We start from the raw sequence: 144,179 nt of genomic DNA, 5'->3' as shown, positions 1-144,179 counted from the left end.
ACGCAACTAGCAAGGCAGCGCACATCTGAAACAATGGTGGCAAAAAAGAATGCTCGGAAACAAAGTCCACAGTTACGGAAAAAATATGTCCAGGAACGTCACCCAGAGGATGTCGCCAAGTGAAAGTGTTGTTAATAAAACTTCTCTATTTAAACTAGACTGAACTGCATGTGACTGCTTTAGTCTTTAATAAAATTTGCATCTGACTGCGTATTTAACTGAACTGAACTTTCTCTGACTGCATGAAAATATTGTTGGAAAATTAATACTCAAAATACACATCTGACTGCATGAAAGTTTAGTGGTAAAAACAAATGAAAGTCACCAACCTGCATCTGACTGCGTCTGTGGACTTACCTCGTGCACTCCTTCCCGTTTAGCCGATAATAAAACATATATTCAACTCAGCCGTAGTGTAATGGCATAAAATTGTCATTCTAGATAACTTTACTCATTTAGGCCCTGTTTGTTACTTAATAAAAATTCTGTCCTGATTTGAATAATTTGCCAACTCTGCAATGGCATATAGATTATTTTACTCTGATAAATGAAATTATTAGCTTTACTCATGGGAACTTTAATGTACCTTTTGGTTCAATGCAAGCACTGGATGCGGAGAACGGCATAAGGTGTGAGATGAAACTCTAATTTTATCTAAAAAATATTTAGTGTTCAAACTTTTTACGGCACATGTGAAAAACTAAAAAAACTTCTATAGCAATGGATTTACGAGAAAGTTTCACAAAACGCTTATTGCATCAACAATGGGATTTCTATCTAGCGTTTAGACATTATTTAACCAAAGAAAACCTATTTTATTAATTATTCTTTCTAGTTTCCCCAGGTATGTGCCGAGTTTCGCTCAATATATAGCTTATTATGTGCGTAGCGCCAATTCTTACTTTGATGCTGTCACGACCCGGCTGCCTCCTGCAGGCATCTAGCTCCGACTCGAAACACGTCTGCCGTCTCTGCGCATCTCCTCACCACTACTCAAACTTTTACCGCGTGCACCTAGCTCTGTTAGCTGTCAAAGATCTTACTACTCGAAGATGTACTACTCGTCCAACCTTGCGGTTGGGAACTGTTGTGTCTAGACAAGACAACCTAGACACAATGAGAGGAAGCCGAAAGGCACGCGCTTAAACTCACGCAGGCTGGCGTGAGGTCTGAAACAGGATACGTAATGAATGCTATAAAGAAAAGTACGTAGCTTCTGGAATACTTAACTTTAATCCACATTTGTAGAACATCGCTCTTGGTGATACATTAATAGAATCTCAATATCTATACTGGTAATGGCGCCTTTCTAGGTCGTAGCAAATGTAGCTGAAGGCTATGGTCTCGTCTCGGCAAATGAGAGCGTAATTCTCAGTGAACCATGGCAAGCAACGTCGGCTGTACGTCTCTCTAGACCTAGTTCCTGTGGTGTCACCGCCAGACACCACACTTGCTAGGTGGTAGCTTTTAAATCGGCCGCGGTCCGCTAGTATACGACGGACCCGCGTGTCGCCACTGTCAGTGATTGCAGACCGAGCGCCGCCACACGGCAGGTCTAGAGAGACGTCCTAGCACTCGGCCCACTTGTACAGCCGACGTTAATAGCAATGGTTCACTGACAAATTACGCTCTCATTTGTCGAGACGATAGCATAGCCTTGAGCTACGTCATTTGCTACGACCTAGCAAGGCGCCGTATTCAATTGATATTTATTCAAGAAAGATGTTCACCAATTGTGAATTAAAGTTAAGTATTCTACCAGTTACCTCCTGTCTTGCTAGTCTTATTTCTCTGACCTGTTCCAGACTTCACGCCAGCCTGCGTGAGCTTAAACGCGTGCCTTTTGGCTTCCTCCAAACCCCATGAATTGGCTCCTGCCAATTCACAACAGGTTGTGTGCCGCTGTAAATTACTATTGTCTCCTCTGTGTGACAGCCTAGCATTATCAGTGGCTTCAATTATTATTCCTATCATATTTCGACTTTTATATTCGCGGGTTTGATTAAGCTGAGACTGTTAAGTTGAGTTATAAGACCTATAAACAGGCAAGTCAAACTGAGGTTTCCATGAGCTCAAGACGATATTCTATTACGTGGTACCTTAGTTTGTTATATGTTAGAAGTAATTTTCGTGTTATTAATATTATGCTGTTTGCTTTGTCTAAAGAGGAGCTGGTTCTGTGAAGTAGTCGTTTATACTTTATTAGTGTTTCACGCGTTGTGTCTTTTCATGTTAATTGTTTTTAAGAAGCTACAAATGACTCTGTGTATGTTGCAGGTAGCTGAAACTGACGTATTCACGGGGGTCGCGTCCTTACGGGGTTGATAGTGGCCCTTTTTACTACGGCCCATCCGGCTATCCTCCTTCAGTACAAAAAAGTTGTTCAAATGGCTCTGAGCACTATGGGACTTAACTTCTAAGGTCATCAGTCCCGTAGAACTTAGAACTACTTAAACCTAACTAACCTAAGGACATCACACACATCCATGCCCGAGGCAGGATTCGAACCTGCGACCGTAGCGGTCGCGTGGTTCCAGACTGTAGCTCCTAGAACCGCTCGGCCACACCGGCCGGCCCTTCAGTACATTTGTCTCGCTTCTATCGTTACTACGTTTGTCGAGTGGAATTAGGGCTTACTGTAATCACCTTATATGTTGAAGTTTTGTATCTGCTTTGCCAGGGCGCGAACCTTCGTGGATATAGTCGTATTCTCATCTGTAAAGATTGATAGTGTTATTCATTTGTTCTCGTCACATGTATGATTATTTATCTTGTTATATTTAATGTCAGTAAAATGTAAGTGTTAGTGAGGTCCGAATTGGGACGTTGTATTCTCCTCTTGTCGAAACAAATTTAAGTGATTTTATTCCTTTTTTAAGTAGCCTTTAGATGCGTACATTTTGCCTCTATTTTTTGTGCTTTTATGGCTTCCAAGTTAATTTAAATTGCGATAAAGTTAAATTTGGCAACGGAGGGTTTCGTGTATTTATTAGTTGATAAGTGGATTCTAAGTTAAGTCCAGGAACCCTAGCAATGAGTTTGGGAACTGTCTTTCCTACTTTCAATGTGTAGAAATTATTGTTCAATGTGTTGTTTCGACGTGCTTTAGACACACAGGCTGGCAGGTTTTATGGTTGCAGTTAACAAATAGTAAGTAATAATATAGTGGAGTGCCCTTTTCCTTCTTTCACGGTTTAACAATTGTTCGATCAAAAGTTGTGTGCATGTAGCTGTCTTTAAATTACATGAAACGTCAGACTCTCCCAATTACTGAATTAATAATAACTCTCCGCACTACTGCGAATCGGCGGACTGTGGGACAATACTGAAGTTAGGCAGAAGGTTTTTGTGGCTACTGTCTGACGTTTCAGGAGACAGAAGCGATTACTCCGGCCGGTCCAAGTTGGCGGCGGCCGACTTGGTAGGGGAAGATCCGCTTTCAGTCCGCGACACGTGCGCTGCGGGTAGGGAGCGAGGCTGAGAGTTGGCAGGGTGGAGACGGGCGGTGACTTACAAGTGTCCACTTGGCGGTCTGGCCGGCGCAACTCGACCGAGAGATGGCGGCGGCTCTGCGATAGCCACGGAGCCGGAGCCCGGGAATGGGCGGGAGGGACGGCGTCTGACTCTGCAGTCAGGGCGCTGCCGGCGGCGGCGGCTGCTGACCCGGAAGGACGAGGGAGTGGCGCCGGCCGGCCGGCTAGGAGGCGCTGGCGGGCTGTCTGCGCTCGCAGGTGGAAAGGCAGGAGGGCGGCTGGAAGAGCTACACCGATACCACGGGCAATGAAAACAGAGCTTCACGAAAGAGGCACTACTGTCTGCAAGACGTTTGCGGGAAAGATACGCATTTTACCTTGAATATGGTTTAATTGCAACACGATGTATGGAAGTGAAGAAAGTTACGGATGAGAAGATACATACGAGGGGATATACGAGGGCAGTTCAATAAGTAATGGAACACATTTTTTTTCTCGGCCAATTTTGGTCGAAAAAACCGGAAATTTCTTGTGGAATATCTTCAAACATTCCCGCTTCGTCTCGTATAGTTTCATTGACTTCCGACAGGTGGCAGCGCTGTACGGAGCTGTTAAAATGGCGTCTGCAACGGATGTGCGTTGCAAACAACGGGCAGTGATCGAGTTCCTTTTGGCGGAAAACCAGGGCATCTCAGATATTCATAGGCGCTTGCAGAATTTCTACGGTGATCTGGCAGTGGACAAAAGCACGGTGAGTCGTTGGGCAAAGCGTGTGTCACATCGCCGTAAGGTCAAGCAAGACTGTCTGATCTCCCGCGTGCGGGCCGGCCGTGCACAGCTGTGACTCCCTCAATGGCGGAGCGTGCGAACACACTCGTTCGAGATGATCGATGGATCACCATCAAACAGCTCAGTGCTCAACTTGACATCTCTGTTGGTAGTGCTGTCACAATTGTTCACCAGTTGGGATATTCAAAGGTTTGTTCCCGCTGGGTCCCTCGTTGTCTAACCGAACACCATAAAGAGCAAAGGAGAACCATCTGTGCGGAATTGCTTGCTCGTCATGTGGCTGAGGGTGACAATTTCTTGTCACAGATTGTTACAGGCGATGAAACATGGGTTCATCACTTCGAACCTGAAACAAAACGGCAATCAATGGAGTGGCGCCACACCCACTCCCCTACCAAGAAAAAGTTTAAAGCCATACCCTCAGCCGGTAAAGTCATGGTTACAGTCTTCTGGGACGCTGAAGGGGTTATTCTGTTCGATGTCCTTCCCCATGGTCAAACGATCAACTCTGAAGTGTATTGTGCTACTCTTCAGAAATTTAAAAAACGACTTCAGCGTGTTCGTAGGCACAAAAATCTGAACGAACTTCTCCTTCTTCATGACAACGCAAGACCTCATACAAGTCTTCGCACCCGAGAGAAGCTCACAAAACTACAGTGGACTGTTCTTCCTCATGCACCCTACAGCCCCGATCTCGTACCGTCGGATTTCCATATGATTGGCCCAATGAAGGACGCAATCCGTGGGAGGCACTACGCGGATGATGAAAAAGTTATCGATGCAGTACGACGTTGGCTCCGACATCGACCAGTGGAATTGTACCGTGCAGGCATACAGGCCCTCATTTCAAGGTGGCGTAAGGCCGTAGCATTGAATGGAGATTACGTTGAAAAATAGTGTTGTGTAGCTAAGAGATTGGGGAATAACCTGGTGTATTTCAATGCTGAATAAAACAACCCCTGTTTCAGAAAAAAAATGTGTTGCATTACTTAATGAACTGCCCTCGTATCTAGACAAAATTACTCATCAAATGCACGTTTCATGAGTTTTCCAACGTATATCATCAATTACAATAGACGTAAATAACTAACGTTTCGCACAACATTTGGCATTTAACCAAACTCTAAGAGGAAACTTGGCGAGAAGTCTACAACACGGACAAACACAACTCATTCGGCAAAAAGTCATCACCTTCTGTGATAGTCTTTCCCATTGAAAGATTTCATGAATACATCACAGGGTGTGCCGGCCGGTGTGGCCGAGCGGTTCTAGGCGCTGCAGCCTGCAACCGTCCGACCACTACGGTCGAAAGGTCGAATCTCTCCTCGGGCATGGGTGTGTATGATGTCCTTAGGTTAGTTAGGTTTAAGTAGTTCTAAGTTCTAGGGGACTGATGACTTCAGCTGTTAAGTCCCATAGTACTCAGAGCCATTTGAACCACTTCATTTGAACATGCACAGGGTGTTCGGAAATTCCAGTTACAAAATTCTAGAACTTGTAGAGGGGAGTGCGTACATGATATTATTAATAGGAACTCTATCCATATACGTACGGTTTCCATTCTACGACGGTTTCAATTGAGATGTTTCACGCATCCACTTCTGCTTGAGAAATTGAATTAGACGTGACGCAATACAGTTACTAGGTAACAATTCGAAAGGAAACATAAAGAAACATCCATTTGTCACTTAAGCACATTTTTTTGTATTAACACTTAAATATTACATGTTTATATTATTGTAAAAAAAAAGAAACCAGCATACAGTACATACAGTATGTAGTGTTTAAGTGTTAATGCAAATAAGTGTGCTTAAGTGACAGATAGATGTTTCGTTATGTTTCCTATCGAATTGTTGCCTAATAACTGTATTGCGTCGTGTGTGGTATAGTTCCACAAGCCGACGTGAATAAGTTAAACATCTGAAAGGAAACTGTCGTAGAATGGGAACAGTATGTTTCCAGACATGGATTCCTATTCAGGATATTATACTACTTTACATTAAAACTTGCTCCATAGATCATGAATACATTTCATAATTATGTGGAACATGTCAGTTTAACATAAGTTTTCTTTACCGATAAAATCCTCCTTTTTGATCGTTTTTAAAAATTTCCGCTTGATATTTAAATATTCATTTATCGAGGAGAAGGAGTTGTCATTCAGAAATTCTTTTAGTTAGTTTTTAAATGCTTGTTTGCTATCTATTAGATTTTTAATGCTATCTGGTAAATGACGAAAAATTTTTGTGGCAGCTTAATTCACCCCTTTCAGTGCCAAAGTCAGATTTAACCAAGAACAGTGAAGATCATAATTTCTTCAAGTGTTGTTGCTATTCACATTGCAATTATATTTGAATTGGGACAAGTTATTAATAACAACTTCATAACTGAAAATATGCACTGTGAAGGTACTGTATATATCCCGAATTCCTTAAATAAATATCTGCAAGGCGATTTGGGCAGGGTCCAGCTACACGCTATTTTGAAATGAATACTTTTTTCTCAAGAACGAATTACCCCAAAATATGACGGTATGTGAACGCAGTGAATGAAAATAGGCACAGTAGCCTAATTTACTGATATGTTTATCATTAAAATTTGCAATAGCCCCAACAGCATAAGTAGCTTGTGAGTTAGTGAACATTTCACTCTCGTTTATGGTCGAAAGAGGCAGCCTTACAGGAATTGTGAAACGAATCCTGTCGTCCAGCACTGTGTGCCACAAAGAGCGCAGATCCGCCACGAGATGGGGAAATTCACAGGTGTGTATTGTGCTGAGTGAGGCCAGGTTGATCAGGCCTAAGCGCTATAGTGTGTGAATGAGACAGACGAAAACCTACATCACAGGGAAACCCCGTGGGACCTGTTTGTGCCCAGGGACGCGTAGCAGTGTGAAATATGGCGGAGCTAAGATTGGCTATAAATTGAAACATTCATGAAAACTATTTAATTCTGTAGTATATCAGAGAATGAAGCCACAGTAATTTTAATCTATGATCTTCCTTTAATTTTCATGGTGATCCCAATGAAGCTTGAATATTGATGATATCGATAATAGTTTGGGATTTACTGTTACAGTGAAATTAACAAGTTTTGTAACAAAGATCTGAATGCTAAAATCTGAACGTTTTGGTCGATCTTAACGATCGACATTTCATATAAAAGCGCATCATTAAAATGGTAAATGTTGTAAATAGCAACTCTGTAACTTTACATGTTTAAAAGATCTATTAAATTACAATTATCAGTACAGTATCAGTTCATCATTTCCTATACACAAAACACATTGAACTATGACAGCATGACACCGTATTGAATCATTAGGTAATAGAATATTTGTTGTAAAGTTTAGTGCATAATAGTTACTTTTGTTCCATATTTATTTATCCGAAAGCACATTGTTTCAAGGCTACTGGCCGTGACATTCAAAGTTAAGAAGGAAATTTAATTGGTTTTATGTAAAAGAATTTATTATGTAATGGACATTATTGCTACTTTATTTAGAACGAAGTGGTCAAGCTTTGATTGTTGATATTGTTAAAATGTAAAATAATGTAGAATAAGCCGTAGCCAATGGGATGGACGGCTTCAGGGAAGTGAACTGCACTAGTCAGTTGAGCGACGCAGTTCGGCACAAGGAAGACGTGGCCGGTAAGGGGCGGTCTAGACACAGAAGGGACCGTGCGAACTGAGATGCGAAAGTGACATTCTTTGGGTACCTAGGAAGTGAAACTACTTGGAAAATTTGGTATTGTAAGGTGTCGCGGGTCCCGCGGTCCCGCGGGTGCCGAACATCTTTGGGATCCAGATTGAGATTTTCACTCTGCAGCGGAGTATGTGCTGATATGCAACTTCCTGGCAGATTAAAACTGTGTGCCCGACCGAGACTCGAACTCGGGACCTTTGCGTTTCGCGGGAAAGTGCTCTACTATCTGAGCTACCGAGCACGGGGCGTGAGTCGTGCTTCGGTAGCTCAGATTGTAGAGCACTTGCCCGCGAAAGGCAAAGATCCCGAGTTCGAGTCTCGGTCGGGCACACAGTTTTAATCTGCCAGGAAGTTTCATATCAGAGCACACTCCGCTGCAGAGTGAAAATCTTATTCTGGAAACCTCCCTAGGCTGTGGCTAAGCCTTGTCTCCGCTATATCCTTTCTTTCAGGAGTGCTAGTTCTGCAAGGTTAGCAAGAGAGCTTCTGTAAAGTTTGGAAGGTAGGAGACGAGATACTGGCAGAAGTAAAGCTGTGAGTACCGGGCGTGAGTCATGCTTCGGTAGCTCAGATGGTAGAGCACTTGCCCGCGAAAGGCAAAGATCCCGAGTTCGAGTCTCGGTCGGGCACACAGTTTTAATCTGTTAGGAAGTTTCATCTTTGGGATGTTAGCTTGCAGTTGGGGGCCAGTCCGCCACTGGTAGCTGAGTGGTCAGCGTGACGGAATGTCATACCTAACGGCCCGGAATCGATTCCCGGCTGGGTCGGATGTTTTGTCCGTTCAAGGACTGGGTGTTGTGTTGTCCTTATCATCATCATTTCATCCCCATCGATACGCAAGTCGCAGAAATGGCGTCAACTCTAAACACCTGCAGAAGACGAACGGCCTACCCGACGGGAGGCCCTAGCCACACGGAATTTCCAACTGGGGGCTCGTCGGGGATAGGAATTTGGAAAGTGTTAGTTGAAGGATAAGAATCTAGAAAAGTGTTCGAACAGGATTGGGTTTTGGAAAGTGTTAGTTGCGGAATATGAACTCTGGCAGGTTTTATAACTGGATTTGAATTCTGTACAGTGTTTCCAAAAGTATTGTCTGACCTTCAGTAGGCAGGACATCTCGCAAAAGTTAAATGTGAGATCGGTTCAGGATTGAATAATAGTTGCGAAATTACAATTGTAGTTCTCACAGTTAATGACAATCTGTGATATAGGTCCCAAGTCCGTGGCAGTATAGGCAATGTGCGTTGGGGCTCTGAGCTACGAATTTTGAAACAGTTGTGCGCACCGAGTTCTAGCAGTGGTTAGGAGCAATACTAAAGACTTACGCGGAAGAAGAGGCGACATACACTCCTGGAAATGGAAAAAAGAACACATTGACACCGGTGTGTCAGACCCACCATACTTGCTCCGGACACTGCGAGAGGGCTGTACAAGCAATGATCACACGCACGGCACAGCGGACACACCAGGAACCACGGTGTTGGCCGTCGAATGGCGCTAGCTGCGCAGCATTTGTGCACCGCCGCCGTCAGTGTCAGCCAGTTTGCCGTGGCATACGGAGCTCCATCGCAGTCTTTTAACACTGGTAGCATGCCGCGACAGCGTGGACGTGAACCGTATGTGCAGTTGACGGACTTTGAGCGAGGGCGTATAGTGGGCATGCGGGAGGCCGGGTGGACGTACCGCCGAATTGCTCAACACGTGGGGCGTGAGGTCTCCACAGTACATCGATGTTGTCGCCAGTGGTCGGCGGAAGGTGCACGTGCCCGTCGACCTGGGACCGGACCGCACGGATGCACGCCAAGACCGTAGGATCCTACGCAGTGCCGTAGGGGACCGCACCGCCACTTCCCAGCAAATTAGGGACACTGTTGCTCCTGGGGTATCGGCGAGGACCATTCGCAACCGTCTCCATGAAGCTGGGCTACGGTTCCGCACACCGTTAGGCCGTCTTCCGCTCACGCCCCAACATCGTGCAGCCCGCCTCCAGTGGTGTCGCGACAGGCGTGAATCGAGAGACGAATGGAGACGTGTCGTCTTCAACGATGAGAGTCGCTTCTGCCTTGGTGCCAATGATGGTCGTATGCGTGTTTGGCGCCGTGCAGGTGAGCGCCACAATCAGGACTGCATACGACCGAGGCACACAGGGCCTACACCCGGCATCATGGTGTGGGGAGCGATCTCCTACACTGGCCGTACACCACTGGTGATCGTCGAGGGGACACTGAATAGTGCACGGTGCATCGAAACCGTCATCGAACCCATCGTTCTACCATTCCTAGACCGGCAAGGGAACTTGCTGTTCCAACAGGACAATGCACGTCCGCATGTATCCCGTGCCACCCAACGTGCTCTAGAAGGTGTAAGTCAACTACCCTGGCCAGCAAGATCTCCGGATCTGTCCCCCATTGAGCGTGTTTGGGACTGGATGAAGCGTCGTCTCACGCGGTCTGCACGTCCAGCACGAACGCTAGTCCAACTGAGGCGCCAGGTGGAAATGACATGGCAAGCCGTTCCACAGGACTACATCCAGCATCTCTACGATCGTCTCCATGGGAGAATAGCAGCCTGCATTGCTGCGAAAGGTGGATATACACTGTACTAGTGCCGACATTGTGCATGCTCTGTTGCCTGTGTCTATGTGCCTGTGGTTCTGTCAGTGTGATCATGTGATGTATCTGACCCCAGGAATGTGTCAATAAAGTTTCCCCTTCCTGGGACAATGAATTCACGGTGTTCTTATTTCAATTTCCAGGAGTGTAGAAAGCACGTGGTTCCAGCCAGCAGCGGCATCTCAAATGGCCATTCATCGCGCAGCGGCGGTTGCAGTACCACAACAGAGGCTACGAGATCTTCAGCGTCGGATTCAACTGCAACATCGGCAGCAATACCATGGCGGAATGATCCAGCACGACAAAGCTAAGTAACTGCGCTGATAGAGAGATTATGTACGATTCTGTGGTTCTATTGCAAATAATAGAGGTCGCAAATATTAAGTGGCCGGCCAGTTTGTGTGGGTCCGAAAATACTAGTGAGCTGCTTAGCCCGAAGTCGGAGCAGGAGAGCGTGATCGACGGTGAATTTAGTAGGGCAAAGAGACCGAAATCAAGCAAGGGAGATGAATTTGGTGGAGACATGACGTCGCAATTAATGCAAGTGACAAGAGGATTGGGATCGAAAATTGATTCTGTTTAAAACCAATATGGGTGATGTTGAAAGCTTCCTACTTTGAATTGTAATCTAGACTTTAATGAAAACGGCGAAGGTAATGTTAACCAGAACACTGGGAGGAGTTGTGGTCCAAATTGCAATAGATTTATTCATTCTTAACAAGACAAAAGGAAATGCTTTCACTAATATGCGGTCTATGGTGAACAAAGTGATCTGCTGGGGATCATCATACGACACTAACAAGAACTAATCAAAAATGGTTCAAATGGCTCTGAGCACAATGGGACTTAACTCCTCAGGTCATCAGTCCCCTAGAACTTAGAACTACTTAAACCCAACTAACCTAAGGACATCACACACATCCATGCCCGAGGCAGGATTCGAACCTGCGACCGTAGCGGTCGCGCGGTTCCAGACTGTAGCGCCTTTAACCGCTTGGCCACACCGGCCGGCCAGAACTAATCGCTTTACCTGACTTCATACACGTGAATTGTATGGCCCGAAAACTACGATAGTAACAAGCATCTATACTCTACTATTCCATAAAGAAAAATATGGTTCGAAAGAAGAGGGTACCAAGAAGCATATATCGGAGTCCTAAGCCGTAGCAGCGAATACTTTACCCTCCTGCCAGTAAGGGTGGCAAACCATGATGCGCTCGGCGAATGGAGTCATGGACGGCAGCAGTCTGTTATTAATGGCGCTTGCCCGAAACATGCAAATATGCAGTCTCATATTCGACTAATCTGGAATGCAGCTACTTCCCCATGAGCCTCTGAAGCCCCGGTTGATTCCAGTGGTCAGGTTGACCCGTTTGCTGGTCTGCCAAACCAATTTGACTCTGTACCAAGACAATGTGTAATGGAATATGTCAAATGTTCAGACGGCCGACTCAAAACAAATAAGTACACCCACGAACACTAGCAAAGGACACAAGACTCACCATTTAGGTAGAAACCTGAAGTTCTTTACTAGCAAAGCGCCAGTACATGAGTGACCTCTTCTCTTTCTCCCACCTTTCCTCGCCAGCTCGGTAGCACAGCACAGTTACACCATAGACTACTCCCACTTTAGCACAAGCCAATCACGAGCTGTAGCATCACATCCAATGCTGGGAGACTGCCCCTTGCTCTGCATACACACATCTGACCAATAAGAGGCTTTAAGGTTAATCGGGAGGAACGGAAAAAAAGCTTGAGCTTTGCCGCTTCTTTTTCACGATTTTATGCCACGTGTTTTGCTAAAATCATGACGTGGATGGAACCACAGCCCTCCATAAAAAGATCGTTATCTGCCCTGTTGAGTCCATTTCGAACTTTCCAAAGAACGGCCAAAAACTCACTAAAAGCCTTGTGCCTTCACAAATATGTTTTGTAACAGAGCCTGGACGTATGGGCACCAGTGACCTGCCCCACAGAAATTCGCAGAAACACACAGTCATCTCATCAGCTTCCTGCCTAACAAGGGCCCATCCTCTGCTTTATTGCCAATCTTCAATGCTCTGCCCGTTGCAGCGGCGACTCCTCGGCGTTAGTCACCCTACTTGGAGGCGGGTGTCGACCGACCGGCGCCATCCAGTGTGTCTGCACAATGAGACCACAGCACTCGGCAGTCCACAAATGTTTTCACCCAGCTTCCGCAGAAAAAACGCTCACCTCGACCCACAGCCGCCGTACACTTTTGCTGCAGTTATTTAAATCGGCGCCCTCTTCCTTTGAACACAGGTAAATCTTAATGCTATTCCTTCACTAGACCACACAAGCATGAGCATTAACTAGCGCACACCATTTCATCATGATGTATGAAGTCAGATCGTATCCAGGTATAGAAACCAACTAATAAAGATCATCTTCCCTAAGAACAGTAAGCGGCATGACACCAATTGAGAAGTTAGAGTGCCTGTAATCTCTCAATGTAAATTTAAAAATTAATTTGCTTCAAGTGAGAATAGATTTGTTTGTTAAAGACGAAGTAGGTAAAACTGCTAGTGTAATTGAGGAATTGATAGACAGAAATTAAAAACCATTTGGGATGAAATGGGCAAAATTTCTTATGAAGTTTACTTGACTCTAAGGTAGATGAAGCAGAGAAAAATTTCAGTGATAAGATGGAGAAGGTGCAGGAAGGTCTGGGAAGCAACATAAGAAATTGCATGAGAAGGCAAGATGCTCTAATGGAGGAGATGACAGAGTCTATTAGCAACTTATTCATTCTAATAGGTGAAGGGGAGAAAGAAGTAGATAAAATAAAGTAACAAGTGTTATCTGGCATTAAAATTGAAAATAGTGAAGTTAAAAAGCACAAATCAATTAAATAAAAAGCGAAATGAACTCTTTAGCTGCGCACTAAACCTCTATAGTGATCAGTGCTCCGTGGATGAACTCGGGAACAGTCAAATGTTTTGTAAACGGTGGGAAATATCACACAGTAAATTTCCTAGCAGCATGCCGGGATGGTTTTGTAAGGGGAATGTCCGATGAGGTGATGATAAAATACGTGAAAAGACATTTGGAAGGTGAGCCGCAATCATGGGCAAATATACATAGTGATACGTTCACTACCTACAAAATATCTAAAAGCAGTTTCCGAAACAAGTTCTGGAGAGAAGCGAAGCAAACATGGCTCCAAAATGACTTTCTGAATGGGCCAATATTTAATTACGGGAACGAGGTCGATGCGAAAATTTTGTAAACATGAACTTACGAGATTAATGCGTGTGCATTGGAAGTGCTTACTGAAATTACGACGTTGGAAAGGTGGTAACCGGAAAATTGGCCGTGAGATTTAGTGCACAGTCCTAGCAACTCAATAGACGAATTTTTGGACTTCTTAGGAAAATTAGAAAGGACGTTGAAATTTAAACTGCAAATTAACCAGTCAAATAGTGTTCAGAGTGGAAATCATAACTTCAGTTCTAGTAGCTACTATGAAAGGTATCTGGCAAGTTATCAACCGAATGCAAACAGCAGTTTTGATAAGGGAAACGGTAACAGGAATATATCCAATGATAAATTTCAAGCGGGTAATGGGAACGGATAGTTTCGTGATAGGGACCAACACCAAGAACGCGGCATCTGGTGAAATGAACCAGTGTAATGGGAGATCGGGAAACAAAGCTCTGCCGCATCTCAGGTCCGGAGATGGCAAAATAAACCGGCGATGAATAGGATGCGAGTAAACGGAAATGTGATAGGTGTCAATAAACCAGCACAAAGGCGTCAGAATTTTGAAGTGAAATTAGTAAGAGATGAGAATCAAATAGGTAAATTCTCTAATCAGATCGTAGGTAAAAGTATAGAAAATTCTAAAGAGGTACTAAAGATTATAGTGATGAAGGTGCTGGTATTTCATGTGATATTGTGACGGCGAAAGTTGTTAAGGAGGTTAATAAGGGCGGCGTAGCATTAGTCTGGTCAGCTGTTGATGAATTTGTGTGTATTGGCGGATATTGCTCAATTTTTTTGAAGGCAGGTAATAATGATGTTTTATGTGCTGAAGTTACGAACGTTGAAGCTGCTGGTATTAAGTGGAAGAAATCTGTGCTTTTCTTTCTACTAATGGAGGTGAATCCCAAACTCTGGATGGGACTGAGTGTTTGTTTGAGAATGAATGTGGATCTGAATTTGATGTGAGACCTGTCATTAATGTGGCGTAGGAGCGTGTACGAGAGGAAAAGGTATTATGCTCAGGTTTAAGTCAAAATGCAGCGGAATTAAATGGTACTGTTGATTCTGAAATTGCGCGATGCTGTAGCAACAATTTATGTGATGTAACAGCAGAGGATAGTGAATGATGTGGAAGTAAAAAGCTACGCTTTATTTCATGATAATGATGTTGTAGCTACTGATGTCGATGATTGTAAGGTAGAATACAGTGAGTTTGATTCTAATATAGAAAGTGATGTTTGGACAGAATGGTATCGTAACCCATTAAGTCCCAAATAACTTTTTTTTTAAAACTGAATTTTTTATTCCTTAATTATAATGTACATAGTGTATGAAGCACAATAAGTACAAAAATTGCCAAAGAATATTTATACATGCTGATATAGTGGCCGTCCTCAAAATAGGACGCTGGTATCTAACAGTATCGTATAGCATACTAAACTGTATTCAAGTCTTAACTATTTACTTCTTGTGGAATGGTACAAAACATTCGCACACAGTATTACACGGCATTTAACACAGTATGTTTTTGGTTTCCCATTGCACTTAGCTCTTACACATCTTCTTTACGTGCTTCTTTGGTCCGTCATACGACCAATTCCATCAAACCTGATGTCTGGTATCACACTCAACTGACTTCTTGTTTATTCCATTGGACGTCCCATATTCGGTCTTCCAGTGTACAATTTCAGGTGTGTAACTGTAACAGCACGTCTGAAATCCAGTAAATCCAGTGCATTTTTCCCATGTACCAATCTGTAGAAGAGCCAGGCATTTTCGAGGCCCATTTGCAGCATACGTGTAAACAGGACCCAGTAGCCTCTCCCCGATGTTATTCAATCTGTATATTGAGCAAGCAGTGAAGGAAACAAAAGCAAATTCGGAGTAGGTATTGAAATCCAGGGAGAAGAAATAAAAACTTTGACGTTTGCCGATGACATTGTAATTCTGTCAGAGACAGCAAAGGACTTGGAAGAGCTGTTGAACGGAGTGGATAGTGTCTTGAAAGGAGGATATAAGATGAACATCAAGAAAAGCAAAAGGAGGATAATCGAATGTAGTCGAATTAAGTCGGGTGATGCTGAGGGAATTGGATTAGGAAATGAGACACTTAAAGTAGTAAAGGAGTTTTGCTATCTGGGGAGCAAAATAACTGATGATGGTCGAAGTAGAGACGATATAAAATATAGACTGGCACTGGCGAGGAAAGCGTTTCTGAAAAAGAGAAATTTTTTAACATCGAGTATAGATTTAAGTGTCAGGAAGTCGTTTCTGAAAGTATTTGTATGGAGTGTAGTCATGTATGGAAGTGAAACATGGGCGATAAATAGTTTGGACAAGCAGAGAATAGAAGCTTTCGAAATGTGGTGCTACAGAAGAATGCTGAAGATTAGATGGGTAGATCACATAACTAATGAGGAAGTATTGAATAGGATTGGGGAGAAGAAAAGTTTGTGGCACAACTTGACTAGATGGAGGGATCGGTTGGTAGGACATGTTCTGAGGCATCAAGGGATCACCAATTTAGCTTTGGAAGGCAGCGTAGAAAGTAAAAATCGTAAAGGGAGACAAAGAGATGAGTTCACTAAGCAGATTCAGAAGGATGTATGTTGCAGTAGGTACTAGGGGATGAAGAAGCTTGCACAGGAGCATGGAGAGCTGCATCAAATCAGTCTCAGGACTGAAGACCACAACAACAACATTTTCGGATCGTCCCGCAAAAGTAAAAGACTGAATACTCCAGTATCGCTGATCGGGAAGCCGTCAGGGCCAGGTTAAGGCAAACGGCAGAATGGGATATTATAGAGCAGTGTAGGAGCGATTATTGTAATCCCATTGTAATTGTAAAGAAAAAAGACAAATCGGTCAGAATCATGTTAGACTCGCGTAAGATAAATCAGGTAATTATGAGACAACTCAGCCAGCCTGGTAATGTGGTGGAACTGCTGGAAAACGTCAGGAACACAAAATTGATGTCTTGTGTTGACATGACCTTAGGATTTTGGCAAATCCCATTGACAGAACGAACCAGACGTTACACAGCTTCCTTAGTTGAAGGACGAAGCTACCGGTTTAAGGTTGTACCGTTCGGCCTTACGACTGCAGTGGCAGTCTTTGTGAAAGCGCTAAGCTATGTCTTAGGAGCACGCTTAATGAGCAAGTAGGTGATCTATATGGTCGACATTTTAATAGCAGCGGAATCCTGGAACGAACACTGTAAATTGCTGGAGGAAGTGGGTGTGGCCTTAAGGCGAGGTGGGATGACGTTAAAGATTGCCAAATGTGAATTTGTCCTAGCGGAAATTAAGTTTCTAGGACACACTCTTACACCGAGGAACTGAAATCAATCACGGATTGTAAAAGGCCAACCAACAGAAAGCAATTGAAATCGTACCTAGAATTATGTGAATTTTATCGAAAATTCTTGGGGGATGAGGAGTAAATAACACAAATTTATGTAAATTGTTAAAGGAAAACGCATCCTGGAAATGGACCGAGAAATGTGAAAAACAATTTCAGAACATAAAGGATAAACTGTGTGCGGGCAAGATGCTCTATTATCCCGACATGACGCTTCCGTTCTCTTTCTCGTCGGACAGTTTAGATGAAGGAATACGCTGCGAAATATTACAAGAAAAACAAATCGACGGGAAGATAGAACACCGGAGTGTGGCTTTCGCCAGCCGCATACTCAAAAAACGCGAACGCGGATACAGCATATCAGAGAAGGAGCTGCTTGCAATCGTGTGTGGATTCAAAAAGTTCTGTATGTACAGGGTTATTACAAATGATTGAAGCGATTTCACAGCTCTACAATAACTTTATTATTTGAGATATTTTCACAATGCTTTGCACACACATACAAAAACACAAAAAGTTTTTTTAGGCATTCACAAATGTTCGATATGTGCCCCTTTAGTAATTCGGCATACATCAAGCCGATAATCAAGTTCCTCCCACACTCAGCGCAGCATGTCCCCATCAATGAGTTCGAAAGCATCGTTGATGCGAGCTCGCAGTTCTGGCACGTTTCTTGGTAGAGGAGTTTTAAACACTGAATCTTTCACATAACCCCACAGAAAGAAATCGCATGAGGTTAAGTCGGGAGAGCGTGGAGGCCATGACATGAATTGCTGATCATGATCTCCACCACGACCGATCAATCGGTTTTCCAATCTCCTGTTTAAGAAATGCCGAACATCATGATGGAAGTGCGGTGGAGCACCATCCTGTTGAAAGATGAAGTGGGCGCTGTCGGTCTCCAGTTCTGGCATGAGCCAATTTTCCGCGGGCTACGCGTGAAACTTGCCCGCACGCGTTCAACCGTTTCTTCGCTCACTGCAGGCCGACCCGTTGATTTCCCCTTACAGAGGCATCCAGAAGCTTTAAACTGCGCATACCATCGCCGAATGGAGTTAGCAGTTGGTGGACCTTTGTCGAACTTCGTCCTGAAGTGTCGTTGCACTGTTATGACTGACTGATGTGAGTGCATTTCAAGCACGACATACGCTTTCTCGGCTCCTGTCGCCATTTTGTCTCACTGCGTTCTCGAGCGCTCTGGCGGCAGAAACTTGAAGTGTGGCTTCAGCCGAACAAAACTTTATGAGTTTTTCTACGTATCTGTAGTGTGTCGTGACCATATGTCAATGAATGGAGCTACAGTGAATTTATGAAATCGCTTCAATCATTTGTAATAGCCCTGTATTTGGAAGGTAAAGAGGTACAGCGCTACCCCACAATAAGTCCCTCAGCTTTCTGCAAGACTGTAGAATACTAAACGAGCGTCTGATGCCATGGGAAATGTTCCTGCAGCATTTTAATTACCGGATATGCTACATTAAAGGGACCGAGAATTGTATTTCCGATACTCTGTCGCGGCTACCCGTTGGAGAGGAAGAGAAAGAAGGCGAGGAGACAACGAACGAATTTCAGCTGCTGTACATGAGAGGAGTAGCGGGAGAAAAGGAAATTCGTGCGGTCCGCAGGGATATGCGGAGAGCGCAAAATGATGACCCTGAACTGAAAAATATCAAAATCAACCATCACAGCAAGGGCTACAAAAAATACCTCGCTGTATCAAGATCCACAAGAGTGTGCTGTTTCGCAGAAAAGACGAGAAGACGGATCACTGGAGACTGTGCTTCCCAGACAATTATGGGGAACAGCTGATAGATTACGTCCATGTAAGTCGTGGTCATTAAGTGCCCAAAACTGCGCGGAACTTACAGAGCAATACATCCTCATTAATAACTTCGCCACACCGGTATGCGCACAGCTGGCTACCTGTGATCAATGTCAGCGAGTAAAATGTTACACTACAACCCAACAAGGAGAAATTCAAAGTATAGTATCGACCAAGGTAGGAGAGTTACTGTCGGTTGACAATTTTGGCCCACTGACCACTGGATGTGGCGGTATGTAGTACATACACTCCTGGAAATGGAAGAAAAGAACACATTGACACCGGTGTGTCAGACCCACCATACTTGCTCCGGACACTGCGAGAGGGCCGTACAAGCAATGATCACACGCACGGCACAGCGGACACACCAGGAACCGCGGTGTTGGCCGTCGAATGACGCTAGCTGCGCAGCATTTGTGCACCGCCGCCGTCAGTGTCAGCCAGTTTGCCGTGGCATACGGAGCTCCATCGCAGTCTTTAACACTGGTAGCATGCCGCGACAGCGTGGACGTGAACCGTATGTGCAGTTGACGGACTTTGAGCGAGGGCGTATAGTGGGCATGCGGGAGGCCGGGTGGACGTACCGCCGAATTGCTCAACACGTGGGGCGTGAGGTCTCCACAGTATATCGATGTTGTCGCCAGTGGTCGGCGGAAGGTGCACGTGCCCGTCGACCTGGGACCGGACCGCAGCGACGCACGGATGCACGCCAAGACCGTAGGATCCTACGCAACGCCGTAGGGGACCGCACCGCCACTTCCCAGCAAATTAGGGACACTGTTGCTCCTGGGGTATCGGCGAGGACCATTCGCAACCGTCTCCATGAAGCTGGGCTACGGTCGCGCACACCGTTAGGCCGTCTTCCGCTCACGCCCCAACATCGTGCAGCCCGCCTCCAGTGGTGTCGCGACAGGCGTGAATGGAGGGACGAATGGAGACGTGTCGTCTTCAGCGATGAGAGTCGCTTCTGCCTTGGTGCCAATGATGGTCGTATGCGTGTTTGGCGCCGTGCAGGTGAGCGCCACAATCAGGACTGCATACGACCGAGGCACACAGGGCCAACACCCGGCATCATGGTGTGGGGAGCGATCTCCTACACTGGCCGTACACCACTGGTGATCGTCGAGGGGACACTGAATAGTGCACGGTACATCCAAACCGTCATCGAACCCATCGTTTTACCATTCCTAGACCGGCAAGGGAACTTGCTGTTCCAACAGGACAATGCACGTCCGCATGTATCCCGTGCCACCCAACGTGCTCTAGAAGGTGTAAGTCAACTACCCTGGCCAGCAAGATCTCCGGATCTGTCCCCCATTGAGCATGTTTGGGACTGGATGAAGCGTCGTCTCACATGGTCTGCACGTCCAGCACGAACGCTGGTCCAACTGAGGCGCCAGGTGGAAATGGCATGGCAAGCCGTTCCACAGGACTACATCCAGCATCTCTACGATCGTCTCCATGGGAGAATAGCATCCTGCATTGCTGCGAAAGGTGGATATACAGTGTACTAGTGCCGACATTGTGCATGCTCTGTTGCCTGTGTCTATGTGCCTGTGGTTCTGTCAGTGTGATCATGTGATGTAGCTGACCCCAGGAATGTGTCAATAAAGTTTCCCCTTCCTGGGACAATGAATTCACGGTGTTCTTATTTCAATTTCCAGGAGTGTATTTGTTGTTGTGGACCTCTTTTCAAAATTTGCTAAACTTTATCCGATACAGAAAGCTAACAGCAAGATACTGATAACCAGATTAGAAAATGATTTCTTTAAATACGTAATCAAACCAGAAAGGCTGTTATCTGACAACGGATCACAGTTTATATCAAACCTTTGGAACAAGTTTATGAACGACCAGGGTATAAAATACACTGAAATATCCGTGTACCACCCGTCGGATAACCCATGCGAGTGGTATATGCGAAAAGTTGGACGACTGTGTCGGACTTACGAGAGTGATGGACACTCAAATTGGGTGTAATACGTACGTTCATTTGAGGACGTTCTGAACAGCGTGAAAAGTAACGCAACTTGATAATCGCCTTTGTAGGTGATGAAGTCAAACCGAATTTTCTTTTAACGGTAACTGTGGAGTTCCAGCAGCGCCTAGCTGAGTCGGCTGCTAAGAGGGAGCAGGCGGTAAAATCCCGTATGGAGAAGTTGGCAGCGGAAAGGAAGAAACGGCATGATGGGCGGTACAAACCATTTAAATACAAAATAGGAGACAAAGTCCTAGTATGTACGAAGGAAAATTCCAGCGAAGTGGATGGAGAAATAAAAAAGTTGTTTGAGCTGTAGTATGGGCCATTTGTAGTGGCAGAATGTCCGCACCCTAATGCCTCCCGACTCAAATACCCTGTTTCAGGAAAACTTCAGAATGGAGACTGTACACAGAAAAGGGGAAAGCAGGTTAATAAATAATTATATCTGTGTTTAGATTATAAGATTATTTTGAGGGGTAATTTACAATGTTTTATTTTAGGATTTATTGTAGCTTGTTTGTTGTTTCGTTGCATAAGGATTTTTTTGGTACAAGGCCTGTGCAAACATAAAGTGGTAGTTTAGACGCACAATAAGTGTGCGAGCAGGTCGGAGAACTCGATTATTTGGTAAACGGTATCAGGTCAAAAATCAGTGCACAGTATGCGTATAAATTAGGTTTTAGGGGGTATATAAGTGATTTATTTGTGTGTACGTATGTGTTAGGCTTAAGTTTTTGGATAGTTTTACGTTTGTTGTAATTTCCAGAATTGTAAGTTATGGTGACGCCAATTTGGGTGCATGGAGGTCGGAGAAATTTGGAAAATGTAAATTAATAGTGCTTATCTAGGAAGACAGATGTATGTTTATCTGAGAATATTTGGGGGAATAATTTATTGTTGTATGGGGTAACGATTTGTGTACGCAACTTCACTGCACGGAATTAAATGAGGGCTGAGATTTGTTCACATTGGTCGTTAGGTTTGAGCCTAAGGGAGTTATGTAAATTAAAAGAAAATATTCATTTATCGATGAAGTCGATTGAGAATCTGTCACAAAATGCATGTCTCCAGTAGGACGTGAATAACGTGTCAGAACCATTGAAGAATATACGAGCATCTTGCAAACGCTGTAAATCAATTGTTTACTGTGTACTTTAGATCTGTTTGTATCAATTCCTCCGGGGGAAGTGTTCACTGCAGATCATGGGTGGTTTCGGAAAGTGCACACCCGATTAGAATTTCAACAGATTTGTTCCCGACAAACGAAGGCGTTGGAATGCAGAGCTACACAGAATTTCGGCGGGGTACTCGGCTTTGGATCTGTGGAGCGCCGCTGCAGACTTCGTTGTGACGAAAAAGTTCTGCGAAAGTAAGCGCAGTGGCGCTGATATTTATGCGGCATTTCAATAGACAGTCGATTCTGACAAATGTATAGTTCTATTTGGCATTTCATTGATATGCCACAATTCATAATTTATGTTAGATATAAGTTTCTTTGAATTTAAAGCATGCTGCATCAACACCACAACAAATAATACTACTGATCAATAATACTATTGATCTGGCGTTTAGGATATTTACATTATTGTAGAATGAATTAGTGTTTTGTAAATTTGGGTGCTACTTCGTAACATATATGGCAAGCCCACATGTTATGGAGGTGTGTGAGTTAACGAGCATTTCGTTCTCATTTAAGCATATGGCCGAATGAGAAAGCCTTACAGGAATTGTGAAACGAATCCTGTCTTCCAGCATCGTGTGCCACAACGCAGATTCGCCACGAGATGGGGAAATTCACAGGCACGTATTGTGCTGAATGAGGCCAGGCTGATCAGGCCTAAGCGCTGTAGTTTTTTTTTTTTTTTTTTTCTTGGTCATCAGTCAACTGACTGGTTTGATGCGGCCCGCCACGAATTCCTTTCCTGTGCTAACCTCTTCATCTCAGAGTAGCACTTGCAACCTACATCCTCAATTATTTGCTTGACGTATTCCAATCTCTGTCTTCCTCTACAGTTTTTGCCCTCTACAGCACCCTCTAGTACCATGGAGGTCATTCCCTCATGTCTTAGCAGATGTCCGATCATCCTATCCCTTCTCTTTATCACTGATTTCCACATGTTCCTTTCCTCTCCGATTCTGCGTAGGACCTCCTCATTCCTTACCTTATCAGTCCACCTAATTTTCAACATTCGTCTATAGCACCACATCTCAAATGCTTCGATTCTCTTCTGTTCCGGTTTTCCCACAGTCCATGTTTCACTACCATACAATGGTGTACTCCAGACGTACATCCTCAGAATTTTCTTCCTCAAATTAAGGCCGGTATTTGACATTAGTAGACTTCTCTTGGCCAGAAATGCCTTTTTTTGCCATATCGAATCTGCTTTTGATGTCCTCCTTTCTCCGTCCGTCATTGGTTATTTTACTGCCTAGGTAGCAGAATTCCTTAACTTCATTGACTTCGTGACCATCAATCCTGATGTTAAGTTTCTCGCTGTTCTCATTTCTACTACTTCTCATTACCTTCGACTTTCTCCGACTTACTCTCAAACCATACTGTGTACTCATTAGACTGTTCATTCCGTTCAGCATATCATTTAATTCTTCTTCACTTTCACTCCGGATACCAATGTCATCAGCGAATCGTGTCATTGATATCCTTTCACCTTGTATTTTAATTCCACTCCTGAACCTTTCTTTTATTTCCATCACTGCTTCCTCGATGTACAGATTGAAGAGTAGGGGCGAAAGGCTACAGCCTTGTCTTACACCCTTCTTAATACGAGCACTTCGTTCTTGATCGTCCACTCTTATTATTCCCTCTTGGTTGTTGTACATATTGTATATGACCCGTCTCTCCCTATAGCTTACCCGTACTTTTTTCAGAATCTCGAACAGCTTGCACCATTTTATGTTGTCGAACGCTTTTTCCAGGTTCACAAATCCTATGAAAGTGTCTTGATTTTTCTTTAGCCTTGCTTCCATTATTAGCCGTAACGTCAGAATTGCCTCTCTCGTCCCTTTACTTTTCCTAAAGCCAAACTGATCGTCACCTAGCGCATTCTCAATTTTCTTTTCCATTCTTCTGTGTATTATTCTTGTAAGCAGCTTCGATGCATGAGCTGTTAAGCTGATTGTGCGATAATTCTCGCACTTGTCAGCTCTTACCGTCTTCGGAATTGTGTGGATGATTATTTTCCTAAAGTCAGATGGTATATCGCCAGACTCATATATTCCACACACCAACGTGAATAGTCGTTTTGTAGCCACTTCCCCCAATGATTTTAGAAATTCTGATGGTATGTTATCTATCCCTTCTGCCTTATTTGACCGTAAGTCCTCCAAAGCTCTTTTATATTCCGATTCTAATACTGGATCCCCTATCTCTTCTAAATCGACTCCTGATTCTTCTTCTATCACATCAGACAAATCTTCACCCTCATAGAGGCTTTCAATGTATTCTTTCCACCTATCTGCTCTCTCCTCTGCATTGAACAGTGGAATTCCCGTTGCACTCTTAATGTCACAAACGTTGCTTTTAATGTCACCAAAGGTAGTTTTGACTTTCCTGTATGCTGAGTCTCTCCTTCCGACAATCATACCCTTTTCGATGTCTTCACATTTTTCCTGCAGCCATTTCGTCTTAACTTCCCTGCACTTCCTATTTATTTCATTCCTCAGCGACTTCTATTTCCGTATTCCTGATTTTCCCGGAACATGTTTATACTTCCTCCTTTCATCAATCAACTGAAGTACTTCTTCTGTTACCCATGGTTTCTTCGCAGCTACCTTCTTTGTACCTATGTTTTCCTCCCCAACTTCTGTGATGGCCCTTTTTAGAGATGTCCATTCCTCTTCAACTGTATTGCCTACTGCGCTATTCCTTATTGCTGTATCTATAGCGTTAGAGAACTTCAAACGTATCTCGTCATTCCTTAGTACTTCCGTATCCCACTTCTTTGCGTATTGATTCTTCCTGACTAATGTCTTGAACTTGAGCCTACTCTTCATCACTACTATATTGTGATCTGAGTCTATATCTGCTCCTGGGTACGCCTTACAATCCAGTATCTGATTTCGGAATCTCTGTCTGACCATGATGTAATCTAATTGAAATCTTCCCGTATCTCCCGGCCTTTACCAAGTATACCTCCCCCTCTTGTGATTCTTGAACAGGGTATTCGCTATTACTAGCTGAAACTTGTTACAGAACTCAATTAGTCTTTCTCCTCTTTCATTCCTTGTCCCAAGCCCATATTCTCCTGTAACCTTTTCTTCTACTCCTTCCCCTACTCCTTCCCCTGCATTCCAGTCGCCCATGACTATTAGATTTTCGTCCCCCTTTACATACAGCATTATCCTTTCAATATCCTCATACACTTTCTCTATCTGTTCATCTTCAGCTTGCGACGTCGGCATGTATACCTGAACTATCGATGTCGGTGATGGTTTGCTGTCGATTCTGATTAGAACAACCCGGACACTGAACTGTTCACAGTAACACACCCTCTGCCCTACCTTTCTATTCATAACGAATCCTACACCTGTTATACCATTATCTGCTGCTGTTGATATTACCCGATACTCATCTGACCAGAAATCCTTGTCTTCCTTCCACTTCACTTCACTGACCCCTACTATATCTAGATGAGCCTTTGCATTTCCCTTTTCAGATTATCTAGTTTCCCTACCACGTTCAAGCTTCTGACATTCCACGCCCCGACTCGTAGAACGTTATCCTTTCGTTGATTATTCAATCTTTTCTCATGGTAACCTCCCCCTCGGCAATCCCCTCCCGGAGATCCAAATGGGGGACTATTCCTGAATCTTTTGCCAATGGAGAGATCATCATGACACTTCTTCAATTACAGGCCACATGTCCTGTGCATACACGTTACGTGTATCCACAGGAGGCGTAGCAGTGTTAAATACGGAGGACGTAAGATCGGCCACAAAGGGAAACATTTAATTCCATAGCAAATCAGGGAATGAAACCACAGTAATTTTAATCTACCATCTTTTTTAAATTTTCATGATCATCAGAATAAAAATTGAATATTGATCACATCGATAATAGTTTAGGATTTACCGTTAAAGTGAAATTAACAAGTATTGTAACAAAGACCTGAATGATAAGATGTGAACGCCTTGCTAGATCTTAACGACCGACATTTCATATGTACGGCTGGTCCCGGCCGAGGTTTGAGTCCTCCCTCGGGCATGGGTGTGTGTGTGTTTGTCCTTAGGGTAATTTAGATTGAGTATTGTGTAAGCTTATGCACTGATGACCTTAGCAGGTAAGTCCCATAAGATTTAACACACATTTGAACATTTTTGACATTTTATGTAAAAAGCGCATCATTAAAATGACATAACTTGTAAATGTCAACTCTGTAACTTCTTTGGTTTGAAAAGTACAGTAAATTTAATTTATCAGTGTTTTTAGTTAAGCTTCAGATCATAATTTCATTCACAAAATATCTTCAAATGTGTGTGAATTCCCAAGGAACCAAACTGCTGAGGTCAACGGCCCCTCGACTTACACACTACTTAAACTATCTTACACTAAGAACAACACACACACGCAAGCCCGAGGGAGGACTCGAACCTACGGCGGGAGAGGCGGCACAATCCGTGACATGGCGCCCTATACCGCGCGGCCACTCCGCGTGGCTTTTCTTCACACAAAACACATTCAACGATAACAGCTTGACACCTTATTGAATTATTAGGTAACAGAAAATTTATTGTAAGGTTTAGTGCATAATAATTTCTTTTGTTCTTCATTTATTAACCAGAAAGCTCATTTGTGCAAGGCTAATGGCCGTGACATTCAAAGTAAATTTATTATGTAATGGATATTATTGCTACTTTATTTAGAACGTGAAAGTGGTCAAGCTTTGATTATTTCGATATGTTAAAATGTAAAATAATGTTGAATACGCCGTAGCAATCAGAAGGACGACTTAAGGCAAAGCAACTATAGCAGTCAATTGAACGATGATGTTTCGGCACGCGGGAGGCGCGGCCGGAGACGGGCAGAGCGACAGATCTGGTCTACACACCAAAGGGACAGTTCGAATTGAGGCGTGAAAGCTGACAGTCGGTCTTTAGGTAGCCAGGAAGTGAAACGACTTGAAAAATTTCGCGTTGTTTGATATCGCGGGACATAGTTTCTGAGCGGTGAGCAGCCGCGCGACTGGTGTGAACTAACTTTTTCTGGGTGTTCTGTGGTGCCCTTAGGTTAGTTAGGTGTAAGTAGTTCTAAGTTCTAGGTGACTGATGATCATAGATGTTAAGTCCCATAGTGCTCAGAGCCATTTGAACCACTTTTTGCGTAGATAACAAGGTGGAGTATTGGACTTGTGTTTCGCGATGAGACTGTGAATGATCGAACTGTGTCAAATGAATACGCGCTCGAGCGTAACAGGAACTCTAAATACGACCAATTTCGCTATTATTTTGTTTTCTGATAAACATTATTCTAACCATATCGCAGCTGTGTGGCCTGCATCATTTATGGATCGTTAATTTAGCTCCCGATTTTATTATTACTGTTGTATGTTTCATACAATTTCGCAAACTTGCCGTCATTCAGACAACTTAACCAAAGGGTCACAAGTGTCTAATTTAGGGCGTGTAATGCGACACTTGCGGTTCACGATTTTGAGACAAGACATTTCGACGATGAGGAACCGCATATGAGCCCAAACATCTTTGGGATGTTAACTCGCAAGCTGAACCTAAACGTTTCAGCAGATCATCAATATGTCTCTTCCAATTAAATTTCTCATCAATGCACACACCTAGAAATTTTGAATATTCTACCTTAGCGACAGACTTCTGTTCAATATCTACATTTATCAATGGTGTAATGTCATTTACTGTACAGAATGTATGTACTTCGCTTCTCAAAATTTAATTCATGTCCGTTTGGAGTTCATTTCTTCTGAAAGACACTGTATACAATTCTGCAGGTAATTCTTGTTTGTTGAGTGTGATTACTATACTTTTATCATCAGCAAAAAGAAGTAGATTTGCATCTTCATGAATATAGAGTGGCAAGTCATTAACATACATTATCAATAATAAGGGACCTAAGATGTAACCCTGTGGTACGCCACTCTTGATATCTCTCCAGTTAGAGGACTGTGCTAACTTTTGCAGACTATCTCTCCTGTTAATTTCAGTTAAATAGGACTATGAATGAAACCATTTGTGCCCTGTCCCACATACATCACAATATTTAAGCTTATCTAGAAGAATTTCATGAGTTAAACAGTCAAAAGCATTTGAGAGATGACAAAAAATCACAAGGGGTGATGTTCGGTTATTCAGAGCATTTAATATTTGACCAGTTAAATAACGTACGCAATTTTCTGTTGAAAAGGCTTTCTGAAAACCAAACTGACATTTTAGTAGTTAATTTTTACAAATAAGTGAAGTTACTCTTGAATAAATTATCTTTTTCAAGATTTTTGGATAAAATAATCAGAAATATGTTTGGGCAGTAGTTCTCAGCATCAGACCTATCACGTCTGTTATCCAACGGTTTAACAATAGCGTATTTCAATCTACCTGGAAAAACGGCCTGTTTCAGTAAGCTGCAACATATTTAACTGAGAATCCTACTTGTCTTGTGTACTGAGCCATCTCTTCAAGTCCTAGAAGTTTGTAAGAGAACTTTCTAACACTCTGTATACAGCGTCCAAACTCCTATAGGAATCATGATATACGAGTAGGAGTGTCACGGACGTGGGATGCTGCATTGTAGTGTGCAGTAAGTTGGAAATTTGAGTCAGTCAAGAACTGTGTCCTGATGGCCGAAGCGATTAAGGCAGCCGCTCATGGGAAACGGTAAATCCGAGTTAGTGGCCCGGTCAGACACGTATTTTCAGCTTCTGCCACTGCTTTACAATAATGCCCCGTGCGGCGAGCCTCCACAATTCCCCACCCATCTTTTCCCGTTTTTTTCATTTACTACGTTTCATGTTTACATTTCATGAATACAAATTGGCTCTGAGCACTATGGGACTTAACTGCTGTGGTCATCAGTCCCCTAGAACTTAGAACTACTTAAACCTAACTAACCTAAGGACACCACACACATCCATGCCCGAGGCAGGATTCGAACCTGCGATCGTAGCGGTCGCGCGGTTCCAGACTGTAGCGCCTAAAACTGCTCGGCCACCCCGGCCGGCTCATGAATACATACAGTAATAATAAGCAACTAGTTTGGATGACTGATATCATTAGAATACTATGATGGATGAAACTATTACTATATCTTAATATGAAGTACAGTAAGAGTCCATTAATAAATAACACTGCAAGGCAGAAAGACATGTCAACGGATACGAAAAAAGAGTACATAACACCAAGAGAATAGAGCAAAATTGCTATATGCTCCATTATGAAAGAGGTGTGAGATTAGAATATCGGTTATTAACATACGAGGACGTCCTGAAAAGTAATGTCTCTGAGTTTTTTATAAGGAATCTCTTAAAATGTTTAGAGAAACTAATGATACTAACATTCAGCATCTTTGTTCCTCAAGTCTACATTTTGATTTTTGAACGTACTCATTCTGGCAACGAACTCATTTCTATCAACGGGAGGCTAGTTTGTTGATACCAACATTGTAGAACGTTTGACTGTGTTGACAGAGCCACATCACCTCTGCCTGAATCGCTTCAACATTGTCAAAGTGAATCTTTGAAAGTGTTCTTTAGGTTTTGAAAACAGATGAAAATAGGATGGGGCAAAGTCGAAACTGTATGGAGAATGATCGATGACAGTGAACGCAAGGTGTCGGACTGTAATAGATGTCGCTATTTTGTATGGTCCAGCATTGTCATCCTGAAGGAGAGAATGCCCCATGTGTGTAACGTAACGTTTTAGAATATACAATGATATTATGGTTTAGTTCATTGAATGTTACAGAAACAACACATGTCTATGTGATCAGTCATGAAAACAGCTTTGCAGTAATCTTTAAAAATTGCTTGGTAATAATGTTTGCGGATTTAAACACATTAAATTTCAGACACTCAGAATATATGTTTATTACCAAAAATCGCAGTTATACCTAACTGCTTGTCCAGTGGACCGACTATCTTGTTTCCGTAATTTGTTTTACTATTCTTTCTGTGGATGTTATATGACCTCCAAGCTTTTGAAACGAGGGCGGGGCAGGGGGTGATGGAAAGAGAGTGGGGGTGGAGGAGGTGGGTAGATAGATGGCAGAGAAGGAGATGAACATAAAGGAGACAGGAGATGGGTAGAGAGCGATGGGTGGAGGAGGTGGAGAGTGTGGGAGAAGGAGGTGGAGAGAGGGGGGAAGAAGAGATGGGAGGGGCCTGTAGGAGTGGGACTTAATAGAATTGGAATAAACAAATACCCAGACAAGTCTGGGTATAGAGTAATCTAGATGTAACTGCCATAGTTATTAGTATTAGTAGACTAGCACCAGTTATAATTTTTTGTTCACGCACTGTACAGAAGTACTCAACAGTGTTTGCTTCTGCCTGTTGATGCTAATTGGTCTTATTTCACAGCCGTAAAAGCTCTCCTTCACGATGGGATTTAGATGGAATTTATGGGACAAAATGTGTGAATGGATCAATGGCTGACTGAATTAATGAAAAGCATGAACAGTTAGTTAAGACCATCGCCATTCCTCGTTATTCACACATGATCTGCTTTTAACCAAGTTACAACTTTTTTAATAACTCCACATCGTTTGTGTCTTCACACAGGCATCAATATTCTCCCTCTCTCCTAATTCCCGCTATCTTAGTCGTTGTCTACATTAATTTCACTACTAAGCAACAAACGTTCACACCACTAATCACAATTCTAACTGCCGTCTGTCGATTCAAACGACCCACTGACCAAATGTTATCGAGGAAAGGCCACTACACATTGTCCTACAGTGGAGTGTTTGACAGTGTACCAAAGAACTATATCTCTGTAGATATGGTACGTTTAATAAAGGAAATCATTTAGGCAGCATTGTTCCATTCGTACCGGACACTTTTACGTCGGAGAAATCCTACATTCTACACAGTTGTGTTCAGTAACGACGGGAGTGGGGCAGGAGCAACGCATGTAGCTGAAATCGGCACGCGAGGCGGAATACATATTCACCAGCGGCGCCTGTCGCTCAGCGTCAGAACGGAAGCTCGTTGCGACCATAAATATGCATACTCGCTTATGCTTCGAGCGCGTGTGGCCTCTGTGCGTCGCTCGGTATTCACACCCTACATGTTCGGCCGCTGCCGTTTTGCGCCAGCGGCGCCCGTTCTGAATGTTTTTGTACCGTTTGTGATACACAGCGGCTGTGCAGAAGCGAGGCAGTAGCCATCTGCCGTGCCGGATGTTCGTCAGTACTCTGCCACAAACTGCACTACCTTTTTTCCCTCACACGGAAGTGTACTTCACTAGACAGTTAGTAGCTATTATTAGCCTTATTAACGACGGTTGGAAACCACCACATACGATCGTAGAAAATAGACTAATACGCTTCATTTCTGCCGGAATCTTACTCTTCTCTCATTCGGTTCCTTACCGGGAATTGTTCGTAATTGAAACTTCAGCTGAAACTGAACAAAAATTTTTATTACCTAAGCCTTGTACAACCTGGTTTCGGGTGACTGAGCCACATATTCAGATGCAGCTAAAAACAGTACGAAGTGTAGATGCCCAAGTTAAGTTAAAAGGCAGCACATCTGCCGTACCCGTTCCGTAGGTAGACGGGACACACTGCTGCATTTTAGGAATAACGGTTATGTCCATTTTCATGCAGTTTGCGTCAGTGACAGCTCTGTGAAAACTTGGCATTGGTCAGCCTTCCATTCTAGGACCTCGGCACTTGCTCCGGCGGCAGGACCCTCCGATGTATGGTTCTTGTGGCGTGAAGAGCACTTTGCGCCACATTTTATTCGACTGCAGTAGATTTTCTGACAGATCTGTCCTCTGTTTTAAGTAAAGTTCAAACGAATGTGGTTCAAGTTTTTAAGTTTTGTGAGTTGTCCAAGATTTTTCCCAAGATTATAGGGAGATGGTTTTCATTTGTTAACAGGGTGACTGGCTCACACAAGTTTTGTGTGGTCAGCCAGTCATATTTCCTGTGCTTTTATTTTAATTATTCTGTGTTTTGTTTTCTTTGTGTTTTGATTTCATGTATAGCTACTTTCCCTCTTTCTCGGTTTTTTAGCATATGTTAGATAGAGTGACAGTGTGGTCATTTCGAATGCCTGAGAGTGCAACAGTTTTAGAGTTTATATTCACGTTCGTTTTTTTAATGAGTGTAAGGGCGCTGATGACCTCCCCGTTGAGCGCCCATAAGATGCTAACACACGCACACAAGCGCACGCACACACGCACGCACGCGCTCACGTTTGCAACATGTGGTTGACTTCGATCAGAGACATCTAAAAGGCGGTTTTAGCGTGGTCACTTTTTCATACTCTCTCTCTGCTGAACTATATACGACAGTTATGCTGCCTTTTAGCTTAACTGGGATATGTACGCGTTGTACTGATGAAGTGGCCGAGTGACGGAAACCGTTTTGCGTGAGATTTCAGTAATAAAAATTGGGACAACTGTAGCGGAAGTTTCAGTCATGGACAATTCACATAACTGCTGCAGACGTCCTACTAATAGGAATTTCCTTATCGTGTGATCTCATCTAGCCCAGCTACCACTCACTTACGTTCACAGGAGAGATTCTAAATACACAATTTAAAGACCAGCGTCGCTGAACAGTGGTAATTTTTGTTATGAATTACATAATGTTTAATCGAAACCTTTCAAAGATCCTACTACGACCACAGCCTGGATGAATGTTTTGGAATAGCCACGTGTGGCAGCGCACTCAAAATAAGGCCTTAGATATGTGTACGTTGTGTACACCACATGGAACCTACTGGTGCCTCAAAAATGTTCAAATGTGTGTGAAATCTTATGGGACTTAACTGCTAAGGTCATCAGTCCCTAAGCTTACACACTACTTAACCTAAATTATCCAAAGAACAAACACACACACCCATGCCCGAGTGAGGACTCGAACCTCCGCCTGGACCAGCCATACCGTCCATGACTTCAGCGTCTCAGACCGCTCGGCTAATCCAGCGCGGCGCTGGTGCCTCTGAAATTACATTTTATCTGAAGATGTTCTCTAAAGCATGAAATCAGCCGTAATTGTTAAAAGAAATGTGACAGTTCAGTGAAGTAAGAGTCATTACAGTAATGGAGGACACAATGTCAAGGAGACGTCGTTGCTTAAACAGAACAGTTTGCTCAGTAAACGAAGCGAGACGGGAAGAACCAGCTCTGACGTACTGAGTGATCGCGAAGCTGCTGTTAGCAATGAGTCTGTATGCTCTGAATCGTCATGGCTTTGCGTTATGCATATTACTTTGTTTGCTCTTGCCTTTCTCTGTAAATGTAACATATAATGTTCCTTTATAAGTACATACCTTAAGGTCTGAGCTGCGTCCATATAAGATTTACGGAACGTCATTACGCCTACAAATTCTGAAAAAAGCAAATTTCATGTGTTGCAGATGATAGAATAAGAAGTGATTATTTCACGTTTAGATTCCTTAATAATCATGAAATTTGTGGTACTATAATATCAAGTTATTCTGAAGTAGACTGTGAATCGATCGACGCAGAAAGCTGCCTAGGAAAGATTTCGGGCAACACCTGTATTTGGTTTTTTTTTGTGCCAAAACTTCTTTCTCAGTACACTTTCGACCACAAGTTCTGAAGTTATTGTCCCTGTCCTAACGACAACTGTAAAGCTCCTCGTCTCTCTCGTTAATGCGTTTTCTGGTGTAGCTTCTTGGCTATCGGACTATCGGAGCTTTATGTAGAGATCACGCTTCGTTCCGAAATGAACCTGACCACGGTCATAAAATGAATACGTGTATCATATATACTGTCATTAACAAAGTAGTTTAATTAATAAATGTGTGACAAAAATCACGTAGGACGCTGGGTGCTATTCTAGTAAATATGTGTAGATTTGTAGTTAAGTTGGTTAGGTCGCGCAAGTCACACTGTAGGTGAACAATGAATTTATTGATCAGAAAATATGCGTGAAGCGTCTCGGAATTATTTCTATCTTCAGATCCTTAAAATAGAAATATAACAAACGAATTGATGTACAAAAATACATCACAATAACCTTTTAGATAATAATAACTAAGAAACGTTACACAAAATTGCAGACACAATCCATTCATACCTACCCAAGTGCAAATATATATCAAAGATAACAGCGTAACAGTTGTGTACGTAACATGAACTGACAGACTACTGAGCGAGATCCCATAGAACCAGGAGGAAGTCAAAATTGCCACTAGGTGCCAGCAGGATAAACATGGTGGTACCATGTCATATATACTGTGATAATAAATTGCATAAAATGACAAATTTAAAAGTGGTACAACAATGCACGTGGAAATAATAACATCTTATTAAAATAACTCATTATATTTTGTTATTTATATGGTTACTGATGTACCACTTTTAATTTCGTCAGTTTATGTAATTTTTTTATCGCGGTATACATGACAAACTGCCATCATTTTTACCCTGTTGCCACCTAGCGGCAATTTTATCTTTCTGTCCCAGTCTTATGGGAACTCGCTTACACAACTGGTAACGCTTTGCGCGACCTTTGCACTTAGGTAGGTATGAATGGACTGTGATTGCACTTTCGTTTAATGTTGCTTAGTTGTTGCTATCAAAATAGTTATTGTAATGTATTTTTGTATTCCAGTTCCACTGCTCTATTTCCATGTAGGTTTATGAGGATGAAAATAATTCCGAAACGCATCATACGCAATTTGTTGTTAATAAGTCATTCTTCATCTGCTGTATTTCTTTTTATGCGATTTAGCCAGCTGAACTACATATCTACGCTCATTTATTTGCTTCAAGAATGAAAAACCTTGCTTTGAAATGATAACAGCACAAGTCATATTATTATGGTTTGTTTCCTTTGCGCCTAACGCATTCCCCTAACAATGCTTATGGTCATCAGGACTCGTTTAGCAGTTCGTTTCACATTCACACTAAAGCAAGCATTACTGCGTTGCGTTTCCATATTAATTAAACAGGGAATCACTGATAACCGAAGCCCTTTTCATTCCAGTTCTACCGACTATGTTTCTCCACAACAGTTAGATTCTCAAACACGATACTGTTTCAACAATAATCCTCTCATTTAATCCCGAGCACTTTTCCGAAGTACTTTGCTTCTACAAACCTACGTAACACGTGTGTCTGCTAATAACACTTACTACTAAATTCTGCACATTACATATCGGCAGCGCGGAAGCGCTCGCAGACACCTTACGGAAGCTCAACGCCGAATCTCCTGCACACGCGAAGACGGCACACGACCATTAGCTGTGGGACATTATTGTCAGTATACACCAACACAATGCTCCCTTCTAGAAAAGACGCGCTCGGCTCCGGAAGTTACAGAATCCAGCGATAAGTAAGGAGTAAATATGGGTACGTTATGACACGACAGACTGCAGTTACAAGATCTTAGTAACGTAACCTGTGTAGGGGAGATAAACGCATCTGAGTGCGGTTCGGTAGAGCGTGCTTTATTACAAAATGCGAAGTGCACAATGCGAAAAATGGTTCAAATGGCTCTGAGCACTATGGGACTCAACTGCTGAGGTCATTAGTCCCCTAGAACTTAGAACTAGTTAAACCTAACTAGACATCACAAACATCCATGCCCGAGGCAGGATTCGAACCTGCGACCGTAGCGGTCTTGCGGTTCCAGACTGCAGCGCCTTTAACCGCACGGCCACTTCGGCCGGCTGCACAATGCGGTTTCTGTAAAGTGTTCAGTGTGTCAAGACGATTCGAAGGGTCTTTCCAGATGTACCCGTGCACTTGTTGTCATTTGAAGGGAGAAAGTGTTGGGATCATGGCAAGATGATCGTCGAATTGAAGTACAGTAAAGCGACGTCTTTCTAATGTTCAACTGTAGAGGTCGCCTCTGGCAATAAAGACAGTTGATGAAATGATCATATTGTACTCGTGGCCGGGGTCATCGGCCGCCTGATGCGGGCGTTTCGGTCTGACGTCAGTTCGGCGATAGAAATGTATAAATTTGAATGCTATTATGGGGTTATTACAAATGATTGAAGCGATTTCACAGCTCTACAATAACTTTATTATTTGAGATATTTTCACAATGCTTTGCACACACATACAAAAACTCAAAAAGTTTTTTTAGGCATTCACAAATGTTCGATATGTGCCCCTTTAGTGATTCGGCAGACATGAAGGCGATAATCAAGTTCCTCCCACACTCGGCGCAGCATGTCCCCATCAATGAGTTCGAAAGCATCGTTGATGCGAGCTCGCAGTTCTGGCACGTTTCTTGGTAGAGGAGGTTTAAACACTGAATCTTTCATATAACCCCACAGAAAGAAATCGCATGGGGTTAAGTCGGGAGAGCATGGAGGCCATGACATGAATTGCTGATCATGATCTCCTCCACGACCGATCCATCGGTTTTCCAATCTCCTGTTTAAGAAATGCCGAACATCATGATGGAAGTGCGGTGGAGCACCATCCCGTTGAAAGATGAAGTCGGCGCTGTCGGTCTCCAGTTCTGGCATGAGCCAATTTTCAGCGGGCTACGCGTGAAACTTGCCCGCACGCGTTCAACCGTTTCTTCGCTCACTGCAGGCCGACCCGTTGATTTCCCCTTACAGAGGCATCCAGAAGCTTTAAACTGCGCATACCATCGCTGAATGGAGTTAGCAGTTGGTGGATCTTTGTTGAACTTCGTCCTGAAGTGTCGTTGCACTGTTATGATTGACTGATGTGAGTGCATTTCAAGCACGACATACGCTTTCTCGGCTCCTGTCGCCATTTTGCCTCACTGCGCTCTCGAACGCTCTGACAGCAGAAACCTGAAGTGCGGCTTCAGCCGAACAAAACTTTATGATTTTTTCTACGTATCTGTAGTGTGTCGTGACCGTATGTCAATGAATGGAGCTACAGTGAATTTATGAAATCGCTTCAATCATTTGTAATTGCCCTGTAGTTCTGTCGGGACTAGAACGCTGCATTGCCGCGTGCTATAATTTTGAAATTCGTGTAGGTCAGGACCCGTGCTCGGAAGGCCGAAACGGCTAAGGCAACCGTTCATGAGAAGCGGTACATTCGGGTTCGAGTCAAGGTGCAGCACAAATTTTCAGCTGTCGACTTTGCATGGGCACAGTGCTCTGTACGGCTGGAAGTCACGGATTCCCAGCCGTCCGTTCCCTTTCTTTTCCCATCCTCCTCTTCATACAAACCTCGGTGACAGTTTGGCTCCAGAAGCCGCGCAGCGCGGACTTGCTGTTCGCGTCCCTGCCGTGGAGCGCGCTGTGGGTGTTTGTCAACACAGACACCCAGTCCCCGAACGGTCATCGAGCCTGGAGCTCCACGATCTAGAGGCAGCAACGCTAACCGTTAGACCATTACTGCGGTCAACAGCTGATGACCGCCACCCACAAATTATCTCTTAGGTACCCTTCTAAACAGAACTCCCCGCTAACTTTTTGGAGGCAACTGGAAAGATTTTGTCCATCGAGACACTACATAAACGTCTTCCTGCAGTTAATTTGGCGCCTAGGCTTTCGTTATGGACCACAGCATGTAACCTCCCCCTCACTTATCGACATTAATGACAGTGAAAAATGAAACCGCGTGTACCTAATGGGAATTTTGGAAAAGCAATCGTCACCGAAGTTAACCTGTCGGTAAAGAGGGAGGAAAGGGTTACATCTATGGTGAAAAGAAAAATGCTAATGAAACAGGTGGAAATTAATTTTGAAAAGGGTAAAGTTAATTAAGAAAGTAAATGTGCGGCCGTTACGTTAACAATTAATTAGCGTTAATTAGATATTTGAGATTTTGGGGAAATTACGGTCGCCAGTCCTAATGACAATTACTACAGTAACTGAAAAAGAAAGGTTATTACACATATAATTAGCACTAGAAGTGTGGCAACTGAAGGTTGACACGTGTAGTGTGAAAACTGAAAGTTTGTCAGAAGTAATAAATTTCGCTACACTCTGACTTAATTTAGCAAAAGAATTAATAAAACAGGAAAATCGAAAGTTAATTTAGTGACTGAAGTTGATCGTGAGCTTTCTTTCTGAAGTACATCGAAATTCAGTAAAACACGGTTAGTCTTGGACTACCTCAACAATCATTTCAAAAGCTACTTGAATCTACGCAATTTAGAAATAAGAGATTTAACTTTGAACTTGAATTAAATGATTCTGAACAATAGTAAAATTTAGTACGTACCAAGATGAGCTGCAGTCACAGGTAAGCTAAAATACGGTAACAAAACTCGCACTCTTAATTTGTGCTTGTGTAATCTAAATATTGTGGCCAGCCAGCTATGAATACTTTAACTGAACTTTGAAATTAAAGTAGTGAAATGCTATATTATTATTTTAATGCTGGCGTTTGAATTTCAACGACACTCGGGTTCATTCCGGAAAAGGAAGGGACCCTGTTTGGTAATGCAATTGGGACAATGAGCAACAAACGTTCATGCTAAGTTGCTGTAATTATAGTGACGAAAATGGAACAGTTTGAAAAGCTGAGGTCTGCCATACAGTTCTAAAACTTTACGTGCGTCCAGTCTTCCTTGTCGGTTGATTGAAGGTTTGAAGCCGTCGGTCGAGGAGGTGGCGACAGTCACTCATTGTCGGCCGTCGCTGTTGCAGAAGCTGGATGTTGGCGCGCCTTCCTCTCGACACGGTCACCAGACGAAACGGGCTCTTGATGTGCGCTAGTTAATGTTTCCCGTCCGCGACACCATGTCAGAAACTATCATCGCAAGTCGAGCGCAATTACATGCTGCCAAACCCCGAAAGCGCGGCAACTCGCGGGAGCGTCACACAACACACCTGCTCCACTCGCTACTCCCGCCAGACTCCTTCCCTCAGCCCGCGCTCCACGCGGCAGAGTTAACACTACCAAAGATCCTACACACTTTGATTCTTCACACGACCTATCGATGTAATCGTTCGATAGCAGTTTTCCCTAGGCAAGACCCAGCGTAAAAATACAAATAATATTTACGAAACAAACCAATTATACATCGACATAAATGCATATATATATATATATATATATATATATATATATATATATATATATATATACAAAAATAGTAAAACAATTACAATATACGAAGACACAGAAATGTTATATATTCAGGTAACAAAAATAAGGAAAACAAATTTATAGTACAACAAATGGAAATAGGAGGATATGCATTTCCGGCGTTACAAGCACTGTCTGCCGTGCATCAGTGTACACAGTGCATATGAGCAGAGAACAGGAATTGAACCTAGGTCAGTGGCGTAGGGATCTTTTCAGTAGCGAGTGGTGGGTTGTCTGAAGACGGAAGACTGCCGCAGAAGAGTACAAATAACCACCGTGCGGCACTGTACATAATGCATGTGGCAGAGAACGGGAATCGAACCTAGGTCTAACGCTAACGAATTGGGTGGGAGTTGTCTGAAGACTGAAGAATATCGCAGAAAAGTACCGATGCACGTCTTCGGTATGGAGTACCACGCGTTTCACATGGGGGTAGGCCCGCAAGTGTTGGACGGATATTACTTCATAATTTTGGGCGCCGTCGTCGCTATAGAGGGTAATTTCCGAGGAATGCAGTGTAGGAATAGGTTGCTACAAAGGTATGGAGTGTATGGACAAGTTGTTACAGCCTTCATCCCTGTTGTACATCCATGTTGTCAATACGTAGGTGACTGGTTCGTCTTTCGGTAATACATAAGTCTGTCAGTGCAGTTCTTCCCAGACACCAGCTCCCCGAGCTACAGTCTTCAGCACAGACTCCTCCGGTAAAATTCATTAAGTCATCCAACTTCTTCTATTCCTAGCACCATTTATTAGCTTTTATTCCTCGTTGCATTTCGTCGATATTCCTTAGTCTACTAATCTGTCTGACTTTCAAGACTCGCCTGTGAAATAGCCCTCCAAGGTTTCAAATATTGTCTTCCCAAATGTCTGCCATTTGCATGCATACGTCGCAGATGTAACACACACTCTTTGTCATGTCATACAGCTCAGGAAATAGCTGGCCATTAGTGTGGCTCTCTTACCAAACTAATATATATTTTCTGTGTGCCGTTTCTGGCTTGGATCTAATGCACAAGAGTACTGTATAACTTTGTCTCAACTAGATATGGGAAGGGATGCGCAATTCATCGCAACAGTAAAAGAGAAAAGAAAGAAAAATGTATAAAAATTATTTTTATTACACAGTACATTAATCACTAACGCAGGTACGTGCAAATCAGTTCACACACAGCTTTCGTCTCCTTTGCACATAGGAAGTTAAACAAGCGAAATTTGTTTAAAATTTACAATTTTTAATGATTAGTGGACTCTTTCCTTTTGTTTTCGCACATATTTGTGTGTAAGCTTTATAATATAAGCATCCTGCTTCACCCTTACCTCTTCACAGCTGTCTCTGCTTGCTCAAGCACTATCTTTTTGAAATAAATGGGGATAGAGTACATCTATGGATCTTGAGTTTACTTTCAACGACGTTCTAAGCATTAACATGTCACTGTTTTTTTTCAAATTAATGTTTTTCTTATTGCTTACTAAGCAATGACGACCGTCCAACAACGTGTATTAGTAGTGACCAAAGTTTCCTAATTTTAGTATGGAATTTCTCACCTGCTGGGTCAGAGTTTGTGCGTCTTTCCAATAAATATTTACTTCTCAAGTAACTAGTCCTTCACAAATCTTCAACTGTTAAGTACTTACGTTAACGTTTGTATGGCAGAAGACAGTTCATCCCGTGAGTCCGGAAATTTTGGAAGTTAATAAACAATAGAGGAACGTTAATATGGTGATTTTAATGCCTGACATTTTGTGCATAGCCTCCCCATTCGCGACTACTAGACCTGTCCACTCCAATCTTCCTCGCTCACTTAGTTGAGCACAATGCACAAATCATTCATAGACTCATGTGGAACTTTCAGAAACGTCTCTCTTTGAGATGCAGTTGAAATCGCGCATGATATTGTCTTGAATGTCGGTTATCTTGTGAAAGCATTGGACCTTCACGTGAGTTTCTGCACTTTGTTGTTTTGTTAAATGTTCGAACTTATAGCACCGTGTCTCGTCACCGGTGATTTTTTCCAGGAAAGAATTGTTTGCGTTTTGGTACTCACTAAAGTCGTCGTCGACGCCCACGCGTCGTTGTTTTTGTTTGGCAGTGAAGGAGTACGGAACAATCGGTGTTCACACTTTGCTCTTCTTAAAAACACTCTGGAGTATCTTTTGAACTAGGAGTGTTGATATTTTAAAAAATATCAGGTTAGTTAGGTTTAAGTAGTTCTAAGTTCTAGGGGACTGATGACCATAGATGTTAAGTCCCATAGTGCTCAGAGCCATTTGAACCATTTTGTCAAAATGTAGGTATATCGATATCTTATCGATAGCACTAATTTAAACACCATTTCGATTAGTGCAGTGGCGGATGCATATGAGGGACGCTCGGAGAACGCGCCGCCCCCTCAGGGCGCCGCCCGAATTTCCACCCGCACCGCCCCCGCCGCACGCTGTCCGTTCGTTTCTTTCGTCAGTCGACTGGACTGAAGCGAGTTATCGAGTAGTTGTACATTCCTTGTTGCAGGCGCTTCCGCGTCATCGTATTTTATACGCTTCTCTCTGGCACATAGATAGCTAACACATACCTACGAGAAAAGTCGCGGCCATTCTAATGGTCTCGATGCGTTATTCTGTCTGGCATTTGTTCGAGAAAAATCGCGAATATTCTGATGTTTCTAATTAAAAAGAGACTAATGGAAGAGATTCCTCAATACAAGCAAACGAGCATAAACGCCCTTCATGACTGCGTTATTCTGTTATGCAAGCGTTGTCTGATTGTCCTAGATCTGATTATCCTACTTTGCACACGCTGTAGAAAATATTTGCTTGTGTACCTGCATCTGTCGCAAAAAGAGGTTTATGAACATTGGGGCGTACAAAGACATGGCTGAGATCGACAATGAAGGATGATCGACTTAATGGGTTAGCTCTGTTGAACACTCACCCTGACATTGATTTTCCTATTAATTATGTAATTAACCAATTCACCAGGAAGAATAGGCGCACAGATTTGATTATTTAAGGAAGAGAACCACAATTGTAACTTTTTTATAACAGAAGGTGGCATTGTCTTGTATATGTGTATAATCAATTTAAATAAAACGTTTTTTAAACTTTGCATGTGACGTGATTATTTTTTATTATGGTAAAAGTAAAGGTAGCTGAAGATATCTTTAGAGCATCCTCCTTGAGGGTTTTCTGTATCCGCCACGGGATTAATGGCACAATGACGTTGATGCGCTACACCGCATATCCAGAACTTAACAATGTCTGCTCCCAGCTGACTGGTCGAATGCACAACTGTTGTTTATAGATATTAGTTCAACCTGCACCACAGTTACTATGCTGACGTCGCTTATACGACAGGAATAAAATCAGTCAGGGAACTTTTTATACGGACAGTGTATATTCAGTTACTTCCAACGAATGATCTCCGATAAAGTATATTACCTCCGGTTACAGTACTGAAGTCAAAGACATTGTATTGCTACTATAACCTTCACTGGACAGTTGAAGGCTATTAGCGTGGATTGGGTTGAACAGTAAAAGAAATGGCCCGCCTCTCTTTGCTCTTTCCCTCTTTCTTTCTTTCTCGCTCTCTGTCTCTCCCCATCTATCTGTATCTGTCTACTTCGTCACCAAACCTATACACCATGTCTCCAACGTAGCCTGTATTGATATAAGGACACTGAAATGACCAAGCTGCCTTCATTAGGTAAGAATTAATTTATAGTGCACTAGTCACGTTCTCCGAAGTTGATTTCTGATTCTGAATGTCGAAGTACACCCTTCTCCCCTTATCAGTCTGAGTCCAAGTTTCACACAGTCCATTTTTATGAGGGCTGAAACAAAACCGAGGGGAACGCGTGGATATTATCACACCAAAAAAAGGCCACGTACACCATCTGATCAAAAGTAAGCGACCCTTATTAGTGGACTTTAATATGGGGTGTGTCCACCTTTTGCCTTTATGATGGCTTCAGTTCTGCAGAGAACACTTTTCCTTACGGTGTATTTGTGGGTGGTTGGTTGGTTGGATTGTGGGGGTTGAAGGGACCAGACAGTTGTATTTGTGTCTGTGGGGTAATGGAAACCCATTCATCCTGAAGAGTCGAAGCATTATAAGATATTCATGTTGGACGCTCGATTCTGGAGTGAAGTCGACGTGTGTATTTCACGGGAGTTCAGGTCGGGACTTTGGGCAAGCCATATCATTTCATGAATGTAATTGTCCACAGACCATATTGCATAGCTGCTGCAATGACAGAATGGATTCTCATGCTGATATATTCATTGTCTCCGTACTAATTCTCTACTGCCTGCAAGAGACAATGCTCAAAAATGTTTTCAAATCCTTCAGCATTCAGCTTTTTCTTAAGCGCAATAAGAGAACGAAGCCCTACCCACGAGAAAAACCCCCATACCACAAGATCACCTTTTCCATACTCCACTGTTGGCACTACACTTGATGGGAGGTGAATTTCTCGAGCCATTCGCCATACCCAGACACCTCCAGCGGATTGCCACAAGGTACAGTGTATTCCACCACTCAAATTCACTCGTTTCCAGTCACGCTCTGTGAAGTGGCGTCGTTCCTTACAGCACATCAAACGTTGTTTACCATTGGCTACAGAATTGAGTGGCTTATGAGGAGTAAAGAAGAGTTACATATTCTGCTGAATGGATGGAACAGTCTAATGAGCACCGAATAAGGACTGGGTGTACATTGAAGACAGCCGAAAGTATTGAGAAGTAGCAGAAATGAAACAACGAGAAAGTTTTCATCAGGATTGATGGACACTAAGTAGATGAATGTAAGGAATTCTGTTATCTACGCTCTAAAATAACCAGTGACAGACGGCGCAAGGGGGCATCAAAAGCAGACTAGCAGTGGCTAAAAGGGCATTCCTGGCCAAGAGAAGTCTACTAGTATCTAACATAGGCATTAGTTTGAAGAAGAAATTTGTGCGACTGTGCGTTTGGGGCACAGCATTGTATGGTGGTTAAATGTGGACTGTGGGAAAACAAGAATAGAAGAGAATCGAAGCATTTCAGATATGGTGCTGCAGACGAATGTTGATAATTAGGTAGACTGTTAAGGGAAGGAATTAGGATGTTATGCGCAGAATCGGAGAGGAAATGAATACGTGGAAAACACAGACAAGGAGAAGGGACAGGATGATAGGACATCTGTTAAGACATCAGGAATTGACTTCCATAGTACTAGAGGGAGCTGTAGAGTGTAGAAGCTGTAGAGGAAGACAGGAACTGGAATACATCGACGTAGTTTGTAAGTGCTACTCTGATGGTTCAAATGGCTCTGAGCACCATGGGACTTAACATCTGAGGTTGTCAGTCCCATAGACTTAGAACTACTTAAACCTAAGTAACCGAAGGACATCTCATACATCCATGCCCGAGGCAGGATTCGAACCTGCGACCGTAGCAGCGGCGCGGTTCCGGACTTATGCTACTCTGAGATGAAGACGGTCGCAGAGGAGAGGAATTCGTAGCATCAAATCAGTCAGAAGACTGATGACTCAGAAAATAGAAAAATAAAAAAATTAAAAAAAATTTGTGGCTCCAATATTTTATCCCAGTTCTTAACTCCCTACCCACAACCACCAGCGGAAGAGCCACTCTATTGGAAAACCTACCCACCCTCTTTCGAGGAATGATGGAATCATGGAATTCAGGTATCAAATAATGCTTATCGAGAATAAAAGGAAGGAGAGGCAGGTAATACGCTGTTTTAAAATCAACCTCTCTTCGTTAAAACTGACAAATCCACAAATGGGCTAAAAAAATACACCAATGAATGGCACTTGATGTGTGATCGATCATATTCTTTCGCAGCAGAAGTCAATTTTCATACAATTCTACTGGATTGGTGACCGCTTCTTGTTGAAAACTGCACCATTGTTTCGAAAGTAGCCTTTATCGGAATATGTAACACGCATTGTGATGAGGGTAATTTCCTACAGTGGCAGAAACGTTAGTGCGTTTTATAACATGACAGGGTCTACGACTCAGAAGAATTTTGTGCAAACAGAGCTCGTTTTTGACACATACTCAAAGAAAGAGTTAGTGTGTGTGCTCTGATATTGTCAGTGCGTGAAGTTCACCACCTTCGTTGGACCGCTTCCTCCGGCGCGCCCAGAAGTAATCAGCCCTCTCGGCGCTCCATCACGTTCTTCTTCCCCTGCTGTCAGAGAATATGAAGGAGACAGATAGTGCGGTGTACCAGCTGACTGGATGCTGCCGGGACAACACTGAAGCTGCTGTTGTGTTACCAGAATGAACTTCGTTCCTTGCCACCTTTAGAAGTCCCAAGAGACCATGCAGCTAATAACTTACTCAGTAAACATAGGCGTTTAAAGTAATCTTCAGTCGAGGAATTTTTTTTTCAATATTTTTTAAGATTATCATCATATTTCCTCTCTACTGTATCTATCGAGGTTTTCGAATACATACGGGAGAATGTTATACCTAGATAGTGTACCACGGAATGCGTTATGTGTTTAGATTGGTAAATCAGTCTTCTGACTGGTTATAGAATAACATGTTGAACGAAAACTAGAGACCGTTACAAGAAATTCCCGACATTTTCTACTGCGTTTGATGTTCGTAGACATGAGGTTGTGTTTCGCACGGCATTTATACATATTTCACACTCTGCGCATTTAAGAGCTGTATTTATCAAATAATTCCCCCTCATTAAAGCTGTTTTTGATATACTGTGAATTCTTCAGATACAGAGTTTTATACTGGGTAATATTAGAACTACTAATAAGGCAAGTACTGTGTTGGTCGTATACCATCTTGTACCATGACACAGAAGAAGGTGTTTTACCTCGGGATATTTGATACTTGACAAGATACTCGTAAATGAACTGTCTTTATTCAATGGTTTAAGAGGTTTACCTGCCTTGAATATTGAAAAGTTGTGTTTTCAACAGCTCCTCTTTCAAAATGTACTTCAGTTGTAACTTTTTATTGTTAATATTTCTGCTTAATTTGGCTTCACTTGCTGGTTATTGGTGTGTAGTCGAGTAATATAGTAACTGGTAAACACTTAAATGGAATATAAATAAGATTTTCTCAACTGAAACTGCAACGTGCCTTGAAATATATTTTCATATTTGAGAAACATTATTTTTGTGGAGTAGCTTTTCTAACTGCAAAAAATGCTACAACACATAAAAAGTTATTGCTATCATTTAAAAATGGAATGACAAACTACATTAAACTTCTATTACAGAGATGGCTAGAGGTGAAACTCTCTTTCTCTCTACTATGTTCTAAATAAAGTTTAGAGCCATATGATAAGCTTGGCTTCTGCCTAGCTCTTTGCTCGTTGCTTCTCATCTGAGATCATAATTATGCTTACTAAGTAAAAGCACAATACCACGACTTAGCCATCTAGTAAAAAGTTATTCTCCATTCAATGAGATCGATAACTGTCCATTACTCAGTAATATTTCGTCTAGAGACAGCTGTTAGGAACGCTGCAGTAGCTCGCTTTTGGGGAAGGATAATGTGAGAAAGGATCATCCAAAACCTAGTGGTTCGTGTTCTAAAATCATTCTTGTGAGTTAAAATATATCTTTCCAGCAGAAAATACTACGTGTTGTTTGAGAGCATCCATGTTTGTACAATATCCTGGTTAGAAACTCAGAATAGTACAGTACCAATTTTCTAGTTGCCGTTAGGTATATCTCTTAATTGCTTTCGCGAATTGCTTTTGAATGCTCATAGAGATGGTTTCGGGAGAACCGGTAGCGATCTGACATGCTTAGGATGGAGAATAGAGACTAATGAGTCGAAAACTTAGAATTTCTACCAGGTCATGATATAGCTCACAAGCCCTGTAGTCAAGGCCAGAAAAAGAGTCATACTCTCATAGGTACATGTAAAGATTAATGTCACACAGCGTTATTTGGAAGATGGAAGTAGTCGGATAAAGTGGGTTCTGGTGCACTTTTGACATCAAACTGATATTCTAATTAATTAAGTATAACAATTAAACCATCCATTTCCCTCTCACTCCCCTTACCCTTTTGTTCTGCTAAGTGTTTTATGACCCCCTGGGGGTTGAATTATGACCCTCTGGATATAATTTGTCCTCCTGAGAGAGCCCCATCCTTCGCTCTTCACCTCCTCCTCCCCCATCCCTTTGGGAAAAGGGATTGATCACAGCTTCCTAGTTCAGTTCTGAATCTCTTTTCCTCCTCCTTGGAAATATCCCAGCACTCCTCTCACCTCCCCCACTTCCCCTCCTAACCTGTCTGAAAATTGGTGGAAAAAAGGCACAGTCTGTGCTGAGCTGTTGGAGAGGAAGGATCTCACGACACGAAATTCAAATCATTGTCAGCTGACATAATACTGTATCATTCAACTCAATTTGTATATTGTTTATTACAATTTACAGGAGACATGGTTCCTCTCACCCCTCCTCAACTTTGGAGAACTCACATCTGTGCTAAGGAATGGAATGATGTGTTAGCCGCCATTCTGGGTCACCCACATCTGTGTCAGTCAGCTGGGAAGCAAGTGCGCTGTCATCCATGTCTGCGAGCTGGCCACTGCTGGGACCAGGCAGAGCTCTGAGCACTGCCAACTCCACTCACTGCGGAAGCCTGCTAGCCAATGGCGTGTTCCTGCACAAACATACAATTTGCATAAGGACCATGATGATATGACACGAGAAATTCCACACGCTTGCGTGTGGAATAGGAAAGTAAATGACTGGCAATGGTACAGGGTTCCCTTCGCAATGCACCATACAATCGCTTTCGTAGTATGTAGATAGATGTAGATGTAAATTTACTCTACTTATTACAATGCCAGTCCATCCATTTATAGAAATGCAAAACTAATGGAAGAATGTTGTCTATTGTTGATCAAAGAAACATAAGATGGAAATTCTGCTGCTGATAGTCTCTCAGCAAAAATCTTCACATTAGCTATTAATTTTCTCATTGCTTCACAAGACGTATTTGAGAGATTGTAATTTGTTTGCTCACAACACTTAGAAGAAGCGGTATAGAGCTCACTTCTCAACTTTCCTTTTCTCATAGAATCACTTACCTCTCACTACTCTTCCAGTCTTCGATATTCTGCAAGTGAATCCACCTGATTTCGATGAGTAAGAAATGTCTCCCTCCAAGATATAGACCCATGCTAATTGACTCAAACCCCATCACATTCTGAGAGAACTATGATACTAGTTAGAAGGCTGTCTAGTCCTTCGTTCATATTTGACTAGGTAGAGAGCTATCACATTGAGAAAAAAAGCACCCTAATGAACTGGATGAAATTCACAACCATGGTAGGTGCTGTGGATTGCTGAAAGAAATTCAGAGGCATAGCATCTACAATTCATCGATATCGAATGATTGTCTATAAACATCTCACTATATGTGTCCTATTCTTATTTACCATATTCCTATGATTGCTATTAGAAATACGTCAGTGTAAGGTATCAAAGACTTCGTTGACAACATAGTGTTACGTGAGATTCCAGCAAATGAATCTCGACCTGACATATGCGTTCTACTTTCGTTCAGATGCTTACTGCTATCCCTTTTACAGCAGTTAACACTTCTGATGAGAGTGTATGGGATTTATTATCCTATTAATGTGCTACAGATTTAATTACATTCAGGTCAACTACCAACTCCACCACAGGTCTTTCCACCCACTTGCAGACAACTCCAACACCTACAAGCATCCTAAATCTAGAACAAATACACTTGAAGTGGCTGTACAGTGACTGATGGAGGATACATCACATCAGTATTTTCGATACACACAAATCTCACATGCTGATCAAGTAAAAAATTGGCTATATATTTACATATGTACCCTAACCAACCCCTATGGTTTTGGGAGAAATATAACATCTTACCCAGGGATTTCGTTTCTGTCACAAATTTCAATGAAGTATGCCAACCTATACAAGCCCAGCAGCATCCAAAAGTTGCTGTTGCTTCATCAATCAGTCATATAAAAATGAACAGATGATGGCTCACAGGATTGGTAGACAACATCTGTGTAGTGACAAACTGTCAAATCGACATTATTATTCAGAGGTATGTATCATTTAACCACAAATTGGCATATGTATGTTAATGATGGGATAGCAGCAGACTGTACTCAGGGTGTGCCACTGGTAAATCCATCTTCAGACACTACTCTGGGCATATCACTGGTGGTTTCACCTTCAAACACTATCCTGTTCATAATGCATGGTTGATCCACAAACAAACCCTATCCCAGCTCTAATGCGTGGTGGATTCACTTTCAAACAGTATCCAAACCGTGACCCATGGTAGATACATCTCTGAACACAGTCCCAACTGTAACATGTCGCAGAAACATCTCTGAACTCTTGCCAGCCATAATGCATGGTGGATCTATCTTTGAACACTATCCCAGGCATAAGACATGGTGGACGCATCTATCAGCTTTACCTTCACTGTATCCCAAACCTAACCTGTACCATGGATGCCCCCACATGAACTGGTAGACACACATATACAGAAAAATAACGCAGTTGTGCTACGAGTTGACAACTTTACTGCATCTACAAGCAAATTTAGAATGGTTGACCTGAAGTGAGATCATGATCACGTGAGCAGAATTCTCATGATCCTGGGATATATATAACAGGAGCTTTGAAATCTGGTAGCATAGAGGGTGCTAAGGATGTACACTAGTGGGCCAAACTGTTTGTGTTGCATGATATTTGTAACAGAATGGAGATACTCCTACAATCATTTCAGTGTGTGATGTGTGGGAGATTACGTTAGCTCAGCTTAAGTATAGAATGCTAGATGCAAGTCTGTCACCTCTCAAAAGTTAGTCTTCAGCTATTAAAAAATTGTCTGGTGAGCTAAGTGAAGCTGCTTTCTTTCACACCAGTGGCAGAGATGAAACCACGTGTTTCCATTGTGGCGAGGTTCAAATTACTGGTATCAAACGAATATCCCATGGGTTGACATGCTGTGTGGTTTCTCAAGTGCTTGTTTGTGCTTCTAGTGAGGAATAGGGATTTTGTGGATAATATCTGTCAGATGAGAGAAGCAAAAATTATTGCAAAGTTTTCAGCTAATATTAAGAGTCCATCACATCTTCTGAAAGCACCAACAGAACATCATTTAACTGTGAGAGCTTCTGACAATGCTCACCTTAGTAAAATTTGTCTCCAGGAAAGGGTGTGAGTAGTTTTCCTTGCATGCTGATATGCTGCTGCTTGTGTTAAAAGTGGACATAACCTTTCCTTGCATGCCGTGTGTCAGGGACCAGTTTAGCTTCAGTGTGAGCATTTTTGACGAAGGTGACAAAATTGTAATACTTACTATTATTTAATGGTGTACTTTTAACATTACATAGAATGTGTGGCTGAGAGTAAGCAATACCAATATTAGTCAGTTCATTTCCTATTCCACTCACAAATGTAGCAAAGGAAAGAAACACTCTATATTTGCCTCCATATTAGCGTTAATTTCTCCTGGGTTTTACTTGAAATATGCTTTGGCAGTAGTAGAAACCTTCTCAGTCAACTTCAAATATCAGTTCCCAACAGTGTTCCTCGAAAAGAACATCATCTTCCTTCCAGGGATTCTCATTTGAGTTACCTGGTGAGTGTAATCTGACTGCAGAGAAAAATTACCTCGCCAAGGGGCTCTCATGATAAATTTAATTAAGTAGTCAATAATTTGATATCAGTGACATCTCCCAGGGCGGGTGGAAGCGAGGGCAAGGGTGCCAACAATATGATTCTCGAGGTGGAGTGATAATCAAGCATTTTCTTTATTTCGTTAGTGCGAGATCTCTTAATGAAATTTCAAACTCCCATCTACATAGGGCGAAATGGCCATCGTAATAAAACCAACTATATTACCGAAAGCAGCTATGTTACCGAATTTATAAAGTGATATATAGTATTATGATAAATTTTGTGTCTAGACAAGACAGCCTAGACACAATGAGAGGAAGCCGAAAGGCACGCGCTTAAACTCACGCAGGCTGGCGTGAGGTCTGAAACAGGATACGTAATGAATGCTATAAAGAAAAGTACGTAGCTTCTGGAATACTTAACTTTAATCCACATTTGTAGAACATCGCTCTTGATGATACATTAATAGAATCTCAATATCAATTGAATACGGCGCCTAGCTAGGTCGTAGCAAATGTAGCTGAAGGCTATGCTAACTATCGTCTCGGCAAATGAGAGCGTAGTTGTCAGTCAACCGTGGCTAGCAACGTCGGCTGTACAACTGGGACGAGTGCTAGTACGTCTCTCTAGACCTGCCGTGTGGCGGCGCTCGGTCTGAAATTACTGACAGAGGTGACACGCGGGTCCGTTGTATACTAGCGGACCGCGGCCGATTTAAAAGCTACCACCCAGCAAGTGTGATGTCTGGCGGTGACATCACAATAAACTTATAATAGAGCATCCCCGCAGCACTTCATCATGAGCCAAAAATTACTTTACTATTCAAGTCCTTTGATGGATGATGTAACAGATATTAAGCTGACAAGAACAAATTTTTTTATCGGATGAAAAAATAGTTACACAAAATATAGTCTATGCTATACGGTTTTACAGGATTTTTCACAACAGGTAACGATATTTTAGCTTAGTGAAAACCCATGTATGATCCAGTTTCTTCTCTCTTCGAAAATAACTCATATAAAAGCGAAGAACCTATGATTTGAATGAGAAATAGGAGGTGTATGCACAACAACATTCTCATTTTGGTCAGGGAGAAGTGAGTTTATTACACTGGGGATTCTATGTCGGGCGTGAAACTGCAGTTAGAACTTCACATCCAATTCACGCCCGCTTGTCCTGCAGTGTGCCATGGCCAATGGTAGGAGTGATCGCAAAGCTTCAGTTGACTGGGTATTGTGGCTTAGCCTTGTGCAACTGGTGACTACGAAGGCTCCGACTAGTCGGCTCTCGCACAGGGACAAGTCCTGGGTGGTGGTACTAACAGTGTCCTATGTGTGGCTGATAGGAAACTAGCTGGTTGTACAGTGGCAGAAGGAGACATATCTGTTGCGCGCATTCGCCTATTTTGCTTGGTAATTTGAAGAGGCCCCATCTACCAAGTGGGGTGTCACCGCCAGACACCACTCTTGCTAGGTGGCAGCCTTTAAATCGGCCGCTGTCCGTTAGTATACGTCGGACCCGCGTGTCGCCACTATCAGTGATTGCAGACGAGCGCCGCCACACGGCAGTTCTGGTCTACAGAGACTCCCTAGCACTCGCCCAGTTGTACAGCCGACTTCGCTAGCGATGGTTCACTGGCTACATACGCTCTCATTTGCCGAGACGACAGTTTAGCATAGCCTTCTGCTACGTCATTTGCTACGACCTAGCAAGGCGCCATATTCAGTTACTATGTATCCTGAACAGATAATATTGTGAATCATGTACCGTCAAGAGCGACGTTCATCATTAATGGATTAAAGTTAAGTATCCCACTAATTACGTCCGCTTTCTGAATTCTAATTCTATGTCATGTTCCAGACCTCACGTCAGTACAGTTCTTCCCTCCTCACGCAAGCCTGCGTGAGCTAGAACGCGTGCATTTCGGTCTCCTCTCGTAACACGGTGTTGGCTCTTCAGCCAACACAACACCAAGTGTTTGCAATGAACAGTTATCCCCCCCCCCCCCTTACGTAAATTGATTAGTCGATGGTTTGGCAGTCACGGCAATGGCCTTTCTGGCATCTGAGTGTTTGGTGTGACTATCATATCGATTCCAGGAGATGTGCAAACAACTGCTAATGTGGCCATTATGGCTGCAGCTCCCCACCAATCCTGCAGTCAGTGGATGGTGCGCATTTTGTGATTGCTAGCGTGTGTGATAACAAAGCCTTTTTCGTAGATATATTTAGCTGAAATGTTGTAGTGGGGCTGTGTGCTCACTTTCTCAAACATCGATGCACACAAGACTTCGGATATGTTTTCTGCTACAATCTATTTATGGAGAAAATTTAATTACTTGATTTGCAAGGTGAAAGTGTGTGATTCTTAAACTTTACAAACACAGTTTATGACAAAGAGGAATCACTGTCAGGTGGTAATGAGTGTTTCAAGCAATGTACTTGAATCCTGTAAATTGATGAACAATTCATTTGATAGGGCAGTACAAATGGACTACCGCCCACAATTTTTGATATTATAATTGCACTAGCTCCCCCTTTGTCCTGTGATGTCATAAGAGTGTGCTATTTCTCCCACCAATATAAACAGAATCCATGCACAGTATTTCACACTAATTTAAATAATTAATTTAATTAGCGTTTAAATAAATAAATAATATAATTCTCGAATTTATGACTCATTTTGTGTCATGATATTCTCTCAGTCCAGCAGCTCAACAGAGACTGAACTTTTCCCATTAATTTAAAAGTTAGGGAGGGGGCTGACAAACAGCAAGTAACCATATGCCATTTGACAGAGAGAGAAAAAGAGAGAGAGAAAGAGAGGGAGAAAGAACGAGTCTGGAATTTCCCATATAAAAAAATCAAATTATCCCCATCGAGTAATAAATCAACACACAGGGTGTATAAACCACTAAGGGAACAATAAGGCATGGGGTGGGGAAGAGGTGGTTTAGCTGATAAGTTTAATTAATATAGCATATCAATGTGATACCAAAGTGCATCAGAACATGTTTTGTCCCACGACTGACAAAATCAACTGTCAGACAACGTTCGTTGTAATAACAGTGTAACATGCTTTATAGCAGATGCAGGCCACTATACAAGTGATACATTTTGAAACGTTTTACTATTCCGTTACATAACCAGTTTCTAACAATTTCCTTATCTGTAACTGGCTGTAATGCGCATAAGCAACGATCTACTAACAAGTTGCTGATTTTTTACTGTGCCATTATGACCTACAGTTAAAAGACAGTTTGATTTGAGAAGTGTCCGAAACAGAGCTGAAAACAATGGTAAACATAAGCTGCAAATAACCCAGCTAGATCTGAAAAAGAATTAATTCACCCACTTAGTAAGAATGAAGACTTTCAGTTAGAAAGGCATGAAACAGTGCCAGCTTTTCTGTTGTTGCTTTGCATAGGAAAGTATTTTCTTTGCCCCAATAGTTCCCAATAATACTGTATTCATTAGCAACTGAATTAATTGTAGCTGTAACCAAATTAGAGTCTTGCTTGCCAACTACGAGAAGTGCACGGTTTCCGTAAACGGAAGAGCAAATCAGGAAATGTACACAAAACAGTGCTGTGGCAGGCTTGAGACGAACCGTTGTCAAAACATATCAAAACAAAATGTTGCTGCAGAGCAGTGACACTTTGATGTAAATCTTGAACGGTTTAAAGGCCTACAGTTTCTAATATCCGGCATTTGAACTGTCATGGTCAGGACTGCACTGCTGGCAACTAAAACAGTCTTGGGAGAGTCAGCACCGGTCGTGGTGGCCCTGCGGTTCTAGGCGCTCCAGTCCGGAGCCGCGCTGCTGCTTCGGTCGCAGGTTCGAATCCTGCCTCGGGCATGGGTCTGTGTGATGTCCTTAGGTTAGTTCGGTTTAAGTAGTTCTAAGTTCTAGGGGACTGATGACCACAGCAGTTGAGTCCCGTAGTGCTCAGAGCCATTTGAACCATTTTTTCGGAGAGCCAGCCATGAGAAAATTATTCTATCTGGTGCGCAAAATATATGAGACAGGTGAAATACCTTCAGTCTTCAAGAACAATATAATAACGTAGTGAAAGTAGGTGCTGATTGATGTGAATATTACCGAAATAACTATTTAAGGTGTCATGATTGCGAAATATTAATATGAATTCCCTACAGAAGAATGGAAAAGTTGGTGGAACGTACTTCGAGGAAGATCAGTTTTGTTTGCGGCAAAATTTAGGAACTCGTGAGGCAATACTGACCCTAAGATTTGTAGTAGATGATAGGTCAATGAAATGCAAACCTACGTGGTACGCACGACTGACATACGGTTACCAAGGAAGTGGAAGGGCCGGGCAAAATAAGAGCTGAACATCATTCGTATCAACATTTCTATTAACACTCCTAAGGAAAAGTAACTTTACCAATTAGGTCAGCAGGACCTTGACATATTAAGTCAAAACTATCTAATTACATAAAACAATTTAAGAACAATAAACTGTTAAGTACAAATCTCAAGAATACGCAGATATGAGAGTTTTATAACAGGTATATCGAGTCAGGAAAACAGTCTTCAAAATAGGAAGATAATAAGCATCTTTAAAATATGTTTGACTAAATTAAGGAAACAGTTGCGATTTACCGGAAAGGAGTTCATTAAAATGAAATGAAAGCAATTAAAACTGCTTGATATGGAACTACGACGCATTGGGCGATGTGGTTTAGACGAACGCAGCGAAACTAACTGGGGCAGGCCCGATCCGCTGCTCACGACTCTCCTCCTTTTCTAAGCAGTCTAGGTTCAATCATACAATGATAGCATGATGAGCAAAGAAATAACTTTTAAACAGAGCGAGTAAAAACTTGAACCATCATATTACACACAGGCAGCATAGACAAAAATGTTGTGATAAGTTGCTGAAAACTGAAAATCTAAGTGGCCAGGGCAACCCCACCCACTTACACCTCATTGTAAAGAAACTCACTGGACAATCGAGATTCAGATTTAAATCACACAATGAGGCGGTAACGGTAAATACTTAACTGTCACACGGGACGGAGAACACAGGTGGAAGGGCAACATGAGCAGCTGCTTGGTGACAGTAGCCTGGGAAGTATAAATCACCAAAATATTTACACTGCTGGCCACTAAAATTACTACACCACGAAGATGACGTGCTACAGACGCGAAATTGAACCGACAGGAAGAAGATGCTGTGATATGCAAATGATTAGCATTTCAGAGCATTCACGCAAGGTTGGCGCCCGTGGCGACACCTACAACGTGCTGACATGAGGAAAGTTTCCTACCGATTTCTCATACACAAACAGCAGTTGACCGGCCTTACCTGGTGAAACGTTGTTGTGTTGCCTCGTGTAACGAGGAGGAATGCGTACCATCACGTTTCCGACTTTGATAAAGATCGGATTGTAGCCTATCGCGATTGCGGTTTATCGTATCGCGACATTGCTGCTCGTGTTGATCGAGATCCAATGACTGTTACCAGAATATGGAATCGGTGGGTTCAGGAGGGTAATACGGAACGCCGTGCTGTGTCCCAACGGCCTCGTCATCACTAGCAGTCGAGATGACAGGCATCTTATCCGCATGGCTGTAACGGATCGTCCAGCCACGTCTCGATCGCTGAGTCAACAGATGGGGACGTTTGCAAGACAACAACCATCTGCACGAACAGTTCGACGACGTTTGCAGCAGCATGGACTGCCAGCTCGGAGACCATGGCTGCGTTTACCCTTGACGCTGCATCGCAGACAGGAGCGCCTGCGAAGGTGTACTCAACGACGAACCTGGGTGGTTGTTCAGGGTACTCATTTCTCAGGACCTATGCACCCAAATTGCGTGAAAATGTAATCACATGTCCGTTCTAGTATAATAAATATGTCCAGCGAGTACCCGTTTATCATCATATTATTTACGATCAGTATGGTGTTTTTCGCAACTTTTTCATACACACCTAAAAACGTTTTTCGCCTTTCCTGCAAAAATTACTTCCTTTGACTTCCAAGCTCTCCTACGCTAACGCCTCAGCTGCTAGTACAATGGTATAGGACAGAGTGCGTCTTGTACCCTAAGGTAAGTTCCTCGCTTGTTTTGTTCCAGTCACGTTGTGTTTTGTGACAATGAGAACTTCTGAGTGCTTCGGTGCCGTGACGCAAGTAACGCCAGCACAGAACACTCGCCGCCAAGTGTTATGCCTCGTACAGGAGGCGTGCGACCCAATTTGCCGCTCTGAATAGCTGTACAGATGAGTCCACGCAGCAATCTCGTCTCACTGCGTAGCTCCAGCAATCTCCACTGTGGGATGGGGTTGATGTTAGCGAGCAGTACCAAGCTTCTCGGACCCATAACAAGTTTCCTGTACAATTAACTAGCAGCTTTCTGCCGTGAAAGCTACGCAAACATAAGGGCACAAGCAGCTACGCGACTCCCACACTGTTCCGTATGCGTTTGCTTGCCAAGACGTGAAGTCTGACTTCCTAGCGGATGTGGCAATTCGTAACGTAATTTCTGGGAACGATCTTCGTAATTAATGGTAGTCTTTGGGGCACCGGGAAGATATTAAGCATACACTGTACGTAATAATGTCAGACTTAGGTACTACTCATAAAGTTTCAGTGTCTGAAGTTAATAATAATCAGAGAGAACAGGCAGTCTGCACTTTTAATGCAACGGCGTCGGCGTGGTCGTAGGTGAGCAAGCTCTGTCTGGAAAAGAATAAGGTAGGAAACCGGTCGCGCCATTTCGACAGAAACCTCATTCTTTCCAGGAAAACCACAAATACCCTATATCTTAAAGTAATAATTTACTACATGATATAAGAATAATGTAAACACGTTGTAAAAATAACAATCAGTTGTTCAAACAGATTTCGGGCTTGCAGCCTGTCGTCGTTCAATACTTCGCACGATATTTCAACTGGGCACCTGCCAGTCATCTTCAGGTGAGCCGTCGCAGACTGGCGAAAACATCCTCCGTTCCGCAATATATAGCATACTGTAACTATTCTGCGCATGCGTCGAAAACTTGATAGTTGAACCACACTGCCCGCCGGCAGCGCCCTCGCTGGTGAAATATCGTGCGAAGTATTGAACGACGACCGGCTGGAAGCCCGAAATTTGTTTGAACAGTCAATTCGCCGGGAAAATTTTAAAATTCATAACAATCAGTTGCCCCGAGAGTGGTTCAAGCTCGGATATTTATGTAAAACTTACTAATCTTACAAACTGAAATCACGATGTTTACTACGGCTGGGTAGAGTATCCGCGCGTGGTGTAATAAATGGTTCAAATGGCTCTGAGCACTATGGGACTTAACTGCTGAGGTCATCAGTCTCCTAGAACTTAGAACTACTTAAACCTAACTAACCTAAGGATATCACACACATCCATACCCGTGGCAGGATTCGAACTTGCGACCTTAGCGGTCACGCGAATCCAGACTGTAGCGTCTAGAACCGCTCGGCCACCCCAGCCGGCCGTAGTGTAATCCATGATAAATTTGACAGCTAACGATATTTATCTCAAGCATCGCTTCTAACAAGGGAACCTCCTCATCGCACCCCCCTCAGATTTAGTTGTAAGTTGGCACAGTGGATAGGCCTTGAAAAACTGAACACAGATCAATCGAGAAAACAGGAAGAAGTTGTGTGGAACTATGAAAAAAATTTGTGAAATATACAAAGTGAGTAGTCCATGCGAAGATAGGCAACATCAAGGACAAAGCGAATCAAGGAGCGCCGTGGTCCCGTGGTTAGCGAAAGCAGCTACGGAACGAGGGGCCCCAGGTTCAAGTCTCCCATCGAGTGAAAAGTTTATTTTTTTTATTTTCAGTTTATGTGACAAACTCTTATGTTTTCATCACTTTTTTGCGAGTGATTATCACATCCACAAGAGAACCTAAATCGGGCAAGGTAGAAGAATCTTTTTACCCATTCGCTAAGTGTACAAGTTAGGTGGTGTAACGTCTCTTAGCAAAAGACATATTATGTAATAAAGAGAAAACATTGTGTATCATGTTTTGTTCTTGTATAAAATTATGTACTGTTTTTTTATTTATTTTAAATAATATCTGTGTCGGCGAGTACTGAAACCGACACAGACGATACTTATTAAATATCAAACAAAGATGAGAATATGTGACTAGTATAAATAATACAGAACGAACATTAATTTCTCTGTCGTCTTCTTGGAGTTACGTGAGTAGGATAGCCTGTGACGTTATATTGTACGCTAGCGTAGCATTCTTTTGTCAAGTTTGTATGAGGGACGGCATTAAGTAAAGTTTTGGAAAAGTGTGTAATTAATCGAATTGTTTAAATGTTTTGAATAGAGTTATTTAGTGAAACCTTGCATTATGATTTGTAATAAGCTTGCCTGGTATTTTATCCCATCCCTTTAAGATATTTTCAGTTATTTAAATATTATTCGTGGTGCAGAGCTGCGCTACGAACGTACGAGCCGTTGTCGCGGCGCATTCAAATTGCATTAAATGAAATCTACCATACCGCAAAGAAGCGGGCAGGTAATAGTGAAGTAAAATTATTTCTATCAGCTTTCGGAGTTGCAGAGCAGAGCAGCAGATTTTATGATGTGTTTTACAGGTTGATGCGGGCTGCTGATAATATATTAGTAACAGTGCAAAAAGATAATTTACTTCCATAACATAAAAGAAATCTTGCTGTGCGTAGTTCTGGTCTGGCAACCTAACACATTTTATTTCATATAATAGTTGTTACGCGAATAATAATAGTAAAGCAAAACAAATAGAAAAGAGACGAAGCGAAACTGTCGCCCAAAAACGCGGGGCCCGAATTTGCAGTGGCCACGAAAATAACTGTTTTATGTGTTCTCTTTCATTGTCTATTGTTATATACATGTATGTATTTAGTGATAAATGTATGTATGAGTATCATGATTAATGCCATGTATTAATGAATGTACAAACATTCTTTCATGAAAAAACGCACCACTGCAAGCCTGTCAGAGGAAACGATCCTGATAGTACTGAGAAACTGTAACGACTACATAATCCGGGGGCAGCCGAACCCCGAAATCAGATAAACTAAAGGGAAGACTACAGTGTAGTTGTCCTGTTTGTAGTAGCTTAACTCCAGTGAAGTGATCTCATATCGCTAGTGGTGTGCGTAGTTTGACGTTAGTGTTTATGACAGGCAAAGTTGAGTGTGGATAGTAATTTTTAGTGTGCAGTGTATTGTAGATAAATTAACATATCTTGTGTGCAAGTGGCAGAACTGTCAGATCTTGTGTTCGAGTAGGTAATTTATGAATATGGTTAAATTGCGTAGTCAACGTCCGAGCAATATGGATACTGAGGAACAGCCATTAGTTAGTGCAGGAAATGTAGAAACGGGTGCATTTAACAGTACAAGTACTCTCTTTGAGGATATACCATGCGAAAATGTCGGGGCAGGGGCACAGGAAGTGATGCCATCGCCCACCAGTGCTCAAGGAGATGTAGATAAAGAAATTGCACCTACCCCAGAAAAGCAGGAACCAGAGAGTGGTAATCTGCCTGGTGGGTATTCACTTCAGGCGATATTAGAGCGCGTGCTGGATTACCAGTCAAAATTTGCGCAACAACAAGCTGAAAAGGACGAAAAAATTGAGATCTTCCTTGCCCAGCAAGCTGAGCGGGATCGCCAGCTACAGGAAAAGTTTCTTGCCCAGCAGGCTGAGCGGGATCGCCAGCAAGCTGAGTGGGACCAGCAACTTGTGCAATCGTTAGAAATTATGAAAAAAGAGATTGCCTGTATGAATCAGAATTATGAGTCGATACCTAAGGCCGTGCAGGAGTTGACTGTACAGGTCAACAACCTGCAAGTAGCAAACACTAACATTGTAGACGAGATAGGTGTCTTAGCCAACCGATTAGAAAAGCTAGAAATAGATTCCACACAGCTCGTAGAGCAGAAGTGGAACGAACAAGCGACTAAACTTGAAACCGAATTCAACTCTTGGCTAGAAGCAAAGTAGAGCGAGATCGACAAAAATATTAATTCTAAGGTGCAAGCAGCCATGGCAGATAGAGATTCCGAATCGTTCAGTACCGCAGTAAATAGTCAACTACAGAACGACGTGCAAACCATCAAACAATTACTCAGTGAGGATATTCCGCAGTGGCAAGTGAATATTAGCAAACGGATATCCGACTTGGAAAAGGGTTTAGCACAGAGCAGCAAACATCTTGAACATGAAACTATGTCGCCAACAGCCAATGTTTTTGGCAACGCACAAACTTATACGCGACGCAACAATGGTGAATCTTTAGGCCATAATGCGATGAGCTGTAGCTTCGGTTCGGAGCTCACAGCCTATGTCCCAGGAGCAAACCAGTATAGTCCAAAAATATTGGTTGAAGAAAGTTTGATCAAAAATAGGCAGTTTCAAACATTTACTACGGAAGTCAGTACAACCAGTAGTATTCATAAAATGCTTTAAAAATATCTTGCCTAGTGTGTGGAACGAAGCACAGAAAATTCAATACGTAATGTCATACATTCAGTGTGATGCTGCGTTGTGAGCTACGGAAGTAGCAGACAGCTGCATGAGGTATGAACAGTTCGAAAGGGCGTTTTTGTCGAAATACTGGTCGCCTTGTATACAAGATCGGCTAAGAAAAGAAGTATACAATCCCGAACCGTACTCACCCCGTCTTGGGAATCTGAGACGGTATTTCGAGAAGTATATAAACAAGACGCGCTACTGGGATGAGCCTATCTCACCAAGAGTCATAATAAGACTCCTAAAATCACATTTACCCATTCATATCAAAGAGAAACTAATACACGTACCAGAGAACGACATGGAACATTTCCTATCTGTTCTAGATTCAATAGACTTAATCCAGGAAGACGCAAAAGCAGCGTGTGATCACTCGCGGAATAATGGATCAGGGTGTAAACATGACAGAAATAATAGTGCACAAAACCACAACCATGGAAATGGTGGGGGTGGTAACAAGCGGCAAGAGCACTCGCAAAATTGTAACAATGGTAAAAGTCAGAACGGGTATGGTCAAACGTCCCATAATAAAAAGCGTCGATTTGACGACCGGTAAGATTCCGGACTGCGAGGGACCAACCGCTGGAAAAATGCGCGAGGTCAGTGGCATAGCAATTACAGCGACAGTAATCGAAATTGGAATCAGAATCAGCGACCAAGCCCAGGGCGGCAAGGTAATGACCGGTACGATGACAACAGACCACCACTGCAAACGTGCCTACTGCGCAGTCGTGGCGGCCTACAAATCAAAACGTACACATAGTAGAGGTCGCGGACAATAGCCGTCCAAGTACCTCGCAAGCAAACCATCCAACAAACTAGAATCGGCCACGATATGCTCTCCATCGCTGGCCGAGGGGTGGAGTGAGAGCAACACGAATGACAATAATATACCTGGAATACATATGCTGTGATATAACGACGGTATCAGTATGGATAAAGATCTACTGACAGAACCGCATGAATGTAAGAAAGATAGCAACGAAAATGTGCAAGCCATAATAGAAGCGAAAATCAATGATGTTGCAGTGAATATAATCATCGACACAGGTGCCTCAGTGATTGTAATGAGTACAGAATTGTTTAAAGCGCTGGGGAAAGGACGTAGCATACCGACTTTCCCGGTTAATAATTGCAAGGTGTCTGGAGCTATAAGTGCACAGAGCCAATTAGTTAAGTACCAGGTGCAGGTGGAGATTTGTAAGGAGGGCGAAGCCATAGTGAGCTCGTTCCTCATTGTTAAAGGGTTAAAGGTGGCCCGCATTCTGGGAGTAGATTTTCTCCGTGAGGGACGCAGTGATCGACCTCTCCTCGGGAAAACTAAGCATAGTTAATAAAGGTAGAAGGATTGAGTTGTCTATGATGAAATCGAAGGAGGTACTTGTGCCATGTTGCAACCGAATAAATGTCAAATGTAGGAACCCCTGGGTACTACACCTCGATGATTATTCACATGTGGCAGATTTCTATTATCCTAGTATTGAAGATAGAAATTCTGAAACAAATGCTGATGCATTTCAAACCAAAGTACAGGAATCTGAAAGTTTAAGCAACATACAAAAGCAACAGTTGACGCAGCTGCTATTGGAATATACCATGGTATTTACCGACCGACCAGGAATAATCAAGGGGTACCACTATCACATAGAGGTGATGCCCCACAAAACATACTGTCGTGGATCTTACTCCATCCCTTGGTCGAGGAGGGAAGTAGTGGCTAAAGAGATTCGGAAGATGTTAGAGTGGGATGGTAAAATTATTTATTCAATGACCTATCAGATGTAAATAGTAGCAGTAAGAATATTTCAGTTGTGTTTTAGAGTATAAGTATGTTAGCTCTAAGAAAGAATTTGTGTGTATTTAAAATTTTGAGGAAGCAAAACATAAATAACTAAGCATAGCATGAAAGTAGAATCAGTAAACTGAGCAATTGCATGCAAATTGAAGACTTTGTTTACAGACAATTAGTTTCATTAAAATACTGTATGCTCATCAAGCAATGAAGGATCTTTTTGTTGATAAAATAATGATTAATTTCTTGAATCATTTTTCATTTGTAGTAAGTAAGTACAATTAATGATGAGATTTCATATAGTAATGTAACGGGTGTAACTGTGTTAGAATTAAGGAACCCTGAGAGAGAGTCTCTACAGAAAAAAATGACTTTGTAATACGAAACAATTATGTGATGTAACGTTTACTGCCAATAGTGATCTGAGAACGACACTGGAGCAGAATTCAATCAAAAACAAACCCGTTCCGTGTAACCTACGCTTTGTATGTATCGATGCTTCAATTGAAGCCCGTGTACTTGGTACACGTCCTTGAATATTAATTACGCGGTACGCGAATCAAGTCAATCAACGCGGAAACTACACTGTAGTCCTGTAGGACAGATTTTTTTAAAAAAATGCTAATACTAAATGAAGTACTTATTGAGCAATATGCCCAAGTCCAGCTGTCATGCACATGGTAAAATCTGTTTGCTAGATGGGTAATAACCTGGTAAGCTACACCGAAAAAGGAAAAGAAAACTATGTACCAAAAATCACACACCTTTAAATAATTACAAAAAAGCCATATATGCCTAGTAATAGTACTAAAAGTGTGTAAAGACTTGGTAAACACAATGGACTCAATGTAGATGAGAGTGACTATGCTAAGAACAATTGATATGCATTAAAAATAAACTGTGTGCATAAACAATCTAGGAAAGGACGGAATATTGTGTGTAGCAGGGACAGAAAATGACTGTTGTATCTGCACCAATATATACGTCGGAATAAGTCAAGTGTTGAGTGACTGTCATAGTGCAGTGCTCAACGAACAATAAATTTACTGTGTGTAAAAACGGTAGTTAGTGATCCGTTCGGAGTCGATTCAAACAAATATCGCTCGACGGAAACATTTAGTGTGTGTGAACCGAAACATTTTCGCGTGTTGAGAGACGCTCTGGAAGCGTATCGACCGTGAGAACAAATGAAAGTGTGTAGTACAACGTGCGTGTGACGAACCCTGAATACCAGTGTCACAATGCGATTCACTTGTGAAGCCACAAGAAACCCGTTATCACGTCAAAATACCCTGTGCATACCAGCGAAACGACGGCTTACTGAACAATAAACGCTTTTAACCAAGTTGCATTTTCTTCCACAGCTCATAATCTGTATCCTTAAAGACAGTACACCGTTGTGGAATATTTGTTTCGTGCGTTATGACGGGGAGCCATGCGGAGAAGCAGAGACGAGTGCCGTGCCGACAGCCAGCCGGTCGCGGGAAACAACTGCAATACGTCGACATTGGTGAATGGTTCGGCGCGGTTCGCGACTGCGCGGGCGCCACCCCAGCACGCCGTCGCTGTTACGGCGAGCAGGTCGTCGACCCCAGCGGTCGTTGGCACGCCGCGTTCCAGACGACGCTACGCAACAATTGCTTCGCACCGCCCGCTCCGTACGACATTGTCGACATTCAACCGAAAATTACCAACTACGCTGTTAATGTAGTAACATGAAAATGATTTATAGGACACGAAGTTTCGTGAAAAACAGTTTTTCTTTAGTTTACTGTGTATAAACTCAAAACATTCACTTGTTCGATGATATATGTTATATGTTTTCGTCATATTAGTGAAGCAAACTGACACGAATGCCATACCATGGTAGAACATTTGTCGTGAGTAAGTGTAGAGACAATCCATTACACTACTGTAAAACTATTTAATGATTGACTTTTAGTGTGACACAGAACACAAATATTACCACAAATGTGAAAGAGAGTAAAAGGTACATTTTCAACAAGGGGACTAAAAGTTTAACATTTTATCATAAATAACCTTCGCTATCTTTGAACATTTGATAAATGCCAACCGTTTTTGACGAACAATCAGACTGCGTTTTACAACAAACCAGGCGAGATGCCCATGGCTCCGGCGCAGTTATCCCAGGTTTTCTGACCGCACATAGCCCGAATGGGGGAGCTAGAAAACTGTAATGCCCCTGGGACCAGGTTTACGGTCACCTCGCAAAGTGTGAGAAAACCATAAAGAGTGTAATTAAAACTATAGTGCAAAAGAGCAAACAAGTGAATAGTGAATATTCCAAATAAGGTCACAAACAATGACAAAACGGACGTTAGTGGCAGCATATTGACGAACATTCTTAACGTTAGTCAATTGCTGCCAGGGGGCATTGTAACGTCTCTTAGCAAAAGACATATTATGTAATAAAGAGAAAACATTGTGTATCATGTTTTGTTCTTGTATAAAATTAAGTTCTGTTTTTTTTTTAATTTATTTTAGATAATATCTGTGACGGCGAGTACTGAAACCGCCACAGACGATACTTATTAAATATCAAACAAAGATGAGAATATGTGACTAGTATAAATAATACAGAACGAACATTAATTTCTCTGTCGTCTTCTTGGAGTTACATGAGTAGGATAGCCTGTGACGTTATATTGTACGCTAGCGTAGCATTCTTTTGTTAAGTTTGTAAGGGGGACGCCATAAAGTAAAGTTTTGGAAAGGTGTCTAATTAATCGAATTGTTTAAATGTTTTGAATAGAGTTATTTAGTGAAACCTTGCATTATGATTTGTAATAAGGTTGCCCGGTATTTTATCCCATCCCTTTAAGACATTTTCTGTTATTTAAATATTATTCGTGGTGCAGAGCTGCGCTACGAACGAACGAGCCGTTGCCGCGGCGCATTCAAATTGCATTAAATGAAATCTATCATACCGCAAAGAAGCGGGCAGGTAATAGTGAAGTAAAATTATTTCATTCAGCTTTCGGAGTTGCAGAGCAGATCAGCAGATTTTATTATGTGTTTTACAGGTTAATGCAGGCTGCTGATAATATATTACTAACAGTGCAAAAAGATAATTTACTTCCATAACATGAAAGAAATCTTGCTATGCGTAGTTCTGGTCTGGCAACCTTATAGTAAAAACATCTTTTTTCTCCGATAATAGACTCATGTTCTCGTGTTAGTCGTGGTACTTATTGTTGTTTTACTGTTAACAAAAATCCACTGCAAAATTATGATGTTGAACAATTATTTCGTACTGTAACATCAGTATTGATAACGAAGTAATTTTCATTAACCTTTTCAATAACTATAAAGTAAGGAAGATATGTTGAACTTTATAGTGAGTTACAGTAACGAAAGAATGTTCCTTTAATAGAAAGCCAGATCCAGAAGAATAAGAACATAATATATTTGAAAATTAATGATCCAAATAAAGTCATAGCACAGCATCACTAAAAGTTATTTCGGGGCTCTTTTCGTAGTAACACATTTTATTTCATATATTAGTTGTTACACGAGTAATAATAACACAAAGCAAATAATAAGAAAAGCAACGAAGCGAAAGTGGGCCGACAACATATTCTTGTCATGTGACGCTCATGCCGTCACCAGTGTCGTATAGAATATATCAGACGTGTTTTCCTGTGGAGGAATCGGTTGACCTATGACCTTGCGATCAAATGTTTTTGGTTCCCATTGGAGAGGCACGTCCTTTCGTCTACTAATCGCACGGTTATGCGGTGCGGTCGCAAAACACAGACACTAAACTTATTACAGTGAACAGAGACGTCAATGAACGAACGGACAGATCATAACTTTGCAAAAATAAAGAAAGTAAAATTTTCAGTGTAGGGAAGACTTGAACCAGGGACTTTTCGTTCCGCAGCTCTCGCGCTACCCACGGGACCACGGCACTCCGTGACTCCGATTCTCCTTGATGTTGCCTATCTTCAAATGGACTACTCAGTTTGTATATTTTATTCATTTTTTTCATAGTTCCACACAACTCCTTCCTGTTTTCTCGATTGATCTGTGTTCAGTTTTTCAAGGCCTATCTACTGTGCCAACTTATAACTAAATCTGAGGGGGGTGCGATGGGGAGGTTACCTTGTAAGTGTAGGTTATCACCACGAACCAACAAATTATCCGAACTGGGAACTAAGTTTGTTTTCGCATAGAACTAAATAATATGGGAAAGCTCCTTTCTCCGTCACCTCTCACCTGAATTTATACTTTGTGTGACGTAACGGGAGAATTGTCGCGCTGTGAAAATATTCCAAGTTCAGAGAAAGCAGCAGCGGCCGCACGGGCTGCTTGGCGGGCCGGCCACGTGGTGGCAGACGCTGGCCGAAGCCAGAGGGGTCCAGTCACGTGGCTGGGAATTCCATGGTGACACTGTGACGAGGACGGTGCTTTGTGTCGATGAAGGAAATTTCTATGCCGCGAGTGCCAAAGATGACGGACTTAATGGCAGACACTTCACAGTTCATATAGAAATTAATAGTAGCCAGATGAATCATGATACCACAAAAAGAAACATGTACATTACCATGATCTGCACAACGATTCTGATTGTGTAATCAGATTTTCAATATCTTCATTACTTGAAGTTCAGTATCTGACGATAAATTATACAAGTAACACCCAGCAACGAATTTCCAAAATATAAACGCAACATCCGATTTTGTCGATTGCCGTGTCTTTAGATAGCTGTAAGTGTAAACCTAAACTGGTATGAATTACAGGCATGTATCTTGAATAATACATGAGTTATTGGAGGTCAAAGTGGCTGGTTACTGTCGATCGCGCCAGGTCTTAATTACTCGACAGTTACAAGAGAAAACGGTAGCAGCATGCTTATAAATATATTTATTCATCTATGTCTTTGCTTATAACCGATATATGCTACTATGAAGAAATTGTTTAAATATTTACTGTGTTACAGAAAGCACTGAGACAATAGGCAACTGGCCTACCTTTTGTTCTATTCCTTTGATATATATTTGTTTAATTTGTTTATGTATTTAATAATGCGTGTTAGAGTGTGTTTATGGTCCAGCCGTAGGAATATTTATATAATTTCAAGTTAATTAAATGTAAATCCAGTACTTCGAATGCGTTTCATTATTTTTTTTGTGTGCGTGCGTTGGCATGAAGACATGGCGCGAGCGCTCTAGCCAATTACAGCGCTCGTGAATGGGGAGACTGGATGGAAGCGAGTTCGGGAGAGTGCGGCGCGATGGACAGTCGCACAGGACACGAGAAGTACTGGACGCGACGGCGCGACGGACGCACATTCGAGCGAAGGACTTGGAGACTGGAGCGGTTTGGCGTGGTAGCGGCAGATAGAAATACAGGGTGTCCGAAAAGTCTTTCCCTGATTACATAAACTGATAACTCAGGCTAGAAGTAAGATACAAATATGAAACTGGTGTCTAATTTTTTACAAACTATCAAAGTTTTTTTCACACGTCAGTAAACTTCCACATGAGCACCCTTGGTAGCACGTAGCACATCTAGGCGATATTCAATCCGTCCACACATTAGCCAACATCACTGGAGGGATCGATTCAACGACTGTGGTTATCCGTTGCCGCAGGGTTTCAAGACCTGGTACACGTGTTCGGTAGACCTCGTTCTTGACATAACCACATAAAAAGAAGTCTAATGGGGTTATGTCAGGAGAGCGTGGAGGCCAAACCGTTGGCCTATCACGACCAATCTATCGCCCAGGAAAGGTCATATCGAGATACGCAAGGACGTCCAAACCCCAATGAGGCTGTGCATCGTCGTGCTGAAACAAGACATCGGGAAGGTATTGGAGCAGCTGAGGAACAGCATACAGTTGCAACAGGTCCAGATACACTGCAGATGTGATGGTAGCCTCAGCGAAGAAGAATGGCCCGATAATTCGATCGTGCAATAGCGCGCACCAAACATTCACATTTGGACTGCCTCTTCAGCACTCCATGACCTCGCCAGGGGGTTGTGAACCCCAAATGCGCACATTATGGCGATTCACTACTCCACTGACAAAAAGGTCGCTTCGCTGGGAAAGGCAATTCGTCTGAGGTAACCATCATCGTCCTCAATACGTGATAGCATTTCGACCGCAAAATCATATCGACGTGTACTGTCATTGGGCAACAGGGCCTGAACGATATGCACTTTGTATGCACGAAACAATAAACGTTTGTGTAAAATGTCATGGAGAGAGCTTTTTGGCATCTGAGGCCCTGCGCACCGATTTCTTCGGACTTAGAAGAAAAGACTGTTTTACAGCTTCCACCCTGTCTGCTGGGGTTCTTGGTCGACCAGACCTCGGAAGGTCAGCAACCGATCCTGTGTTCTTGAACTTCTCATACCAGGCTTTAATGCTCTTGACATCAGATGGATTCCTTCCAAATGTTGTCTGGAAGTGTCTCTGCACTGTGGTTGGTGATAGTGTCTCATGGACCACAGGACACACTGTGCCTTCTCCTGATTGGTTAACATGGCTTCTTGGGCACTGCACCTCATCCACTATTTATGTACTGCGAGCCTAAAACAGAAAAAAACTTTGACAGCTGTAAACAATTCGACACAAGTTTCACATTTGTATCTTACTTCTAGCCTGAGTTATGAATATATCTGATCAGGGAAAGTCTTTTCGGACACCCAGTACTTCACTTGACTTGTGCACTTGTGAGATTTCCGTGGCGTCTACAGAGAAGAGGTAGTGTCCCTTTAGCAGTGAATATCTCGCGAGCTATGTTGTTGTTCATAGCTAATTACGTGCAGTATTAATCTATTGTTTCCCTGTTATTAAACTTATATTTCATTTAATTGCTGGACCATCGACACCAATAAGTGTTTTGCAGCAATATACCGCCTTCTCAAAAGTACGTCTACTATCGTACTCATCATTTATAGTCGTTAAGGTAGTTCCTGCACATTTTATTTAACTGCAATCTTTCATTTATAAACGTCTATGTTACGTTCAAAATTCTCAATTGCCGAGTGATAGAAACCTTCGACCATTCGATTCATGTGTGTACTCTTGTCGTATACTGTAGACGCAGCAGTATTTGACCTGTAATGCGGCAACTACATATCCTAGCCCCTAGACAACGAAACCAGCTACAACTTTTAATATTGTAACTCTGAGTCTGTGAGTGTGTAGTTGAGCGCCACACCGTCATTTACCATTGTTTTAAAAGTCTGCATGTGGAATAAATACTACGGTGAATTCCCCGAGATACATTGTTCCAATGCAGATTAAGGCAGATACCATTTCACAATAAGCATAATAATTGAATCGTGTACAACTACTTTCGATATAATCTAGAGAGATAGTTTCAAACATCCGTCATATTTCTAAGGAATCCAAAATAGAAGACATTTTCTTGTCTTTCTCCAGAAGGGCACGAAATGAAGAGTAGAAGCACATCAGAAATAGTTCTGAGCACTAGGCGATCAACTTCGTTTCGGATGCGTAGCGAATACGAAAAATACCTATTAATACAGTACAATCTGGATGTGACGACGGGGCTTTGAAGCCAAGCCAGTTCCTTTGAAACATCCTTTGAACAGTTGGTAACGACGATGTCGGTAAGGGTAATCATGACGCTACCAGTTATGGTCCGCAAAATTTTTCCGAATCGCTTCGCTCCCCAGGTCTCAGTTTATAGGTGGCTAAAAGTAATTTTTTCTTCAACTGCGTATATTGTGGTAAAACATTATATGCAATCGATTTCAAAGCTAATAAGCTGAATAATAACGTGCATTTGCTTCATCTAACTGAGACGTGCACTCATGAACATCTAGGTGTACCGGCATATGAGATCGCACTTGAATTATGCTGTGAGTAAACGATAACATGTAGATGTACCAGCATATGAGGTCGCACTTGAATTATATTGGGAGTAAACGATAACTGTTTACAATGTACCACATTGGGGTAGGGGAAGTCGAGGCGAAAAGTTAGATATAAGAAATTTGTTGTCAACTTCGGAAACTCTGAAAGTGGCCTACAGAGGCCACATAATTTAATTTGAATGATCAAACTCACTTGACAGACTCAGTTTAACATAGACTACTTTGAATACGATTAAATTAACCCCTAAAACCATCTAGGTGCTGGCTTTCCCATTGTAACTGACTGTGTTAGTTGCAACCAGGATAAACAACTTTGGCATGGTCACAACTTGCTAGGTGAGGTGTCATAACAAACTATAAGAAATGAGATGTTAGTTCACTTTATTATAAAAACGAAAGAATCATTTACTTACTTTGACACACTTTTTGGCCATAGAAGAACAGGATAATTGACAACAGTTGTGGACTAGCAAAGCATCACGTTCATTAAGTTGTTTTCTTTATTTTTCTCTAGAACTATAGTTTTTAATTTGGGTATATATTTTTTAAGGTGGGTAGGACGTCAAACGGACCGACTTGGAGCGGGAGAGGCACCACAGGACATTTTAATTTCCACTGTCTATACTTTTACAAATAAATTCATAAAACTTTGTCAGCATGACCAGGAAGGATTCAGGATTCCCACTCATAGCAATGGAAGTTCAAAAACAAAACAAAATAATTTCTTGTTTTATATGAAATTACTTCATTTTTTTATTTACTATTGGCTGCATTTGCTGCTATAGGTAATTTTTTTCATAATTAAGAGAGATTCTTCGACGAATTTAGTGCAGCATACAAACCATATGTACAGGTGTATGAAACTCTAGAATTTATTTAATGTATGAAAAAGTGAATGAGCTTTTACATTTTAAACATCATGTGTAGAGAAACTCAAATTTTTTAGTTAATTATCTCAAGTTTTACCACAGTGTTTAAGAGATTTGGAAAATTCTAGAGTTTTGCATTAAGGAGTTTGTGTTTAATAGGCAGTGCAAATTTGATCGAAGAATCTCTCTTGCATATGAAGGAAAATGTACCTATAGCAAGAAATGCAGCCAATAGTAAGTGAAAAATGATGAAGTTTTCAACTGTAAAATGTTATTTTGTTATTTTTCTGAACTTCCACTGCATTGAGTGTAATCCTGAATCCTTCCTGGTCATGCTGACAAAGTTTTATGAATTTATTTCTAAAAGCATGGAGAGTGGAGGTTAAAATGTCCTGTGGTGCCTCTCCTGCTCCAAGTCAGCCAGTTTGATGTCCTTTCAAAATGCATAACACTGTGCTGTCTGTGATAACGTTATTTATTCTGCTACCGGTTTCGGTGTTAAACCGTCATCAACGGCAGAATAATTATTGCAGATTTATCACATGCCATACATGCTTTAACATACACTACTTCTTAAAATCATAATTGCCAATAAGAGTGAAAAATTCTAGCAAGATTACAATACAATGGCCCATAGACAATAGGACAACATGTGTTATGCAGTTATAGAGTTTTTGTCATGTAGGGACTTTTTAATTTGTTGCACTTATTATCAAACCATACTCCTGAGGTACAATGCTCAACACTAACAGCAGCTAAAAATTATCTGAAATATTAACTATTCATTCGTCCTAGACAATATTGTTGACTGCTGTAGCTGAGGTCTCGAACTAGGGCTGAGCTCTTGCGTGCTCAGCACTACGAGGTGCATTCAATTTCTATGGCCTCCGATTTTTTTTCCCCGGACTGGAAAGAGATATAAACATGTGCATTGTTTTAAAATGAGGCCGCGTTCATTGTCAATACGTCCCAGAGATGGCAGCACTGTACGGCAGATGGAATTTTACTGCCAGCAGTGAGAATGGGTCGAATGGTTCAAATGGCTCTGAGCACTATGGGACTAAACTTCTAAGGTCATCAGTCCCCTAGAACTTAGAACTACTTAAACCTAACCTAAGGACATCACACACATCCATGCCCGAGGCAGAATTCGAACCGGCGACCGTAGCGGTCACGCGGTTCCAGACTGTAGCGCCTTTAACCGCTTGGCCACACCAACCGGCAGCGAGAATGAGAACTGTTTTAAATACTTAAAATGGCGACGTTTTCCTTACTTGAAACAGCGTGCAATCATCCGTTTTCTGAATTTACGTCGTGTGAAATGAATTGAAATTCATCGACAGTTGAAGGAGACATGTGGTGATGGAGTTATGGATGTTTCGAAAGTACGTTCGTGGGTGCGACACTTTAATGAAGGCAGAACATCGTGTGACAACAAACCGAAACAACCTCGGGCTCGCACAATCCGGTCTAACGACATGATCGAGAAATGGGAGAGAAATGTTTTGGGGGATCGCCGAATGACTGTTGAACAGATCGCCTCCAGAGTTGTCATTTCTGTGGGTTCTGTGAACAAAATCCTGCATGACGACCTGAAAATGCGAAAAGTGTCATCCAGGTGGGTGCCACGAATGCTGACAGACGACCACATGGCTGCCCGAGTGGCATGTTGCCAAGCTATGTTGACGCGCAACAACAGCATGAATGGGACTTTCTTTTCGTCGGTTGTGACAATGGATGAGACGTGGATGCCATTTTTCAATCCAGAAACAAAGCGCCAGTCAGCTCAATGGAAGCACCCGGATTCACCACCACTAAAAATTTCGGGTAACCGCCAGTGCTGAAAAAATGATGGTGTCCATTTTCTGGAACAGCGAGGGCGTAATCCTTACCCATTGCGTTCCAAAGGGCACTACGGTAACAGGTGCATCCCACGAAAATGTTTTCAAGAACAAATTCCTTCCTGCACTGCAACAAAAACGTCTGGGAAGGGCTGCACGTGTGCTGTTTCACCAAGACAACGCACCCGCATATCGAGCTAACGTTACGCAACAGTTTCATCGTGGTAACAAATTTGAAGTGATTCCTCATGCTCCCTACTCACCTGACCTGGCTCCTAGTGACTTTTGGCTTTTTCCAACGATGAAAGACACTCTCCGTGGCCGCACATTCACCAGCCGTGCTGCTATTGCCTCAGCGATTTTCCAGTGGTGAAAACAGACTCCTAAAGAAGCCTTCGCCGCTGCCATGGAATCATGGCGTCAGCGTTGTGAAAAATGTGTACGTCTGCAGGGCGATTACGTCGAGAAGTAACGCCAGTTTCATCGATTTCGGGTGAGTAGTTGATTAGAAAAGAAATCGGAGGTCTTAGATCTTGAATGCACCTCGTATATTGACCTCAGTGTGAAGGCGCTACTGCGCTTAGAGGAAAGGTGCGGTCTGCAGGAGCGCCTACCGCACGGCGTTTCGGATTGCTGCGAGGACTCGCTACTGACTTGGGTATCGATTCGCGTTGCCGAGTTTGGTGTGTCACCGCGATTTCTGGACGAAACAACAGCGATGTGCAAGGAAACACACTCACTTTTACAAAACGATAGATAACAAAAGACGGTGGTCACAAACAGTCAGAAAGGCTTGTAAGGGTGCTGCGGGGTAGGTTGTGCTGAGAAATGAATGTTACGGGAAAAAGAAATTGACTAGAAGCGATAGGTATGCCTATGATGTTTTAATGTTGTGAGTATATTTTAGACGTTTCTTTATTAGTTTAATATCCACAAAATGTGATGACGCTGTATTTCGCTTTGTACCTTGTAGGCTGCACCTGAAGTGCCTTAAGGCCGCAAAATCGGTTGTCTTTTAATAACCAATAATTTCACCAGCTGTCAGCGGAACTCTTCCTAACATCACAATCTTAAGAGATTGTAAGGGTGTTGCACTATAGGTTGTGATGAGTAATAAAAAAATCTATACTCTGCGCCGTTTCCGAGTTCATTAGCATTGAAATTAGTCAATCAGGCAGTTGTACACACAGACACAGATACAATTAGTATCAGTTGTTCTTACAGCTTGGATGATAGCGCGCGATATGCGCTCAGCCTTTGGCCCGGGATCAATCCCCTACACCATTCACTGTCTAGTTTTTGTATCGTTCTCTTGTTCGGTTTTATGAAACAAAACGAATCATCCGTTTAGCGCAGGTGGTGCACTGGTTAGCACACGGGACTCGCATTCTGGACGACGACGGTTGTAACACGCGTCCGGCCATCCAGGTTTAGGTTTCCCGTAATTTTCCTGAATCGCTCCAGGTAAATGCACGGGATGGTTCCTTTGAAAGGGCACGGCCGGTTTCATTCCCAATCGTTGATAGAATCCGAATTTGCGCTGTATCTCTAATGACCTCATTCTGTAATCTCCTTCTGCCTTCTGCTTCGTCTGGCTCCATAGACTCTGGCGGGCCGCATGAATTTTCGAGCGCAATGGTCTGACTGGCTAACTTCAACGCTAATTATCTCGGGAACGTCGCAACGTATCGAATTTTTTTTTTTTGTACTCAGCACAACCTATCATGCAACACCCTTACAAGCTTTTAAGATTGTGATGTTAGCAAGAGTTCCACTAACAGCTGGTAAAATTATTGTTTATTAGAACACAACCGATTTCACCGCCTTAAGCCACGTGAGGTGCAACCTACATGGTATAAAGTGCAGTGTCATCACATTTTCTGGATATTAAAATTAATAAAGGAACGTCTAAAATATACTCACAACGTTAAAAGAACATAGGCATACTCATCGCTTCGAGTCAAAATTACTGTTCAGTGCATATTGACAGTACAGTTGCAAGCTAAAGGTAACGAAGACGTGCTCCATATATTTACGAGAAACTGATGTCCCTTGAAACACGCGGTTAGAGAGCTATGTTCTAAATTAGCTTGCATCTGAAAAAAGAAGTATTTTACTGTTAGAAGAGGTTAAAAGTTTTTAAAGACTCTGGATTGGCGATAAAAAATTGTCACTGCTAACACGATTAGTCGCTGCACTATGCAAATTACTATGTGTAATGTACCAAGTGGCATTGCCTTACGGTGTGACGGCAGGGAAACCCGGTGTTGGACAGAGTAAAAGCGACCAGCACAAACGGCAAAGAGGGAATAGCATGCAGCGGGAACGAAAGCTATCTATGCGTCCAGCGAGAACAATCCAAAATTTCATTATGTACCAATTTATAATAGTTGTTGTTGTTGTGGTCGTCAGTCCAGAGACTGGTTTGATGCGGCTCTCTATGCTACCCTGTCCTGTGCAAGCTTCTTCATCTCGGAGTACCTGCTGCAACCTACATGCTTCTGAATCTGGTTAGTGTATTCATCTGTTGGACTCTCTCTATGATTTTTACCCTCCACGCTGCCCTCCAATATTCAGTCGGTGATCCCTTGATGTCCCAAAACATGTACTACCAAGCGATACCTTCTTCTAGTCAAGTTGTGCCACAAATTCCTCTTCTCCCAAATTCTGTACAGTACCTCCTCATTAATTACGTGATATACCCATGTATTCTTCTGCAATCTTCTGTAGAACCACATTTCAAAAGCTTCTATTCTCTTCTTGTCTAAACTATTTATCGTCCATATTTCACTTCTTTACATGGCTACACTCCATCTAACAGTATGAACGATCAAAATTATCCAGAACGCTTTAATTTTAATTGCTTACTGAGCATGAACTGCGGATTTTTTAATATCTAAAATTAGATATTAATGCACCGTTAACTTTGAATATCAATCAGAATTAAAGCGCCATAGCATCCTTGCTAAATATTCTCTCAGGTAAAGGTGGCGATGCAGCGTTCCTAACCATGAGTGTATGACGTCACACTGTCCACATGGACAACTTCCGTTCCACCAGACAGCTAGTCTCTCTCAGTCGTTCGCGAGGGCCGCATTTATTTTGACCAACACCGGGTTGCCCCGTTCTTCCACCTGATACATGCTGTATGCTAATTTGCCGAGTTCCGCGAATAATCATTGGCGATAAAAAATTGCCCCTTTTAGCGAACTCTCACAAAATATTTTTCTTTTTCGTTTTTAGATGCAGGCAGATTTTGCAAAATGGCTCTGTTCAAAAATGGTTCAAATGGCTCTGGGCAAAATGGGACTTAACATCTGAGGTCATCATTCCCATAGAACTTAGAACTACTTAAACCTACCTAACCTAAGGTCATCACACACATACATGCCCGAGGCAGGATTCGAACCTGCGACCGTAGCATTCGCGCGGTTCCGGACTGAAGGGCCTAGAAGCGCTCGGCCACCGCGGTCGGCCATGGCTCTGTAACTGCAAATTTCTCGTATCATCAATTTGACCTAAATTAATGGAGCACGTCTTCGTTACCTTTCGCTCGCAATAGTGTGGACAATATCCACTGAATAGTAAATTTTGAGTAGTAGCGATGAGTATGCTTACGTATCATTAACGTTGTGAGTATGTTTGAGACATTCCACTGTTAATTTCAAAATCCACAAAATGTTGTGACACTGTACTTTGCTTTGTACTATGTAGTATGCCCCTGACGATGCGGCTTTAAACTGCGAAACTGTGTGTTTTAATAAACAACTATTTTAGTAGCGGTTAACGGAATTCTTCTTAACAACATGCCTTTCCACAGCTGCAGATGCCTAGAATATAAAATAGTTGGTTTTAACACTGTTTCTGACCACCTTGTAGGTACATGCATGTAAGTATACATGCACCAGAAGGTCTACTACAATGTTGATTACTGAGACGTTAACTGTTTCCTATTGTAAACAGATATACGGACCAGCATCTCAGTAACATTAGACGCAGTTGTTATAAACGGAGAGTGAACGGAAGTGGTCTACTGACATGTATTAGCTGTTCATGTGGCGTAGGATGTTGAGATTTAGTGTAACCGCAAAATGTTGCCTATTGTAAACATCGATTGCATTTGGATGTGAGAAGCAAAACCAGAGTAAACTTACAGTGATTCAGAAACAACACTATGTGCGACGAATGACAATAGTGCATCTGTATGACATCTAATCTATCTCAATCCTGTTACCTTTTCCTTTAGCTTTAGCGCGAATAAAGTGACATATCATCTCTGATCTCGTTCAAGATCTAGTTTGCATCTTACACCTTAAATATTTACTTCTTACGCTATTTCGAGGACTTTTAAACAGATTACATTATTCCGTATGATGAAAAACTCTTACTGCGAGAGAGGATTCTGTTACTGTTAACCAATTACGGAGAAAATCAATTTTGTTAAGTATTACTTTTACCATGTTTGATACACTGAAAATCAAGCTTTTAAAGTGAAAAGGCGATTTCTGCCTTTCTTGGTTTAATATAATATACTGTAACATATATGCAGCGCTAGCACTATTGAAAGCAAAAAATAAATTTATATGAGAAACTTACACATTTTTGTACTGAATGAAATAAATTAAATATGAGTACAAATTGTTTGTTTAGCATGACAAGCAGCAAAAAATTCAGCACACAGTCCCACATTTCATTTTTTTACGCTGGGTACGTGCTGATATTACGCAATTTCATCAAAACATGGTCCTCCGTTGAGCTCATGTATATTCACTATCAGCTGGTTCACTCCATTTACCGAAAGCTCATCTGCTGCAGTAGATGTTCATCAACATTCTTGGGGTGGTGTCGCACATTTCAAGTATTCCTAATTTCAGAGGAGCTCAGCACCATTTACTGTTGTGGATATTTGTCCTATATTGATGGATATCTTGAGCCATTCGATTAATTCCATGAACGTGCTCCTTGTGTTCTATGAGGGTGGATGGCCGAAGAACTTTGATGTATTTCCTTTACCACTGAGAATAACTTTAACCATTAGCCACTGGCTTCCTGTATCAGTCGTACTTCACGCTACAGAAACAGCGGAGTTTTCATGCCATTTTCACAGCATCAGGCCGGTTTTGTTTTGGATGGTAGTACTAGTACTTCTTACGTCTTTCTCTATTTCTGTCTTCTTTCCGACAGGGCAGTTTTTGAGGCTACGATATTCTCTCACAGTCCTAGTGCCTCAAAACCTTGTTTTATAAATTAACAAATTGAAACTTTCAACCAAGTTGTCGGAATAGAAAAAAATTTATTGGATGTCATTAGCACTTAGCGTTACTTTTACGTAATGCTGAAAATGTAGCACGTGTATCTGCGAAACAAATAATGCTGCCTAAATTTTAATACAAGACATTTTATTGTAAATTGAATAAGAAATTATTCACGGTTTTTAATATGAACGACAAAATATTTTAATTGTTAGATTTACTCTGAATCGATGCTGTTACGAAATTTTGTCTCTAGGGAAACGATTATAACTGCCCAATTTTTCCAGTATTTGACACTCACAATTACTAACACAAAACTGAAAGATCAGGTGTTCAACAATCCTTAAATAAGCATAACAAGAGCGCTTAAGTGCACTGTTGACCAAAAAATAGACGTCCAGTCATGCCACATGTATCTTTATGTAGCACGTAGAACCAATACGTTAATGTAAATCACATGTTGTGGCGTACTGTTAATTCAGTTTTTCACACAATATAACAGTGAAACTGGCAGATGAATCACAAGCACAGAAACGCGGATGTGAAGATGTTCTGCAGTGAAGTAAATTCTTTACTGTCGTCATTATGCTACTGTTCCTTAAAGATCGCTGGACCACACAGAAATGGCGGTTGCTATCTTATCAATTTGAAAATTAACTACCTAAATTCAAATAAACTTGCAGCCGCTGTCCGCCACGTACTCTGATATGACATGCGTACAGGAGAAAACTTTAAACTGTTTCCACGTAGGATGTCAACAGTATATGTCAGGGCAGTAAATTTACTACATACGGAATCCGCAGTTTCATCAGTAACGAGTGTTAACTATGTTTCAACTGTGAGACAATCCGTTTATGAACTCTTCAGTGTAATTAACTAACTGTAAGCTTCAGCCCTTACAATGTTTGGCCTAATCTCTTGATGCACTGAACATTATTGGCCGATTTCCACTCGTAGTAATTCCATAGAATGATAAAATTAAAAGTCTCGTTCTATCTCACGCAACACGAAATAATTTTGTTTGCTGTCGGAAGAACTGACAGTGGAATTGTGTTCTCTCAATGCAATTCGATTTTAGGCTTATCAGTGATCTTCGGCTTGTTCGTTCCAGCTTCTTCGGCGATTATCTTGAAATACTTCCTCGCACTAATAATACATCTTTTTTTATTTGCTCTTCCTCATTTGCACTTTCCTCGTCTGCACTGGCTATAGGAATGAGATTTTCTGCTCATAATATTAGCAAATTTATTGCAACACTAGAGAAGCAATGGTTCTCCAGAACGTTCTGAGTAGAACTCTGCCCTCCCTGTAAATCACAGCGTTCTGCGTTTCAGTACACTTGTCTCTGAGCTGTTCCGAGCTTCTCCTCTTGCTACTACCACTAAAACAATTCTTCTTTCGATAAACTCAAAATTTTCCGCAAATTTACATAGCGCACGCGCCTGCCCGTCCAAGGACACTCGAGTTCCGCCGTGAAATACTCGCTCATCAACTACAATTTTCGCACGCACAGTTTTTACATAGTTGTCATATTTCATGCCTTAGAAATGCTTCCAAAAAAAACGCCGAGGTTATATATTACTACGCTGAACGATAATACTACAACTCAACAATATTTTCTTCAGATGGTCACATATTCAAAGTCGTGCAACAAATAAAGGGAAGAGAAATAGAAACAATTTTACAATACATTCCTCAGAATAAATCAGCTGATGGAGAGGCGGTCGTATAGTTAATGAAGAGGCTGATTATGCCCATTACAGTCTTAGTTTGTAGGTACATAAAAATAATTCTCTTTTCAGCTGCATATGTTGTGGTAAAATATTATAGGCAATGGATTTCTATGCTAATACTGTCTAATTCAAGACACATTTGCCTCGCTGAACTGAAATGTACACTCGTGTATAATCTCACCGTACCGGCAACTGAGCAGGTACCTGAATTATACAAGGCATAAACGACAGCTATTTATAATGTTCCACAGTAGTGTAGAGGAAATCGAGATGAACAGTTTAACACAGAATACTTGTGGTCTAATAAATCGGAAAACTACCTCAGAGTCACTTACAAAAGCCGCCTAAGCTTCACTGCATGCACAATGCACGAGGTTTTGAGTGTCCCCACACTCTCTTACATCTCACCAATTTCAAACAATTAAAGTTCCTTTTATTTTCTTGTTAAAATCATTCTTGAATATTAGAAACAATTTGTTCTTACGCAGCAAATTATAGAAGTGACGACTGTGTGAATTTTACCTCAGTTCCCTTTTTTAAATCCTCGAATTCTTACTATGAGACTACTATGATTGTAAGGGTTAATTTTAGATCGAAATGCAAAAATTAGTTTTACCAAATAGTCACGAAATAATTTTTTCCTTCTTCTCCTTCACGGGAAAGTTTAAATCACTCTCGGTAACAACAATAAAATTTCAAAAATCTGACCTACTAACACAGTAGCGTAAGAGACGAAAGGATGTTAAGAACCACGCGAGATTCGGGTGCGCTGTAGCTTAGAGATTGCTTTTATAGGCCAGTTCGACGTAGTTTCCCTACTTTATAGACCACCAATATGCAGTATCGAATTATTCGCCTCGACTTTTCTTACGCCACTGTGGTACGCCGAAACAGGTCAACGGCCGTGTCGAGTTGAATACACAGGTTTTCGTCAGATCACCGAAGCTAAGCACCGTCGAACGTGACCCATGGATGGATGTTGGATGGGTGACAGCCCGGGTAAGCCGCGTGCTGTTTACAAGTTTCCTTTTGCCATTACGGTAGAGAGAACAGAAGGAATGGAGGAGTAATGTCCATGCATATCAGTCTATACGACAATGCCCTGGAATAAATTCCAAACCTATCCTCAGGGTCTCATCAAGTAAGATCGGGCGACGCTGTTGATGGTGATTCGTCCATCGGATGGGGACGTTAGCCCGGTAGCCCCTTTCGTGTTCTTCGAGAGAAGTAGGCTGTGTGCCAACACCTGGTTTCAGCATCTACCTCCTCTCATCATCTCCAACACGGACGCTACACCACACACAAACACACACCTATTACAATGACCTTCACCTAACTGATGCACTTAACCACACAGCTCTGATTCTCCACGAAGGAAAGGAGCCTGTGGACGTGAATGATAGCGAAACCCTTTGCAATTAGATGGACAAACCTTCCCTGCTAAGTCTCTTAGCCATTCGCCCCATAAGACTTCAATTTGGTTATCACTGACTGCCTGTAATTACTTCCCCAGTTAATGACTCTTACTGAGGCACACTAACAGCTTTACTTCTGCCAGTATCTCGTCTCCTACCTTCCAAACTTTACAGAAGCTCTCCTGCGAGAGAGCAGATATAGGCTACAATAAAGACAGAGATACAGAAACTAAGACTCAACGTTTTGATTCAACATTTGTGGTGCTGTAAACAAAACGTCGACTAAATACGGAGAAAGGACACCAGAATCGTGAAGTAATATCGACAATGGTTTTAATTTATGAAGGTAATGCGTGGATTCCTACTCAGAATGACTTGAGTAGGCTCAAAACATTAGAACAAGATTTTTAAGAAAGGGTTAGACTGAGTACATAACAAAGAAATAAGAGCAGAATTTAATGTTCATGATTTTGAGGGAAGAGTGGACGACAGCGGGAGCAAATGGAAAGAACATATTAACAGGACGAATGAGTATAGATTTTCGGAAGAGGTGGGACTTTATGAGCCTCTAGGAACAAAAGAGCCAAGAAGACCGAGGAAATGACGAGAACACAGGGATTTTGCTAAGAGTATGAACTGCAAAAGCAGAAGAAAGAGAAGAAAAAGGCCGAATTACTTAAGCGTTTTACAGACTATAATTGTAGAGCATAAATTAGAGACATTTTTAATTTAACATAAAATATAATTACAAAGATTATTTCTATTTTCTTCTTCAGTATACGGAAAAAATTACTGGGTGAATCCGAGAATGGACAGGAAATGTAAAAGTTGTTCGTGGGAGGAACGCGTTAATCTTGAATCCATTCCTGTAATGTTACAACTAATAAGTCGGTAAAATGACCCAGAAAATGTAGTTTTAATACTAGTATCGTCGAAATTTTTTCAAGCCATGCGTATTTTCTAGCCCTTCTTGCCTCTTAGTATTTGGGACTGTTTATCTTTTAAAGCATCCCTATGTCTCCACATAAACGGATTAAGGCTGGTACGTGAATGGTAAAAATTAGTTATGAAAGTTTAGAAGGAGTCGCCGAGTTTGTAAACTTAATGAGAGTGAAAACAATAAAGGGGCGTACTCTTAATTAAAAAGAGAGCAAAAATCATTTACTGATCACTTTGGAAACTAAATACTGTCTAAGGAGAAGATGCACGAAACGCTTTTTACTATACGTTTACAATACGTGTACTGTAAAACGGATGAAGACTTAGATAATAGGTGTTATTTTGGGGAAATGAATATCGTATTTAGAAGCATATTCCCAAATATCGTAAACGGAAAGGTACATGCAGTGTTTACTGGCAAAACTTATGGTACAGTGGAAAATGCTTGTTAAATGGCCCCTTTCAACATTCATTGTTTTATCTCTTGGATGGGCCAATGGGCCAGCTAAGGACTATGTGCCAATTTCATTTCAGTATTCTTTGTTCTTTACTTTTCTTCCAGTACTCTTTCATCTGCCGCTGTGGCAGAGCGGTTCTAGGCGCTTCAGTCCGGAACTGTGATGCTGCTACGGTTGCAGGTTCGAATCCTGCCTCAGGCATGGATGTGTTTGATGTCCTTAGGTTAGTTAGGTTTAAGTAGTTCTAAGTCTAGGGGACTGATGACCTCAGATGTTAAGTCCCATAGTGCTTAGAGCCATTTGAACCATTATTTCTTTCATCTGTTCACGATATTTTGTCTCTGTTTTTGACCATTTCAGACCTTTTTTTCGTTCTTCTTACTTGGAATAGCTTCTTATTCAAATATTTTCTTCCTAAACACTTCTCCGTCAGTTGTTGCTTGAGATTTTTTTTCTAAACTGTTTTTCACTTTATATATCCGACTTGTTCAATTCTACTCCCTCAAATATTTGATGATCTTTTTCATTTATCTACTGTGTAGCATTCTATACAAGTGTGCAGAAGGCACCAGTCTCCTTTACCTTATTACTTGTGCTTGTTTTGTGTTATATTTTTGGTGTATAATTTTCAATCTTCCATAGTTCTTTGTGGTCTTAACAGTATCCTTATGATTCACCTTCCAAGTGCTTCTAATTTATGTAAATTATAGTGTAATGTTGGACATTCACTTGTACGTAGACCTTCTGTCTTCTCTATTGTATTTTATTGCCTTATTTTTGCTCTTTAAAACAGGTAATTTTTGTTGTAAAAGTAGTTACTCGATATGCTCTTTGCATTTTATGTATCCTTTCCTCTCTAACACCTTTATCCATATCATTTTTGGTCATTATTTAACCTTTTAATGTTAGGTGATGTATGTTTTGCGAAATACTGGTGCATATTTATAGTTAATTGCTTTTGTTTTTGCTTCAGGAATTTAGGCAAATTCGGCTGGCTATTTCTTTTAATATATTTCTTTATGTTTTAGGAGACATCACATACTCTTATTTTAGAAAGCGTTGTGAAGTGCCGGCCGGGGTGGCCGAGCGGTTCTATGCGCTACAGTCTGCAAGCGCGTGACCGCTACGGTCGCAGGCTCGAATCCTGCCTCGGGCATGGATGTGTGTGATGTCCTTAGGTTAGTTAGGTTTAAGTAGTTCTAAGTTCTAGTGGACTGATGATCTCAGAAGTTAAGTCCCATAGTGCTCAGAGCCATTTGAACCATTGGTTGCGAAGTCATCTGCAAATGCGAAACGGTTTATTTCAATATTTTTGTTTCCTCTTCCCATCCTTGCTGGCTAAATCATATATTCATTCAATTTTCACTTACAATTCTAACTTTTTACCTAGAACACAATTAAAAAGAGTTTGAAACACGCAATTGGCGAGCCGCGCACCTGTGTCCTTTCCAAAAGGCTGAGATTTTGCTTCCATACATTTCACTTTATATGAGGTGTCTGTAAGTGTTTCACGAGTCAGATTTGATAATTGAGTCTTTACAGGACATTCTCGGATTATTCTCAAAGATTAATTTTATTTCTTTTCTTCTGTTTTTGGTGTAAATGAGGACATATATTCTGAAACCCAACAACTCTTACACACACTTGACGTATGAAGCTATCAGACATTTCGCCGCTGCTGTTGAATCATTCGCGAACCTTCTGGGAAATCTTTAGGTTTCCTCACAAACATTTTTTTGCACCATCAGTATGTAGTGTACAGTACAGTAACATATTGGTGGACAAAGATGAGAACAATGTAACGTAGCTTTGGGTGACACAGAAAACCGATGCATCCATAGTACGGTGCAAGGTGTCACGTGTACCAGCATAAGCCATCCGGCGTGAGATTTTCAGAAACTATGAGGCTGGTGAACATTCATCGAGACCAAATGCTCTGAAATGTACTTCGTAATTACGTTGTTTTCTTTGCTTTTCACACTGATAATATATATTCCTAATGCAGCTATTTTAGTTACTTGTAATTACACAGATTTTTCTTGATGTACTAAATAGTATACATAATTTCTTCATTAGTCTAATTTCATCAGAAGGGAGAGCTGCGGGTTTATGTAGAGGAGAACGTCATCCAATTACGATAGTACGGAAAATATTAAGAAGACGAAAAATAAAATGAGCAACAAACTTGGCATAAAAATTGTAGTTGATACAAAGGAAATCCTGTGACATTGGTTCCAAAACAATGCCAGATGGATGATGCAGAGCGTATGTAAGAAAAAACAGTAGATGCAAAGGGAGCCTTTTGCGTCAAAAAAAGTGTACTACAATGAAGTAAAAGGCTTAATGTAAAGAAGAAATGCCTGCAAGTAATCAGTGGGGGAAAGCAGTTTGTGTAGTAAATCATGGACTGATGACAAAATTTGAAAAGTAGGAAATAAAAACTTTCCAGGTATAATATCACAGAAGCATGCTGAATACTAAGTGGACTTATATGAAAATGAGGTTCTCGACAGAATTGTTGAGAAAAAAATGTAGAAAACTGTAACTAGAAGAACTGACACAACAGCTGGGCACGTATGAAGATGTCAGGACATAACTAACTATCGGGGGACAAATTGTAGGAGAAGTTACACCTCAGGATAAATGCAACAAATAAATGATAACGTGAGGTGTAAGTGCCACTCTTATATGAAGAGTTCATCAAAGGTTCAACAACCTTGCCAATCAACATCAAACCAGTCAGAGGACTGATCGTCCTTCGCCCAAAAAGTGACGTAACGGGCTGTACCGTTCCGATAAAGATCTCTAACAGCAACACCTGTCATCAGTGGCAATGATACACATGCCTGTTGGATGCCATTAAATCATCTATGACACTAAATATTCCTTGTTGAGAGCGTGCTTATTTGAGCAATTAATTTTGTGACGTATAATGGTCCAAGCTAAAAATCCAAATGAGACATCTTGCTGCAAACATTATTAATAAGATGGGGACATCAAAACTGTTTAAATTTTCAATTGTTTTATTATTTTCCAGTAACTTTCAAGCATTATCATGTGCTTGTATCCAATTTTTCTTTAGTTTAAGTGTATATTTAGAAAAAAAGACTTTGTGATCACACTGAATCAGTGGTTCTCTGATTATATCCGTAACGACTAACTTAACTGGCATGCTTTGAAAATACGTACAGTGAAATAAATCGAATTACAAATGATGTAAATTAAAATTTGTTGCTGATTTTATTATCTACTACCGCAAATCACATCAACGTTAACGCTGGGATAGTAAAGTCCTATTGGAATAGGAACTGAAGCATAGGAAACAAATGGTGACACTGACCATTTAGTCTCTGAGATTGTCGGTTGTTACTGTCGTGAAGCAAGCAGTCTTGCGCAAACTTTGTGGTTCGGTTTGTTGCATACTTGCCTGCCAAATCATCAATAAATGCGTCTGAAGAACTGTTTGCCTTTGTTTGATTGGAGCGGCCGATTGCCATGCGGTGGACCCGAGATCTACTCCCTGTACTGCTAGAGTTTTATCCTGGGTGAGAGGACTGAACCATGGATCATACAGCCCGTTGCCACCAGTTGAGGAGCTACTTCACCGAGTATTGGAGGCTCCAGGTCACGAAAACTGACAACGGCAGGGAGAGTGGTATTCTGAGCCCACTCCCCTGCGTACCGCATCCAATGAAGCCTTTATCGGAGGATGACACGGCGGCAGGTCGTTATTGGTAGGCTCGCGAAGTCCAATGGGGTGTCATTCGCGTTTTTATGTTTGCAAAACCCGAAAATGTTGATAACGTTAAGGGGCTCCGGAAAGGCTCAAAATCATGAAAAGTTCAATTTTTATTTTTTTGCGTTTTCTGAATCTGCAGACTATTACCTTTTAATAGATATATAATTTATTCAATTCCGAAGACTACAATTATTTTTAAATTTTTTTTGAAATGTGTTCTACATGAGCGTGACCCACTGTGGCGCTGTTAAACTGCTGTCAAATGGTGTTATTATTAACGTCCGTGTTCGTCAGGTACATTTTAGTGATGTGAGATAAAGTATGTGTTGTGGCTAACCTGTGATGGTTCAATATATATCGCTGGTGTGAGTGTCGAGTGTTTCATGTTTATTTACTCTGTCGTTATCTCGAAAATATTCGCAGTTAATTCTGTTTCTTGAGTCTCTGTTTTGTTGAAGTATAATAATGAGTAAAAGTAAAGTTGCTGTTGCGACTTTCAATGATGGCAACATTGTAAGGTGCAAGGTATTTAGAAATATGGGAATGAAGATAGGTTCTAACATGGTACGAGCAATGCCTGCTTTAGACAAGGAACGCCTTCGGGCTGCAGACAGGGCTGTAAAGTGTCTAGAAATACAAGCAAGAGTAAACAGGAGGAGGAACAAGAGGAAGCTGGAGGAGGAGTTTGCAGAGGATGAAGATAATCCATCCTATGGACCTGGAATGCACTAAAAAGTTAATCCAATCTTTGTCGCTCGATTCCCAAAACATTTATTTTCTCATACTAATTACATGTTTTCTAAGGATCTTCCAAACATATTTGTTTCAAACTTTCAGTAAATGTTACACAGTACCTTTTGCATAATTTAACACAGCATTTTTCCAGAAAAAATTTTATTTTTGAATATATAAATAAAAAATTGCAAATAAATGTGAATTTTCATTACAATTGAAAAAAATCATGTTTAAAAACTGAACTAAAATCTTGTAAAATCCCTGTGTTAAGTTGTAGCCCATATTCCAATAAATAATCTGTAAAACGTTCAACTTCCTACCTCAAATACTTTGTGAGGAAAGATGTAATTTATAAGCGTTATTTTAACATTGCAAGTATAGGACGTTCCGGAGCCTCTTAATCTAAGGTCGACTGCTCATATGGACTACCTCAGCTCTACTCCGTAGAACTGAAATTTCGATAACTAAAGGCATTTCACTGCTATAGGTATAAACGTGAAATAGATGATAATTAGTCTAAGAAAATTCACTATCACATTACGAGAACGGTTGTATGGATGTATGGTGAGCCCTTGAACATGGAGCAGCAGAACTGAATTAGGTTTGGAAAAAGACGAAGACCAATGTAATGCAAAAAAATAAAAGTGGTAGCATTTCGGGTGTTTGTATTGCACTCACTCATAGTTATACTGGCTTTCAGAGGTTGGTACACTGCAAAATACCAATATCCAGTGTTGATTCTCCAGCTACGCTACTACCCATATTTCCGGTTTAGCCCCTAATAGAGGTGCGAACGTGTGCCGATACGGGAACAACCTGCAACAATACCACGACCTCACTGACACAGTCGAAAATTTATGGATTTTAATTTTGTAAAGCCAGTCAAATGCGCTGAGGCAACGCAGCGGCACACGGAGTTTCACCGAAGCGTGGAGGTTTTGTATTTGCTCTGGAGCCAGCGAGTGTGCAAGGCGAGATCTTTTGCCGAGAGCGTGGTAACCGTTGCGGAAGAAAACGCTTACAGGAGTTGGCGGAATGTGGTCACCAGCGTATTGGAGGCCGCGGCTGAACGGGTCGTTTGGCCAGAGACTGTCAGCGACAACCGCTGGGCGGAACCGTGCGCAGATTGTGACCGAATTAGCGGAATCAGGGCCGGTGCGGCGTGAACTCCCGTACTGCAGCGCTCATTTGCAGTAATCGACTTGCCGGGCGGACGCGAGTTGCGAAAGCGGAGCTGCGCTTGGCGGTGGTACGCTCAAACGTTGCAGAGTTCGGACTGGGCTCTTTGCTGAGTGACCTCACCACAAGGCAGCACTTCTCACAGCAAACAAATCGCTGTCTTGTGTGGCTTTCTGTTCATGGACAATTCGTGGCCACTTTCTGATCAAGTCAATCGCCATACCCTCAATATTGTCATAGTAAAAGCAAGGTTACATTTGACAGCGCCTCCGGAGTTGGCTGCGTCCCTCGCCGAGCGCTGTGACGTCAGACTATTACCTAACTGAGCTAAGTCTACATCTACATCTACATCCATACTCCGCAAGCCACCTGATGGTGTGTGGCGGAGGGTACCTTCAGTACCTCTATCGGTTCTCCCTTCTATTCCAGTCTCGTATTGTTCGTGGAAAGAAGGATTGTCGGTATGCCTCTGTGTGGGCTCTAATCTCTCTGATTTTATCCTCATGGTCCCTTCGCGGGATATACGTAGGAGGGAGCAATATACTGCTTGACTCTTCGGTGAAGGTATGTTCTCGAAACTTTGACAAAAGCCCGTACCGAGCTACTGAGCGTCTCTCTTGCAGAGTCTTCCACTGGAGTTTATCTATCATCTCCGTAACGCTTTCGCCATTACTAAATGATCCTGTAACGAAGCGCGCTGCTCTCCGTTGGATCTTCTCTATGTCTTGTATCAACCCTATCTGGTACGGATCCCGCACTGCTGAGCAGTATTCAAGCAGTGGGCGAACAAGCGTACTGTAACCTACTTCCTTTGTTTTCGGATTGCATTTCCTTAGGATTCTTCCAATGAATCTCAGTCTGGCATCAGCTTTACCGACGATCAACATTATATGATCATTCCATTTTAAATCACTCCTAATGCGTACTCCCAGATAATTTATGGTATTAACTGCTTCCAGTTGCTGACTTGCTATTTTGTAGCTAAATGATAAAGTATCTATCTTTCTGTGTATTCGCAGCACATTACACTTGTCTACATTGAGATTCAATTGCCATTCCCTGCACCATGCGTCAATTCGCTGCAGATCCTCATGCATTTCAGTACAATTTTCCATTGTTACAACCTCTCGATACACCACAGCATCATCTGCAAAAAGCCTCAGTGAACTTCCGATGTCATCCACCAGGTCATTTATGTATATTGTGAATAGCAACGGTCCTATGACACTCCCCTGCGGCACACCTGAAATCTCTCTTACTTCGGAAGACTGCTCTCCATTGAGAATAACATGCTGCATCCTGTTAACTAGGAACTCCTGCGATCACTGGAACTCCAGAAGTCTTCGTTCGACTCCCTGCATGTGTAACTATCCTGCTGCTGTCCTCTGAATTCTGAGATGTATTTCATAATTTCATCGGATAATTACGTATGGCTTTATCGGACAATTACGCTGCTTCCTGGATGCTGGGATATATGTTCTACTTTTATCAGAAAGTTACGTTGTCCCCTGGATCTCAACCTTGGGCCCTAGACGTTGTGACGTGGAGCCTGAAGTAGTACTTACCAGTATGAAGACGACGAAAGTCGTTGCACTGCGACGTTTTCATGAAGTATTCACTGTTCGGACTGTGTGTAATTCCCATACAGTTGTGCTGCATAGTTTTCCAATGCTGTTGCATTGAATCTTAGGGTTTTGAGGTCATCTATGCCGCAGAGAGGAATATACACAGTACAGTGAGCTCATATGAAATTATGTAATACATCTCAGAATACAGAGGACAGCAGCAGGATAATTACACATACAGGGACAGTTCATTTTAGAATGCCACTGTTTACCACAACATACCTGTTAACAATATGTGATTCAAAACATGTAAATCTTGGGCTTAGTCTCTGGTCGTGAATGTGAAATTAGAATAGAAATGGAGAATATTCATCGTAATGCTAAAACAAAATTTACAGAGATGAAGTAGGGAGAGCTATGTAGGCAGATGAGGCGCATCAAGAGGTTGATAAAAACAGGCTAAGTCAATCTCGATATCCTCCTGGCATCAACATATGAAGCAAGACGACCATCATTGGCATGCATGAAACATTAAAGTTATCATCATCATCAGAGGACCATTCACAGTGTGTTTATTAAAAACTCTCAGTGTTATGAATTTGTACTTGTTTACATTCCAATATGGATTGCAACAGATAGACTAAGCGAGCGTATGTCAAAGTGCTATTTAACGATGTTGTACCGTGAATGTAGCGTACAAGATGATTTACACCGATGTGTAAATGTATGTGTGTGTGCAGTACTGAAGTCTTCCAGTATAACTAATTTAAATATTAAATGTCTAGAACTTGGAATTACAGACAGAGTACCGAAATATGTCGTTCCTCCTGTAGGTTTGGACGCCACACAAGTAGAATTTATAGCATATAAAAGCAATTATTTGAACGGTATTGCAGGGACGCAAGGCTGAATGAATAATAAGAAATGTGTTAACAATATATGTGTTTTTAATTTCTTTATGTATAAAATGTTGATAAAATATATATTTTTTCTGTTAAAAGAGTTCCAAAAGTTATATGATCAGCATCAGTAGGATACATAAATAATATGCAAGCTATTTACAGGTATCATAAACAGCTCATACTATTCCGAAAACACAGACACATACATACAAAATATACGCTAACTGATTCAGCGAATAGTGCGAATGTGGGAGAGCGTCGATACCATTCTCGCAAGTGACTCGTTTATCATCAACTGGCGACAATCCGTTTTTCAGTTGTGCTACGGTGTGCGCCACATGTATTCTTGATTCAAAATTTACTTGGCATATCATATGTGGAGCAGGTGGAGGAGCATCAGCTCGATCACCGCTATACAGGCAATTAATGTAATTCTCAACGATAACATGTTTTGTAAATGCACAACTGACACCCTTAGCCTGTCTAAGGGTTGCACATGTGTCTATCCGGTATGCATAAATTTTCGTTTGTAAACCATCCACAGTGAGCGCCCATTCGGCTCGTCTTTTATAAGACTGATAACCGTATTGTTTGCAGGTTTTATGTCACAAGGATTATTGGCTGCTTAGCTGGACGTGTCGAATTCATGAGGATTGTGCATTATCAGTTCACATGGATCACAATCTTTCATCCAGTCAATGGAACTGTCTTCCAAATGAGGCTTAGCCAACTCATAATGAGACCTGTGTATGTGAAGTTTAGACGGATCTAATACACACATAAATACATAAAAAGGCCCGCTGAACTTCGCCAAAATATCCCCTCACCAGGGCAGCAAATTCTTTATTGAAGATAGCTACCTATTTAAAATTCGGTTTGTTTATCAACTGCCTTTTACCATGGCACTCATCCCATTCCTGAACTAAACAGATATTGTGAAGATTTTTCATAGTTTTACTGAAGATAGCGTTATTCAAGAATTTGTCGATGACTTTGCGAAAACTTTCTGTTTATTATTTGCACCAATGTACTTCTTCAAGCATGAAGACTGAAGTTATTAACGTTGTGGATTTCATCCAGTCCCATTCCAAGATTCAAGTACTGCAGAAACATTCTGTAATATATGGCGTATCTTCTTCTTCCTTCCACTGTTTCCTTCAACTTGGTTTTAGAACCTTTTCGCAGACCTCGACGCTCTGAAGACAGAGATACATCACTGTGAGTGTTATGCCAACTACTGGATATATCATATCGACCTCCAGGACTTCCGTTCCTTAGAATCAGATGAGAAATTCATTAGCAGGTGGGTAGGAGATGATGTTGCGTGGTGTATATATATATAAACTGTTATCATCTAGCTGTATTAGATCATTTGAATAAATACACGGTGTTTCCCCACTTATTCATGGATTCTATGCCTTTGCATGCCTAAGCAAACAACGACATAAGCCGCCACGAAGTCCACGTTAAAAAAAAAATAGCAGCATATCAACATCTGGTTAGAGTTCAAATGAAAAATTGGTATATTTCAACAGTGCATCCCATGAAAGTTTTGGTGCAGTACAGTAGAAAGCATGTTCAAGCTTGTATGTTTGGATGCACACATTCCTAAACTGTTCAAAAATTTCTTTAAATAAAACCACGTCCATATGCATACAAAGATATTCATACTCCCCTAAATTAAAAGTATTAAATTGGTTCCAAACACACACACTGCCTATTCGTGCTCCTTATTTGTAACACTACTGCCAATAAGCTTGCTGTAGAATGCGGTTGCGTCAGAGTGCGCTGTTTCATTAAGTTTTTCCTCCGAATCTAAATATTCGTACAGGAAAACTCCTTTTCTCATCATGAGCTGAAATTCATCCTTGTCGTGGTATACGCTCGACTGAATTGTAAATCTTTGCGATGCGTAGTTTCAGCAAATTTCTATAGTGGCGCTTGTATGAACCTTAATGAGTCCAAGAAATGTAACGTGATATTTTCTGTCATCTTCTTTGAAAACGAAATGCATTTCTTAGGGTTCTCGGCTCACCGAACCGTTATGTACACCGCATTTATTCAAGGGTTCTATCAGGAATTGTACTTCATACCGTCAAATTGTTAAAAAATGCAGGTACGCGTTGGGGAAGTTTATAATTCAAATTACACGAGTTTTGTCCTGCACCACAGAATTTAGCAATTAAACGTCAGTGATCCCTAACAACTTTTTCAGATGTTCTGTCTAGAAGATGACTGCAAATGGAACAATTAATCGCAGTCCCATATAGTGAATGACTTTGAGATGTTTATTTTATTTGAAAAGGGGAGTTACCAAGATCATCAACTCTCGTTGCAAGTTTTTCAAGCCCAGAGAGCAACTATCTTGTGGGATCTTTCCCAGTGTACGGTTCGAAATGGTTAAGAGATGAATCGTAATGAACATACAACTCGGCACGCTGCTGTAAACAGTACATGTTGTTCTTTGATGGAAGGACACAGAATTTTAGACTGCACAACAGGTGTGAGCAGACATTTCAAGTCTGTGTAGGCAGCGAAAGGTACTCGCTCTCTGCGGGGAAAATTTTTAAACTCTATGATTTTATGAAGACCTGTAGGCACATCTATATGAACGGGAGCTTTTATAGAACAGTTTTGCTGATGATCACATAAATTTTCACTCAGGCAAAATGCATTCAAACATCTGCAGTAGATATACTGTACACCAGTATGTTTATTCAGTTTTGATGAAATAAGACCGCAAGATTCTTTATCCAAAATTAATTCTTCTTGTTATTGTTTTCATCAGAGATGAGCAGCATTTTTTTCCGACTGTCCAGCAATATCTCAGAAATGGAGGGGGTCGACAAGTTTATGAGCAGTATTACCATTACAATCCTTGCAAGCTGCTGAGGTGTGTACATGAATAGAAATATGCTCATTCTGATTTTCAAATACACCACTGTTCTGAGATTTCATGGGATAATCAATGTCTTCATGTTTATAATGATTGGGAACATCAAATACGTCATATTTACCAAGATGCTCCAGACAGATATCGAAATAATTCTCTCAGGCAAGAAGCAACAACGTAAAACAGAATTTATCTTTGCAGAATGAAATTGTCACTCTCAGCCGAGTGTGAGCTGATATGAAACTTCTTGGCAGATTAAAATCGTGTGCCAGACGAGACCCGAAAACGACACCTCTGCTTCTCGTGGCACTTCTATCAGTGTACACTCCACTGCAAAGTGAAAATTTCATTCTGGAAACATTACCCAGGCTGTGGCTAAGCCATGTATCCGCTATACCCAGTAGCGCTAGTCTTGCAAGGTTCGCAGGAGAGCTTCTGTGAATTTCGGAAGGTGGGAGACGAAGTACTGGCGGAACTTAAACTTTGAGTAAGGTAGTAAGCCTTATTTGGGTGGCTCTGTTGGCAGAGCAGTTGCCCACGAAAGGCAAAGGTCCCGAGTTCGAGTGCCGGTCCGGCGTACAATCTACCATGAAGTTCTAAAATATTTATGAACAACTGTCTGTTTTCATGCTACATCCTTGTGAGTTTCATATCGGAAGAACCACACTACAAGGGTCATAGACATACTCGTAAGAAAAAACGTCCAAATACAGCACTTTGCATAATGTTTTCCCTGTTTCTCTTTCATTGAATTGTGATAACCACCATTCATTGAGTGAGGTGCTTTGTGATATTACATTTATTGTACTCCACATATATATGACCGCCATCTCACTCACACTGTGACACGTAGTAGTAGCAAACTCACAGTATAACACTGCATTACACTTAATAGAATTATACTGAGGTTCCTTTAAAGCCTTAGAACCGTTTTATTTCCAAAGAGGTTTTTACACATTTAGAAGTACAGGAAGTTTTAGATATCCAACGGTATTCTCAATTCGAACTTGTGTAATTCTGTTTCTGAGAGCACACTAAAACGGGTTCAAATGGCTCTGAGCACTAAGGGACTTAACATCTGAGGTCATCAGTCCCCTAGACTTAGAACTACTTAAACCTAACTAATCTAAGGATACCGCACACATCAATGCCCGAGGCAGGATTCGAACCTGCGGCCGTAGCGGTCGCGCCGTTCCAGACTGAAGCACCTAGAACCGCTCTTCCACAACGGCCGGTGAGAGCACCCTAAATCACAGCATAATTAAAGTCTGTGGTGCGGCTTCTCTCAGGTAGCTGGCCATTATAATTACAACTGCTGCTGGTACTGGTATACCTGCCACCGATGGTACTTTGCTGATGTGGCAGTGTTTGCTGAGACAGTTCAGCTCCAGCACAGGTCAGAGTTGGGGGTGTCTCGCAGTGTGAAAATCCAGGTTGAGGTGATGTCACGCTGCTTCTGTCACCACTATGTTACATAGGTGGTAGGGGTGTGGACGTCAGGGGCATATCACTGACGCCATCTCGCTGCCTTCTGCAGGAGGTGGTGATGATGGGGCATCCGTTGTGTTGACTGTTGAGAGCAGCCTGGCTGGGGAGACGGTGATGCTGCCCAGCCTGAAAAGCTCTGCTAGGATCATCCATTCACTAACGAGAACAAAGAAAAGATATTAGTACCACGTACACTACTGGAAATTGAAATAAGAACACCGTGAATTCATTGTCCCAGGAAGGGGAAACTTTATTGACACATTCCTGGGGTCAGATACATCACATGATCACACTGACAGAACCACAGGCACATAGACACAGGCAACAGAGCATGCACAATGTCGGCACTAGTACAGTGTATATCCACCTTTCGCAGCAATGCAGGCTGCTATTCTCCCATGGAGACGATCGTAGAGATGCTGGATGTAGTCCTGTGGAACGGCTTGCCATGCCATTTCCACCTGGCGCCTCAGTTGGACCAGCGTTCGTGCTGGACGTGCAGACCGCGTGAGACGACGCTTCATGCAGTCCCAAACATGCTCAATGGGGGACAGATCCGGAGATCTTGCTGGCCAGGGTAGTTGACTTACACCTTCTAGAGCACGTTGAGTGGCACGGGATACATGCGGACGTGCATTGTCCTGTTGGAACAGCAAGTTCCCTTGCCGGTCTAGGAATGGTAGAACGATGGGTTCGATGACGGTTTGGATGTACCGTGCACTATTCAGTGTCCCCTCGACGATCACCAGTGGTGTACGGCCAGTGTAGGAGATCGCTCCCCACACCATGATGCCGGGTGTTGGCCCTGTGTGCCTCGGTCGTATGCAGTCCTGATTGTGGCGCTCACCTGCACGGCGCCAAACACGCATACGACCATCATTGGCACCAAGGCAGAAGCGACTCTCATCGTTGAAGACGACACGTCTCCATTCGTCCCTCCATTCACGCCTGTCGCGACACCACTGGAGGCGGGCTGCACGATGTTGGGGCGTGAGCGGAAGACGGCCTAACGGTGTGCGGGACCGTAGCCCAGCTTTATGGAGACGGTTGCGAATGGTCCTCGCCGATACCCCAGGAGCAACAGTGTCCCTAATTTCCTGGGAAGTGGCGGTGCGGTCCCCTACGGCACTGCGTAGGATCCTACGGTCTTGGCGTGCATCCGTGCGTCGCTGCGGTCCGGTCCCAGGTCGACGGGCACGTGCACCTTCCGCCGACCACTGGCGACAACATCGATGTACTGTGGAGACCTCACGCCCCACGTGTTGAGCAATTCAGCGGTACGTCCACCGGGCCTTCCGCATGCCCACTATACGCCCTCGCTCAAAGTCCAACTGCACATACGGTTCACGTCCACGCTGTCGCGGCGTGCTACCAATTTTAAAGATTGCGATGGAGCTCCGTATGCCACGGCAAACTGGCTGACACTGACGGCGGCGGTGCACAAATGCTGCGCAGCTAGCGCCATTCGACGGCCAACACCGCGGTTCCTGGTGTGTCCGCTGTGCCGTGCGTGTGATCATTGCTTGTACAGCCCTCTCGCAGTGTCCGGAGCAAGTATGGTGGGTCTGACACACCGGTGTCAATGTGTTCTTTTTTCCATTTCCAGGAGTGTATTTTTCCTAATTGATAATTTTCATAATATTATCAGGAGCATTACTTACCCTGACATGCTGAAGAATTGTAGGTGTGTGTGGGAAGAGACATAACCCATTGTGAACAGGTTGGTTGTGGGAGCTTGGACCAGCCCCCATCTCCTGAGATAGTAAAGAATCCTGCGGATGCAACGGCCAGACTCTCATCTCTGTGAACAATGAAACCAAATCTCGTAACGTTAAAAGGAGTATTGCTTACCCTTAGAGAATGGTCACATTAGACAAAACAAAGCTAATATATTACACAAACAAAAAACGTAAGTTAACATTGGCAGTGCTACACACCGCTGCCAGGATTCCAGTGGTAGGTCGGAATCTCTCTTTGCAATACACACAGACAATCCTCATGCATATATTCCTTCTGCTCCGAATCATCTACAAAAAGGCGTTATATTTAAATATATTTTAACATGTATAGAAGCATGTACACACTAGCATTACTTACTGAACACAGAGCCTAAAACTTCTTTGGATTTACGCTGTTGCAGTTTCGCGAAAAGTGTTAGCAATATTCTTCATGTGTAACAGCATATATTTTTCCAGACGAACGGCTAAATTGTTGTCATGACACGTTACGCTCACTGGAATTTGTGAATCTGTAGCAAAAATTAGCGATAAATAAGTAAAAGGAAGAAATGTACTCAATAGAATATTAATATACTACATACCAACAATTGCAGGAGACAATTGTGGTGACTCTTAACTATATTTAATAGAACAAGGATATAAACATCATACATTACACAAACAATTGTTATTAATTTGATGTAAGAACAGTACCTACTCATAAACAAGGTGTCAGACAACTGAAACTTTTGCATGTTGTCTGGAGTCCATAAATGGCTTTCTAATTTCTGACCATCTGCAACAACAACAACAACAACAACAACAACAACGACAACTAATGAATTTGCGCGTTACAATACTTATTAAAATACTATTTAACATAAACATAAGGTAAATGTGATACTTACGGAAAATAATTTAAAAATTTCGTTAGAATCCGTCTGCTACTGACGAAAATATGTGTCAGTTCCGGTTGTTGAACTATTATCGTCATCCACTGCTACAAAAAGGCAGATAAGAAAACATGTACTGATTAATGATAAAAGAAAATTACGAGTATATAAAATTCGTGGTGGACATATAACGAATAAATAGTCAATAACGGAATGCATCCAGTCAAGTTTAGAAGCATCATTACCATTTATAATATAGCTCTCACTTCTTAGGTTGCCATGTTTATGAAGCACGAGTACAAATTATGAAATAGTGCTTACCAACATGATGACGATGAGGGTCGTTAGGGTTCTGAGATTCGTCTGTGCTGTGTCGTCTCATGGTGAGAAACACTTATTCACTGTTTCTCCACCAGCTTTATATACACTTAGTACTGAAAGCCTGAAGCAATTTCAGCTGAGCTGGAAGGCGAACGTTCTGCGTTGCATCTGTGTACACACAAGGAAACCGTACTATGAAAAGAGTGAAGACGTTGTAGTGTTTGAGTACGTATAATAAGAAAAGAAAATCTGTTACAACACATACCCATACGAATGTAGAGTTAAAAGAAAAAGCGTGATCCAAAAACATTTTCGAGTTCTGTAAATAAACAATCGTACTTAAAAAATATTGAATGAAACCTTGCACATCCTCCGGTGTAGAGAAATCTATTAGGCTAAGTAGTGGATCGTCATTAGAAAGTTATGAGTGGTGAGAGTGAGTGGTGTGGGGGGGTGGGGGGGGGGGGGTGGGGGAAGCGAGTTGTGGACCACCACGTTTCGATCAGTTAGTTGTAGGATGGGACCGGACGTTGAGTGTGCGGACTGTAGGGTACATGTAACGGGTAAAAGTGTCAACGAAGAATATGTACTTTTCAAACAATTTAATAATTGTAATACTTTGTCACAGGCATTCGAAAATTTCTCACTTCTTGTCGGCTTCAAACTGCCTAGAGAAAGAGACATCCGTAGTCTTCAAGATTGCGAACTTCTGCTTGTTCAGATATAGCCTGTGTTCTAATATCTTCTCACTTCCCTTCACATAAATAACATTCATCGTATAATCGTAAGTTTTAAGCATTGTTAATAAGGCTTTGTGTTGAACGGTTTTAGCTTTCCATTGAAATCTAAGGAGAGTGTCTGTGAACGACAGAACTGTGCGACGTGCTTTTGCATACTTTATTTCATTAAGTAGTTTTTTTTAATGTTACATTCACATTGTACTCGTATGTCACGGTATCACATCTTTCTTTCGTAAGTGCTACGAGAGCAGCATTTTTTAGCAAGAACCTCGCATTTACGTTGTGAAATCCTTGCATGTCTAAAATCAATATAACACATTAACAATTCAGCTATACATGAAAAATTACGGCTGTTACGACCAGGACAGCAGACTAGAGATAAGTATTTCAAAGAATAATTGACAACACTTACCGAAATCACTGAGCACGTGTCACAACTCATCCTGATGCTCATCGATCCCGCGAGCTGTGTCACACGTTGTGTTGTCCAGCTCGTAGATGCCGTCATGCTGAGGCAAAGAAAACTGCTTGTAGGGGTGGACATGGTCTCCAGAAATAGATGCGTACTTGTGATGATCCACTGTTCCTTCCAGAACGACGAGATCACCCAGGGAATGTGACAAAAGCATTTCCCAGACTGTAACGCTCCCTACTTTGGCCTGGAGCATTCCGAGGACTCTTGCATGGCGGTAACCGCCAACGGCCACCTGTCCGATTCAGCATAAGATGTGATTCATCTAAAAAGGCGCCTATCGCCACTCAGTGGACGTCAAGTTATTCTACTGGCGTTCTCACTACAGCCTTCTTTGCAGACGAACAGCAATCATCATGAGTGCATGAACTAGCCGTCTGTTGCTGAGACTCATACGCAGCAACGAAGTAACGAACATTGGCGTGCGTACAGACCTTCACAAGGGACTGTCCAAGACCACACAACATCACTGACTGCACGCCTTTATGTACCAAACAGTAGTGCGCAAAATGAAATCCCTTAGAATACTGAACCCGTGAAATTCAAGCAAGTTTACAAAACATGTTAGAAGGCATTACGCAAAAGCTGTACCAAATGTCGCTTTTATATTAAATGCTAATCCTCGCCGTTAACAGAAAAATTCACATCTTTAAATTATAAATGAGAAATCTAGAATGTAATAACGAGGTACTTCGTGTAGTGTGTAAACAACTTTGTTAACGTGCCTACTAGGGTATCGAAAATGCTGTTAGACACCTAGAGAATATTTAGGTAATTCACTCTACTCTTACCACCTCCAACGTGTGCAATGTCGTAATGAGATGAACCTAGGCTACAGAACAAACATTTTATAAGTGGATGAATAAGCTGAAGCCCACTCTAGCCTTTACACTAGCATTCTATTAACCGAAAACCCAGAGTTAAATTGTGTTTTCTTAATAATAATTGTTGTAATTTTTTCAGTGTACTTGCTCAAACTCAAATGTATCTATAAATCAACACATCAGCAATGTTTCACATTGACTGTTGGTTACAGGTGCTGCCATTTAGTGGGGCCATACCGTCTTCTATAAAAATGAAGTGGGCGAAACTACTTTCGGGCTTTGCGCTATACCTTTCAAGACTGTTTGAGGATGTTCGCTTACAGCAAACTTAGAGTACATGAGATGGTTGTTAAGACTACTTCAGTTTAATAGCATGCACTCTCAACTGCTTTGTTTCGTGTCAGTCATAGTACACCCTGTTTTTATGATATGATGCACACAAAAGTACGCAAATCCTTATTCGATTACGCCAACCACAAAATCAATATTCCATTGCGTACTAGTTGATTTTTGATCGAAATTCATAGGACAAACAACGCGTTGTGCGACGTATGTTCATAGAAATACAGTACTTCGTTTTAAATCTGGGAGTTACAACATCACACAACGTATTTTATAGAAGGTTTTTCTCCTTCACACACGTGTGTGGAATGTTGTTGTTGTTTTTGTGGTCTTCAGTTCAGAGACTGGTTTGATGCAGCTCTCCATGCTACTCTATCCTGTGCAAACTTGTTCATCTCCCAGTACTTACTGCAACCTACATCCTTCTGAATCTGCGTAGTGTATTCATCTCTTGGTCTCCCTCTACGATCCTCCACGATGCCCTCCAATACTAAATTGGTGATCACTTGATGTCCTACCAACCGATCCCTTCTTCAAGTGAAGTTGTGCCACAAATTTCTCTTCTCCCCAATTCCATTCAGTACCTCCTCATTTTACGTGATCTACCCATCTAATCTTTAGCATTCTTCTGTAACACCACATTTCGAAGGCTTCTATTCTCTTCTTGTGTAAACTATTTATCATCCACGTTTCATGTGTGAAATATGTCATGCTACATGCTTATAGTTTTTATTTTTTTATATTTTTTACTGTGATTCAATTGACAGGTAGCTTGAAAATTCTCTAGAGGGTGAAATTGGCTTACAGATAAATCATGAAATAAGGTGATTTTTTAACGTAAGCCTGCGTACCCAGAAAAATTACCTGCCTCGAGAAATTCACAGAAGCCGTGGACCCACAAATAGAAAAACACAATTATTATTTTCGAAATACCAAATACACTTTAACGTGAATGCAGGATTCGCTTCTGGATCAGCAAAAAACCTGATTTATTTCCTCGCTTTCCACTATAATAGAAATATGGGCTCCAGTTCTCTGATGCTTCATAGTGCAGTCCAATGTAAAATCAGATAAAAATGATAGAACTCATTATGTTTTCAATCCACTCTACATGCCAGCAAACGCAAACGTACAACTTCTACTTTATGTGCCAGTGTTAGCCGTAACATTAGAAATAACTGAGGCACTATTATCTTTTACACCTAGCAGCCACTATGTCACATTTTAAACATAACTTGTCTGCCAAACATATGCATGTGGAGAGCAGCGGCCGCAGAACGTATTACCGTTCACTGAATTTAACCTCACCCAGTGGACGTCCCGTCCCGGTCGTTTATTTCATTAATATGTACCCGATCTGCTGTACCATGGGGTATTTGCTTGCGGCAACTGTATAACATATAAACGTTACAAATGTTCCAGTGAATGGATGACAGTACTTTAATTCAGTTTACACGGAATTTTTTCCTGTTCGTGTTTAGTGATTTATGAGAACAACGCGGGCACCCTCTAATTCGTTATTATCGGACACACGACTGTTCTGAACTGCATCCACACGTGTTACTCAGTTTTTTCGCTGTATTTTACGTACAGTACCAACATATGGGCTAGAGTGATATATAAGCGCCCAATCATGTAGCAACAGACTTTCGGAAATAAGTCATTGCATGTCTGCGACAATGATCAACAATATAATCACTTCAGCCTTTGATTTTCCAAGTTTCGGTCACACACTTTCAATGTGAATTTACTAAAGAAACCCGACACATATTCTAGGGTCACTCAAAATAAATACTTTTTCAAGAAAGGGAATATGTAAACGGTTAGTAACAAATGAGGGACGACCATTAATAGTGGAATGTCGTGTTATGAGACAAGGAGGATTAAACGAAGTACAAAATTTCGCATTAAGTGCATTATAGGAGTGTGCGAAGTGAGTGACGTGGTTAAAATAGACGTTGTGACTAATAAGATCCCCATTCACGGATTCACTCTGTCATTAACTGCCTTACAGCCTAAATTCTGCACACATAATACTGCTCTGATCGCAAAGCTAGCACACTTTGACGGCCCAGATTATGGGTTTCAGGGAGCTCCATTACAGCGTATTTTAGGTTACAGAGTCGACAAATCCTTCTGCGAATTATGAGTCCCTCAGTGATTGAAACACATTCATTGATACGAATGCTGGACTTGACTCAGGCTACGAGGCGTGTTTTTTAAGTAAGTACCGTTCTGATATTAAAGAAAGACGTGCTAAGATATCTCAATAAATTTATTTTTACGTGAAAGCCTGTACCTTAATCTACGCACTGACGCAATTACAGTCTGATTATTCCTTCTTTACGTTGTGTATTGAGTGTTTAAGATGCCTCCGATAATCGTGAGTCCCGTCGACTGTGAAATACGGGCTGTTTATGATTTCTTAGTGCTAAAGGCCTGAAAGCGATCGGTATTCATCGTGAGATCTGTGCTGTTTACGGAGAAAACAATGAAAACATTATGAGTGATGGAATGGTAAGAAGATGGGTGAGAACATAAAGATGGCCGCACAAATGTAGATGATGAACAACGGAGTAGGCGTCCTTCGGTCGTTAATGAAAGTTTGGTGCAGGAAGTGGACAATAAGGTGAGAGAAAACAAACGCTTTACGATTTCCTTCTTGCGGAATGACTTTTCTAATGTTTCTCGTAGTGTTTTGTATGGCACTGTTACCGAGCACTTGAATTACCGAAATTTGTGCGCACGTTGGGTACCGAAAATGTCGACGGATGTGCACAAAATGCAATGTTTAGACAGTGCATAGACTTTGCTTGAGAGGTACGACAACGACGGTGACGATTTCTAAAGCCAAATTGTGACGGGCGATGAAACATGGCTGGCCTACGTCACATCAGAATCAAAGCAACAGTCCATGGAAGTTGAGCAAGTTGCTTCAAGACAATGCCCGTCCGCATGTGGCGAATCAGACCAAAGATCTCATCACATCTTTTCGCTGGTAAACTATAGATCATCCTCCGCACAGCCCCGGTCTTGCGCCCAGTGACTACCATCTGTTCTTGCACTTGAAGAAACACCTGGGCGGTCAGCGTCTTCAAGACGATGACGAAGTCAAAACAGTGGTGATGCAGTGGTTAACAAATCATGTGGCAGACTTCTATGAGGAGTGTATTCAAAAAATGGTAAAACGTTATGACAAATGCCGCAATATTGACGGAAATTATGTAGAAAAGTAGATTAAGATACAGGCTTTCATGTAAAAACAAAATTATTGAGATATCTTAGCACGTATTTCTCTAATTTCAAACGGTACTTATTTGAAAAACACGTCTCGTATATGTTTTTAAGCACTGGTAACTTTCTACTAGTAGAACGTAAATTATTAGAAATGTGATTACTGAACTGAAGCTGGAAAATTTGAAAATGAAACGCAAATGTGGTAGGTTCAGTGAGAAAAGTAAAGAAGGTAACTTAGATTTCAGTGAAACGAATTTAAAAACTGTACAACTGTTGTAGAATCTGTTATGGATAGGAATTTAAGCAGAAGTTTCAATTTAAGATAAAAGAGCCAATGGTTGCACACAAATGGATGAAGCATCGATGCAGTGGCAATGTTTGCAGCATAGGCTAATTGCTGTAGGTGGTCTTCACAACTAACAATTTACGAGGGCATGCTGAAAAGTAATGCCTCCGAATGTTTTATATGAAAACTCTTAAAGAATTTTAAAATTAACATTCCACATCTTTATTCAGAGATTCTCCTTAGTTCTAATCGCTCTGTTCCTCCTTGAGGTCCATTGGGCTGTAGACACCGTCGCTCAGGTTGATGCAGTGATCCTTGAGTTTAAAATGTAAGAAAAATGATCTAATAGAACACGCCGGAAGCTGTGTCAGACTGTGCGCAGATTTATTTATTCTTCGAGTCCAGGACATGAAATAATTAGAAAAACTAATAAGTATTGATTCATGTAACAAATTTGCAAAATTAAATATGTACGGTAGTATTTATGACACAGATTCAATAATATGTACAAACAAGCTGCAGATAAACAAGCAGCAAGATGATTATATTTTTTGACTGGCCCAGTATTCGGCGGTTATCACAGCAGTTTCGCTGGCTGCAGCAAGATGACAAATAGTGCATGCAGCCGGTAGGTTCCTGCAGACTAGCATGTGTTATTCGCCTTGTACGTCACCACACTGACAAGTTTCCTACTCATTACTGAAGCCCCACTTCCTGAGGTTGGCTTTGTACCTTGACACCCCAACTCGCAGTCTGTTCCAAGTCTTCCAGGTCACGTATGACAGGTGTGAACCTTCGGCTATTTCCTCCTTGACCGTTATGTGATTGTTTTCAGCTAGGGAGTCTCGCTAGCTCCTATCTGCGAGTTCTGGGAGATGAACGAAATGCCATTGTTTCCTGTAGGAATCTTTTCCTTGACCTGGGTCTTGGCTGTTGTGGGTCACACCCGAACAAATGATGTCTACGGTCAATTTCTTGTTTTTTTTTCTCCCTCACTTCTGTGGCAGCTTGCCTTCGAATGCGTGGCGGTGCTATACCCATAATTTGGTACAGCTTATTGACAGGTGTAGGTCGTAAGCAGCCTGTAACAATGCGTCCTGTCTCCTTCAGGGCTGTATCTACATGTTTAGCAATGTAGAGTTTTGCCAGACGGGTGCTGCGTATTCTGCGGCGGAGAAACATAGTGCCAAGGCAGATGTTCTAAGCACTTTTGGCTGGGCACCCCAGGTGGTTCCTGTAAGTATGTGGATGGTGTTGTTCCGCACTTTTACTTTGAGGCTCGTTTCTTCACCTTGGGCTTTGAATGTGAGGGAACGGTTCATCTTCACCCCAAGGTATGCAGCAGTTTCGCAGTGGAGTAGTTGTTCTTCTCTCCAGGTGATGATCAGTTTCCTTTTGGCTTCCCTATTTCTAAGATGGAATACACAGACTTGGGTCTTTCCAGGGCTCGGTTTCAGTTCGTTTTCATCGTAATACTTGGCCAAACTTTGAAGAGTTGTTGTCAGTTTCACCTCTACTTCCTCAAAGGTCTCACTTTGGGCAGAGAGTGCTGTATCATCAGCGTATATGAATGCCTTAGTCGAAGAGTTAATTGTCTGGTCATTTGTGTAGATATTACATAGCAGTGGAGACAACACACTTCCCTGGGGGAGACCATTTTTCTGCATTCTCCATCGACTCTTCTTGTCTTGGAGAGAGACGAAGTATCGCCTGTTTTGCAGCATACACTGAAGGATTTGAGCTAGTCGGTAATCCTTTGTAGCTTACTTTTCTAAGCAGCTTTTTGTGGTTAACAGTATCAAAGCCGCCATGAGGTTGATGAAAGCCACAGCTGTTATATCGCCTCTCTCATACCCATCCTCAATATGCTGAGTCAAAAAAAAAATGGTTCAAATGGCTCTGAGCACTATGGGACTCAACATCTTAGGTCATAAGTCCCCTAGAACTTAGAACTAATTAAACCTAACTAACCTAAGGACATCACACACACCCAAGCCCGAGGCAGGATTCGAACCTGCGACCGTAGCAGTCCCGCGGTTCCGGACTGCAGCGCCAGAACCGCTAGACCACCGCGGCCGGCTGAGTCAAATTAAGATGATTGTCTGTAGGAAAGTAGCAACCCTAGAAGACAGAGTCTATTTGCAGAATTTCCTGCACAGGACTGATGAATGGTGCATGCTGTTGCAGTAGACCCTAAACGTGAATAAATGTAACATACTGTGCATTTTAAGAAAGGAAATACACCACTGCACAACTGCACTATCGATGACAAATTTCTGGGAACAGTATGCACTGTAAACCATCTACGAGTAACTATACAGAGCTACCTTAAGTGGAATGAGCACATAATACAAATAGTAGTGAACGCAGATGCCAGAATGAGATTCGTAGGAAGAATCTTGAGCAAATATAACCCGTTTTCGAAGGAAGTGGCTTCTAAGACGCTTGTTCGACCGACTCTTGAGTATTGCTCATCAATGGGATCCTTACCAGGTAAGACTGATAATCGAAACAGAGAATATTCAACGAAGAGCGGCGAGTTTGGTCATGGGATCGTTTAGTCGTCGCGAGAGCGTTACACAAGTGCTAAAACAACCAGTGGTATACGCTACAATGTAGGCGTCGTGCATCAAAGAGAGGTTTACTACTGAAATTTCGAGAGAACACGTAGCGGGAAGAGTCAGATAAAACATCACTTCTTCCCACATACAGGGTGGCGCACGAAATGTGTTACCATTTGGTTTTTGAATATAAACTTTATTGTCAATTCAATCTGAAAGGAACATATACTACAATGAAGAGCCGTCCATGAAGATTTGTTCTAACTCAGCACATGCTCAGTATGTCCACCATTTCGTTTCCTATCTTCCTTCAAACGAACACTGAAGTTAGTGGTTACCCTATGGCACATGTCTTCCGTAATTTCACTGCAAGCTTGAAGAATAAGTCTTCTAAGCTCCATTAAATCACGTGGACATTTCGGAAAAAATTTTTCGTTTAGGTACCCCCAAAGAAAAAAGTCACATGGATTGAGGTCTGGACTATTGCGGGGCCAATTTTGTCCGTCATTGAAGCGACCTGGAAACCTGAGTGAAATAATCCACAAGTCGAATTGCTCGTGTAAAAACTCCAACACAGTGTTTGCAGTATGTGGCCTTGCTCCATCTTGCATGAACCACTGCGTGGTGAAGGGCAAGGCAGTAGCAAGAAGCTGTGGAATGAAGCTATTGCGAAGCATCCTCAAATAACTCTCGCTGTTCACAGTTTCTTCAAAGAGAAAAGGTCCAATAAGTCCGTGGCTGGAAATTGCTGCCCACGCTGTAATCCTCGGAGCATAATGTTGTCGTTCATGAAGCACTTGTGGGGTTTCAGTGGCCCAAAATGGTACATTTTGTTTGTTAACCACACCGTCTAAATTAAAATACGCCTCGTTTGAAAACCAAACGTTGTTGAGAGTTTCTCCCTATCCTCCGCCCACTGAGCAAACAGTAGTCTCTGCAGCTTGTGTTCTTCATTGAGCTTCTGTGCACTGGTCATCTTGTATGCGTACATATGGAGGTCACTTTTAAGAATGCGTTGAACCGAGCGTCTGGATATTCCCAGTTGCACTGCTGTCTTTCTACACGATTTCCCGGGACTTCTCTGTACAGCAACTCGTACCACTTCAATATTCTCCGGCGAACAAACAAGCTTAGGCCGAGGTCGCTTCGCTTCCAATACTGTTCCTTCCTGTACAATTTATCGTACAACCTGTGGATGGTCTTCTTGCAAGGGACCCATCGTGTGTTAAACTGTTGTCGAAAACGCCTCTGAGTAACAAGAAGGCTTTTCGTTTCATGAAAAAGTAACACAATTGCAAATCGTTGCCGTGTCGTCAGTCTTCCATTGTAGCCATTGCAGCTTACTAGTCTCCTAGCGGCAGTATCGTGAATTACACGTCATTTGGTAACTCATCGTTTTTCCTAGCTCTGCTGATACTGCTGTAGAGTTCCCAGCGGGATATCTAATGTGCGTCGTATATTGTGAAAGAAACAATTAGTAACACATTTCGCGCGCCACCCTGTACATCTTAAGAAATGACCACGACGAGAAAATTGGAGAAATTTGAGCTTACACCGTCTTACCGACAATCAATCATTCCACACGCCATTTACGACCTGAACAGGAAGCAGGATCGAAAAATGGTTCAAATGGCTCTGAGCACTGTGGGACTTAACATCTATGGTCATCAGTCCCCTAGAACTTAGAACTACTTAAACCTAACTAACCTAAGGACAGCACACAACACCCAGTCATCACGAGGCAGAGAAAATCCCCGACCCCGCCGGGAATCGAACCCGGGAACCCGGGCGTGGGAAGCGAGAATGCTACCGCACGACCACGAGCTGCGGACGGAAGCAGGATCGGTTAGTGATACCAGAAGTACCCTCAACCATGCATCGTTAGTGTGATATAGATGATGTAGGTGTTCATTTACCAGCTTTACCAGCCCTCTTCAGCTACACGAATAGGAATTGTAGTGTTTAGGGTTGTAGAGTGTAACGTATCAATGTCGGTGTGTGAGAAAGAGCGTGCTACAATCCAGTTTCGAATTCGATGAGTTCGTCCACATGTGAAGCAGCCTTTCCTTCAGCAAGGCAATGCCAGACCACACGTCAGCACTGCAATATTTGTAACAATCGGAAAGTTTTGTTTCATTGTCAACAATCATTCTACATATAGTCTTGACTTGGCCCCATCCGATCATCAGGTTTCAAAACTTAAACAACACTTCCTATGATTTCACTTCGATAGTGAGGAAACGGTGCAAGAATAGGTGATGTTGTAGTTCCTTCAGTCAAAATCATTCTTCAGTAACGGCATCAACAAACTGGACTCTCCTTGGGAGAAATGCGTTCGTCGTATTGAGAAATGAATATGTAGGCATTACGTCTCAGTGCTCCCTTGTGACTATTGAGATCAGATCTTAACAATACCTACAGGTCTGTAACGGAAGTCTGTCATACAGAATGTCTTGAAGAGCGTGACTGGAATGTGTAGAGGATTGTTCATGTATGAACCATCGTCTTCCACTTATTGGGTACGAATGACAGTCGTTGGATTGTACCTCGAAACGCACGAATCGTAAACATTCATTGTTGTTCTTCTGGTTGTAGTGTTCAGTCCGAAGACTTATTTGATGTAAGTTTCCACACTACTATGTCTTGTGCATCTCTCCTTCTCTGCATACACACAGCAACCTGCTTCCTGTCCTGATGCTGATGCTCAATTTTGTCAATGCTGGAGACGAAATTTTCGTGTGGAGCACTTAGGTAATCTGGCTTTCAGTAAGCTTAATGTGCGAAGTGCAATTTTCTGTAGCAGCTATAAGAGAGGGCTTCGAATCAGTGATCCAGATACATTTGAATTATGTATTTCCAAAAAATACATACATTTTAAGGTTGCTAGCACTGATTCTGTGGTCCATGGATTCTGCAACTCTTATGTAGGTTTTCGAAGGGCTGTTACACTAAATATCTACATGCAGGTCACGCAGTTTCTGCAGATTACGGATCGGTGGTTGTGGGCATAGACCTGGTACACGACATCGTCCCACATGAGTTCGATCGGGCTCCAATGAGCCGTATTTGGTGACCAAAACACCAGCGTGAGCTACCACGATCCTCAAACCGCTGTAGCACGATTTTGGCATTGTAACAGGCAGTTGTTATGCTGGTAGCCGTCGGGAAGACTTTAAGCCTGAAGGGATGCCAGGGGACGGTAAAATGTTCACGCTGCCCACAACTACCGTGGTGACTTCGATTACTACCACAATTCCGATGGTATCACAGGTAAATCTCTTCCGAAGCATAATACAGTCCATAATGGCATACCTTTCGGCTGGATGGCCGCGTGCTGGGATGCGTACATCGACCTGTTACTACAAGAAACGTGATTCATGCGAACAAACGACATTTTTCCCATTGATTTAAGGTCCAGACTCAACGATCCTCTACCCATCGCAGTCGTAATTGACGACGAAGTTTGTTCAGCAGGGGAACACACAGGGTTCATCTGGTGCGGTGCCCATGTTCAGCAGCTAACGGTGACCAGTGAGCTCCGAAACACTTGTGCCTGCATTAGCATTGTTCTTCGTCGTCAAATTTTCTACTACCCTTATTTTCAGCCTTATTGGCTATGTTTGTGGACCATGACTTTGTGGGATAATTATTTATTTTAAGTTTCTGCTAGCAATCACTTTTTATTTTATGCTTAATCTAGCATAATGCCTAACATAATGCAACGGTTTCGAACATTTTCTGTTGATCTTCAAAAATTTATACATACATAGAGAAATGTTACTTTAAAATAAACAGTCTTAAACTAGATTAATTTAGAACACTTTGTCCATTGTTTTTACTGTAGCTGCTGGTGTGGCATTTGGGGGAAGGAGGGGGCAGTGTATATCTACAAATCGAAATCAGTGATGTGTTCTGCTGATTTTCTTCTTTGTTGTTGACTATGTATATCACAGCCTGTATCGGATACACATAGATCTGCATCAGTTATGTGTTACGAAATAATGTGAAAGGCTTTTGTATAACACTGTATCACTTACAATTTCATCTTCTTGCTGCTTCACTTGGATCACTGATGTAATGGCGGAGCTGTTGACTGACATTACACTATTGCGCATTATATTTTGTCACTGATTGCCACTGCACAAATTGCTTCGAAGTTATACACACAACACAAGGTGGCGGACTGTAACATGTGAGTCTGTATCGATTATCGAGGTTTTGTATCGATATTCTTGGTTCTAGTCAATTATTTACATTGACACATCTTGAATCTATTGAGTTAGAACTAGCTTAAGACTGTTGAAGAATTTTGAGGTTTTGAATACGGTTATTTCATTAAGAATGGTATCTCCATGCTTTGTGTTATGTATGAAAATTCCCATTTCTTCCACGATATCCATTCTCTTACTTTTTCTTATTTTGTGTAAAATTTCGAGGTTGTCTTCGATTTTCAAAGAGTGGCCTGTGTCTTTAATGTGAGTTGCTACTGCTGATTTGTTACATCTATCAAGCCTCTAGCAGTCTAAATGTTCTTCGAGTCGGGTTCTGAAATTTCTGCCTGTTTAGCTGATATAATATTTATTACATTGCCTGCAGGTAATTTTGGAAATGCCAGATGCATCAAGTCTTGTATCTGGTGGTTTTATATTGTAAATAAGCTTCCTACTCAGCTTGTTGTTGGTGCTGAAGCTAATTTTTACTTCTGTGTTTTTGAGTAGTCTTGCTAATTTGTCAGATACTATTCCAAGATATGGCATTTTTACATATTTGACTGCTGGGGCACTGTCAGTTGTGAGTGTGGTTTGATGTTGTATGTTCAGTTTATTTTTTGTCTGATGTGGCATGGTATTAATTAGACAAGGGTCATATCCATTGTTTATTTCTAGTTCTTGTTGGAGTTCTGTATGCTGAAGTGGAAATTTGTGTGCTCTGTACAGCACTGAACTGTAAGCAGCTTTTTTGTGGTGGGAGGGATGTGTTGAGGAGTTTGGTATAGTGGTGTCAGTGGCAGTGGGTTTTCTGTAAGCATTGAAAGCTACCTATTGGTTCTGTTTTGATATTTTTATTTCAAGAAAAGGCATGGCGTTGTCTTTTTCCTGTTCAAGGGTGAATTGAGTATTTTTATTTAAGCTAACATAATGCAACGCGTTTCGAACATGTTCTATTCATCTTCGAGCGTTTATAGATACGAGGGCAGTTCAATAAGTAAAGCAACACTTTTTTTTCTCGGCCAATTTTGGTTGAAAAAACCGGAAATTTCTTGTGGAATATTTTCAAACATTCCCGCTTCGTCTCGTATAGTTTCATTGACTTCCGACAGGTGGCAGCGCTGTACGGAGCTGTTAAAATGGCGTCCGTAACGGATGTGCGTTGCAAACAATGGGCAGTGATCGAGTTTCTTTTGGCGGAAAACCAGGGAATCTCAGATATTCATAGGCGCTTGCACAATGTCTACGGTGATCTGGCAGTGGACAAAGGCACGGTGAGTCGTTGAGCAAAGCGTGTGTCATCATCGCCGCAAGGTCAAGCAAGACTGTCTGATCTCCCGCGTGCGGGCCGGCCGTGCACAGCTGTGACCATCAAACAACTCAGTGCTCAACTTGACATCTCTGTTGGCAGTGCTGTCACAATTGTTCACCAATTGGGATATTCAAAGGTTTGTTCCCGCTGGGTCCCTCGTTGTCTAACCGAACACCATCTGTGCGGAATTGCTTGCTCGTCATGTGGCTGAGGGTGACAATTTCTTGTCAAAGATTGTTACAGGCGATGAAACATGGGTTCATCACTTCGAACCTGAAACAAAACGGCAATCAATGGAGTGGCGCCACACCCACTCCCCTACCAAGAAAAAGTTTAAAGCCATACCCTCAGCCGGTAAAGTCATGGTTACAGTCTTCTGGGACGCTGAAGGGGTTATTCTGTTCGATGTCCTTCCCCATGGTCAAACGATCAACTCTGAAGTGTATTGTGCTACTCTTCAGAAATTGAAGAAACGACTTCAGGGTGTTCGTAGGCACAAAAATCTGAACGAACTTCTCCTTCTTCATGACAACGCAAGACCTCACACAAGTCTTCGCACCCAAGAAGAGCTCACAAAACTTCAGTGGACTGTTCTTCCTCATGCACCCTACAGCCCCGATCTCGCAACGTCGGATTTCCATATGTTTGGCCCAATGAAGGACGCAATCCGTGGGAGGCACTACGCGGATGATGAAGAAGTTATTGATGCAGTACGACGTTGGCTCCGACATCGACCAATGGAATGGTACCGTGCAGGCATACAGGCCCTCATTTCAAGGAGGCGTAAGGCCGTAGCATTGAATGGAGATTACGTTGAAAAATAGTGTTGTGTAGCTAAAAGATTGGGAAATAACCTGATGTATTTCAATGCTGAATAAAACAACCCCTGTTTCAGAAAAAAAAAGTGTTGCATTACTTATTGAACTGCCCTCGTACATACATAGAGAAATGTTACTTAAAAATAAACAGTCTTAAACTAGATTAATTTAGAACACTTTGCCCATTGTTTTTACTGTAACTGCTGGTGTGACACCTGGGGGAAGGGGGGGGGGCAGTGTATATCTAGAAATCGAAATCAGTGATGTCTTATGCTGGGTTTCTTCTTTGTTGTTGACTATGTATAACTCAGCCTGTAACGGATGCAGATAGATTTGCATCAGTTATGTTAGATTAAGCATAAAGTAAAAAGTGACTGGCAGCAGAAACTTGAAATAAATAAGTCCACTACTCTGCTTGACAGAGTGGACAGGACTCCGACTTCGATGTTACGAGATGTGGAGGCGCAACACTTTGTCGCCTTCTCGTGGCTCCATCTCTCTCCAACTGCTTTCCATACGCGCTCAAGGCAATAGCACCTGACGCGATCGACTGGCACACTAGAGACACTGTCCAACATGTCCAAGCAAAGTTTCATTGGATTTTCACTGTGGTTTTCTTTTGGCAATCGCTCGGACCCTGCTTTTCAAATAGCCCTCGGGTATTCAAGTGATATGGATTAACTAATTACCAAAATGATGTCCAGAGTAATTCGATTGCTGTACATTTATTTTACTAAATCGACATACACGCCAAAAAGCAAACATAGCGAACGTCTACCTTCAAAAATAACTAGCAGCACATGGCATATTAAACTGACTCATTTACAATTAATGCACGTATGGTAGTTCCGCACGGCACTGTGAAATAATCAGGAATAGCGACTGATTCGATTTTAAATGGTGTGGCAGAAATAACTGCGCTGTGCATGGTAATAAGAGGAAGTTAGACATGCACTAGAATTTATACGTGAACCAGACCAGTTAACGACTAAGCCATGGTAGCTCAAGAATCACAACAGCGTTGTCTTGAATCGCAAACAGATAAATTAAGAAACATGATTAAGGCTTGATCGCAAGGTTCCTTAACTTCACACGACAAGATCTCAGTTAACTCCTAGCACCGCTGCGAGAATACGCACCATTCTGGCTGACGCCCTGGATCTCTAAAGACGACCGACTGCTCTCCATCAATCTCAGAAACAGGAAGCATCTGGTCTCCGCTACTCTTCCGAATCAGAATCACCTGTCTACCGTCTTCCAGAATACAGTGATCTCTCTACTGCTCTCAGGAAAAGAATGTTCTTTCGCTTCTCTAACTCTGACATTTCACCGAAATTATTCTGCCAGAAGTTTGCATCACCCGACCATGGCTCGGTCTTATTTGTTTCACATACCGAACGAGGGAAAATTTCCCACATGACTCACCTCCTCTGGTTGACAAGTCTCAGAAAGATCCAGGTCTCACATTACCAGATCCAGGTCACACATTACCTGCCAATGAGAGCTCTTGTCCTGATGTCAGCCAATGAGACATGAGCAAATACTCGTTTTCACAGCGGGCTACCAACCTTCGACTGCTGCCTGATTTCATCTGGGTTTGTAAACTGGCATTAGTTTCTGAGGTTTCGTTGCAGGTACGGAACCATCGGGTGTGTATGAGGTGTGTCTACGCCGTTAATTAGCGGAGGTTTCAACTCGGCGCTTTCCGGCGAGAACGTACCACAGCGAACCACAGCCGGACCTGTAAATCGACCTCCCTGGTCAGCATCTCTTCTGAATACGTTACGCTGGGCAGCAGCGTAGTCCCAGCGACACAAAGAGGACCTACCCCAAGAGGCGCACAACTGTCGTTTGAGACTAACCCACTCAGCCGAATGAAAACTAAATACACTCCTGGAAATTGAAATAAGAACACCGTGAATTCATTGTCCCAGGAAGGGGAAACTTTATTGACACATTCCTGGGGTCAGATACATCACATGATCACACTGACAGAACCACAGGCACATAGACACAGGCAACAGAGCATGCACAATGTCGGCACTAGTACAGTTTATATCCACCTTTCGCAGCAATGCAGGCTGCTATTCTCCCATGGAGACGATCGTAGAGATGCTGGATGTAGTCCTGTGGAACGGCTTGCCATGCCATTTCCACCTGGCGCCTCAGTTGGACCAGCGTTCGTGCTGGACGTGCAGACCGCGTGAGGCGACGTTTCATCCAGTCCCAAACATGCTCAATGGGGGACAGATCCGGAGATCTTGCTGGCCAGGGTAGTTGACTTACACCTTCTAGAGCACGTTGGGTGGCACGGGATACATGCGGACGTGCATTGTCCTGTTGGAACAGCAAGTTCCCTTGCCGGTCTAGGAATGGTAGAACGATGGGTTCGATGACGGTTGGGATGTACCGTGCACTATTCAGTGTCCCCTCGACGATCACCAGTGGTGTACGGCCAGTGTAGGAGATCGCTCCCCACACCATGATGCCGGGTGTTGGCCCTGTGTGCCTCGGTCGTATGCAGTCCTGATTGTGGCGCTCACCTGCACGGCGCCAAACACGCATACGACCATCATTGGCACCAAGGCAGAAGCGACTCTCATCGCTGAAGACGACACGTCTCCATTCGTCCTTCCATTCACGCCTGTCGCGACACCACTGGAGGCGGGCTGCACGATGTTGGGGCGTGAGCGGAAGACGGCCTAACGGAGTGCGGGACAGTAGCCCAGCTTCATGGAGACGGTTGCGAATGATCCTCGCCGATACCCCAGGAGCAACAGTGTCCCTAATTTGCTGGGAAGTGGCGGTGCGGTCCCCTACGGCACTGCGTAGGATCCTACGGTCTTGGCGTGCATCCGTGCGTCGCTGCGGTCCGGTCCCAGGTCGACGGGCACGTGCACCTTCCGCCGACCACTGGCGACAACATCGATGTACTGTGGAGACCTCACGCCCCACGTGTTGAGCAATTCGGCGGTACGTCCACCCGGCGTCCCGCATGCCCACTATACGCCCTCGCTCAAAGTCCGTCAACTGCACATACGGTTCACGTCCACGCTGTCGCGGCATGCTACCAGTGTTAAAGACTGCGATGGAGCTCCGTATGCCACGGCAAACTGGCTGACACTGACGGCGGCGGTGCACAAATGCTGCGCAGCTAGCGCCATTCGACGGCCAACACCGCGGTTCCTGGTGTGTCCGCTGTGCCGTGCGTGTGATCATTGCTTGTACAGCCCTCTCGCAGTGTCCGGAGCAAGTATGGTGGGTCTGACACACCGGTGTCAATGTGTTCTTTTTTCCATTTCCAGGAGTGTATTTCAATAACGCTCCTCGACCGGTTAAAAGGAGTACAAAAATTGTCTATGTAAATTCTATGAACAATAGCTGCGCAAGTGTCTGCCGTTTCTTTGCTCTGTTCATCTTGAAATTACTGGTAGAAACCAATCTTAATTTATTTTTAATTACTCACAGGTAGAGTTCTCTGTCAAAGAGCAAGTAGCGAGATACATGCAAGCATCTTCCCATGTTCCTTTTATTAAGCTAGCTCCTTGTCATCTGTTGTCAGACTGGATTTTCACATTAGCTGGATAAGGAAGGAAATGAGGACCGTGGACTCAGAAATTAATGGCCTCCTTCTTTAAGAGAGGTTAGTTGTATTCGCAAACATTTAGCAAGGATCAAAAGTCTGTGAGCAATTCAGAGAAGCGAAAATCAATGAGACGGATTTTGTGCGATCAGCAATAAAGGATGCATCACAGCTCTATATTTGATCCAAGGTTCTATTAATCCTCAACGGTCGGGGCGATACTGTTCTTGTAACTTTTGTTCGTGTTTCACTTGTTTTACTTTGTCTGTTCTTCAGAACCAGTCGTGCAGCGCTACAGCTCTCTTGTGGTGAAGGACCTTCTGGAAGGACCAGTTTCTGCACATTTTGTCACACTGTTGTCTGGAGTACATCTTGTCACCATTCCTTCTGAAGGCATTGTACTACGACGAACTGTCTGGGGGCCCTTTCAGTATGATGTTCCCTTTGGCGCTCATGACAATGATTCGATATTCCTCAAAATCCGTAATACTTCGATAAGCTGCATACACACATCCACCTGAGAAGCTCCAGTAACACACCCTTTAGCCATCTATTATTTACACCATTTTCCACTTGTAGGCTTAGATTTTGGACGTACCAAACATACACACAGTATACATAACATACTTCCTTTTACTCCTTTCGGATAATCCTGTACTATTCTGTCCATTTCGTCTGAGGGCATTTGTGTCAACAAATGCGCAAGCACAATACATAAACAGTGTCCAGGTACCTCTGTGGATGAAACCCTATCAGCGTAAACTAATGTTATTTCGCAGTACAGATAAGTTTGCAATATTATTCTTATAAACTGGAAACTCGTTGCGATGAAACCTTCCTAGATAGTGTATTCTACGAGTTTCATGATTTTAAACATGGCTGCGGCAGCAACTGTTAAAATTCTTCACAATAAAGGACGACAGCCAAAAACAGTTGCAGGATAAAATTTATTAAAATTCTTGACCAAGGTTTCGGTACATATAAATATACCTTCATCAGAAGTAAAACTTCTAAAATTACATCATGCAATGGAGAGTAATAAAAACAATTATGCCAAAGGCGTCGTCAGTAATTAAAACATCATCTCCATTTGTACAACATGTGTAATGGGCTTTGACCTTGTGCCCATTACACATGTTGTACAAATGGAGATGATGTTTTAATTACTGACGACGCCTTTGGCATAATTGTTTTTATTACTCTCCACTGCATGATGTAATTTTAGAAGTTTTACTTCTGATGAAGGTATATTTATATGTACCGAAACCTTGGTCAAGAATTTTAATAAATTTTATCCTGCAACTGTTTTTGGCTGTCATCCTTTATTGTGAAGTATTCTACGAGTATTTGTGGCAATAGATACCATGACGACATCTTCTGAAGGTGCGCTACAGCTGCAGTCTGCCACAGACAGTGGAATGCACTTCCAAGTCATGTCACGAATGTCATGGTGGAAGCAGGATGGTCCGTTCAGTCGTAGTTGCAAGTCTATTTTGGAGGTGCAAGAAATAAGTAATGTGAATTTTAACTGTACACAAAGGTAAAATCAGACGTATAGTGCTAAGTAAACTATTTAGTTGAAACTTCTTAGTTAAATTTTTACTTAAACTGTTGAGTGAAGTAGACTATACTGTCACTTTACTACAGTCTGGAATCGTGCGATCGCTACGGTCGCAGGTTCGAATCCAGCCTCGGGCATGGATGTGTGTGATGTCCTTAGGTTACTTAGGTTTAAGTAATTCTAAGTTCTCGGGGATTGATGACCTGAGAAGTTAAGTCCCATAGTGCTCAGAGCCATTTTTTTGTCTCTTTGCTTGTCTTTATCATTTCAACACTGACCCACAATTTTCTAGCGCAATGCAATCTGACAAGGGAACCTCCCAACGCACCCCCCTCAGATTTAGTTATAAGTTGGCACAATGGATAGGCCTTGAAAAACTGAACACAGATCGATCGAGAGAACAGGAAGAAGTTGTGTGGAATTATGAAAAAACAAGCAAAATGTACAAACTGAGTAGTCCATGCGCAAGATAGGCAATATTAAGGTCAATACAGCTCAGGAGCGCCGTGGTACCGTGGTTAGCGTGAGCAACCGCAAAACGAGAGGTCCTCGGGTCTAGTCTTCCCTCGAGTGATAAGTTTAACTTTTTATTTTCAGTTTATGTGACAAACTCTTATGTTTTCATCACTTTTTTGGGAGTAACTATCACATCCACAAGAAAACCTAAATCGGGCAAGGTAGAAGAACCTTTTTACCCATTCGCCAAGTGTACTAGTTAGGTGGGTCGACAACATATTCCTGTCATGTGACGCACATGCTGTCACCAGTGTCGTATGAATATATCAGACGTGTTTTCCTGTGGAGGAATCGGTTGACCTATGACCTTGCGATCAAATGTTTTCGGTTCCCATTGGAGAGGCACGTCCTTTCGTCAACTAATCGCACGGTTTTGCGGTGCAGTCGCAATACACAGACACTAAACTTATTGCAGTGAACAGAGGCGTGAATGAACGAACGGACAGATCATAACTTTGCGAAAATAAAGATATTAAGATTTTCAGTCGAGGGAAGATTTGAACTAAAATCCTGTCGTTCTGCAGCTGCTCACGCTAACTACGGGACCACGGCGCCTTAATATTGCCTATCTTGTGCATGGACTACTCAGTTTTTAAAATTTGTTTATTTTTTCATAGGTCCACACAACTTCTTCCTGTATTCTCGATTGATCTGTGTTCAGTTTTTCAAGGCCTATTCACTGTGCCAACTCATAACTAAATCTGAGGGGGGTGCGATGGGGATGTTCCCTTGTGAGTACTCGAAAGATGATAACCTGTGTAGTGGCTCAAGACGCCAAATGTAGAGGTAGAAGGCACCATATTAAGACTCGTCCGAGGTTTTCAAGTGATTTATTGTTTCCAACTACAGTGTCCTCGTACACCTTGGTCTGCACCACAGGGCCCTGCAATGCTGTGGCCGCCGCCCCAGCTATCCAGTGCAACGCGCTGCTGTGTGTCAGCCTTGTAGGACTTTGTCATCAGGGCTGTGCCTGCAGCCAGCTCGGTGGTCTTCTTCCCCACTGACTCAGCACTGCTCCGTGGGAGCCGCTGCGGCCTGCAGCATCTTTCCTCACTGGCATAGCTGAGATCGCGGCGACTGCAAGCGCCCACGATCCGGCATCCGAATCTGCGGCCCTCGCCTCAGGATGCCTCCGACATGTGGAGGAAGCCAGGACGACTGCCCGCGGTAGCGAGCCGTGGAGTGGACCGCCACTGGCCGGCTGGCTAAGGACCCTGCGTCGGTTTCAGAGGGTCGAACTAATGACCCATCGTGGCATGGAATGCTGGTGCCCCATCTGCTGCTGCGTGTAGCTGGTGGTGTGACACGCCCCGCCATCCAGGAGAGCTGCCACACTTGATTCAATCTCGTTAGAAAACGGCACCTACACTCCTGGAAATGGAAAAAAGAACACATTGACACCGGTGTGTCAGACCCACCATACTTGCTCCGGACACTGCGAGAGGGCTGTACAAGGAATGATCACACGCACGGCACAGCGGACACACCAGGAACCGCGGTGTTGGCCGTCGAATGGCGCTAGCTGCGCAGCATTTGTGCACCGCCGCCGTCAGTGTCAGCCAGTTTGCCGGGGCATACGGAGCTCCATCGCAGTCTTTAACACTGGTAGCATGCCGCGACAGCGTGGACGTGAACCGTATGTGCAGCTGACGGACTTTGAGCGAGGGCGTATAGTGGGCATGCGGGAGGTCCGGGTGGACGTACTGCCGAATTGCTCAACACGTGGGGCGTGAGGTCTCCACAGTACATCGATGTTGTCGCCAGTGGTCGGCGGAAGGTGCACGTGCCCGTCGACCTGGGACCGGACCGCAGCGACGCACGGATGCACGTCAAGACCCTAGGATCCTACACAGTGCCAGAGGGGACCGCACCGCCACTTCCCAGCAAATTAGGGACACTGTTGCTCCTGGGGTATCGGCGAGGACCATTCGCAACCGTCTCCATGAAGCTGGGCTACGGTCCCGCACACCGTTAGGCCGTCTTCCGCTCACGCCCCAACATCGTGCAGCCCGCCTCCAGTGGTGTCGCGACAGGCGTGAATGGAAGGACGAATGGAGACGTGTCGTCTTCAGCGATGAGAGTCGCTTCTGCCTTGGTGCCAATGATGGTCGTATGCGTGTTTGGCGCCGTGCAGGTGAGCACCACAATCAGGACTGCATACGACCGAGGCACACACGGCCAACACCCGGCATCATGGTGTGGGGAGCGAGCTCCTACACTGGCCGTACACCTCTGGTGATCGTCGAGGGGACACTGAATAGTGCACGGTACATCCAAACCGTCATCGAACCCATCGTTCTACTATTCCTAGACCGGCAAGGGAACTTGCTGTTCCAACAGGACAATGCACGTCCGCATGTATCCCGTGCCACCCAACGTTCTCTAGAAGGTGTAAGTCAACTACCCTGGCCAGCAAGATCTCCGGATCTGTCCCCCATTGAGCATGTTTGGGACTGGATGAAGCGTCGTCTCACGCGGTCTGCACGTCCAGCACGAACGCTGGTCCAACTGAGGCGCCAGATGGAAATGGCGTGGCAAGCCGTTCCACAGGACTACATCCAGCATCTCTACGATCGTCTCCATGGGAGAATAGCAGCCTGCATTGCTGCGAAAGGTGGATATACACTGTACTAGTGCCGACATTGAGCATGCTCTGTTGCCTGTGTCTATGTGCCTGTGGTTCTGTCAGTGTGATCATGTGATGTATCTGACCCCAGGAATGTGTCAATAAAGTTTCCCCTTCCTGGGACAATGAATTCACGGTGTTCTTATTTCAATTTCCAGGAGTGTATTTATAATTCGCTGTGCGCCTATGTTTTGCCAAGCTCGCTGCTTCACAACACAGCACTTAGGTTGGTCAGTGGCTCCCTTCAGCTTGTGACTTTCGCCATGCAAACTACTGTGTGCACATTCTCTAGCAGTTCTGCGCCCCTGTGGCCTCTATTTGCCTTCGAAACTGCTGGCATGCATAACCCACTGCAATCCAGCCTGGACCTGGCTGTAACTTGTGCTCAGAATATCGCACAAAACCAACGTTCCCTGCTACATCTGAGCTGGCCGGAGTGGCCGTGCCGTTCTGGGCGCTTCAGTCTGGAACCGAGGTTCGAATCCTGCCTCGGGCATGGATGTGTGTGATGTCCTTAGGTTAGTAAGGTTTAATTAGCTCTAAGTTATAGGCGACTGATGACCTCAGAAGTTAAGTCGCATAGTGCTCAGAGCCATTTTGCTACACCTGACTTCAAATAATTAATACAAAGGAAAGGCCCTGAATAAGAAGACATCCTAACAATAACTCATAGATATCATAAGTCACTTACCTCACAGAAAATCTTCATGACACGAACTACAGCGATATAAGCGTCAATACTGCCAGGTAAATAAGAGATTCTCACTACTGAAAGCTCTAACTGTTCATAGGCATCTGGTTAGCAAATGAAAGATTTTGTTGCAGAACAAACAATGTATTTAATCAAGTGGCAACCACTTCAAAATAATTATACAATCATCAGTAATAAATCTCTATGACAGATACTCATTCTGACCGTCTGCTCGCGCTAATACTGCAAACCTCCAACACTGCCAATAATTAACCTCTAACATCCATCACTGCTGACTACTCACTCCCAACATCCATCACTGCTGGCTGTTGACCACCTACAACTTACACCACCGATGACTGTTAACTTCCAACTTATAGTCTGACCAGCCACAGAGTCTCTGAAAGAGACGCTACATAGCGCTGCCAAGATACAAACACATAAGCAGCCTAATTATATAGCCCCCCTGCTACTGTTAAAAATTTTTACAAAATAGTTTGGGCAGTGGCCAAGACTAATTTGTTAAAAAAATTCATATTAACAATATGAAATAGATCAAATGCACACAATTAGTAATATACTGTTGGTCAAAAGCAAAAATGGTCCTCACAGTCCCTAAAGACAGTCCCAATCATTCATCAGAAGAGTAATCTATGACAGTTTTATGCACAAAGTCTGAACAACAATAAAGAAAATGCACACACAAGTAGTGGACCTCCATGTAGTCTTCAAGAAGTAGAGTTGTCTTCCCATCTGAAAAACAGTGCTGACTCTTGACATGAACATTGGTAATGGGCCAAAACAGACTAAACCCACAGCAGTGACAGTCGAAGTTTTGCAGAATATTGGTAGAATTGGAAGGTCGCCAGAAAGCAGGCAAACTGTACTCCTTGTAGAAATTAGTGTAATAATGGGTCACCAAAGGTGCAGACCCACTGTAGACCTTTTAGAAATTATGGTGGTAATAGGCCACCATAGATACAGACCCACTGTTTTCCTTGTAGAAATTATGGTAGTAGTGGTCCACCAAAGGTGCAGACCCACCATAGCCCTTGTAGCGATGGCCAGCAGCCATCCATTGGTACTGTGCAGGTACACAATCACAGTTGAGGAGTCTTGCGGATAACGTAGCAAGTCCATGAACCACCACTTCTGCACTCACAAAATCTTTTTTGCTATATCCTTAGTACCATCAGTGCTGTTTACCAGTCCCCTGCAGAATTATCAGCACAAGTCCAAGCACTAACACAGTGATGTAACCTCTGACTTTCTATACATATACTACGACCGAGAAATATGTGTGCAGTAAAATGAATCCCTACTATTTACTAAGCTTGAATATGTGGTGTCTATACAATTACAATTTTACAGCATAAGAATAAAATCACAAAGGTAAAGAAAACATCATTACAGTAAAGAAGTTAATAATATGGATAACATTTTTAGTAATCCAGGCTTTACAAAAGAATAGAAATAAACATATACATGAGTATTAGAGGTATTATGACATAAGTAAATAATGAAAAGTGAGAATATAGGAAAACGTAACAGAATAAATAATGTCTGAACATCTTTCCAAAGTAAAAAACAAGTTACATTTGAGGATAACAGTATTCCTCATCATAGTGAATGCAGCTTAATATTAGAAGAAGAAAAATTCTATCATATTTATCTTATCACGTATACACACAGAGCCAAGAATATCACAGACACACAAGGGTACATGAACACATAGCGGAATAATAAAAAAGAAAAAAACAGGATTTGTTTTCAATGTATCATTTAGTACTGCTGTACTTGTAGTACTTCATTTACAATCAAAACTTCGTTCTCCCACAGATACTTCTTCTTATTTCAACATTTGTTCCCACAAAAAAATCCTATTTATCTGCATTTATACTTTCATATATTTCTTACCTCATCATTTGTTTCCAAGAAAATCCTACCTAAACCTGTTGTCACTATATCATACTTACATCTGCTCATTTCCTCTTTGAAAATAATTATTCCTCATTTTACTATATTCTATGGACAAACCTTTTTCATATAGCATCTCAATTCATTTCTTCCCAATTCATCGTAACTCATTTTCTTGTATAACATATCACGTCTTAAAATAACTTAAATCTACTGAGCTCAGATACAAAAACTAGAGAATGGAGTAATGCTGCAGCACTAATATCAACACAAAGAAGAATGACAAGAAATGCGAAGTGGCAGAGCAACCAGCAGCGTATTAAATTAGCAAAGCAAGCGCAACATTGCAACTAATATAAGGCAATATGCAACAAATAAGTAAATAAATCAATGGCAAAACTGGCTTAATACAACGTAAAATTTTGTAGGACTATGCCTGACAAATAGGTGCAGAAAATGCAATAACTTATACCTCAACATGAGAAAGCATAACCAGAAAAAAATATTACAGTAAAGACAGCAATGCGGATAATGGAAATGTCTATTCACATCTTAATGCCTATGTCACATCTTAACACTGGATTGATGTACCACAACAACTTATTCTACCAAAACATTATCAAGTCCCACAACAACTCATTCTACCAAAACATTACCAAGTCCTTGAAAAAAAAATTATGTATGGAATTTCTGTTACTAGTCCCTGCTCCTTCCTATGGGTATTTCGTTTCCAAGTGTTCGTTTTTTTTAAGAATGTGGATCATAGAATTATTATTTAATAGATCTGTTGACAGAAAGTGTATACATTAGCAGATATATTTAAATTTTTTATTTTATAAAACCAATGCTGCAGCGCAGCCATAAACTAGATATCAATTAAAAGAAGCAAATATGTACAAAGCAAAAAATTAAAACATAATTCACCAGCCACATGGCATTTCATAGGTCAGTCAAAATTCTCTCAACTTTGGTAGAAAGACATTTATCACAATCAGATGTGTAGATGTAAGATTATTTCTCATCACTTCATAAGCATTTTAGTAAGTTTAGTAAGTTGCCCGAAGTATGAGTTCCACAGTGTAATCATATGCTTTCAAGTAATAGTGCGTCGTGTTTGTGGTGCATTCTGCAAAGAAATGCCAATAGTGTGGTCAACGACCTATCTTTTCTGCAGCTATGCGAGCGCTTGCGGTAGAGGGGCAAGCTTCTAAGTTGCTCACGCGGCACAAGGAAAGTTGAAAGTCCACACAACTACAGGTATATTTCAAAGAGGTTAGCATGTAGCCCAGCGCAGCGTAATGTCAACGTCACATACACTTTTTACCTACATATTTACGACAGTATTTCAGCTACAATTGCAGTTTGATACACAATAAAAAATTTTACAGGATGAAAATGTACATTAGAAGTGTATAGAAACGAAATCCCATGAGTAACAGTGTCCAAATATTTCCGTCGGCATTATGGTCCTCATCACATATATACTCACCTTTCGTAACTCTTTAAGTACGATTCTTGGTTTCCAACATTTTTTCTACAAACCAGAGTCCCTAACCACTACTCATTATTCCTTACCTTATTACACATACACATATTCATAGATAGTTCTTCAATATTTCATCATAATAAACATGTAGCATTATGAAATTCCTCATATAGCATGATCTCACTAATCATAAACATAACTTAACATCATGTACGCATCATCCTCATAATAACATCTCATAACAGATCAATCAAATCTCAAAATCGTCGTAGCTTTCCTCAATAATCACAAAATCTCTAAAAAAAAAAAAAGAAGAGTGCTGTCTGCTGGTTTCAATAGTGTCACCTACCTCAAACGTACTACAAAGATCATGATCCCATACAAAATAAATCCCTCAAACCTGTTTCAGTATCACAATGGTTCCAAAAGTAAATATGAACAGTTCTCGAAATTCAAAGTACTATTTCATAAGTGTGAAGTAATCAAACTATGTAATTACCTAGACATATGTCAATGATGTAGTCAAAAATCAGTTTGTCTCTCTCAGTTAAATGATCAGATAGCTGTGTAATTCTGGGTTAGAGAAATATGGTACCGATGTGTAAAACTGTACAAGCAAGTACCAAATTAGATAGGGCTTCTTGCGCTTGCCGCACACATGGCACACAACCATGAGGGCTAATTTAATTACACCTCAGATGTTACAGATTAACAGTGTGGAATGAAACGTATCACCGAAAACCTTCTCTGTATCATTGTAGTTCAAAAGTATTCCAAATACAAAAGGTATTCATTGAAATGTAATGTAGCGCTAAACTATAGTTATTTATTTATTTATTTTATTTATTTATTTATTGTTCCGTGGCACCACATTAAAGAGAAGTCTCCATGGTCATGAAACGAGTCAGTACATGAAATTATAACACGATTGCAGAAACGGATAAAATGAAATATAAGAAACATATTTAGGTGATAAGTCGTAAGTTTAAATAAAGAAAATCAACAATGTAACACTGGAATGTGCTTAATTTTTTAGCTCTTCCAGGAGCTCCTCGACAGAATAGGAGTGAGCCAGGAGGAAACTTTCCAGTTTAGACTTAAAAGTGTCTGGGCTCCTGCTAAGAATTTTGAGTTCTTATGGTAGCTTATTGAAAATGGATGCAGCAGAATACTGCACTCATTTCTGCGCAAGAGTCAAGGAAGTGCATTCCACATATAGATTTGATTTCTGCGTAGTATTAACTGAGTGAAAGCTGCTGACTCTAGGGAATAGGCTAATATTGCTAACAACAAACGACATTAAAGAAAATATATACTGTGAATGCAAAGTCAGAATTCCCAGACTATTGAATAGGGGTCGACAATGTTTCAATATTACATACAATATCCTTCACTACCAAGCTGGTGTCATCAGCAAATAAATATATTTTTGAATCAGGCATATCATTTATATAAATAAGAAACAGCAGTGGCCCCAGCACCGACCCTTAGGGAACGCCCCACTTAACAGTGCCCCTTTGGGACTGAACATCAGTTCCACTCTCAATATTGCGGAGAATTACCTTCTGCTTTCTGTTCTTAACGTAAGAGGCGAACCAATTGTAAGCTACTCCCCTTACTCCATAATGGTCCAACTTCTGCAGTAATATTTTGTGGGCAACACAGTCAAAAGCCTTCGTTAAATCAAAGAAAACACCTAACGTTCGCAAACTTTTATTTAATCCGTCCAAAACCACACAGAGAAAAGAGAATATAGAATTTTTAGTTGTTAAGCCAGTTCTAAAACCAAACTGTACATTTGACAGCAAATTATGTGAATTTAAATGCTGCAGTAACCTTATATATACAACCCTCTCGATAACTTTTGCAAACACCGATGGCACAGAAATAGGTCTATAATTGTCAACATTATCCCTGTCTCCCTTTCTATAAAGTGGCTTCACTACCGAGTACTTTAATCGGTCAGGAAACCGACCACAGATGTAGCTAAGTACTGAGCTAACATACATACAACAATACTTCAGTATTCTGCTAGATACCCCGTCATATCCATGAGAGTTCTTGGTCTTCAGTGATTTAATTATTAACTCAATCTCCATCTTGTCAGTATCATGGAGAAGCATTTCAGGTAACAGCCTCAGAAAACTTTTTTCTATGAGCGCTGTATGATTCCCTGTTGGGACTAGGTTTCTATTTAGTTCACCTGCTATATTCAGAAAGTGATTATTAAATACTGTACATATATGCGACTTATCAGTAACACGGACATTCCCACTACGCACTGATTCTATATCCTCAACCTGTCTCTTAAGACCAGCCACTTCCTTTACGACTGACCATATGGTTTTAATTTTATCCTGAGACTTAGCTATTCTATCTGCATACCACATACTTTTTGCCTTCCTAAAAACATTTTAAGCACCTTACAATACTGTTTGTAATGGGCTGCTGTGTTTAGATTTTCACTGTTTCTAACGTTTTGATATAATTGCTACTTTCTTCTACAATATATTCTTATCCCTTTAGTCATCCACCCAGGCTGCCTGTTTGTGCTAGTAACCTGTTTTGAAGGTTCTAACGGAAAGCAACTTTCAAAGAGCACGATAAAAGTTTTGAAGAATGCATTATATTTATCGTCTTCTGTATCAGCACTATAAACATCTTGCCACTCTTGTTCCTTGATAAGGTTTACAAAGGTCTCTTCAGCAAGTGGATCAGCTTTGCTAAAAGGTTGATAACTGTATTTAACATGTGTTGCAGCAAAAAAATCTTATAGAGTTAAATTTTGTGCATCATGATCTGAAAGGCCATTCACCTTTTTGCTAACAGAATGCCCTTCTAGTAATGAGGAATGAACAAAAATATTGTCTATGGTTGTTCTACTGTTCCCTTGCACTCTCGTTGGAAAGAATACGGTTTGCATAAGATTATATGAATTAAGGAGGTGTACCAGCATCCTTTTCCTTGCACAATCACTTATACAATTAATATTGAAGTCACCACATATAACTAACTTTTTGTATTTCCTATAAAGTGAACCAAGAACCTCCTCTAGCCTTAGCAAAAATCTTGTGAAATCGGAGTCTGGGGATCTATAAATAACAACAGTTAGAAGTTCAGCTCCGTTAAATTTAACCACACCTGCACAACATTCAAACACCTTTTCAGTGCAGTACTTTGAAACATCAATTGACTAAAATGGGATACCATTTTTCACATACATGGCTACTCCCCCACACCGCAAAGAGCTCCTAGAAAAGCTGCCAGCCAACCTGTATCCTGGTAAAGGAAGCCTCTGAATAATCTCCTTATTTAAGAAGTGTTCAGATATACCAATAATTTCAGAGTCAACATCTATAAGCAGTTCACTAACTTTATCTCTAATACCTTGTATATTTTGATGAAATATACTAATTCCCTCATTAATCGGATACGTGGTGCTACAGAAGAATGTTGAAGATTAGGTGGGTAGATCACGTAACTAATGAGGAGGTATTGAATAGGAATGGGGAGAAGAGACGTTTGTGGCACAACTTGACTAGAAGAAGGGATCGGTTGGTAGGACATGTCCTGAGACATCAAGGGATCACAAATTTAGCATTGGAGTGTAGCGTGGAGGGTAAAAATCGTAGAGGGAGACCAAGAGATGAATACACTAAGTATATTCAGACGGATGTAAGTTGCAGTAGGTACTGGGGGATGAAGGAGCTTGCACAGGATAGATTAGCATGGAGAGCTGCATCAAACCAGTCTCAGGACTGAAGACCACAGCAACAACAACAAGCTTTGTCGAAAGTGGTTTCTTTGTTAGAGAGACCTCCCTTAAGCAGGAATACCTATCAGTTGACTTCAATCTAAAAAAGGTACAACTCTAACACCCACAATTACCGGAAATTTCCCAGAGTGATCCCACCACCACCACCTATGCTGTCACCTATAAGCTTTGCCAATCTCCCCTTTCCATACCTGTTGAGGTGCAGGCCATGTCTAGTGAAACCCGTCCTGCTGATAGACTCCACCGACACCACTGAAATGTGACTCATGCCTTCTGTCATCAGCGCACCCCCAAGTCTGATGTTATTACGCCTGACGGCTGTATTAAGATGAGGCTGATCGTGACACTGAAACAGTCCCACGAAATGCACATTCGTTTTGCCAGTCTGAGTGGCTATCTTTTCCAGGTCACCATCTATGTCACACTACCCATCCCCGTCAATACTATATATAGTTCTTGCGGTAAGATAACTTCTGTCATTGGCTAACGGTAAAAATGTGGCAAGTGCCGTAGTTATCGTCGTCCATAAGCGAAGTTCCCAAGAAGTAAATGTACGTACCTCGTCATTCACAAAAGTAAAGTGCTATGCGTATAAATGTCGTAGTTACTACATACATTGATATGGCCTTGAAAATACCATACTGTAACGTATTGTGGCGTTATGAAAAATACCTGTCTCGTTGTAGCTATGCCACAAAAGTCATTACCAAAACATGTTTTACCTTTCAGAAAAACGTAGCAAAACAATATAGACATAAAACAGGTGCAGCGTAAAAGCAATAATAAAAATTGTGTCACTCATAAGTAATGTTGTAGGCAAATAAACCAAATACTGTGTCATCTGAAACCTCTCAGAAAGTACTTTAATTAGAAAATGTCTTTACAAGTAAACAAAATTGTTGCAGCTAAACCTCATTATCAGTGAATGTTCCAAGAGTGTAAGCCTCATAGTCGTTACTGACATAATAAATTCCACTAGTTGTTGACTGGATAGCTGACTTTAAAACATCGCTGCATGTGAAATGTGACAAAGCGTAATAGTAACCTGAAGTGAAAAGTTTTGTACTGCGAACTTGTCTTTTTCTGGATGGAACTGGAATGTCTCTGATTGCTTTTAAGTTTTTAGGATCCGGCTGAATGCTTCAGAAGAAATATGTTACCCAAAAATTTCACCTTTGTCCTACCGAATTCAGATTTTTCCAAGTTAACTGTGATTCCAGATTCTGCAGAAATATGTAATACACTGTTGAGGACGCGATTATGTTGTTCCCAAGATGCTTCTGCTATTAAGATATCTTCCACGTATGAGTTGATGTAACGTTTTAAGAACTCAAGTAATATGGAATTTAGACCACGAATGAATGCTGCCGAAGAAATGTTCACACCAAAAGGAAGTTTCCGAAATTGATAACAAACGCTGAAACAAAAAAAGTCTTATATTTCCTAAATTTTGGATGAAGTTCGATTTGATAAAAGCTGAGATCAATTGAAGAGAACACTTTTCAACCATTGAAATTTGGAGAAGTTCTTCCAACGTTTGAGGTCTATCTGTTTCAGGAATGATTATGGTATTTATTTGTCTCCAATCTATGACAAGCCTGATCGATCCGCTTTCCTTTTCAACAACGAGTAAAGAATTATTATATGAGAATGAGGTTTCCACTCTGCAGCAGTGTGTGCACTGATATGAAACTTCCTGGAAGATTAAAACTGTGTGCCGGACCGAGACTCGAACTCGGTCTCGACTCTCGGTCCGGCACACAGTTTTAATCTTCCAGGAAGTTTCAATTGTTATAAGAGCTTACTGCAGGTGCAATAATACCCTCGTCAAGCATAGAATGTATTTCCGTTCTAACACGGTCCCTATAATGTGCCTGAATTAAGTATGGTGTGGAACAAAACTTAGTACGCTCATGAACACGAAATTGGTATTGAAATGCTTTAATTGCTCGTGTTTTGTGAGTAAAAACTGTGGAATGTACTTGTAAAATGTCAAAAAGGTCCTGCCTATCCGTGTCATTACAGTTCTCAATTGTTTGAATTTTTTCTGAATTAAAACATTAGTACTTAATACGTCATCAAAATCATCCGTGTCAGTACTTGCGATGTGATTAATAGTGTTAATTTCCATCGAAAGCTCCAAACTGTGATCTAACAAGAGGTAAGCCGATGAATTTCCTCGTCATGGTTTGAAAGCCAATCTTCAAATTTCGAAGCTATTGACTTACTTTCTTTCTCTAAGCTTATTTCAGCATCACGAAAGTTTAAAATTGCTTTATATTCATTCAGAAAGTCTACATCCAATGTAACTTCCGTCGACAATAATGGAACAATAAGAACAGAAAATCTGTGGCTTTGACAAAATAATTCTAAGTTAGTTTGTTAACGTACATCTACACTGTTTCCAAAAGTAGCACCTTGCAATTTAATCTTACGTAAAGGAAGTGTGGGGCAATTGTTCAATTTGTTGTATTTACTGAAAGCTGTCTCACTAACTACTGAAATAGAACTGTCAGGGTCAAGTACTGTCATAAGTTTTACTACATTAGCTGTGATGGGAATTACAGGATATGCATTATTGTTCTGTTTCATGTCATGTTCCTGGAGTAAGATGTCCCTAATGTCTTCCATTTTCACGTAATTGATAGCCATGGCAGCTATGTTATCAGCTTAATAAGTAGGTTTTGTGTCTGCCAATGGTGCGAGTCATTGTCCATTATCTCTTTGTAGTCACGCGTCGTTACTGGGATTTGGAGATCTAATTTCTACTATTTCAACATGACAAGAGGGCCCTGCCCTATTTTCATCACGCCAGTTCTGATTACATTCAGGTCTGTCGTAATTACTATAACGTCTGTCATCTTGTCGGTAATTTCTGTAATCTCTTTCTTGTTGGTTAAGTGGTGGAGAATTTCTTCCGGAATCGCATGCGAGGTGAACCGTTGCGTCTGAAATTATTTTGTCCCCCTCGATAATAATTGTTCTGGTTCCCATATTGTCTGTTTCTACGGTTATCTCTGTCTCCACAGAGACGTTATCTTTCCCTGTAACAACTGTTATTCTGCCAACGGTTGTCATACGGTTCGTGTTCATTTTGGTCACGATTTGCCTTATAATTATAGCCTTGTTGTGTCCAGTTATTATATCTGGCGTAACGTAATTGTGAGGGATGTGACTTGTAATTGTTGTTTTCCTGTTTTCGCATCATGCTATTGTCTGTGTTTATTTCCAGTTCTTGCAACAGTTCCTGAAAAGCTTCGATGTCATCTTTACAACGACCAGCTAAAATAATACGTCTTAAATGTTCAGGCAAATTAGGTAAGTAAATGCGGATGAGTTCCGAGAGGCTATATGAGTTCGACAAATACTGATTTTTGTGCAACATATCTTCGAACTATTTTACTGGGCTGGAAAATTCAGATTGTTCGAAATGTTTCACCATTATGATGCTTTGTTTTACTCGATCTTCAGTAGCCTGAGACCAATATGCAGAAAGAGAGGCATGATAGAAATCTCCTTCACTATGACAGTCGCGTATCACCGATCGCATTCTTACAGCTGGTTCATTCTCTAAATAACCACACATTAATTTTAACCTATGCTCTAATGACCTATTTGGAGGAAACCAAGGAGCAAATTCATGAAGCCAAGGTTGTGGATGAATGTCGTTAGTGGAATTCTTATGTTATAAATTTACGTTTCGTGATGAAGAGCTTATAGTCAAAATCATCTAGTCGGCGATTCCATCTCAAGATTCCCTGCACGTTGCCAACTCCTTTCAAAATCTCCAAAATACCCTGTTTTATTACTTTGTGACTTTTCCTTATTTCTAAATTCCTCTTCCCGTGTCGGAGAGCGAGCATCATTTGAAATACATAACTCTTGCATCATATGTGTCAATTGATCTTGTACTTCCTGCATTTCTCTTTTGTGTTGCCTATTGATTTGTTTCTAACTTTGTTTGAATTTTCTAATTTCTTCGTACTCTTCTGCGTCAGTAAAGGCTACCGGTCATGTATTATTCAAATCATCTACTTTCGTAGATAAATTTGTTACCTGATCCGAAAGTTGGGCTACTTATTCCGATAATGTGCTGATTTCCCCTCCGTGTGTTTTTCTGAACCAAATTTTAGAGTGTCCATTCGTGTCGAAATCGTATCTACTGTGTCCTTTAAGTTTTTCTGATCTTTTGCAAGTTGCGTAACAGTATCGGTAGGTGCAACTGAGTCTATTTTAGCTTGCAAGATGTCGCGATTTTCGTGAACAATGACCTGCAGTTCTTTTATGGCTGCTTCACGATTGTGTAATGATTTTTTTTGTTGCGAAAAATAGGCTTAAAAGGCTCACAAATTAGTGTTATCACATCTTCAGAAATTTTTTGACATTACGATTCGATTACCGGTTAAACCTTACAGTGTTTGTTCAAGGGTTTCTTTAATTTGTTTCTGATTTTGTTCTAGTTTTTGCTGTGTTTGTGTCTAATTTTGTTCCATTTGTTGCGTCACCTTTGTGCTTTTCTGAAGTGCATTTGCACCGGCAACATTCCCGTCTTGAAAAGCAGAGAGTGAGTCTTGACTTAACTGAGAAAAGAATGATGGCGCAAAAACTGAATCTACGGTACTTGCAAGATTTGGTTCTCTTATTTCGCATTCCTGAGGCGAACTGTTACCGACAGTTATTTAATTGTTTCACTGTCTACACCATTATTTACTGCCTGGTCCATTTCCCTATGCACAATTACAAAATTATTATGTTGAACATCTGTTAATTTATTGCAGGGTGGTGCTAACACGCACCGCTCATCCTCACTGTCATATTTCAATTTACTTTGGAGCCTAGTGTTGCGCTTTTCACACGCTATGATTATCACAGTATTTCACAAGATAACAAACAAAAGCAACCTGAAAAGCAAAAATAAGAAGACACACGAAAACAGCACTCAATGTAACCAATATTTAATTAGTTGCAAACGCAACTGCAAAATACTTGGTGTAAATCCACATGCATGCCACAACTGATATGATCATTACAACAACAATGAGAGATTACAACTACAAAGGAAATGCCACATACAATTACGCGCTAGTAGTAAACAATAACTAATTTCTAATCGTGCACTAATTATTCAGACTAGAAGAAAAATCAGAAGGTTCCAGTGAGGCATCCTCGGCTAAGGTTCGACAGGTGAAACATCTTAATTAAATTTTAACTTAAACTGCTGAAATAGACTGTACTGTCTCTTTGCTTGTCTTTATCATTTCAACACTAATCCACAATATTCTAGCGCAACGCAATCTGACTGCTCAAAAAATGATAACCTGACTTCAAATAATCAATACAAAAGAACGGCCCTGAATAAGTTGAAATACTAACAATAACTCACATATATCATAAGTCATTTACCTCACAGAAAATCTTCATGACACGAAATACAGCGATACAAGCGCCAATACTGCCAGCTAAATAAGACATTCTAAGTACTGAAGGCTCTAACTACTAATAGGCATGTGGTTAGCAAAGGAACGATTTTGTTGCAGAGCAAACAATGTATTTACCAGATTTTACCTTAATCAAGTGACAACCACTTCAAAAAAATTATATAATCATCAGTAATACTCGTATATATCCATGACGGATGCACATTCAGACCGTCCGCTCGCGCTAATACTGCAAACCTCCAACACTGCTAATTATTAACCTCTAACCTCCGTCACTGCTGACTACTCATTCCCAACTTCCATCACCGCTTGGTGTTGACCTCCATCTGACAGCACCGCTGACTGTTAACTTCCAACTGCTAGTCAGACGAACCACAGAGTGTCGGACAGAGTACACATAGCGCTGTCAGAGTTATTAATGCAGAGCGCTACACAGTGCTGAAAAAATGTAAACATACAAAGAGCATACTTACATAGTTTACTCGTTTTCTAAAATATTTGAAGACATGGATCTTAGGAAGTCAACGCTTGGTGTTACAATAATTCTACACTCAAAACCTAATACAATCAAAAATAAGCAACTCTTATCCATTTCGATGTGAAATAAACGAATATGATGTTTAAAATGTTCACTTTGGTCTCATGCCCTTGGAAAACTAGCAAATGTTTTTTATGGTAGAGGGAAATTTCGTAATGATAGAATTAAATCCTTCATAGTTGTCGAATATGGGGTACCTAGGAAATCTAAAGATGGCAGGGGTAAAATACAGGGAGCGAAAGGCTATTTACAATTTGTACAGAAACCAGATGGCAGTTATAAGAGTCGAGGTGCATGAAAGGGAAGCAGTGGTTGGGAAGGGAGTGAGACAGGGTTGTAGCCTCTCCCCAATGTTATTCAATCTCTATATTGATCAATCAGTAAAGGAAACAAAAGAAAAACTCGGAGTAGGTATTAAAATCCATGGAGAAGAAATAAAATCGTTGAGGTTCGCCGTTGACATTGTACTTGTGTCAGAGACAGCTAAGGGCATGGAAGAGAAGTTGAACGGAATGGACAGTGTCTCGAAAGGAGGATATAAGATGAACATCAACAAAAGAAAAACAAGGATCATGGAATGTAGTCGAATTAAGTCGGGTGATGCTGCGGGAATTAGATTAGGAAATGAGACACTTAAAGTGGTAAAGGAGTTTTGCTATTTGGGGAGCAAAATAACTGGCGATGGTCGAAGTAGAGAGGATATAAAATGTAGACTGACAATGGCAAGGAAAGCGTTTCTGAAGAAGAGAAATTTGTTAACATCGTGTATAGGTTTAAATGTCAGGAAGTCGTTTCTGAAAGTATTTGTATGGAGTGTAGCCATGTATGGAAGTGATATATGGACGATAAATAGTTTAGACAAGAAGAGAATAGAAGCTTTCGAAATGTGGTGCTACAGAAGAATGCTGAAGATTAGGTGGGTAGATCACATAACCAATGAGGAGGTTTTGAATAGAATTGGGGAGGAGTTTGTGGCACAACTTGACAAGAAGAAGGGACCGGTTGGTAGGACATGTTCTGAGGCATGAAGGGATCACAAATTTAGGAATGGAGGGGAGCGTGGAGGGTGAAAATCGTAGAGGAAGACCAAGATATGAATACACTAAGCAGATTCAGAAGGATGTAGGTTGCAGTAAGTACTGGGAAATGAAGTAGCTTGCACAGGATAGAGTAGCATGGAGAGCTGCATCAAACCAGTCTCAGAACTGAAGACAACAACAACAACAACAACAACAGGAAATCAGATTTGTCGGATCGCTAGACAACATTCAAACAAACTGTATCAATGAATTTTATTACAAAAGGAAGAGATTACAGTACTTAACTTTGACTATTACACAGAACTGTTGCAGTCAAAGGGCGACATGCAAAATAATCAAGTTTCTTCAGAATAACAGTTTCCAAGTCCGTGTTACATAGATTGTACAATCAAAGTGACTAGTGTCGATGCTGCTATAGAACTCGCTAATCCTGAAGCTACTCTTCAACTGGGGCGCCACCAGTCGGGCGCGGCGTTTATGGTCTCTTCTCCTAGGGACTGCTGCTGTCTCGTCGTCCCGGAGAGGGGTCGCTCAGCGTGCAATCGGCTGACGTCTTCTCACAAACCTAACTGTTCTATCGTTCCCGACTTGCGCCCCAGCGCTTGACTTTATGCCGTAACAGACAGTAGATTTTTTTCTGGCACTAATGAAGGCTGTCAACATTGAGTATGACATATTTTTCTTTTTGAAAAGCCATAACTTTTAGATTAAAATCTATTGTGCTTAGACAACCTATCTGCTCGTCTGTGTTTGAAACTATATTTTTATTGGTATGTAAGAAATGAAGGTTTTTTTTTATCTTCAAGGGTGCCAAATCCAGTTTAATATTCATAAACAAATATATTTTGTTAACATTTCAGATTAATTCAACTTCAAATTGTCACGTAAATGTGTTAACCCTTGGACGCCTAAGGGGGGGGGGGTCGTTGAACTCACAATTTTTATAAGTCCCCTGCTTTTCCCCAAGCACCTTTCATACTAAATATTCCGTTTGAGTTATTGTTTGTTGGCTATTTTATGAAACGTTAGTGTCAATATATTTTATAGAAAATTCCTGCTTTGAAAGAAAAAATAAATAAACTTATTATGGGTCCAACAAACCCCCGCCCTTAGGCTTCCATGCTATAGAAAATTTCCCTTAGTAGGATTTAGTATTTCTCATCTCTACAACAATGCAAGTTAGTTTCTTGTTGGTTGGTATTCTTGATATTCCCAAGAATTGGTTTACTTTCAGAGGAATTGATTGTTGATGTCAGTCAGCTGTTATTTAACTTGTAAACTTGCAGTGAGTTAGTGCAGTTCCAAATATGTAGGCCTCCAGTAACTTTGGTGTCCTACACAGCAAAAACTAAACCAAGTAAAAATTCGCTGATGTTGTCAACAATGCACCAAGATAAAGGCACTGTTGGAGGAGAGAGGAATGAAACCGAGATAAATGCATATTATAATTCCAGTGAAGGTGGAATTGATACCATTGAACAAATGGCGCGTATGTACACCTGCAAGAGGGGAACAAAGAGATGGCCTCTATTTGTATTTTACTCTCTCGTCGACATTTGTGCTATCAATGCAACCACCATATACATCCAGCAACATCCAAGATGGAATGAATAGAAATAACAAATGGAAACTTTATCTTCTGCAAGCTGGGATGGGACTAGTGAAAGTGCAGGTAGAAGAAAGAAGTGCCAATGCAAGAGGGTTATCTAACCAAATTGTTCAATCAATGGAACTTTCTACACAAGAAAATCTAAGAAGTGACAACAGAAGCACGTCAGGCTCCTGCAGGGGAAGGTCGGTGCCATATTTGTGTAAGAGAAGCCAAAACAAAGAAGCAGAAGTACAACAATCCAAGCAAACGAAAACAGTATTGTGGACAGTGTCATAAACATGTGTGTAACACAAATTCAGAAAAAATTGTGAAGTGTGTCTCTTGCCTTGAAGTTGAGGACTCAGAGTAGTCTACTGTGTATGAACACATCAGTATTTTGTATTGTAATATGTCAATTTCTTATTCACTCAGTCCAATATTTATAACAATTAACAACATTTATAAACCGATGCCTTAGTCGAAATACATAAATCAATTTGAAAGATGTAAGTTTTCGTCAGTAAACTTATTTTATACCTGTGGGCTCGCTGAACGCCCCCCCCCCCCCCCCCCCTTAGGCATCCAAGTTAGATAAAGAGGCTTGGGTGTCCTATGGTTAACTGTGTGTTTAGCTGTGTAGCTGTGTGTGCGATGAAGTGACTTCTGTTCTCAGAAACGTGAACTAAAATTGAAACGCAGCCAATCGCTTGGTTGCCTTGGGGTGGGAACTGGGCCAACAGGGATTGAACACCATGCGTGGCACAAGTAAACTTTAAATACATTTTATTACAACAACCTAAGTTCCTCGACAATATAAAATTAACAGTGCAAATGAATACTGTCAGCCGAAATCAGGGAGAATATGTTTGAGCTCCGACGCCTCCGGCTAATCGAGACATTTCACAAGTTAGGCTTGTCAAGAAATTGACACCATCTCACTCTAAAACACAAATGTAAAACATTACAATGCATACAATAGCAATTAATTGAGTTAAAAAACTACACACTTCAATTGTCACAGGAGTCTATTTCTTTTAAAAACAAATTTGAATTCATCCTCTAAGGCAATCAACGCATTGCATTCAAAACGGCGCTCAGAATGAACACCTTAAACGGATCATGAGTAGGTTCAGAAGGCCAACTGGATATGCACACAGATTAATAGCAAAGACATCAATAATTTGGCGAATGCATATGTGACCAAACAAGAATTAGAACGCTGTCTTCAGATTACTCAACAGGTTTGAGAGGCAAATTAGGTCCACAGTTGAAACTGATTTAAAATCCAACCAATTTCAACGAACAGAGATGCGCTTGCACTGAAAGTAGAGGGCACGGCCTTAATTAGTTCAAAAGCTAGATAAGCAGATAAATGACGAACGGACAGGCTCCCAAACAAATATTAGAATAAATACAATGATTAATTACAATCAAATGAATATGCTTAGCTGCATACAGGTGTTGATATAAGTCAACGAGGACAGTTTAAAATGTGTGCTCCGACCTGGACTCGAACCCACAATGTCATGCTTACATGGCAGACACTCTATGCATTTTATTTTATTTATTTACTTTTTGTTTAGCATTTTGTTCGTAGTTCAAAAAATGGCTCTGAGCACTATGGGACTCAACATCTTAGGTCATAAGTCCCCTAGAACTTAGAACTACTTAAACCTAACTAACCTAAGGACATCACACACACCCATGCCCGAGGCAGGATTCGAACCTGCGACCGTAGCAGTCCCGCGGTTCCGGACTGCAGCGCCAGAACCGCTAGACCACCGCGGCCGGCTCTTGTTCGTAGTTGATCGTTGTGTTTCGTCATTGCGGACGTCACATGACATCTGTTCAAGTTCATTGTTGATCCTTTCAGCGTTTTTATTACAGAGGCCAACCAGCTCTCTGGCGGAACACGCTGAGTTACCATGCCGGCGTCCATTTGAGCTACCGCGGACACAGAGGATTATTCGACTGCAGGGACTTATCTCTAGCACGCCTCCCGTGAGACCCACATTCGCAACTTATTGTCCTGCACCATATTCATAGTGCCCCTGCACATCATACTCATTACTCGCGGCTTTACTGCCCATTCCCGCAAGAGCTCGGGCACTGTTTGTGCATCCGCACAGGAGAAGATCGTCAAATGGCCGGTGAGCCTTAACTATATATGAAGATGGCATCTGTTTTTCGGACATGTCCGAAAGAACAGATGCCATCTCCATATATATACAATGATTTAATTTATGAAATAAAAATTGGATACGCACTACCGCTCCAACGTATTGAGTTGCAGTGCGAAGTAAAGTTGGCAGCTCCTACCGACGCCTACAGAAAGGGAGCAAATTTTTTCAGTCATTTTTTACAAGCTACTCTGATTAAATAGTTCATTCAGTCGAAGTTTTTTTATAATCGCAAAATTTAAAGGAAAAAGTTCTTAAAAACCAGAAACACGATTTAACAGAAGCTGAGTTGCAACACATGCAACTTTAACAGTTGAAACCCCACTTCTCCGGCCCCGGAACACCAAATCCTTAACAGTCAGTAACACGAGGAGTAAAATACCTGGCGCCGTCGGTTAAAGCCACTGAAGAGATTGAAAGAAACGGTCGCATAGCAAATTTCGTGCCCCTAGGTCAGAACGTGCGACACAACAAAATGAACATCATGAAAAGGTCTAAAGTGTCCTCAGGCGTAGTGCGTGTAAGGCAAGCGGTCACGAAAAAACAGGCTGACGTCGGTACGAGAGCCGCCTTCCCCAAGTGGTACGACTCGCTCTCTGCTAGCCTCTATGAACAAGAACGCTGCTACGGCGGTAAAAGTCAGGCGGTTTACACCGCACAGCTACCCAACTCTGATCCTTACAAATCGCCACGGCGAGCGCGCCCCGAGAGGACCAGAAAGTGCTGCGGCGACGAACCCCGGACCCAGATAAGAGGCCACTTTAGCCAACGCGGAGTAAAATCGCTATAGTCGACATAATCGTCTTGAGACATCAGTAACTGTGTTTCAGATAATACTCTCATTTATTGTTCCGTCTCAGTTGCACATATTTTTAATTCGATTACACATTTAGATCACTCAGGATCATCTTCAGATCGAAGGACCTAAGTAATTCCATCAGCAACCCGTGTTGTCTACTCAGAACAACATACCGGAGTACTGTATGTTGCAAAATACAGTACTCCGGTATGTTGTTCTGGGTAGACAACAGTGGTTGCTGATGCAATTACTTATATCTGAAGATGATACAGCGTGATCGAAACATGTAACCGAGTGTAGTGTGAAACTTAGACGTAACCATAAATGAGAATTATCTTAAATATCTGCAGAGTAAAACTGTGACCTACGGCCGGCTCTGCTCCTCGGCGAACCTCTCTGTGCGACGGCCGAACGTCAAGACATCGAGCTCCCTGGCCGCGTGGCATTTCAGGCCGCCATCGACGCCCTCTGGCCAATGATGAATACACTTGCTAGCTTAACACGACCTGTCGATTCCCGCCACGGCTCGGGAGAGAGCATATTACCATTACTTCGACTGTAATATGAATGAGGATAAACTTTGAGTGGCGAGTTTTGTTGTAATTCATGTGCAGCAAATCTCAATTGTTGATTGAACAAAACAGTGAAGTCAATGCCATTCACAGTTCGCATGACGTGGCTAGAACCTTCAAATCGTATCAGTCATTTTTATTTTATGGTGCCTCTTCTTATACATTGACTGTCGGAAAGGAAAAAGAGGATCCTGATATACACATCTTTGACATCAGCTATTCGACTAGCGTCACATGAAGAAGGTTTGCCTGTTGTTATCCCTCCGGGACTTTGTGTCCCAGAAGCCAATTAAGACGTACAGGGTGAAAGCAAACAACAGTAGGTGTCTTTGCAGCAAGATCCGAATTTGCAGCAAGATCACGCAGTAGGGGACAGAGAATTTATCAAGAAGAACTTGCTGATATAAGTCATGATCTGTAGTTACCTAAAAACAAGGTAGAACTTCTTGGCTTCAGGCTTCAGAAGTGGAATCCCCTGCAAAAAAGAAATGTGAAACTGTCTAAGAAAGAAAAATAATGCCATTATTTAAAATGAAAACACCCTAGTTGCACGCTATGGTGTAAATGGTTTCATGGCATCACTGAGAATGGAGCATAGACCCAAAGATTGGAGACATTCCATTGCCTCCTGTAAGTGAGTCTTGAAAGGTGTTTCGTTTCACAATGGAAACACACTGGCCCTCATTCCTGTACGATGCAGTGTACATTTAAAGGAACTATGATAGTAGAAAATTGCTTCGTGGAACACTAAATTACGAAACGGCAGAAATGTGTCGCTCTGAAGGATATATCCACCTTGCTCGTAAAACACTTAGAACATACAAGATATTGCTGCTTCCTTTGCGAGTGAGACATTCGCGACAGGAAATCACACTACATACAAAAATCTGCCCTGCAACGAAAATGATGGAGCTTGAGAAAAAGAATATACAGTACAAATCCTTAGTTTCTCGTGATGAAATGTTATTGTCACCTAGAAGGTTTATAGTATTTAAAGACAAAATTACCGCATTTCACTGATACTAAGATCAAGCAGGAAATCTTCGCTGGACCATAATTTCTCGAACTGTTGAGGAGTGTGAAATTTACAAGAGTCAGTGAAGGAGGAAGAAAGCAGCTTAGGAATCCTTCAGAGATGTTGTCACAGTTTTTCGGGGAATCAAGGAGCCGAAAATTACAATGTAGCTATTAATGAACTTCTGAGGACATACCTGATCTGCAGTCACTATCCATTCTGTGGACTCACAAATCGACTTCCTTCCAAGCAGTTGTGGCGCAATGAGAAACGAGCATGGAGAATGCTTCTAACAAGACGTTTCAGCAACAGAATAATTATAAAGATAAGTGGAACAGTGGAACTCATCAGTGCTTGCAGACTACCATTAACACGTCATGAGAGATGTCCCAGCAGTGGACGAAAAAAAAAAAAAATAACACACCTTAGCTGTATAAATAAATATGTAAGATACCAAAGGGAGAAGTTCTGTACATGTCTTTCTTTGAGTCTTCTGACTGGTTTAATGCGGTCCACTATGAATTTCGCTCCTGCACTAACCTCTTCATTTCAGTGCAGTACTTATTCAAATCTCTCTCCCTTCTCCCACAATTTTTCGTCTGGTACTGTAGAGATTACTCCCTGATGGCTCAATACATTTCATACTATCCGGCCGTTTCTTCTTGTCAGTGCTTTCCATAGGTGCCTCTCTTCGCCAAACCTCCTCATTCTTCACCTCATCAGTCCACCTGATTTTCATCATTCTTCTCTAGCAACATCTCTCAAATGCTTCGATTCTCTGTTGTACAGGTTTTCCTTCAGTCCGCGTTTCACTGCTAAATAATTCTGTGCACCTTTCATACAGCCTCAGAAATTTCTTGTCACATTTTATGCCTACGTTTGATACCAGTAGACTTCTCTTGGCCAGAAATTCCCTTTTTGCCGGTGCTAGAATGCTTTTGGTGTCTTCATAGCTCCGTCCATCAAGGGTTATTTTGCAGCCTAGGTAGCTGATTCCTTTACCTAGATCGTAAACACCAACTATTATGTTAAGTTTCTCGCTGTTCTCATTTTTGGTACTTCTCAT

Source organism: Schistocerca cancellata, chromosome 7, assembly GCF_023864275.1.
Source record: "Schistocerca cancellata isolate TAMUIC-IGC-003103 chromosome 7, iqSchCanc2.1, whole genome shotgun sequence".
Taxonomy (NCBI): domain Eukaryota; kingdom Metazoa; phylum Arthropoda; class Insecta; order Orthoptera; family Acrididae; genus Schistocerca; species Schistocerca cancellata.
The sequence above is the reverse complement of the archived record's forward strand: the minus strand, read 5'-3'. Positions refer to the sequence as shown.